At 38.2% G+C, this 135795-nt stretch overlaps 3 protein-coding genes across 6 annotated transcripts in view; 1 reads left to right on the top strand and 2 right to left on the bottom strand.

Annotated features, from left to right (window-relative positions):
* Positions 1 to 48928, bottom strand: part of LOC140143803 (poly(A)-specific ribonuclease PNLDC1-like) — a 173262-nt gene extending 124334 nt beyond the window's left edge. The window contains exons 1-6 of the mRNA XM_072165616.1: positions 48761 to 48928; positions 42298 to 42423; positions 40117 to 40153; positions 38548 to 38623; positions 36289 to 36336; positions 35796 to 35875 (exon numbers count right to left, since the gene is read on the bottom strand). Of these exons, the coding sequence (XP_072021717.1) occupies positions 35796 to 35875; positions 36289 to 36336; positions 38548 to 38623; positions 40117 to 40153; positions 42298 to 42423; positions 48761 to 48839 (446 nt within the window). The 5' untranslated portion in view covers positions 48840 to 48928. The remainder of the gene's footprint in view (positions 1 to 35795; positions 35876 to 36288; positions 36337 to 38547; positions 38624 to 40116; positions 40154 to 42297; positions 42424 to 48760) is intronic.
* An 11036-nt stretch (positions 48929 to 59964) lies between these two features.
* LOC140143785 (AP-1 complex subunit beta-1-like) lies at positions 59965 to 88831 on the bottom strand. 2 transcript variants are annotated; one of them, XM_072165598.1, is made up of 19 exons: positions 88700 to 88831; positions 81808 to 81980; positions 80885 to 81020; positions 80009 to 80254; positions 79256 to 79380; positions 78476 to 78611; positions 77495 to 77649; positions 76348 to 76564; positions 75585 to 75763; positions 73700 to 73901; positions 72589 to 72845; positions 71382 to 71598; positions 67658 to 67774; positions 67341 to 67514; positions 66451 to 66596; positions 65326 to 65540; positions 64318 to 64404; positions 63127 to 63281; positions 59965 to 62773 (listed from the first exon to the last, which is right to left on the bottom strand). In XM_072165598.1, the coding sequence occupies exons 2-19, from the start codon at positions 81948 to 81950 to the stop codon at positions 62699 to 62701; spliced, it is 2982 nt and encodes a 993-aa protein (XP_072021699.1). In that variant the 5' UTR covers positions 81951 to 81980; positions 88700 to 88831; the 3' UTR covers positions 59965 to 62698. The 2 variants fall into 2 exon arrangements, with proteins under 2 accessions (XP_072021699.1, XP_072021700.1); XM_072165599.1 differs by lacking the exon at positions 67658 to 67774.
* Positions 88832 to 94574: 5743 nt separating this feature from the next.
* LOC140143794 (peptide methionine sulfoxide reductase-like) lies at positions 94575 to 102820 on the top strand. 3 transcript variants are annotated; one of them, XM_072165610.1, is made up of 4 exons: positions 94575 to 94747; positions 97340 to 97532; positions 100421 to 100672; positions 101533 to 102820. In XM_072165610.1, the coding sequence occupies exons 3-4, from the start codon at positions 100491 to 100493 to the stop codon at positions 101753 to 101755; spliced, it is 405 nt and encodes a 134-aa protein (XP_072021711.1). In that variant the 5' UTR covers positions 94575 to 94747; positions 97340 to 97532; positions 100421 to 100490; the 3' UTR covers positions 101756 to 102820. The 3 variants fall into 3 exon arrangements, with proteins under 3 accessions (XP_072021711.1, XP_072021710.1, XP_072021709.1); XM_072165609.1 differs by having other exon boundaries at positions 97340 to 97512; positions 100397 to 100672; XM_072165608.1 differs by having other exon boundaries at positions 94576 to 94747; positions 97340 to 97512.
* The last annotated feature ends 32975 nt before the right edge of the window (positions 102821 to 135795 follow it).

The raw sequence follows: 135795 nt of genomic DNA on the forward strand, positions 1-135795 counted from the left end.
CCATATTTTGCGAAGAAAACCTCCTATAATTTGAAGACCCCCAATGACCATCCCTCCACCAACTTGCATCACTGTACGTCTTACCAATTCTGAGAAATTGCACTCGCAAGCTCGGACGGACAGACGGACAGACAGACGGACAACCAGGAAACATAATACCTCCGGTGGAGGCATAAAAACTGATGGCACTGTTTATCTTGAATCTTGTTTGCATCTTTACAAGGGGTAAGCACTTGTATAATGGCATGAAGACATCATAAAAACTGAGTATCATATAGCAAGAACATTTTCAAACTAGTTTTCATCATGAAATGAAAGGAATTAAATTAAAAAATATATGTAAAGAGCGCCCTCAATTTGCACACAAATATAGAGTACACATACGCCGAATACACATGTTTGGAAGTTGTCCGATGTGTGTTAGTACTGTTCTGTATACATACCCTGGGTTTGTTCGTTATTCTTTCGTTTATATACCGCAGGTGTTTGGAAGGTTTCGCAGGCGCTTGTGCCGGATGTAGGCCTATGGCTAACATGTGCATCGATCATGGGGGGGGGGCCACTTTCTGAAGGGTGTGGGACGCAATATCATATTCCCCCAGTACTTTAGTGACTGACAAGTAGAAAAAAGGGGGAAAGGAGAGAAAAAGAAAAGAAAGTGAGAAAAATTGAAGAGAGAAGAGAAGAGAAACAGTTAAATTGCACGTAATTTAGTAGGCCTATGCATGTAAGTAGTATTGAGGGAGGGGCACTTTCTGAAGGGTAGAGCTAGGACGCAATATCAAATTCCTACCAGTTTAGTGATTGACAAGAAAGAAAAAAGACAAAACGAAAAAAGAAAAGAGAAAACATGGAAAAAGAGAAAACATGGAAAAGGTGCAATTGTATGTTATTGAGTAGGCCCAGGATAGTAGTAAGCCTTAGTATAGGCCTGTGATTATTATAGGCAGTGCTTAAATGTGGTTCCTTGGCCCAAAAGCCTGTGAAAATTACTATGGCCAGTCCATATGCAGGGCCCGTGATATTTTGTCACCAAAGTCCTGACTTTAACATATCAATCCATGCATGCTTTACCTGAAATTACGAGTCTGAAGTCTTATATCGAAGTGTCAGTGGACCCGTGTAACATTTTAAATTCAATTCGGGCCATCTTTGTTTATTGTTTAAGGGGGTACTACACCCATTGATTTTTTTTTGCATTTTGTGAAGAAATTACCAAAAAAATTGGACAAAGTGGTATGCAAAATGAAGGGGCAAAAGGTGGTACATCACTGATGATTTAAATTCACTTCATTTTGGAAAGCTTACTATCAATAGATTTCGTTAAAATTTTGGATATGTGTTGCTAACACATTAGGGAAATAAAGTTGATATGTAAAATGGGAATAAGTGGTTCCTGATTTCTTATATGACTTCATGAACTTGGTGCTCCACAACTTGCTTCTATTTTCAATGTTGAGCTATATTTTGTATCTTTAACTTGTGACATTATTTCACAGAAACTTAATTAAGCCATAGGTAACAGGTTACCACAACCATACTACAGCCATGTTGAAAAAAATTGTATTTCTTGTCACCTATACCACCATATTGGGTAGTTTTCCGTAAGCTTAACTTTTGTGATTTTGGTAACTATTTTATATTTATTTGTGAAATCCATCTCAACTAGGCATTCTAAATTGTACTCACCATTTACATCCCAAGGTATATTAGTATATCCACCTTGCACTTCTCGATATATATCCAGTTAAAGACAGAATATCAAAATGATGCCTCATTATGATATCACAGACTCTCACATGTGTATTCAAAATTGATGCTTAAATTTGACCTGAACCAATTGACCTATAACTTGACATACGGTGACCTAATAGCCTTTTCTTCTCCTAACAACACATTATAGTATTAAATTGACTAATGACTATGCATCCATTGTGTAAGTGTTTATTTAATTTATTCAGTGTTAATATTAACTGTTATTTTGCATGCACCACTGGATTTTCTATAGAGAGTATAACAAAGGATTTAATGTATTCTATTCATGTACCCTACTTGAACATGTTGAATGGAATAAATTATGGTTTGTTATGAAACATCCTAGTCTGAGTTACTAGGATACAGTAAACAAAAAATATATAGGGCGAAAATGATTTGCTAAAATGGTTTAAAAACACTTTGTATGTAGATATATTTTATAAGTTCAGAACATGAGGTGATGAACATATTTATGTACTTTATAAATTTGCAAGAAAAAAAAGAAAAGGGGTACTGATGAAAATCAGGGTATTATTCCCCCTTAAGGCAATAATAGTGTAAAAATGATGCACCAAAAAACAATTTTCCAAATTTTCCATTTTTAAAACTAAATTTTTAAACAATAGGCCTAATAATGAAATACAGTCCCCATGCAAATGGCTTCAATTGGACCTTCATTTTGAAAAATGGACAAGTCTGTCTTTTTGCTTCTGCTATGGACATCCACGTGTTATGTTTAAAACAATTGTTTATATTATACAATAATGGTGAAAACTTTTCAATTTCTTCAATTAGACTTTCGTTTCACCAATTTGCAGCTTTTTCAAACTAAAATAATATCCAATATTAGTGCTAAATTGATCCACAAATGGCTTCAATTGGGCCTTCATTGTCCAAAGGTTTCTCACCTCTATTGTCCCCCCCACCGGACGCTGGTTGCCCTGATTATGTAAGATTTGTAGCCCTTTTGTACTTTTTAGCCCATTTTTGACCATTTTCGCAAAGTTTTCCCCTTAAAGTTGTCTTTCCCCACTATGTCCACCCTCTGAAAACGTGCTTGCTACGCCACTGCCTCTGAGGGGCCTCAAACCCTCTCAAACACCCTCTCTGCCCCCACTTTTCTGATAGGGTCGACGTCCCTGCTGGTGCCACATGGGACGGATTCACCGGTCATTTATCGGACATTGAACGATCGGATATAAGACGCCTGCAGGATTATTAGCGGCCACAACACATAGAGAGACGTACGAGAATCGGACCCCCAAATCCGGTCATTTGTCGGACGTTGAACGATCGTATATAAGACGCCTGCAGGATTATTTGCGGCCACAACGCATAGAGGGACGAACGAGAATCGGACCCCCAAATCCGGTCATTTGTCGGACGCTAAATGTTCGTATATAAGACGCCTGCAGGATTATTAGTAGACTACCCCGTAGTCCACTTGCCCATAATGTGTGCACAATTGATAGATTTTCACATCTGATCAGTCACCCTACTCCCTCTGTTTGTTAGCTTCCCAAGTGGACTACTGACATTGCCTTGTGGTTAAGATTTTTAACACGGGACTCTATGGAGAGTTAGATCGTCTGGGCCCGCGCCATTACCATTAACTACACCGTAAACAACTGTCTGTGGTATTTGCGGCGCTTTTTTTGTGTTGACGCTGAAAGTTAATCTCTCATCAAACATCTAGCGCGCATTTGTAGTTAATGGACTGATAAACAAGTATGCTTGACAGTGTGTTTTTAGAGAGCAAAGTCCAGGGGTAAAGTTCTGCTTACAATTCAAAGTTCATAGTCGAAATTTCGGGTTCGCTATCAATAAACTGGTAGATTCCAAAATCAGAATTGTTCAGTATTAAAGTGAGCCGTTATAATTATGCAAGATAAGGTTGCATTCAATTAGCCTACTTTTATTGTCACTAATCGTCTGATATTTTTTAACTCTTTATGACCATTTTACTATTGAATACTTTAATTTTAATAAACATCAGTATAATTTTGAGTTCAACGAAATGGGTTCATCATGACTAATAATAACATATTTTTAATAAAATTCGACTATGGCATAGTCTAGATTATTAGCGGCCACAACGCATAGAGAGACGAACGGAATCGGACCACAAATCCCACCGAATCTCCTGCCGGACTGGTGATTTTTCCAACAGATAAAATATTTTTGTATACGGTGATGTTCGTTAACCCAGTCCGTCATAGTGTGACAGAGATATAAACAATGTGACATTTTGGAGGAGTGTCTGTACTGATATTACAGCTACATGCAATTCAACGGAGCTTCAAAATTTTTAGCACATTGCTGTTTTCATCGTTATTGTTATTGGGCTATTCTGGATAATAAAAGACCCCCCCCCCCCAGGTGTTGGAATTCCATCTTTTTTGGTTCATCTGAACAAAAATTCCCGATGAGGATTTTATAGAATTTCAATTAATGTTTTAGGGGATCACTGATAGTGTTTTAATATTATTCATAGAGTAATGTGTATGTTTAACATTTATTATGGCAGTGCATTATTATACAAATATTGACTGCTATGAGGGGCATGGTTAAAATTATAGGCCTTAAGGTGATCTCAAAACCATGATATGCATAGTCATTGTTTTGACTATAATTTTAACCATACCCCGAATAAAGAGCAGTCAATATTTGTTTTATATACCAAATCTTAAGATTCTTGTCATCTGTTTGGTTAAAAGCATCGATTTTGGAAAGAGAAAGTAATAGTTTCAATGCGAACGGCACAGACGATGTCCGCGTAATTATAGCGCGCGAAAACATTAACGCATGCGTAATATCATTTTACGCTGGGAACAAAGCACACGCAGAACTATGCCCGCTTTTGGCAGTGCATTATACACATTATAAACTAACAGTCTGACATTAACAGAAATAAAAATCAATATGAGATATAAGTTTTATTCACAACCATTTTGTAATAAAAAATCTACATCATGATAGTGTTTGAATTTTAATTAAGGTAAGGTGAAGGGTTAACTACACATGTATCACAGAGAAATTATTTTTAATCACTGTACATGTAGGTTATAGATGTAGGTCTCGATCGACCATCGATGTTAAGTCAATCCTTATTATTTATGAAATCAATTAATTGACTATTGTTCACTGTGATCACATATGAGTACAGTGATTGATATTGACCAATATAAATTTATCAATAATTCTGATTAATTAGTTGTTAGTTCATTACTAACAAGCATCAAAGCAGCATCTACTGTCGATCTAAAGATCAAGCAAATTTGGTTTTGGTGCCTAATAGTGCATAATTATGTTACTCTTCACCATACTACTGTTATGAAACAAGGGGGAAACAAGAAATATCACTGAATGATTGCAAAGTAAAAGAGGAGTATTCAACTGGAAAGAAATATACAGGGTATCCCAAAAAGCGGGCCCCAACAAATGTAATGATATTGAAAATGTGTGTTAAACAGTCATTCAATGTTTTCATTTGTAATACCACATGCTTTTAATAACTATTGTATGCAACAAACTGAAGTTCATTTAATAAAACAGTTTGGAAGATAGATCTTAAATGTAAACATGGTTGTGCATGAAGAGACAAAAATGCTCCACTGAGTAATGCCTTGTACGTGAATCAACCAGTGCAATGTGATTTGAAGTCAACAAAAAAATTATCTTGCAACTATTTTTTACATCCAAGGTCATATCATCAATACTATTTTATCAAAATATGAGCTGTTTTATATATTATTTCTTGAGGGGGGGCAGGGGGCAGATAAGAGCTAACACATGTGGCGTTCACATAATAAAAACCTGAATGATTGTTGAAAACAAATTTTAAAATATCACATTTGTTGGGGCCATGCTTTTCATGGGACACCACTATTTTTTGCTATGAAAATAAACCTATCAAACAACTATATGTGCGTCATGTTTTCATATGTTATTGTGTGTGTCTTTCACTGTATGGCAATGTTTCAACATGTCCTCTTCTACACCCCTAAAATATAAAGGGTAAAGAAGAATTAAAGTCAATTAGAGATTAATGTCTATGGATCAGTTATTTTGAGGGTATTTTTTAACATTATCTTTCATTTTTATTTCCCTGAAAAAAAATCGAATAGCCTATTAAGGAAATACCGCTAGCGATCAATCACGCTAGTGCCCAATCTAGTTTGAAAATATCAGTTGACTACCTCATGTGACTCGAGACATTATGGGTGATTGGGTGTGTCACATCATAATATTTAAAATAAGAGCACTTGGCAGATGTCAGTTGACCCCAAATATAATCTGTGAATGTCCCCATAGTTCATGGGACTCTACTCTAAGACAAGGGATGTGACACATCATCATAGTCAAAATAAGGACAATTTCAGTGGCGGCGCCAGGAATTTTTTTCCGGGGGGCATCGAGGGGGCAAAGTGAATTTCAGGGGGCACCACTGGACAATTTGAAAATATCCAGTTGACCCCCCCCCCCAATTTAATCTGTGAATGTCCCTTTAATGCCAACACCCATACAATGTATAGCTCATTGGACTTTAGACATTACATTGATCTGTCACATCATATAGTCAAAATAAGAACAATTTTGCAAAATGCAAATGTCAGTTGATCCACATATAACATGTGAAATATCATCACCCACCATAGTTCATGGGACTCTACAGTCAAAATAAGAACAATTTTGCAAATGTCAGTTGATCCCCATATAATATGTGAATGTCCCTATAATGTCAACACCCATAACTCATGGGACTGAAGACATTGGTTACGGTTCGCTATCTCTAAGGTTCGCTATCTCTAAGGTTCGATATCTCTAAGGTTCGTTATCACTAATTACGAAAAAGGTTCGCTATACCTAAGGTTCGATATCACTAATTTTGAAAAAGGTTCGGTATTTCTAAGGTTCGATATCACTAATTTTAAATAAGGTTCGCTATCTCTAATTTTAAATAAGGTCTGCTATCACTAATTTATTGAAGGTTCGCTATCTCTAAGGTTCGCTATCACTAATTTAAAATAAGGTCCGCTATCTCTAATTTTAACAATCCCGGTATCCCTAAGGTTCGCTATCTCTAATTTTAAATAAGGTCCGCTATCTCTAAGGTTCGCTATCTCTAAGGTTCGCTATCTCTTAGGTTCGCTATCACTAATTTCAAATAAGGTTCGCTATCTCTAATTTTAAATAAGGTTTGCTATCTCTAATTTTAAATAAGGTTTGCTATCTCTAATTTCAAATAAGGTTCGCTATAGCGGTCCTTATTTAAAATTAGAGATAGCGGGCCTTATTTGAAATTAGAGATAGCGGACCTTATTTAAAATTAGAGATAGTGGACCTCATTTAAGATTAGTGATAACGAACCTTAGGTATAGCAAACCTCAATCGAAATTAGTGATAACGAACCTTAGAGATAGCGAACCTTAATTAATTAGGGATAGCGAACCTGAAACAAAATTAGTGATAGCGTAACCTTAGGTATAGCGGACCTTTATTGGAATTAGTGATAACGAACCTTAGAGATAGCGAACCTTCAATAAATTAGTGATAGCGGACCTTATTCAAAATTAGTGATAGCGAACCTTATTTTAAATTAGTGATAGCGAAACTTATTTATAATTAGTGATATCGAACCTTAGAACTAGCAAACCTTATTCTAAATTAGTGATATCGAACCTTAGAAGTAGCGGACCTTTTTTAGGTATAGCTAACCCTTTTCTCTATTAGAGATAGCGGGATTCTTATCTCCATAGACTTTACACGTTAGTGATAGCGAACCTTAGAGATAGCGAACCTTAGAGATAGCGGGATGTCACCAAGACATTATGGGTGTGTCACATCATAATAGTTCAAATGAGAACACTTTGCAAATGTCAGTTGACCTCCCCCCACATATAATCTGTCAATGCTCCCAACCATAGCTCATGGGATTTTAGACATTATGGCATATGTGTCACATCATAATATAGTCAAAATAAGAATCATTTTGAAAATGTCAGTTGATCCCCATCAGTAACCGTACTTCCAGCTCATTACACAGTTTTAAAAAAGGTCTCAAGACACGTCTCTTTCAATAGTAACTTTTTCACTCAGATTGTTGATAATTGTTTTTGCTTGTAAATATTATGTTGTTGTTGTATTATTATGCGCTGTGGTCTAAATGAAATGGCGCAATATAAAAGCCCCGTGTATGTATGTATGTATAATGTCCCTTTAATGTCAACACCCATAGTTCATTAAGGGTTGTGTCACATCATATAGCGAAAAAAAGAACAAATTGAAAATATCCAGTTGGCCATAATCTGTGAATGACCTTTTAATTACCACATCCATGGCTGTATGTTACGCTAAACAGTATTGCACCACATACATTGTATCTAGTCAAAATATGGTCATTCTAAAACAAACTAACAAACAAAACACCATTTTTTAAATAAATATTGATAGACTTTTCTTTTTTTCTGTGTTTTTTATATAACAACACCTCCAGCAATAGGCCTAGATGGCACATGACCTTTGGAAAAGTACACAGGTTCCCAGGGGAGACAAAGATCAAAATGGTATAAAAAAAACCTTTGGAAAATGTGTAGTAGCTAATAGTGAATGGTGCCACAACTTACACATGTCCTTTATGAAACAAAGTTATTGACATTTTAAGTGACAAAAGAACTGGGTCATGTGCCATCTTATATTGAATAGACTATAGAGTTTTTGGAAACTACTGCATGTGACAATATATTGAGGGGAATTCCCAGGAATGAAATGGCATGCATATTGTGCAGATATACTAGCTAGGGCATGTACACTGTACATGTACTTGAACTTGTCAGCATTCTGTGCCATATTGCATGTATGGTACATTATATGCAACATTGTGATGGCAGGGTTTTTCCCCAATGCATCACTATTATAATTATATGGACTGATTGAGTCAATCTATGGTATGTACAATTGCAGCTCATCATCGTACACTAGTTATCTAAATTTTATACAGAGAGGTAAGAGCTAGCTTAAGTATCTATTTATTTAGATTTAGATAATATCCCTGCTCTTTCAAAGCCAGAAATCTTGGATTTAAGTGCATGTATACGAACACATATTGAAGAGAAATCTAGCTATGATTGTTAGCTAGCTATAAGCATGTGGTTGTATAAAACACTGATATATTCGACATAATGTGATCGCAGGGTTTATTTCAGCACAACGGGTATGTATTTCCAATGCCCTACTTAGAGGTTAATAACTGCGCATCGGTTATTTGGAGGGCATTGTGAAAAATCTAAACATTTTGCCTTTGGAACCGAGGAATATCCCGAGGGGCGTAGCCCCGAGGGATATTCCGAGGTCCAAAGCAAAATGTTTAGATTTTTCACAATGCCCGACATATATTACCGATGCAAAGTTATTAACCTCATTCATAACCGCTCACTTTAATCTCTTCACCTTACAAAATAACACCAAATTTTGCTCAAAAGTTTATAAAATAGATGATTTTTACATCTTCCCTTTCCAAAAATCGATCAGGCTAAAACAGAACGACCAATAACAAAAGTGCGATCAGAATCTGTGCAAATATGGTAGCGCCGCAATCCAAATACGGCAGCCAGCGCCACAAGCAGTTTGTTGGATGCACAATACGGCTAACGCGAAGTCAATTGTAAAGCGACATTGGAACAATTACGCATTTTGCGGTCAATTGTGAGATATTAATGACCTCGATTTGCGTTCGCGTTTTGCAAATAATAAAATATGATTGGATCGCACGCATCGCGTTTATTAATGAGGTTATGAATATTTATTGTGGACTGATTTACTCAGTGGCGGCACCTGGATTTTTTTGGGGGGGGGGGACAGGGGCAAAGTGAATGATGAGGGTCAACCAATTTTACGCAAAATGTATGATCTTATAATATGAAATTGGTTAATTTTTTTCAAACCTGATTTTTTTGTGTGCATATTTGTTATGTTTATACATGTCCCAACTTGCACCTAACTGGAATCAGCCAAATTTGTTGTCTTTGTACGTCAACAGAGCAAGGTTCGACATAAAGTCATAATTTTTTTATTTTGACTTTATGTCTTCCCATCCCATAGAATTGCATGTTAAATGGCGAAAATAACCAGTGGGATTTCTTTCAAAGTTACCATGTTATTTCAGCTTAAAATGGACAGCAACCCTTCCTGGCAGTTATTACCAGTGTTGTGAGTCGGTAAATTACCAGTTAATTTACATGGTAAATTACCGGTAATTTACCGCCATCTTAATTTACCGTGGTAAAAATAGGGTAAATTAAGTAAAATATGAAAAAAAAAGGATTTTTTATCAAAACTTCAAATAATATTGTTTTTGTTTGTTTTATAATAGTATGCCAATTTTGTTCGCAATATTTGCACTGAATTGCACAACTTACTTGAAATAATGATTTTGCAGACCCTTGAGGCTATAACTGCCAATACTGACTAGTGTACAATAGACAGCAGTGTACAATTCAGCTGATCAACATGTTCTTGTGACTTGCAAGTTCATTTATTCCATTGAATTTAACACTCATATATTAAAGTACCGTAAGAAATAAAACAATAACACCTCAAAACTTTCATATAAATCTTATAAAAACCAGGCTAATGAAATTATGAAAGCAGCACTCCCTCCCAAGCCCTCTTGATAGTGCTTCCAAATTTTGAGGGGTTGATCATGGCTTGACTATCTCACATGCTTTCTATATTTTAAACATTTTAAGGAACTGTACAACTCAAGGTAAAATGTCCCATATTTTTTATCACAAATATGAGAACGTCACATCATTCAGAAAATAAATGCTCTTTTTCTCTGTTTTGCCAAAATATTCCCTGTGTATCAGGGTCTTAGGCAGGATTTGAAAGTTTGGGTGTGTAAATTTAAAAAAACTGGGTGTGTAAATTTAAGATTTGGGTACAAAGTATAGGCCATGTGGGCAAAAACTGGGTGTGTATTTACAAATTTGAGTGGGTGTAAAACACTCCCTACACGGCTGGCTGCCTAAGCCCTTGCTGTGTATTTTGGGTACCAATGTAAATCATCATTCATTTTATGTAAGTTGTAGTTAGCATCCTTGTAGTATAACTTTTGACAAGTTTACTTTTGAATGACCAGGTTCATTTCCATCAGTCATGAGATAGGGTCTACAGTGGAAATTTCAATTGAATGAACACAGCGTGACAATTTGTTTGCATATGTACACTACATGATGTACACCGGGGTGTGCAACTGTGTGTGTGGAACTCGTGATTGGTTAGTACTTTATTCAAGGTTATGGATTCGCATTGTAGTTTGAAATATGCGATATGCAAATTCCTAGTATAAATGTTCTACCACAAAAATGAAAACATGTGATTGCAGAAAAACAGAATGTAGTTTTCTCAGATGGTATAGCCTAGGCCTAGTGTAGTGCTGAGTGGCTATACAGACTCTGATATGTTGTGATGAGAGAAAACATTGAAACACTTGCTATAAATGTACGTTATACTACATGACTTTTGTTTCACTTACAACTTCAGCTTTATTCATGAAGCCTATTTTCATCTGGAAAGGTATATTCAACAAAACAGGACTGTGTTCAAGTATGTATCTATGTAGCTCTTAATAGGAAAAGAATTGAATTTTTATCGTTCACTTTAATTTTTTTTTATAATTTACTTAATTTACTTATTTTACCATTTTTTACCAGTAATTTACCGCCATTTTTAATTTACCGGTAAATTAACAACACTGGTTATTACTACCGTAACCACTCGGGTATAAGCCCACCCCCTAGATGGCAGATTTCACTGCAAAAATGGGGGTGGGCTTATAACCGGGGAGGGCTAGTGCTTGAACTTAGGAATAAGAACAATCACCCCCATTTGTATACATTGTATGCCCAATGTATCAGTAATTTCTATCATCTATGTCAATTTCTTAAAATTATAAGTGTGGAATGTTAATTATCAACTGATATATTTTTATATTATTTTGTTCTTAAATATGAGAGCAAAGCATTGATTTGATTTAAGAACTTGGCCAAAATTTAGTACTGGGCTTATAAAAAAGCGCAGTGAGTGCACCCTTGTTGATTGTTCCCAGAATGTTTTGAAAAATAGGGGGTGGGCTTATAGCCAAAGGTGGGCTTATACCCGGGTGGTTATGGTAATATTATTTCAACATTTTGAATAAAGAATAACAAAATTAAAATTTCACTGAAATCATACATTATGGCTTAACAACTAGCCCAGAGGGTGGATTAATTGGGAAATCACTTAAACCCTCACCCCAACATGCCCACCATTTCTCTTCAAATTCTGAAGTTGGTCGCCTAGAGAGGAATGTCCATGCTGTCAGAATCTTATATCTTAATGTTTTGGAATTATGAATGGTTGAGAGTATTGTATGCTCTATATGATAACACCCATCTTGTTATCAATATCATATTGTGTTTATTGGTTATTTTTAGATAAGATATGAACTTCACAGCCAGACTAAAAGCTTCCATGATCAAATTTATCTATATTAACAGTGGTCCCGCTTCTGGCACTCCATGTATCCGCGGGTACTTTTGCTCATCAGAAATTTCACAAAATTAGGTGGTATTTTCAGATGAAGAAACGCAATTCGGGAAACACAGAAAAAGGGTACTTTTCATACCACTTGTTCGCGAAATTGAAGAAAAAAATGGTAGTTTTTCCCTACATTTCTTTTGTTCAATATATTAGCACATATTGATTTTAATGTGATGTGAAAGTTTTTATCCACGAACAAAACTCCAGGGTATTGTTTGGAGCGAGGCTCTTAGAAATCTTTGATTCGAGTAGTTGAATTAGATGACAGTTTACATGATTTACAGAAGTGTCTGACAAAAATGATTGATCAGGTCTTAGGTAAGCTGCAAAGCACATTCATTGAAATTACAAATTATTAAAACTAAATGAAAACTAAATCAAAGACTTGAATCAAACTATTGTATATTATAAATCATCGGTCTTTTTATTTATCTCACAGATACATCAAAATGGGTGCTTCAGTTGATAAACTGGATGCTAGTAATATTGACTTCCATGAACGCATTGGAGAAGGTGGATTTGGGGCTGTCAGTCGTGTCTCATTTAAAAAGCCCTACAAAGGATACACAGAAGCTGCCAGCAAAACAGTTATTTATGAGTTAGCAAAGAAAGAGGTTGAAGTCATGAGCAAACTACATCATCCACACATAGTTAACTTACTTGGAATTTGTGAAATCCCAAGTGTTAAACTTATTCTAATGGAATATGCACCTAATGGTTCACTGCATGATTACCTAAAAGATCCATCAAAGCCTCTTCCATATGAGCTTCAGAAAAAGTGGGCAAAAGAATCTGCGCTTGCAATCAATTATCTCCATGGACAGAACTTCCTGCACAGGGATATTAAGCCTCAAAACTGCCTTCTCTTTCAAGACAACCTCTTGAAGTTATGTGATTTTGGTCTTGCACGTGAGATAGAGGAGTCTCAGACAACATCCAGCCAGAAGGGAACCTATCGCTACATGGCACCAGAAATTCATGTGGGGAATGAGCGTGGAAGGGCTGTCTACTCAAGACCAGCTGATATATGGGCCTATGGGATGCTGCTACTAGCTATCTGCACAAGGAAACCACCATTTGAAGACCTGGAATGGCACAGGGTGGTCTTTGAAGTTGGCAATGGAGCCAAGCCATCCATACCCGAAGGCTGCCCCAAAGATCTGTCAAATACCATGCAGCAATGCTGGAATAATGATCCTAAACAACGGCCTACAAGTGCATCAATTGCAAGGGGTATGTAGAGTTATTACTTGCAAATTATGCAGTGGGAAATGGAAGCGTGCAAATGAGGCTTGTGATTTTAGTTTTTAGTAATAAGCATTTATTTATAATTAATATACCCCTAGTAACAAAGGAATTGAAAAAAACTTAATTGTAAAAATAAATTTAAAAAATAAGAACAAAGAAAACCCCAAGGAGAAAAACTGCTATTGAACAATGATTCATGCATGATTGCATGTCAAGTAAAAGCAACACATTTTAGTGTTAACTGTTTTTTTAACATGATAAATATATAAATTATGCCCAAAGAGAGCCATCCTAATCCATTTAAAATGTCTAAAATGCAGCAGCTTCAAAGGGGCTCCGCCTCTGGACCACCAACAGGGTTTTGTCCCCCTGGGCCCCTGGACCCCCTGCTGTACCACTCGCTTTCGCTCACTTCACACAAATTACTCGAGACACCCTGTGTTAGACTAAACTTATCATTTTGATTACTCTTTACTACGAAATAGCACACCACACATGACAAGGAGAGTTTTTGAAAGGGGGACCGAACCACTCATGAATATTTTTTAGCTTGCACCACTTGCCTAAATTTGAAGGCAAATGCAATTCTATCGGCCATTCTGGGGGAGCTTGAGGGGATCCCCTGACTCCCCCATTGGATTAGATTGTTTTTGCAAAAATGTGAGTTAAAATTGTCATACAAATTGCCAATTGACAATCAAGTTATGGCATTATGGAAGTGCTCTAAGCAATGTTTTAAACAGACTAATTGAGTAGAGCAAAGCACACTTATCAATATGCCTTTTATTTGAAGCATGTCTGATTTACTTCAAACAAAAGGCATAATCTGTGTAGTTTGCCCTACCCAATCAATCTATTGGAAACATGCTCAGAGTATTTCCTGATTTCCAGAAATATACTCATATACCCGGGGGGCACTCCTACTTTGGAGGTGATGCGTATGTAGGGCTGTTAAGACCCCCTTTTTCAGCATCGCTGTCACCCAAAGACCCCATATTCTTTTACGAACACATGCTATGTCACCCGAAGATCCCCTATTTTTCCATTTGATCTGTCACCCAAAGACCTTTACAAGTTCAATTTGAACAGCAAATGTAGTAAATGTTTTAGACAGTGGTTCATTATCGATCCAATAGGGTGCACAATGGCTACAATGTATGTGAGCCAGTCCCTAATGCAATTAATAATAATAACAAAAATGTGAAAGAAAAATTAATGACTTAATAAATTGGAAAAAAATGAATTGATTATAGGTAAACAACACATCTTAATCTTTCACTTTCCCTAGCATTGGGTGCTTGCTGGTTATTGGAGAGAGAAATCCATCCTGAACATCATGGAAAAGAACTTGGGTGTCATCTTATTGCTTGCTGTCCAAATGGGGGCATGGTCATGTCTAACCAATTTAAACATGATCAACTCTATCTTCTTGATGGTGATGGGAAATACAAAATGGAGCTGATGTCAACTGAAACAGATCCCGACAGGAAAATTGGCAATTATGTTTTAAGTAGCATATGTGTATCACCACTAGGATACATCTTTGTTGTAAGTTCTTCGAGATTTGTCCATGTGTTTACTGCAGAAGGGAAATACCTCCACTGCTTCACACAAGCAAATACATCACTGAAGTGGAAGTGTCTTGCTATAGATAGAGAAGGTCAATTATTATTGGGCGATGGGGAGAGGAATATCATCACAATCCATACATGTCCTGATGGTAGAGTAATCAATAAGATCAAATGCTTAATAGGTTTTAGTGCAAGTATGGTTGTCAATAGCAAGAATCAAATCCTGATTCATTCCTATGCATCAGGTTCAATGTACTGTAAGGTAGTAGCAATAGATTACTCAGGTAATGAGGTGTTTAGCTTCACACCCAAGATAGATGAGTATGTGACAGATAGAAGGGTAGTACTATCACGTGGGATAGTGTGTGATGACAATGACAACATTTATGTTGCAATGAAGACATTGGTATACAACACAGGTCACATTCACAGATACAGTCCCACAGGTGAATTCCTACAATGCATAGCCAGGGGATTGTACAATCCCTTGGATCTGTCCATGACACCTGATGGTTCACTGGTGGTTGCTAATGAAACATCAATTCTAAAATACAGCCTCAAGTAAAACTACCAAACATCTCCCAATCATGTTTGTGCAAAATCCATTTCAGGCAAGGCATTAGTCAGAGAGGTGTCTTTAGGGTGTCCATGTCCATACTGTCCAAAATGGTCCAAAATACCTTATTCTACAAAATTCTATAAAAATCAGAATTTTAGAGTGTCCAAATTGAAAACAGGGCGTCCAAATGACACCTGGACACCCCTCTGGCTAATGCCTAGATTTCAGGCTAGGTGGTACAATCAGGTTCAATCATGAATGCCACATGTGCTTTTACAGGAGACATTCTGTGTATGATGCACCATTCTATAAGAATCATTGGGTGCGGACATGAGTGGCATAATGTGCCAAAACTTACATAACTACATGTAACTTAAAGCAATACTGTAAAACCTCGTCTATAAGTATATAGAATCTTTTTGATGAAAGCTTAATTATTATGCAACAGCCGTAAATATACCAATACAATAGATTGGTCTTACAATAGTACTTGTTTGTATATGCTTGTATCAGCAATATATGTGCTCAAACTCCATAATGTTATAATTTTGTCGATGGATGGCGCCTGGATTAATTTAGCTCTCATCAAAAGCACTGTATGCTTGTAGACGAGGTTTTACCGCCAGTTGATTTATAGTTGTGTGCCCTTAAGGTGCACTGAGCCTAGATGAGCTCCCTCTCAATTTTTTTTGCTTTGCACTCGTGGAAGCTACATGTGCCTGGTTGTGATTATCACATTAGATTAATCCCTAATCCATTTATTGGCGTGGTGACAGCTTGGATTTGATCCCAGTCATCTCTGAAGTCTCTCAGCTGACCTTCCTGACGAAATTGGTGGTCATCTTGAACTCTAAATGTGTGATCTTTCACAAGACTGTGAGCGACCAGTAAGCTTAAAACATTAAGCTTAAACCTGCATATTAGCTTTTATTCTGGTTCACATACACGAGTGTAAAAACAATCAGCAATGGCCACAACACATCGTGCGCCGAAGCAATGGCCTTTAACAAAGAATGAAACAATAAACTCATTTGAAAGCTGGAAACATAACCTCCAGTATACACTGTCATTAGACCCAAGCTTTTCTCCCTACTTGGTTGAAGGAGCGGTATGGGGCAAAAAGTCAAAAACTTCCCCACTTCGAGGTCTCACTGAAGATGGTGAGGACATACCGGAAGCCCAAAGGAAAACAGCAGTCCAGAAAAATGCCGCATTGGAGCTTATGCTTGGACAAATAGCCAACTATTGTCCAATTATCTCACGAAATACCATACTGAAAAACTGCACAAGCCTGAACAAGATATGGCAAGCCATCCATCTCCATTTTGGCTTCCAAACAACAGGTGGCCACTTCCTGGAGTTTGACAATATCAGCCTTGGCCCTGATGAATGCCCAGAGGACTTGTACCAGCGTCTAGTAGCATTCACCGAAGACAACCTCATGCGTCAAGGAGGCGGCATCAGTCACCATGACCAAGTCATCGATGAAGATGAGGAGATTATGCCTACACTAGAAAACTTGGTAGTGTTAATGTGGTTGCATCTTATAAACCCTGATCTGCCCTGATTAGTAAAGCAGCGGTACGGTACAGAGCTAAGATCCCGCACCTTGGCTTCTATCAAAGCCGAAAAAACTCAAGCTCTGGATTCGCTCCTGGATGAGCTGAGCTCAAACGACGCTGCTCGCAGCATGCGCACTAGTAGTCGGCGTAGACCGATGCCTAAATTCAAAGCTAAGAAATCATTTGGTTAAGCTGGTCGGCATGACCATGCGCATTTCTTAAGCGAGTGCTCGTACCTCCCTGAAAAGGACAGAAAATATCTGGCACGCGCTCGTCAGCTTAACATCCTTGATGATTGTGACAGCGACTCAGATTTAGCATACTGTGCCTTTGTTGACCAATCTGACCTTATTGCACAGCCCAATGTTCAGACAGCGCTGCGAATTCATGTTGATCAGTCTCCTTATGTAGATGCATTCCACAAGCTCCATGCTGTCCGAATCACCATTGACAGTGGATCCACTGGTAATCTCATTCGCGAGAACACTGTCCAACGATTAGGATGCCCCATTCATCAGAGTTCGCAGTCTGCCCGTCAAGCTGATGGGTCCTCCCCTTAAGGTAGTTGGTGAAACAACCCTCACATTCACTCGTGACAGACACTCCTTTGTCTTTAAAGGTCTAGTTGTTAGAGACTTTGACGAAGAAATCCTTGCAGGTATTCCCTTCATGAAATGTAATGATGTCGCAATTCGCCCTGCTAAGAACCAAATCATCTTGAAAGACGGTACAATTATCACTTATGGCGCCAACAAGAGCCCCAAATCCCAGCACACTGTTCGTCGTGCCCATATACTTTGTGGACCTTCTCAAAACACTACCATATGGCCAGGCTCATACGTTGAGGTAAATCTCCCTGCAGACATCGTTGAGTCAGATGCTACCTTTGCCATTGAGCCCCGTGTTGATACCCCGCTCGGTAGGTCCCTACCGCCAAAACAAGCCTGGCCCAAGCCTGATGTAATCACAAGTATTGCAGGCAGGGTTCGCATTCCCAACAATACTGGTATGCCACTTGTCATCAGAAAGCATGAACATCTTGGCCAGATACACACTGTTTATTCACCATCACTGACTTCTAAGCCACCACACACTGCTGCAGCAGCATCAGTCAATGTCCCAAAACCCAGTTCACCGGTTAACCACTCAGCTGCTGTTGCCCTTGACCCAGATGGTATACTTGGCACTTGTGAGCAGTCTAACTTCCGCAGTCTTCTCGACGAGTACGATGAGGTTTTTGACCCTAATTTCCCAGGTTACAATGGTGCTGTCGGCCCTTTCAAATCTGTGAATGATATGGGACCGGTCCAACCCCCCCAACGCAAAGGTCGTCTCCCATTGTATGCACAGGATAAACTCCAAGAGTTGCAATCAAAGTTTGATCAGCTTGAAAAAGCAGGCGTCTTTGCTAGACCTGAAGATGTAGGTGTGTGTGTCGAATATCTTAACCCATCCTTTCTTGTCAAGAAGCCTAATGGAGGCTTTGGTCTGGTTACTGCATTTGCTGATGTCGGTAGATATAGCAAGCCACAACCCTCTCTAATGCCCAATGTGGACTCAACATTGCGTTCAATTGCCAAATGGAAGTACTTGATTGCCACTGACTTGACTCGTGCTTTCTACCAAATCCCTTTATCCCATGAGTCCATGAAATACTGTGGTGTTGCAACTCCCTTTCGTGGGTGCGTGTGTATACACGTGTGCCATGGGTATGCCAGGTTCTGAAACAGCCCTTGAGGAACTGATGTGTCGTGTCCTTGGTGACCTCTTAGAGAAAGGTGTCGTAGCAAAACTCGCTGTTGTAGCAAAACTAGCCCCCATAGCATCGCTACACTTTCCAGCTGCTCGCCTCCAAGCAAAGTTGGTGGCATGCGGTCCTTCATCTGTGCATACAAGGTTCTGGCCCATGTCATTCAGAATTGTGCCAGTCTGGTAGCCCCATTAGATGATGCTATTGCAGGGCACCAATCAACTGAAGAGCTTACATGGTCTGATAGTCTGCATACTGCTTTTCACAAGGCTCAAGCAGCACTGTCTTCCGCTAGGGCAGTCACACTCCCCCATCCCAATGATCAGCTTTGGATCAGTACTGATGGATCCGTGAAGAAACATAGCATTGGTTCGACATTGTATATTTCCTGCAATCACAAACTCTTCCTCGCTGTGTTCTTCAGTGCTAAATTGCGTGATCGACAGCCAACATGGTTACCCTGTGAAATTGAGGCGCTGTCTATTTCTGCCTCCACCAAGCACTTCAGTCCCTATGTTATTCAGTCCAAACACAAGACATGTATCCTCACTGACAGCAAACCTTGTGTTCAGGCTCTGCCGTGGTGAGTTTTCAGCCAGTCCTCGCGTGTCCACATTCCTCTCCACTGTCAGTCATTTCCAAGCATCTGTTCGTCATCTTGCAGGATCAGCTAACACCCCCTCAGACTTTCCTAGTCGTAATGCCCCTGACTGCACTGAGCCCACTTGTCAAATATGCTCCTTTATTAAACGTGAAGAGGAAGCAACTGTCCTTCGTGTTTCCGCACATGACATTCTGTTTGGGAAAGCAAAGCTCCCCTTTGCCAGCAAAGCAGCCTGGCATGCTATTCAGCAGGAATGCCCGGATCTGCGACGAACACATTCTCATCTAGTTCAGGGCACTCCCCCTTCAAAGAAAGCTACATGTACTTCTGTCAAAGATGTGAAGCGCTATTTGCAGGTTGCATCTATCACTAGAGATGGCCTACTTGTTGTTCGACGTGATCAGCCCTTGTCCCCAAATCCCGATTGTATTGTTGTTCCCAGGCAGGTCTTAAATGGTTTTCACACTGCCCTGCACATCCAACTTGACCATCCCTCCAAACATCAGCTCAGTTTGGTGACCCAGCGTTACTTTTATGCTCTTGATATGGACAAGGCTATTGATCAAGTGACATCAACTTGTCACCAGTGTGCTTCTCTGTCCAATGCCCCTAAGGCATTGATCGAGCAGTCCTCAAGTGACCCTCCCGATGCAGTCGGCATTTCTTTTGCAGCTGATATCCTGAAGCGTAGCCGCCAGCTAGTCCTTGTGCTGCGCGAAACCTCAACGTCCTACACAGCTTCTTGCATTGTAGAGAATGAACAACATGGCACATTGCGTGATGCCCTGATTCAATTGTGCATTGAACTTTGTCCACTTGATGGCCCCCCTGCAGTAATTCCTACTGACCCAGCACCAGGGTTTGTTCGACTCGCCAATGACAAACTTCTCACACGTTACCATCTATCGGTTGAGATCGGTCGTATTAAAAATAATAACAAGAATCCTGTTGCTGAGAAAGCCATTCGTGAGCTTGAAGATGAGTTGCTCAGACAAGATCCTACAGGTGGTCCGGCTACAGCATTACAGCATTATCACTTGCCGTTGCTACTGCAGCCCTTAATACTCGCATCAGATCCCGGGGTCTTTCAGCCCGTGAGATGTGGTTTCAGCGAGACCAGTTTACCAATGAGCAAGTTCTTTTCACTGATTGTCAAATGATTCAGGCCCAGCATGCCTTGCGAAAAGTCAACCACCCACACAGTGCTCATTCAAAGGCCCCATTAGCATCTGCCTCCCCAGCAGCAGAGTTGGAGGTTGGTGATCTTGTCTACCTCTACTCAGATTGCAAGAAATCTCATACTAGAGATCACTACTTAGTCACAACTATCGAAGGCCCATGGTGCAACATCCGCAAATTTGTGGGTTCTCAGCTTCGGAATACTTCTTATCGTATCAAGAAATCTGAGTGCTTTAAGGGGGTACTACACCCCCCCTACACCCCTACCCAATTTGTGCCTATTTTTGCATTTTTCTCAAAAATTATAGCGCATTGGGGACAAGTAAGATATGTATATTATAGGGGCAACTACTGCACTGGAAATTTTATTTCAGCACAGACAACAGTTGTGGAGTTACAGTTAAAAACAAGAGCACCAATGGCGCTGTGGCTCTACGCTTTTTTTGTGGGAAAGCAATTGTTCTTGAGTCGAATGCTAACAGGTTGGTAGGTCGGTCAATTTTTTAAACCTTCAGTTTGAAAAATTCCCCACAAATATTCAATACGGTCCTTGAAACTCGATGCGGTGGTCAATCTTCCTCCTCCGCATTATTATTTTTTTTTTTTTACTATTAGTTGCAAAATCTGAAAATAATTCATTATTGTGCAAATTACTACTGAACCAGCAAGAATAATTTGTTCTGCAAAATTTTAAAATCCCCTTTTTTTTTTTTTTTTAGCTTTCAACAACTATAGAAAGCCTTGGCAACTATTAGAATTCATCTAAATTGACCTCAGACGACCCGAAATGACCTCCCAAAATTTTGCTCTAAATGGTGACCTCAGATGACCCCGAAATGACCTTCTAAAAATTTGACTTCAAATGTTGACTGTACCCACCAAGTTTCATGCCCATACGACAGTTTTTAGTAATTTGACCTCAGGTGACCCCTGGCTGACTCAAATGAGCTTCCAAAAATTTGGTTCTAAATGTTGACTGTACCCACCAAGTTTCATGCCCATACGACAGTTTTTGCTAATTTGACTTCAGATGACCCCTGGATGACCTCTGGTGACCGTGACCCACTATCCAATACAAACTTGTTCTGTGCGACCCTACAAAATTAGGCTCCAAATGTTGGCCGTGCCCACCAATGCCCATACATTTTTAGCAATTTTACCTCAGATGACCCTGGGTGACACCGGTTGACCCTGAAATGACCTTCCAAAAATTTGACTCCAAATGTTGACTGTACCCACCAAGTTTCATGCCCATATGACAGTTTTTGCTAATTTGACCTCAGATGACCCTGGATGACCTCGACCCACTAACCAATACAAACTTGTTCTGCCTGGGGTCAAGATGCACCCACCAAGTTCGAGGAACATGCGACCCCACAAAATTTGGCTCCAAATGTTGACTGTATCCAGTTTCATGTTCATACAACAGTTTTTAGTAATATGACCTCAGATGACCCCTGGGTGACCCCAAAATGACCTTCCCAAAATGTTGATTCCAAATGTTGACTGTACCCACCAAGTTTCATGTCCATACGACAGTTTTAGTAATTTGACCTCAGGTGACCCCGGATGACCTCAAAATGACCTTCCCAAAATTTGACTCCAAATGTTGACTGTACCCACCTAGTTTCATTCCCATGCGACAATTTTTAGTATCTTCCCAAAATTTGACTTTAAATGTTGACTGTACCCACCAAGTTTCATGCCCATACGAGTTTTTAGTAATTTGACCTCAGATGACCCTGGGTGACCCCGGATGACCTTCCCTAAATTTGACTCCAAATGTTGACTGTACCCACGGTTTCATGCCCCTACAACAGTTTTTGCAAATTTGACCTCAGATGACCCCTGGATGACCTCAGGTGACCTTGACCCACTAACCAATACAAACTTATGCTGGGGTCAAGATGCACCTAGTACCAGGGATCTATACGATGATTTTGTTTTTGGGTGGATCACCGCGCCGCATAGGCATTTTACACATAAAATACACATAACCCACACACAACGCAATTGAATAACAGACCGGTACTGCACAGTGCCGCTGGTTACCAGTTGTTCTCATTTATGTAATCAGCAATTGGAGCCTACAAAATGTGGTGCATTTATAGTGTACGGTACTATTATGTGATATCGGGAATTGACACAAATTTTACGGTAACAAAATCAGTCATACCCAGAAAGGATAAAATGTGTGTATGTGTGACTTGTTGTACTAAAGATGCATCCACCCACCAAGTTTGAGGAACATGCTTCCCCTACTATGCTAGTGCTCTGACGATAACACTCCGATCGCCATGCAATCTAAGTTTTGTAGGCCAGTGGGACAACGGAATCACTACGTGAACGAGCTACTACTACACTAGTCTCTGAGAGAAGAGGCAGACACAGACAAACAAACAGATTCTAGTGAATTAAATAGTGATGATCAGTTGTAGCAGCTACAAATTTCGAACGTTTGTCAGGGGTCAAACCCCTCCATTTATATTTCCCCACACTTTTTAGACAGACACCCTTTTATCAAAAATTGAACCCCCACCCTTATGCAGTGTTTGTGACCAAAGCTTACAGCATTACTTTTATCAAATTCGAAGACTGAACATCGGCGCTATCGCCGCTTTTATACAGTCACTTCCGGGTCCATTTTATCACTATCTGCGCCATCAATGCATTTCAGAATCCAAATTGATGCAGAATTTATCCTCATCTATCAAACACTCATGATTTTCTTATTCATCTGAAACATTTGCGACATAATATTGGCAAAACTGCAATCATCTTTCGAAATGATACGACTTTAGATTGTTTACAGCATTACTTTATCAAATTCGGAAGACTGAACATCGGCGTTTCATACAGTCACTTCCGGGTCCATTTTATCATTATCTGCGCCATCAATCCATTTCAGAATCCGAATTGATGCAGAATTTATCCTCATCTATCAAACACTCATGATTTTCTTATTCATCTGAAACATTTGCGACATATTAAATGTTGGCAAAACTGCATCACTGCAACTGCATCGAAAAGATACGACTTTAGATTGTTTATCATAAAGTAACACATGGGCAAATGGGCAAAAGGCTGAGATACCTGTGAGATCCTGAATACATGAATACGTCAGTCTATACTCTCTACACGGCCGCTGTGGTTCGGATCGCTCCACTTCTAGTGTGAGCGAAGCGGCCAAAGCGGCTGATGTAGAGACTGAAAATTATATTCATTCATAAAACTCACGGCGCGTCGATTCTACTACAGGTGACGTCGTATGAATTGAAAACATCAGCAAATTAATTTTTGACATTTTCTTTCCAGATTTATGAAGAAAATATGAATGTTTTTCAACAGATCATCAAATTACTTTATTATATTTTTTTTTCAATTGGTAGCGTTACCCCTACGCTTTATAATTATATATTGCTCACACGCTTTTTAGAAACCCACCCTATATTCCGCAAAATTGTAATTTTACAGATTTTCAGAATTCCCAACCCACGCTGTAGAAAGCGTGCCAGACAAACAATGATAATGAATAGCCAGATGTGACCTTCGCTGTCGAGACGTTGTTTTCAGGGTTGTCAAACCCGCGATTTGGTAACCCAATTAGGCGACTTTTGAAGATTTTCCCGGGACAATTTCCTGCCCCATAGAATACAAAGGGTAAAGAAAAAAATTGGGCGACTTTTTCGATTATTTGACCTGCGATTCGGGCTGAATTTTTTGGCAACCCTGGTTATTTAGCGTTCATTTAATTAAATTACTACGCCGCTGGTCTCTAAATATTTTGAAGTGTTGTCCCATGGTAACAAAACTCCCGAGAACTCAATAAACAATCTGGACAAAGGAATCATCCAATCACGTTTCTATCCATGTGAGATCACCGCAAAAATTCATGATAAAAGGTCACTTTCCCAAAGAAAAATAGTGCAATCCGTCAATTCCCGCCATGATCTCACAACTTAAATTACTCAGACCAAAATAATCTCTATCGCATACAGGGAACCAAGCAAAACGATAGAAATGACTTGTTTCTCATGACGACTTTTGACTTTTCTCACTTCAAAATAAGTACTTTCCCCACCCCAAATTCACTTCTAAAGGAGTGCAATCGATTGCTAAATAACTAAGCAAACCTTGGAATGTAATTTCAAAGCCAAATATCATTAACAAAAGAAACCTTAGCATAAAAAGCAAGAACGCAAGTGGCCAAAATTTGTAGCAAAAATACAGTCCTCACTGACTACAATGACTAAGGCTCACTAGCTCCGCTAAGAGCCAATGAGGGAAAACCAATATTTGATCAATAAATCAGTAACTACTTGCTTTGATTTGCTGAATTTTCAGTACAGTAGTTGCAGTCCTTGCCCCTATAATATACATATCTTACTTGTCACCAATGTGCTATAATTTTTGAGAAAAATGCAAAAATAGGCACTAAATTTGCCAGGGGTGTAGTACCCCCTGAAGGTCCAGTATTATCCTGACCAGGATTCTCGTCCCTTTCCCAAGTCGTCCCCACTCACCAAGGATTCCGAGTTTGTTGATGTGGTCCCTGAACGTACACCTCCAGAGCCTCCTTTCATACCTGGCGAGTTGTCCACACCCACTGCTTGTGACCCCCTGCCCAGGAATGCTAATCACTCGCACCTCAATTCTGAGTCAGATCCTCACGATCCCTTGCGCGATAGTGGTCATAGCTCCAGCAATACCTCCGGTTTGGTTGCACAGTCTAATCCATGTACCGGTAACAGCAGTGAGGTTAGTGAAAGTATCCCCCAAGCTAGTATGGTTGGCCCTGAAATCATGCCACCATTGCTCACACAAAGCGTTCCGCGCGCCCTCACAAGCTTCCTGAGCACCTGAAAGACTATGTGTTAAACTAAATGGACAGGTCACTGTGTACTATGACATTTTAATCCATCGCCTATGTCCTCCTATGGTCACTTCATTGAACTTTGAAATGATTTATGTATGTCATATGGAATTCTAAAAGAAAACTCTTGAACTGACGTTTACTTCATTGAACTTTGAACCATTTTACATTCATGTTGAATGTCTGTTTGTCATTGCAGACAAAAAGACTCTTGAACTGTTGATGTTATTGACTGAATTGGCACATTGCCTATTTAGAGTATTCTAACCAACAGTGTCTTCATTCACATAAGCTGTTAGATTGGTTTCTGCAAGTCAGTTGTTAGTAGTAGTTGTTTAGTAGTGTTATCCTCACTTCCTTGTGAGGAAAGTGATCTTGTTTTTTTTCTTTAAAAAAAAAGAGATAAAGAGGTAGTTACGCCAGTTGATTTATAGTTGTGTGCCCTTAAGATGCACTGAGCCTGGATGAGCTCCCTCTCTTGCTCTGCACTCGTGGAAGCTACATGTGCCTGGTTATGATTATCACATTTAGGCCTGTTATCGACTGTCGAAAGTATCGACAGTCGGAAAATTCACAGACTTCTGAGAATTCACAGAATTGTATTCACAAATTACATGACATGCACAAGACATGTCATTACAGTGATGTGAATTTACCGTAATAAATGGACAAACACATTTATGTAAATATCATGTCAGTGACATGGGCACCTTCCAACCAATTACAGCTTTGGAATATCATGACATAATGTTCATTATTGTGCAGATCACGTGGGGTAGAGCAGTAATGCCACACACACGATCTTTGTATTATTTTGTTTTGATGAATATTAGGTACATGTAAGCTTAATTGGAGGTTGGTGCAATGGGCAAGTTAAGATATTTCCCACGCTGTCAGGTTGTTGACTGTCGATACATGTCGATTGTCGGAAGTATTTTCTTCCGACATGGCGGTACACAAAATCTCTATCGGTAACACCCTTAATCACATTAGATTAATCCCTAATCCATTTATTGGCATACGGTATTGTAACATTTCCATAAGAAATAAATTTGTTTCATTTCCACAGAATGTTAGTTTTCTTCAATATCAGATATCTTACGTTTTAATTTTGACCCAATCAGATGAGGCAAAACAAAGCAAATTGCTACTTAATTCCAGCGCTTATGTCGTGTCACTCTGTCAATCATGACAGAAGTCGGTCCTTTTGCTGTGTTATGATCTTCCCATGTATACATAAAGGGTTAGTCTTTACAAACATAATCAGACTAATGAAAGGCTGACTTTAGTTTGTAGGATGTCATCAAACTTTTGATTTGTTCCCTAAATAAAAGAAAGTCATTATTGTTGGAGATTGTGTGAGAAATTATTCAATCTTTTGTACATAAAAAAAACCCATTATTGTAAGAGATACAGAAATTATTCAATCTTTGTAAATAAAACTAAAAAAATATTACTGTAAGAGATAGAGAAATTATTCAATCTTTTGTAAATAAAACAATGAAAACCATTGTTGTAAGACATAGAGGAATTATTCAATATTTTGTAAATAAAACAAAGAAAACCATTATTGCAAGAATAACGTTTTCAATCCCATCAATTGAAAACCAAATTTAACCCCTGCAGATTTAATGCTTTGGCCTGTTGGCAAGGCCTATCGTGTAATGTTGTGTACTGTTGCTAGGTCACGTGGTTGCGGTTAGCCAACCGAATGGTACACAGGCGATGTTTTGCATTCTGATTAATTCATGTTTCGTCATGCTTTGTCAGTTTCAACAAGACTAGCTTGTGTTTAAAAATTTTCTTTCCCACCCACCACTCCCTTAGCAAATTTTCATATTGAAAGCATGGCAGTAGTGGTGAGGGAAAATTTATAAAGAAAATTTTAAGTTTCTATGTTAAAGTTAGAGAAGCAATTCTAACCTATCGGTCAAAAATTAAAAAATATATATATGTGAACCGTTCTGACAAAACCAGGAACAAGTCGAATTTTTGACATTTCGTGATTTGAATAAAAATGTAAGCATGGGACAATAAGCTTCAAAATGATACCAAAATTATATACATAGCATCAATACTTTTCAAGATATGGATAATTTTGTAAATTATACCTTGATATTTTTGCCGAACTACTATTCTTAAGTAATCGGCTAATTAGTTTCCTGCTTTACATAGGATTGAATAGGGATTATCACAGTTCAACTGTCGATTATTGATTAAATAAAACTCTTTGTAATATGTACTATCAAGGATTTGAAAGTCCACTCAGTCCCAAGGTCAAAATTAAGAATTCCAATTTTTTTTTATGGGAATGTCATCTTTAAAGGACTTAACTCAAAAACATGCCTGGAGACTTGTTCCGGGTTTTGTTGGAGCTGGTCACATATATATATATTGGATTGATAGAGCAAAGATTGGGTCATGATATTCTTGGTTTAAGGTTGGTTTTGGTGCAGTCGTCTAATTCCTTTTGGGGAGCGGTAAATTGCTCGATTCATGAAATTCTTGAGATGTGCCCTTCCTTTGCTATATCAATCAAAAACTTTCTGCTAGCTGATACTTCATCGTGTAAAATTTATAACTCGGTGGAAACTCTCTTGTTGGGCTAATGTATATAGTTAAATGTTGCCTAAAATGTTATAGCTTTTCAAACAAAAATTTAAAAGAAAAGGATGAGATAGCTATTAGTTGATTTTAAAAAATACACACATGTCTAACCATGTCATTTGAAGCGAGCAATGCTAAAGCATTAGCATCAATTTAAACAAATTTAAAATCTGTTGGCAGCGATTTTCTAATTTGAAACATATATCTATTTAAGTATGGATAAGAAATGCACACAAATTAAAGTATCATGTAGACATTTTAGTATGGATCAAGTATCCAATTTAACCTGTCAGGGAATTCCCCTATATGACTACGATTCCTGGACACCATTCCACATATATATATTTATATTTTGCATGCACAAATTAATATTGTTAAAGGTTTCAGCCCATCATTTTATATTACTGGCTGTGCTCTTTGTTTGGATACGTTTGTGAAGATTATCATTCATCCAGGTAGTAAACAATATTAATATTGAACTATAATCTAGTCAACTGGACTTACTATTTTTGAGTGGGATATTATTATTTACAATCTCCCCTTTTTGTAGTTCACTGGGGATGTGATTTCAGATACATGTAGGTCATCTCAGGGGCGGTGCCAGGGTATTTTGATAGGGGGGCAAAACAATTTTGAAAATTGTTGATGCAGCGCGACAGTGCTGCCCGTCGTGCTTGTGCGACGCAGGGGGTGTCTGAGGGCCTCAGAATTTAGAAAATTTTCAAAATTAAAGCACCATTTTCACCCTTTTTAGGGTTATTTATTTATTTTCCAACCGCATATTTGTATGGATTTCAGTCACGGGCCCGTCTTTCAGCCCGCTGGTTTTAGGCATGGACCTACTCAGTTAGTAAATCCAGCACCTTTTGGCAACACAAGAAGTTAATGGTACAAATGTGCACGAAGTGAAATATGGTGGAAACGTTAAATAAAGTCACGCGAAGCGCGAAAAAAAATTGGCACTTTTTAGGCTAAAATGGCCAAATAAGAGGTTACTTTGGTCAAAAACCCACATACAGGCGTCAACATTGGGGAATGATTGTATGGACCATCTACCCTATCAAAATATTGGGTTTTTTTATACCCCACACCCCGGGTCAGATACGCCTCTGGTCGCAACGCGGTGTAGGCCTATGTTAAGTCAGTTGCATTGTATATGATATGCCGGGTTATTTTTATAAATTGGCACGATAAAATGATATGAATGGGGGTGTCTTGAGGTTGGAAATATTTCAAATTGAAAGCCGCAATCAAGAGCATAGGCGGGAGGTAGTCGCCCCTATGATCATTAAAAGCCGAAAAGGTTCACTTTGCGAGCGTTGCGAGCGAAAAAAACCCAGTTCTTTATGCTTTTTCAGTCAGAAAAGGACAAATTTAGTCCATTCGCGAGTGTAGCGAGCGAAAGTAGTTGAGAGAAAGCAAGAGAGGCCATGTGACTTTTATGGGGGAAAATGGGCCCAAAATATAAAAACCAACAACTTTAAAACCGCGTAGGTCAGCATTCCACAAGGGGCAAGATGTCCGAAGGGGGAGTTTCCTCCTTCTAACCATGGCCAGGAAGGGAATGGCTCCTTTTCTTCTTCTCCCTCCTCTCTTTTTCTCCCCTCCCTTTTCTCTCTCCTTCTCTTTCTCTTTTTCCTTCCTTTTACCTCTTTTTTGAAAAGGTCATCTGGGGTGCTATATTAAATATTCCTGATTCTCTGTTAAGAAAATATTATTCAGCTCCCTCTGTAGGGGTCACGAGGGTGGTGACTTAAGATAGGTTTCATCTAGGTCCTCTAAAATATTCTTGTTTATTTTAAAGATATTTTTAAGCCCTTTTGTAGGTTACTGGGGTGGTGACCTTTGATAGTTCATCAGGGTCCTTTGTAAATCTAAATATCGTTTTGCTAATAAGTCCAGGTTTTGGGGGCTGATTCCTTATATGCATGCTATTTTTTGTTACATGCTTATAGCAAATAAATCATATATGTCTGTTGAACGTCTGACAAAGACGATAATCGTTGGTCCCATTTTCATTATTTTGTCTGGGGTTAAATAGAAGTATTATTTAATCTTTGTAAATAAAACGAAGAAAACCATTGTAAGAGATAGAGAAATTATTCAATCTTTGTAAAAAAAAACTTTAAAAAAATATTATTGTAAAAGATAGAGATATTATTCAATATTTTGTAAATAAAATAGAGAAAATCATTATTGTAAGAGATAGACAAAGTATTCAATAATTTGTAAATAAAACAAAGAAAAGCATTATTGTAAGAGATAGACAAAGTATTCAATCTTTTTGTAAATAAAGGAAACCCATAATTGAAGAGCTTTGTTTCAAAACCCCCTACATCCACTTGCCCAATTTTGAGAACACATCAAAAAAGTTTTTGGTGGGATTCTCATCCTACCCAAGCATCCCGCCAAAAACTGCTTTTGTTGCAAATCCCCATATATCAGTGATTTTTTTGTGTTCTCAAAAATGGGCAAGTGGATGTAAGGGGTTTTGAAACAAAACTCTTCAATTGTTGGAGAAAGGGAGCATATATTACATTTAAATGTAATAGCCTAAGAATATATTCAATTGTAAATCAAGGGCTCAGCGCAACACTGCCTCATCTCCATTGTTGGTGAAATGACATTTTGGTATCACAATTATCAGAAACAAATTCAGTAAAACAAAGCCTCGTGTCCATATCAAACCCTTTTCAGAGTTTAAACCAGTATAACAAACCCTCATCAACCACCACACACCGACATCGCCTGGCTAATAATTACTTTCTCTGCAGAGATACTAAAATCAATACCCGGGATCGATACACGTGAATGTCCTATGCACAAGTTTGATATGAGACGAAAATCTTTGGATACCGGGGTAGAAAATGATGAATATCTCCCGTAAATGTTTTCGTATAAAGAAACCAGATCTGGTTCCTTGCACTTGAATATATATTTTGAACAGATATGATAGTTGTTAGCTTGCGTCTTGAGAAAGAACCGTGTGTCTTGAGTCAAAAACTGACAATAATTCCGGGCAATAATTCTGATTTATATGTGCCGAATTATATAGCGCCGTGTATAGGCCAATCGTTGAGGTAGTCTAAAAGAATATGACCTATGGCGTACAATGCACGACAGGCACACAGCGAGGTCAGTCACCGGGCTATTGTCAGTAGCCTTAGTCAGATGTCCTTCGGCCCATTATGCGACTCAAAATTATTAAACAGGTCGATACAAAATGGCCATGCGTGGCGGTGGATTCAACCTACCATGGCGATTTCTGCCATGAAGATATCGGGGATGACACTGTGCACCAGTTATATACATGAAGTATCGATCGTCTTTTTCTCAAAATGGCTAAATAGAGCTGACGCAGTGTTGCACCGAGTCTTAATTTGATATTTATATCTTTTTCATATGACAGCATTCAAGCTTTGACTTACGTTTGGCGGACACGCGTGTGAAAAAAATATTTAGGGGTGAAAACAGTCAAAATTCTTGATTACTTAAATGTTTCTAGGGGTAAAATGTCACATATTTTCAGATTTTGGCACTTAAAACCCCTTATTTTTCACTGATTTTGAGAAAAATTCATTTTTGGTCCAATTTTGGCGAAAATGGCCATTTTGGGGTGACAAAATTTTGACTTGCTAATTTCCTGTGAGTATATGAACATGAAAACTACTGAGTAGTGCCTAATTTTTTATGCTAATTATGTGACAAGGGTACATTTGTGATATTCAAATCATTAAATGGGATAAATCTATTTCTTTATTTTTGTAACAGGGTTAGAAAGTTGGGGGTCAGGGTGACAATTGGTTTGGGAATAACTCCTCAATGGTATGAGCTATTGAGATACTTTTTATGTCTTCTTGTTCAGTATTTCAATAGCTAAATAGTGATATAAAACTTGACTCAGTTAAATGTACTGACAAAAATTAAAGTAGTAATATGTTACCCCTACCCCTAACATTTTGGCGGGTGTGAAAAAAATAAAGGCCTTCGCAAAAAAAAAATAAGTCCTTCAAAACTGTGAGGTTTAAGGCTAAACAAATATAAACTTGCTATAGCCAAGACCTCCCTCTAGAGCAAGTTTATATTTGTTTAGCCCTGAGAGTCCCAGTTTTGAAGGACTTATTTTTTTTGCGACAATTTTCGCTCAAATTTGAGGACTTCGGGCAGAAATATGCCTGTACTGTGCTATGGGGAAAATTTTCAAGTTGACAATTATGCATTTTTTATGTCAGATTCAGTTTCTACACAAAATTTCACCCTAGAAAATGTTCCTATAAGTAGGATATCTTTCACTTTAAGTTCCCACCATTCTGGCCACCAAACGTAAGTCAAAGCTTGAACGCTGTCATATATAAAAGAAATCTATTATTATTGGAAGTAAGATAGAATGTGATTCGATCTACATGTAGTCCACTCGGGCTAATGTCAGCAAATACAAAACTGAGATATAGCCAGAAAATAGGTTAAAGTTATAGTTTGCCATAGTTTGGCTATGAACATGTAAAAATGTTGTAAATTTGCAACCAAATGTGGGGGTTGGAGTGATAGAAAGGGAATTTGTTAGTTCATATAAACCTGATAATAACTCAATTTTGAAAAAATATGACTTGAGCCTGATGCAAGGCTCCCGCTAGCGATGCACAACTGTAAAACCTGGTCGGGAAATGTGCGCCCACAAAATTTTTCATCCGTACATGTATGTTAATGTGTTGGGCAACAGGGAATACAATTTTACAAAGCCCCCGATTGCCGGTATTGCATCGCATTACATCGCAGTTCGATGCAAATATTTGATGCAAATTTCAGATTCCTGATAAGATTTTAAAGATTTATGTTTAATATTATTGTCAATAACAAATTATGTGAATGCAAACTTGCTGACAATGTACGATAGTTTAGAAAGTTGTATTTTTGCTCTTGTGTTTTTGCAAAAGCTTATCACGTCTCGCGCGCTGCCGTAAAAATTTTCATTAATTGCCTGGTTGACTGGTGACCCGGAAATGTTGCAAAATGGGAGTGGTTAAATGTGAAAGGTCAATAACTCATTTACTGATTGGTCCATTGGTTATGAATATTAATTAAGCTTTATTAGGAGAATTAGGAGTGATCAGTCAACGTAATTTTCACGATTTTTATGATGATGAAGTTGGTAAGCTTATAATCACTCATTTTTGGGCTGAATCAACTTGCGTCCGACTGACGCAATGGGTTGATGAAAGTTGTTGAACATTGCGTCCAGCAATACAAAAATGCGTCTGGACGCAAGAATTCGCGTCCAGCGGGAGCCTTGAGCCTGAGTGTTCAACTGAATCAGGTCACATATGTTACATGAAAGTCAGGGGATGATTAAAGAACTTTCCATAATCCAAATTGCAAAGTCTTGCCACTTGAATTAACAAATCTCTTTGAATTCTATCAAAAATATGTTGTTTGGAAACAATAGAATAATATGCACTGCTTATATAGCTTTTTGATGAAAACCAGTGTATATATGTCTAATATCTAGTGAAACTAATTATCAATTTTATGTCAATTGTCAACAAACACTTGTTAGAAGTTAAACATGACTGGGTATAGCATGGATGATGGAAATAGATTAGTGAATAATTGTTGCATTGAATATTCAAATAAAAATTATGAACCAGACCTGATATAGATATTTCACAGACTATCTATGGTTCACATTAATAATTCTTATGGACTTAGTGAAATTGTAGTTTAAACTGTAAAATTTCAAATTTCAACCACGCAACCCACAAGGCAACCCAATGCAGTGCACATGTGACCTTGGCTTATTTGCTCACTGCATTGATGAGCTGGCTTCATATTTTACCCTATGAGTGTTGGGAAGTACTTCAGTCATCCTCTGAATTGAAATGAAAGATACTAATTGGTTTAAATATGTCGTATATTGCAAAACAACAGTGTTTAGAACATATTTTGTCAATCTTATTGATAGGCTTCAGAAGAGGCTTAAAGGCATTCCTACAATGCACTATGATTGGGAAATTTGATCAATATAACCTAATTTTAAAGGCAAAGTCCCCATTGCCACACACACAAAATGGTTATTTTAAAACTGCAGCCAACGAGCTAATAGTTGAGACTTATGACTGATATTTGATTTTCTTACAGGAAACATTCATATTGTCCCACTGCATTAATTTTATTCATAAGTCTCAATGTTTTTAATGTTAAATAATAGGATGAAAACACCAGATATTTGCACACAATCCCAATGCAAGGTATGATCAACTGTACCACATGTGAACAAAAGCCAGACATACAAGGTCAGAAACCCCATTGGGTTGTGGGAATGTCTTTAAACATCCTCTGGATAGGCTTCAAACTTAATTGCTAGACAGTGCCCATTATAATTCCCGGATGTGTGAAACAGTAAATTTGATGACATGATCTGTGAACAAGTGTCGCCTACTTTTGCACTCTCTATTTTGACTGTTGTGCATGAACTGTTTATAAATGTTATTTTTCTGACAATATCATATTCATTAAAGTCATGCAACACTCAGACACACTGTATAAAATTGTGTAAGAATGCATATATATTCAGATTTTTATGTAAATAAATTATCTCAGTGTTATTTGTCATGATAATACTTTTTGTCTTATCAAGTGAAACAAATGCTCCATATAAGAGCCTATACATGAAGTCTGTTAGTCCAAAGTGCTCTGACATAAAAAAAAGAGAAAAAAAGAAAGATGTTTCACAAGTTTTCACACAGCTAAACATGTGTGTGTCCCCTGTCATTGACTACGTTTAAACATTATTTGAAGAAATTCCTTCTTGTGTGTGGAGCACCACAGTTGATTTCCAGACAGTACTAGCGATGCTCTCAATGGGAATTGAAATTGTTGCAAAAGGCAGGAAAAACCTATGTACTTGTGGCCCTTGAACATGTGTAATATAAAACTGCAAAGAGGTTGCAAAGGCGGTTTGCTTTAAACATGTTCAGGGGCCAATGTTATACTCATGAAATTGAAGTAAAACTGTTTGGTAAACTTGGTTGTCTTTTTATTGAGAAACTCTTATGAAAGTATAAATGAATGCATGAAATTGTTTATCTTTTTTTTGTGAATAAAGAAAACCAATAAAATTATCTCATTTATCTGGGTGTTATTTTTCACGATATACTTTGTGTCTTAAAGTTAAGAGATGCTCAATAAGAGCTGACACTTTGTCTGGTACTAATATTTGACATTTAAAAAACTGTGTGAATTGTTATTGGGGACATTTGTGCGCGAAAACACATAAAACCTGCTACAATCATGTACATGTCCTACAACCCCTGACAACCAGGGATAATGGAATGTAATTTTTGGCATTTTTAGCCATGGGGTGCAAGGGGAAAAGTCTCTACAACCGGGAATGTCCAAGGTCTTCAGATGTCCCCGTTTGGTGGGTTTTAGACCAGAAAATTTCCCCATTCGTTGGTGTTTGCAAGCCCACACCACACACACACATAAACTGACAAACATAGCTCTTACCTTGCCATCTCAATGACGGGTTGCTCTTTCAAGCTCTTCTCCTGAGTTGTATTCATATAGCTGATGCCATCATAAAACAGCTGTAAGTGATTGAAAAATATCATAATATGAAAAACATTTCAGTTTAACAAATAGTATTCAATATCTCAACAACACAGATCATGGGCAGCGGAACTTCATCAGCATCAACAACTTCATTTTTAGGTGGCAATATATTTTGATAGCCAATAACTTATTATATCCATTAATTCAGAGCCCAGCAAAATGTTCATTTCTAGTGATACACTCATTTCCGGCCATTTGAAACAGTGAAACAAGTAACCTAAACCTAATTTTAAGTAATCTAATTATAGGTTAATAATTGCGCATCAGTTACTCGGAGGGCATTGTGAAAAATCTGAACATTTTGCCTTTTGAACTGATGAATATCCGAGGGATATTCCGAGGTCAATGTTCAGCAGATGTAGATATTTCAGTAGATGTTTGTACTTACCCTGTTGAAATCAAAGTTGTGCTGAACAAGGAACTCCAAGCTGGATGCCTAGAAACATAGGCAAACATAACAATTATTATGAATCAAATGTATAGATGAGGTGACAGCATTTGTCTATCAAATATCACAAAGGGACTGGCCTATCGATATGCTTGAGGGAAGAGCATATGACTACATCAGCATTCAATAGCTTTGCCCTTTATCTAATTCAGCACAAGTTTCCAATGGGTTATACCAGTTGAAATCCATACAAGACATGACTTCAATCTTCCATACAGGGAGTGTGAATTTCAAATGGGGTTACCTGAATGGGTGACTGCATTTGAAATCTGTCATGGGGGGGGGGGTTCGAATTCGGCTGTATCGCATAGCAGTTTGCTCCACATTTTGAAGTAACTGCTACCCAATTTTGCATTTGTATAGCCACTTTTTATAGTGCTTTTAGTATATGGAAATATCCTGATTATGATGAATTAGCCAAAAACTGCTACACAAAATTTTTTTAACGAATTCGAACCCTGTAGGGGGTGCATGGATATCAACTGGAGCAGTCCAATGCATGTGTTCTCCTGCTGGGCAAAATGCCAACTGTTTCTTATTGTTATCAATACCAATTATAGTCAAACACAATTTTCCTGGGGGGGGGCACTCCCATATATTGGTAGGTGTCATGTGCCTGTCAACAGACCCTCTTTTTTCAGGCAAACTCTACACCTAATAACCTCCTTTTCTCATCAGCTTACACTCAATGACCCTCTTTTTTTAGAAATTTACACCAAATCTACAAATTTTTGTATCCATTTTTAATAGCATCAAAATTGCAAATTTTTGCAAAAATTTTGTACATTTTTGCCCAAAAAGTTACTTTTTCACCGTCGATGGCACCAAATTTTTGGCGTTCCCATACTGAATGACCCCCATTTTCTTGGCGCCCACACTGAATAACCCCCTTCCTTACTCCTACAACAATAATATCGTACTCTGGTAAACACAGGTATGTCACTTTAATATTCAAGTGCCCTACAGGACAAGCTTATAATTTTATTGCAATGTCAATAATATTTTTTAATTACCCATGTTAGAAATAAGTCAAAATCATAGGTCATTCGGGCCATTGAAATCTACAGACTCTCTTCAATATTTATGAGTCTGAACTCAAATTGTTAATTGTAATGTTACACTGGTACACATTTGTGACACTTTGTAAGACTTCAGACTCGTAAACCAGCAAGTAATGTCAGGGATTAGTATTAAAGTCAGTCTTCATGACTCTGGTGACACAATATTGAATGGTGCATGGTAGCATATACCGTATTTCGTCAAATAGTCGCCCCCCTCAAATAAACGCCCCCCCCCCCACCACTTTCTTCAACCAAGATGTTTAAAAAATTCCGATATTTCCATGCTATCTTGTGTAGTAAGCTTACCAAGTTGCTCACACGGTCTGTAATAGCAGCAATAAATGGCGAAAATCTGTATCGGAAACCCGGAAGTGAACCAAAAGTCAGTGTCAAAAGTTCATAGTTCGTCATTTTAGCGTGACTTTTAAGCTTACCTAATGATTTTAACGGGAATTGTCGTGCTAAAATGACCTCTAATAAACGCCCCCCCCCCTTGGGAAAATGTAACACCCCCGGGGTCGTTTATTTGACGAAATATGGTAGGCCTTTAAATTTGACCTGAGGGCTCATCATATGTGACATGATCATTTATTGATCAAGAGGAATGAGTTGGATGTCGCTAATAATTGTTTTTGAGATATTGGCAAAAACAGTTTTCAAATTCTTTTGTTTTACATTGTTTTCAGCCATTGATAAATTACTCATAACTCGGTAACCAGATGTCCGATTATAATGGGATTTGCATCAAAATGTAGCATTCATAACCTGCCAGAAAATGTTGTAAAAATCTTCAAATTGAAAATTGCCGACATGCGACTCATTCCGCTTGATCATGTCACATATTCTGAGCCACTTCCCACAATGCATTTCTTCCTTTTCAATTTTCTGTACAGATTTGCTATCTATTGGGTCTATAGTGACAAAAAATACCTCAATGAACATAGCACATCCAGACCTTGCAAAATATGTTTATTTCTTGACTATCAACCCATATTTAGCAGTCTATTCTCAACATGAAAACAAAGGTAACCTGGCTGTACAAAGTAATAGAGTGTCATTTGATGAAATGAGGTGATGTATGATGTTGCAAAGGATTCTGGGAAGGGTAAGATATCTCCTCTATGTAATAACCACTTACTTGGCACAGAAACCTGGCATCAATATCAGCACAACTTCTCGGGAATAAGTAGAAATTGTATGCGTGTCCCACATAGCTGTGAAATAAAGAATTGATGTATAAGATAAATGAATTTTGTACATTTTCATTTTTGTTCGTTTGGGTACAATATTCACCCTAATCAGTCTCCTCCCCTAATGGTTTATTCAATTGAAATCCATACACCCCCTATGGAAGGCAAGATCTTTCTCTCCCACATAGATGGTATAGATTTCAAATGGAGTCACCCATTCAGGTCGCTCCATTAAAAATTCACACTCCCTGTGTGGAAGATTAACTTCATGTCTTCCACAGGGGGTGTATGGAATTCAACTGGAATCGCACAATTTGATTCCCTTCCCTTTTCAATGAAATGGGTAAAATTGCTAGTTTATGTCACACCACAAGAAAATCCTAAGAACTTTATATCGGTACTAAAAAACTACTATAGCTTAAAGCCATAATGTGTGATTTGCTTCACAGAGACGCCCTCAATTTTACTTGGATTTCTACTTTTTGCATAATTATAATACCCAGTGGTGTACTAAAATACCACGGAAAAGACTAAGCCTGAAGTGCTTCAATAACAGTAAAATAATATTTAACTTTTTATATTAAAACCGGGTCGACCCGGTTTTATTCAGAGTCCATCGATCGACTGCTTGCTAAAATCTCAAGTGGATGTCAGGTTTATGTGTACACACGTCGAGCGCGATGCTGCGTGCAGTATTACATGTTATGATCGGCGAGCGTAGTAACACACATTGTAGGCGCTGGACTGAAATTGCAATTTTCTTTGTTATACCTCATTTGTTTGGCTCGAAATTAATAGGGGATAATGTGATCAGTGAAAACAAACATTTAAATAGGAATCTATTCTTTATGCAAATCACACATTATTGCTTTAAATAAGTGGATGGTCTAATTGCAACACATGGTATTTTCTACCTCACATTGAGGCCCATCACCCAAACATCTTATTCCTAGTTTTGAATTAACCACCTGGACACTACTGGTCATCTAACAGCATTTCTGATTGGTTGATAACTTGAAATGCTCATTTCTATTGCCAATTATGACTAGGCTTTAAACTATTTATGGTCAAATTTGCATTTGCAGATGATCTTATTAATACCCTTCTTGATTGGTTCAAAATTGGACACAATATTCATTTTGGCCAATAGGCTGATAGTTCTCTTGGGGTTAAATTGCTCCAGTGTTTTGGATATTTCTAGAAGCAAAAATGTGTATCACAGTAGTCCATAGACTAGAACACAACTTCCCGATTGGTAACAACCAAATTACCATGTTTTTGTTCATAATTATCACCTCAGAAACAAAACATACTTCAGTCCTAATACATGAGAAGTTTATATGAGTTTTCACTTGATACCAATAAATGCATCTGTATTTCGATGGAGTAAAATGGGGAGACGGGGCAGACCCCTAAAAATAATGAATCACACACATATTTCAGAATTGTGAACATTTATAATTTAAGAAATTCTTCATAATTAGAAGAGCAGAAAAAAAAATATACTGTACATGTACCTGTTTTTCTTGGGCTCTTTGACAAAAGCACACAGACCTGCAATAGAATGTTGACACAAATACAGACATTAAGATCATTGAAAGGCATGATTTATATTTGTTTGAGTTTTTGATATCATGGGGCATGAGGTGGGGTGGAGGAAGAACAAAGCACAAGACAGGAGGTCTGGAATTGGGGCTTATAGTCATATCCCCATTTTTAACTTAAACAAACTGACAGACAGCACTAGTGAACTGTGAAGCTGAGTGGTTTGAGTTTTTGATAGCATGGGGCAGGGCTCGAATTTCAGCGAGGCCACCAAGGCCACTGCCTGCCTTTTTTCAGTTTTGGCCTTGGTGCCCTAGATCTTTGTCAACTTCCAAGGCATTCTTCATCACTTGTTGGCCTTGGTGCTCTTCTTTGTCTTAGCCCAGTGGCCTTGAAAATGGGTGCCCAAAAATTAAAATTCAACGCCTGGCATGGGGCATGATGAGGTGGGGTGGGGGAAGAAAAAGGTTCAAGACAAGAGACCTGGAATTGGGGCTCAATAGTCATATAACCTATTATTCACTCGGTCGGACATCCGGGAACATTGTCCCCTTCGTTGCCTTAAGTTTGCACAAGCGTGTGCATAGCAACCACCTCGAGAAAGGGGAACTGCACATGCGCACACTGGTTTTACAAGGCTATTTTCCCTTTGTGATGTCAGCCCGACCCAGAGAATCAAAGCTAGCTGTGTGAATGTTGCATGGGGTGGAGGGGGAAGACAAAGGCAAAAGGTGTGGAAAGGGGACCATATCCTCATAACCTATAGACTACCCCGTAGTCCACTTGCCCATTGTGCATACTCTGGATATTGTATTTAAGCTTAAAACTCTGATTTAATTAATGTGTGCACAACTGATAGATTTTCACATCTGATCAGTCACCCTACTCCCTCTGTTTGTTAGCTTCCCAAGTGGACTACTGACATTGCCTTGCGGTTAAGACTAAAATTGTCCATGATGTAATGCATCTTTAAAAGGATCTGCCTTGTGATTGGTCGCCCATACCTCGCTATGGTTTAAATCGTCTGGGCTTGCGCCATTACCATTAACTACACCGTAAACAACTGTCTGTGGTATTTGCGGCTTTTTTGTGTTGACGCTGAAAGTTAATCTCTCATCAAACATCTAGCGCGTCCATGCTTAGTACTTGTGGTTAATAGACTGATAAACAAGTATGCTTGACAGTGTGTTTTTAGAGAGCAAAGTCCAGGGGGTAAAGTTCTGCTTACAATTCAAAGTTCATGGTCGAAATTTCGGGGTTCGCTATCAATAAACTGGTAGATTCTAAAATCAGAATTGTTCAGTATTAAAGTGAGCCGTTATAATTATGCAAGATAATGTTGCATTCAATTACTTTTATTGTCACTAATCGTCTGATATTTTTAACTCTTTATGACCATTTTACTATTGAATACTTTAATTTTAATAAACATCAGTATAATTTTGAGTTCAACGAAATGGGTTCATCATGACTAATAATAACATATTTTTAATAAAATTTGACTATGGCATAGTCTACATAACCTAATGCTTTGAGAGACAGTGAACTGTGATTGAAGCTAGGTAGGTCGGCAATCGGCATCATATGGTGGAGGGGAAAATGAAGGTACAAGGCAAAAGTTTTGTTCTCGTTAACTTACCGATTTGACAGACAGTGAACTGTGAAGCTGTTGATGAGTTTTTCATAGCAGAGGCATAATGAGATGGGGTGGGGGAAAGATGAAAGTACTTGTAAGGCAAAATGTCTGGAAAAGGGGCTCATATATGTGACCCCTCGGCACAACTGAGCCGGATGTCGCCAGTGCCACTATTGAGATATGCTCCATCGAACTTAACAATAAACAATAGGAAACAAAGGATTTATTGACTGTTTTATTAATTTTTCACTACTTAAATGTCAAGTACTATAGACATGATATACATCATTTTAAAGCTAATTTCAAGCAGAATATTTTGGTTGAATATCTCAAAAATGATGATTGGCGACTTCAGGGCTCAGTTGTGCCGAGGGGTCACATATTAACTTTGACAGACAGTGAACTATGAAGCTGTTGATGAGTTTTTCATAGCAGAGGCATAATGAGATGGGGTGGGGGAAGATGAAAGTACTTGTAAGGCAAAATGTCTGGAAAAGGGGCTCATATACTAACTTACCGATTTGACAGACAGTGAACTGTGAAGTTAGCTGTTTGAGTTTTTCATAGCGCAAATCCGGCGAGTCGAACAGGCTATTGCCAGTACTACCTTCCACATGTAATCCTGTGAACTCTGTGTCAAGGGCTGGAATAATTCAAGGTTATGATTGAATTGATGATGAATTTAGTACAAACAAACCTTTATTGGAGTACTATCTTTTTAGCGAACCATAGGGATCAGGCAAAAGGCTAAGAGGGTATCACCCCCTAATTTGTTTGTTTGTTTTTGCTCTTTTTATCATCAACTAATTCCAGAAATGTAAAAAAATCCCAGAAAAGCCAGATTCTGGATCTAGATTTAAAAAAAAAACACTGGAAATCTGTTTAAAAAAAACACTGAAAACTTACATACGTTGCTGTAAACATTTGATGTGAGCTCAAGAGCATTTTTCCCCACCGCGATGTTCAAATATTATGTTAACATAGTCAGTTCCTGTAGCCTCAATCACTCCGTATGAGGCTACAGCAGTGATGTACTGAAAAAAAAAAGTTTTCCCCAAACTTTTGGTCTGCAATAAGATCTGAGAAGTAAGCTTATTATTTTACTAAATACTAACTTCAATGTCTACTCAACTGTTTTTGGTATGCATCGATCCCGTAAATTGTCTAGATTTTTATTTCATGATTCCATTTTAAAATTTCACATATTTTCCCCCAAATCGTTCGAATGATTTTCTTTGATTTTCTATGCTACACTGGGGTCAAATTTTGAAGAATCTTGTCACTCACTTCCGTGTAACAAGTTGGGAATATTTTTCTTGTTAGAAATTTCATGAAAGACCCAACATGTGCCAAATAGTATTTAAGTTGCTGTTTAACTTAAGAATGCCAAATTTCTGACCCTGTAGAGTGAGTGTAGACCTGTACAAACCTTAGTTTTAAAACACATTTGCTAGTCAGCTGAAGTGGCCAAAGCACAATACATATTTTAAGGGAAACCTAAATATGTTGTCTATACTTCACTTGACCCAAATATATACAATTTATTTTTGTGATGTGAGAATCGTACATGAAATTTTTGAGGGACTTTAATAACAGTTTCATATTAAAAAGCTGCTCTATCCTGAGACTATACTATTGTTTTTTGTTTTGCAATTGATGCATCAAATGTTGGCTGAATGTTTTTGACGAATTCAATCTTTGACAAGATGCAATTTTGTTACGGAAAGTGCTATGACAAAACAGTTTCAATTTTGGCTTTCTTTACTCAAGGGCTTTAATTTGTGATGTGGTTTATGACAAATTTGAATTTGCCTTTTATACCTACAAAAACCCTGAACTTAAAAAAAATGAGAAAACCGTTTCTTGAGTCGATCATGCTTTTTACGATGATCATATTTGCTTACCTATAGATGCTGTATTTATTGAGTTATCGTGTACCTAAATCGTCATTTTACCGAGAAAATGAACATTGAAATAATGGCCGTTAAAGTTTAAAGTGGTCACATTTTGCACTTTCATCGAATCTCGCAGGAGAATGCGGCAGTTTTTATTTTTCTACCTTACATTACATAAACATCTGGTAAATCCACGGCCCCTTGAGAAGTTTGAGCAAAATCCATTCATAACTTGATATTTAAATCGGGGGAAAGAACTTGAAAAAACTCACATTTTATCAGCTAAAAGGGAGCCATTTGACTACTTCCGTGGTGTTTCCATAAGATGCGCCACGATGCAGATAAGCGTTATGTGTCGCGTAGCGTATTTGTGCGTTAACAAATTGCGCGATACGCATAGCGCGATGCGTTGTTATTGTAGCGTGTACCCTGCTGGTACAACAAAGATTTTCTTTCCTTTTCAATTTCAAACACGAGTGGAATAGTGAAATAAAATCCTTAAAATATTGCAGTTGGAGTTTACAAATATGGATTTTCATTCCTTGTATTTATAAAAAACATAACAAAGTACAAACATATCAAAAAAACTAAATTTTGGTCACATTTTGCACTTTCATCGAATCTCGCAGGAGAATGCGGCAGTTTTTATTTTTCTACCTTACATTACATAAACATCGGGTAAATCCACGGCCCTTGAGAAGTTTGAGCAAATCCATTCATAACTTGATATTTAAATCGGGGGAAAGAACTTGAAAAACTCACATTTTATCAGCTAAAAGGGAGCCATTTGACCACTTCCATGGTGTTTCCATAAGATGCGCCACGCATGCAGATAAGCGTTATGTCGCGTAAGCGTATTTGTGCGTTAACAAATTGCGCGATACGTAACGCGATGCGTTATTTTGCGCGTGTACCCTGCTGGTACAACAAAGATTTTCTTTCCTTTTCAATTTCAAACACGAGTGGAATAGTGAAATAAAATCCTTAAAATATTGCAGTTGGAGTTTACAAATATGGATTTTCATTCCTTGTATTTATAAAAAACATAACAAAGTACAAACATATCAAAAAAACTAAATTTTGCGAAAGAAACAATGTCTAGAGTACACAGCTGCCTTAATATGTAATTTTTGCCAATATTTTGCAAAAATTCAATGCATAAATGTTCAGGGTACTTTTATTTTGCATACTATTGCCCTGAAACTTGGTCAAAGTGTTTCTAATATGTTCTAATGTATTATATAGTGAAGCCACCCTCTAATTTGCATATTTGCATAATTAATGAGCTAATTTGCATAAATGTTAATGAGCTTCTCCAGTCATTTTAGCTCATTAACTATATTGATTATTGATAAAAACAATAGGATATAAAGAAAATATAAATTGATATATTTTGAAAACCGTATGTCCGATCTGCTTCAAACAAAAGGCATATTGATAAGTGTGCTTTACTCTACTCAATTAATCTGTTTAAAACATGTTTAGAGCACTTTCATAATGCCTCCAATACCACCTTAAGTTCGTTGCTATCGTTTTTCGGCCAGTAAGCTGTAACATTTTTTGCAACAGATGTTATTTATTCTGTTTCAATGTTGACACTTGGGTACACCCATCGAATGTGTGTCATCGGCCGGTCATCGGCCCTCAGGAACCCATGGATTCGATCCATGTAACACTTGGGTGAAAGTTATTATGTATCTTTTAGTAAAGATTGCCTATTTTGAACAGTCCAAACTATTGTTGATGAGCAGTTTTAGCTACATTTTTGATGTGATCGCCTGTTGTGATCGCCTGTTTACCTCTGAACTTGCATTGATTTACACGGTGTCATGCTCCAGTGAATCCAACTAGATTTTGAAGCTCACTGATGAGCAAATTCGTGGCTAGACTTTGAGAGCAATGACTGCATGACTGTGGAGTGTAATATGGGTGTGTGCTTTACTTACGTACGCGTCATATAATATGTTGTTAATTTAAATTTTCTGCCATATGCGCGTTATACGCTTATTGTGAGTTGCACATTGTCAACATCGCGGAAGTACAAACTCTCTTCAAAGGTTTACAGCAATTTACTATAATAGTGGACTTGGTCAATGTCTTGGGGCAAAATTCGACAGTCTTGATCCACATTTTTTACAGTTTACACACAATGCACATGACACATTCACTGTACAGCACTGACTGTCAGTAGTTCCACTAACTGTAACTCGGTATCTTCATTTAACATTATGACATTATCAGCCCAGTAAATTATCGGCCCAGTATGAGTGACTGTTGTGATCGGCTGTTTACCTATGAACTTGCATTGCTTTACACGGTGTCATGCTCCAGTGAATCCAACTAGATTTTGAAGCTCACTGGTGAGCAAATTCGTAGCTAGACTTTGAGAGCAATGACTGCATGACTGTGGAGTGTAATATGGGTGTGTGCTTTACTTACTTACGTACGCGTCATATAATATGTTGTTAATTTAAATTTTCTGCCATATGCGCGTTATACGCTTATTGTGAGTTGCACATTGTCAACATCGCGGAAGTACAAACTCTCTTCAAAGGTTTACAGCAATTTACTATAATAGTGGACTTGGTCGATGTCTTGGGGTAAAAAAACCAAAATTCGACAGTCTTGATCCACATTTTTTACAGTTTACACACAATGCACATGACACACTCACTGTACAGCACTGACTGTCAGTAGTTCCAGTAACTGCAACTCGGTATCTTCATTTAACATTATGACATTATCGGCCCAGTAAATTATCGGCCCAGTACATGAGTATGAGTGACTGTTAGTCCGAATAATCAGACCCAGAACAAAATATTAATTTCTGACATGATCGTGTACTGGGTCTGATCTGTTTCCATATGAAATCTTGATGGCAAATTGGACAATAGAAGCACATGGTTCTACGTGACAGCTTTTTAATCCCTTTTCATGTTACGTGAATCACGCTATTGTGGACCATCCTTCTGATACTTAAGTGTTTGGATAAGCGGAACGGTCTTTTGTCTACCTCTCTGTTTGTAAACAAACCAGGAGGTCGAAATCGTCCTCCTCGCCGAATACGAAAGTCTGGCACAGTTGTAGTAACTACAAATTTCAAACGTTTGAGGACTTGTTCTCAAGTTGTAGCAGGTTCCATAGGGTGTCTTCTGTGAGTCATTCCATATCAACTCACCTAATTTTCAGAAAAGGTTGGCTGGTCACCCTCTCAGATTTTCTTTAAAATCACTTATATCATACACCTATGGGTCAAATGAACACATTTCAAACGGTAGGTCTCAACTCCTTGTCGTTTCTGAGTTATGGCTCGTTGAATATTTGATGTTTTTTGACGCAATTTGTCCACTTCCCATTGAAATACACACAAAATTGTCCTAAATACCAACCCAAATTTTGATATGTGGGAAATGAGCCACCATAGTCAAACTCACACATATTCAAAATACTTCTATGATGTTTCTCTGTACCAGAAATCAAAGTGGTGTCAAGCCATCTTCATGGTTAAATGACTGTTTGGAGATCGCATTGAAATACACAGTAATGTTCTAATTCCCAGAATGCAAAGTTCATCAATTTACTGTGTATTTCAATGAGAGATTCAAACACTAATTTAACCATGAAGATGGCTTGACACCACTAAGATTTTTGGTACAGAGGAACATCATATAAATATTTTGAATTTGTGTGAGTTTGGTTATGGTGGATTATTTCCCACAAGGTCAAATGGGGTCACGAACGGGGGTCTTTTGGCTGAGGAGTCATCTTTGAGCCCCTGTGAAATTTTTATTAAGCCAATGAGTGGTCTACCCTGCTATAGGGGGTCACACCTGAACCTATATTGCCTACTAAAGGCAAAATAGATGATGTCTGACATCTAGGATGAAGAGGAGGGGGGGTCAAAAACAGGAATTCGTCAAGTGCGTCAGCACGAACATGCATTTTTATATGTTTATATCAGCAAATGGGGGTGAGATACATTGTTTATGAGTCCAGAATCTGGTTATTTTGGTCAAAGACACCCTAGATTCCAATTTGTAGCCCTGTAGTTTACCCCTATGGGAAGATATGGATGTTTAAACTCGGAAGAAAATTAATGTCGCGACACACATGCCCAAAAAGGGGGTGTCTGACCCAATTTTCAATAGGCCGGTTCTCGGAAACGACAAGGAGTAGAGAACTACCATTTGAAATGTGTTCATTTGGCACATAGGGCTATGATATTTTAAACAAAATCTGAGAGGGTGACCAGCCAACCCATTAGGTGATTTGAGATGGACTGACCCCAGTGTTAATTGTTTTCATTAGAAATGTCGCAAAATATTAAATTTGACAATAAATTAACAACCCGTTTGACCTCTCCATATATTCATACATACGCGTTATATAACAGCATGCGTGATTGGTCGATAGGCGGGCATAAACAACGTTTATGCCCTGCTTTCTGGTCGTAAACAAGCCGCGTCAGAACCGATGGACGCTCATGAGTATGATATACTGAGCGTATGCTCATGAGCTATTTACGCAAAGCGCGAATGACGAACGCGATGTTACGCTGGCCCCAAACACGGTGGACTGAGCAAGTAAACGCTTTTCTTACAATTAGCAATGGAAAATCTTTTCAAAAGGATTAAGAAATTGGTAGTTTTTAGTCAAAAATGACGATATTTTTTAGTTATGGAGGAAAATAACAGCACGCAGAATGTTACGTATGTATGAACGGGGTTCGTTCATATATTGGCATGACTAAACGTTGTTTATGCCCTCGGGCTAAAGCCCTCGGGCATAAACAATCGCTTAGTCATGAAAATATATGAATGAACCCCTAATTCATACATTGCTCACCTGTGTTTTCATATATCATATTTTGTGGTGAAAAATAATTACAAATGTGTAATTTGCAATCATTTTTGGAGCAACAATTTCTTCGTACCGACGGCTAAATGTGTATGTGAATGAACATTAAACACATACAACACATACACAGCACCTGTTGGAACTCCCGGTCGGAGCCGTGAGTTTCAATTATTGGAACTGGCACTGCCAGCACTGGCATCAATTGTCAATCATGACACAAAAACCTACCAACAAATGAAGACGCTTCAATGTGAGCCTTGACTTCCGGCAGAAGTTCGTCAAAATTATACCTTGTTACATCTACCATGATGCAACAACGAATATTTCATGTAATTGGCAAGTTTCGCAACAAAATTAAAATTCGTGTGTGATTCGTCTCGTACTTTCGTGGCTTCAAAATTCGGCACCAAAACAAAAACAACATGATTATTGTTTCTAGATACTAACTGAAGATCCTAGTATTATGATATAATATAAATGATACTAAGGACGCGGTGTATCATAAAAGCTGTTTTTCTATTCACTTGTTCCAATAAACTGTGATTTTAATATTGATCACAATTTATTGTGAAATGAACGAAATAAAAGCGTTAATGACTCAAAATTCTAGAATAAAAACACTTGCCCTAGTGCGCCCTCACTATTTGCTGGCGCCGCGGCGCCACTTTTGGATGTGCAAAAGCTCCAACCCGTACACCCATCCCAAAATAACTCACTTTGTTTGCTTGTTTGTTTGCTTGAATGTAAAAGTAAACCCTCCCTGCATTTTGAGCTGAGTCTTTCTTTCTCTCTTTCTTCCTTTCTTTCTTTCTTTCTTTCTTTCTTTCTTTTTTTTCATGTTTGTAGGCCTACTTTTTAATTTCTTCAAGTCGTGTTTTCATTGTTCCTTTACTTTTTATAAGTTCTTTGCTACCACCCAAATTCTTTTCTTTTTTATTGTTCTTTCTTTGTGATTTACATTTATTTATCCCTCCGTTCTTTTCTTCCATACTAGCTCGGTCCTTCGCCCCCCTCCCTTACACACTAAGATTTGGGGAAACCCGAATTTAAAACCTTAAATTGCCTTATCATATAAATAATGCGAGCGCAGCGATCAGGAAATTTTGCATATTTGAACACGTTCCTAATGAACCTACACCTTTTTAGGGGCATTAATATAGAAACGGTGCCCAAAATATATGTGCCAAAAATCGCTTGCCCCCCTTTTTGACCTGCCAAAATCGCTTGCCCCCCCCTTTTGACCCCCCCCCCTCCCTTTTGGTCTGCCAAAAAATCTTTGCTCCCGCCCCCTCCATAATTCACAACACATAGGCCTAATTATATATTTCTCTGGCACCCCATAAGAAAGCTCCAGGTGAGGGTACATATAAAATGTAGTTGGGATATTTTGTCAGGGGGGGAGGGGCAAGTCCAGTTCCCAGAGTACTAGTTGGGGGACGGACCCAACTTTAATAGTTCCCAAAACCGACAAGCAAAAAAAGGTGTCCTAAATTTTCCAAAAGTCGGCGTCAATGATAAAATTGCGCCTCACCACCTCCACCGCCACCATGTACCACCACCGATACACCTTACCCCCTATAACAGTCTAAAATTGTATTGAAATCTGATTTTTTAACCTTAAATAAACTATCTGTGGTCATCTAGTGACTCCTATGACCCCCCCCTCCCATTTTTCTTTCCGAAAATGTATGACCACCCCCATATATTTGCCCCCCCCCCCCCTCATTCCGAGAAAATGCCCGAAGCTGACGGTAAAATTATTCCATGATTCCGTGCTGGGATGGGGAGTTTCTTTTTCTTGTTCTTTGCAACATGCTTTCTTTTGAGCATTTTGTTTGAGCCTGGTCCATCAGGACCCAAGTGTGCCTCCGCACGGAACGACCGTTCAAACAAACAATAAAACGCTAAACAATGTGCATTTGGCTTGTGCAAACGATGCAAAGATTTGTTGTCATAATATATAAGATGTGCATAACGGTATGTGCAGTCCCAAAGACCCTCCCTTTGATTTCCCCGTTTGCACCCCAAGACCCCAATATTGTTCCCTCTCCAAAGATCTCACCCCAAGACCCCATATGTTCATGATTTTCCCCACAGATCCCATTTCCCCAAGCCAATTTTTTCTCCGACCCTGTTTTGTGGAAAAATCCTAATCAGGTACCTCATTTGCCCCAACCCAGAATCTGTACCCGAAAATCTTTCCTCGAAATGCCCTTGTGTTTTAGCATCTGCCTCCGAAAGACCATTATTAAGCATGTTAAGATCATACCTTGAAGCATTTGCACCAAAAACCAAAAGACTACTTTTTTCAACACACTTTTTTGCCCCCAAAAGAAGTTGCGGCCGCACAGTGCATGTCACCGTGGAGAAATGCCCTTGTGTTTTAGCATCTGCCTCCGAAAGATCATTATTAAGCATGTTAAGATCATACCTTGAAGCATTTGCACCAAAAACCAAAAGACTACTTTTTTCAACACACTTTTTTGCCCCCAAAAGAAGCTGCGGCCGCACAGTGCATGTCACCGTGGAGAAACAAATTTTAGCTCACCGTTTGAAAATTTTACCCTTAACCTGCTTGAACCCCCCCCCCCCCCCTGAAAAAGGTAAAGTCCCGGGGGGGGGGGGCACTTCAATTTGAAATGGATATAGGTGTAGGGCTGGCGCTTTCGCACTAAGGGGCATTCGGTGAGAGCAACATGTAAAAAATATGGGGTCATTGGGTGAGAGCATGATTTTTTTTTTTTTTTTTTAGCAAAATGTAAAAAATATGGGGTCATTGGGTGAGAACATGACCTTTTTTAAATGGAATCTTTGGGTGAGAACCAAAACAGCGCCACAAAAACCTCGAAAATCGAATTTCTAGTTCTAAATGGCTTCAAATTTCTTTATTTTTTCAAAATAAGTAACAAAATCAGTGATAAATGAAAGTTGCTGTTCAAATTGAACTCGTAAGGGTCTTTGGGTGACAGATCAAATGGAAAAATAGGGGGTCTTCGGGTGACAGAGCGCGGAGCGAGCATGTGTTCGTAAAAAAAATATGGGGTCTTTGGGTGACAGCGATGCTGAAAAAGGGGTCTTAACAGCCCTACATACGCGTCACCTCCAAAGTTGGAGTGCCCCCGGGGTAAAGTATGCCAACTTCTGAGAGTTATTAATTAAGGTTAAATACAATTGATTTTCAAGGCTTGATTCCAGCGGGGCGTAAGTTAATAATGGAAACAGCCATGCAGAAAAGAATGAACTCACGCGTACAATAGTGTATCAATCTGAACTAGGGCCACGGACAAACCGCGGCTCGTGAGTCATGTCATCCTATATGTTGCAGGGATAGGGAGGGGGCGACCATGATAGGACCATATGGCTGATTGGGGGGGGGGTTATTGTGGGCAGCCGTTTTCGGCAATTTTCCTTTGGATTTTCTAAATTTTCAATTTTAAAATTATCCTGGATGATATCTGTCGTGAAATAAATCAATGCTTCCTAGTAGGCTATCATAGGCCTAGTAGGCCTATTTATACCCTGATTATGCAATATATAGGCCTACAACAATAACTACAACAACAATAACAAAACCAACAACCAATATTTTGTTAATCTAATTTGTAAAAATATAGGCCGCGCCTAAATAGACTAGTAAGTAGTATAGCCTAAAAATTCCTGAATTATATAATGAAAAAAACAAACGGGCAAAAACAATTAATCGCTGCAGTCAGAAAGAAAGAAACGAACAAGAAAAAGGAAAAAAGTGAGAGAAAAATAAAATAAAATAAAATAAACGGAATGGAACACGTAGGGATTCGAACACGTACCAAATTGTCCAGCTCAAAAGTATAGTATTATTATAGTCGAACGTGAGTCCGGCGCGCTAACCGATTGAGCCACTGAAGGGACATATGAAATTGATTGATCTCAAACTGACTATTATTGAATAGTGCTCAGGCTGTTATGATAAACAAGCTCATTACCGCTGTAAATGTCGGAGGTATCGATGGCGAAAAACCTCGTTTTTTGCAAAAGTAGCTTAAATTTGGAGTGAAATTTAAATGGTAAAGTAAGCGACAGACATTTGAGAAATAATGTAGGCAGTTAGAAATCAAAATTAACGTTCCACAATCCAGATATCGATAATGTTACATAACAGTGTTTTGTGGTAGGCCCTACAAGATTCTCGAAAATTGTTCCCAAAAACGGGCTAATAAAATTTAATCGGTACTGTAATTGGTTCTTCCCCATGGCAACATTATTTCTTTGGTCGATTTGTAGTACAATACAAAAAAGGAGAAAACAATCACTCGGCGTGGTTTTATACGGAGCGAAAATTTGAAAAAAATTGCATGGAACGCGTTTTTGATCTTGTGAACATGGTGCGTAAAAATGATTTAAACGAAGGATTTTCAAACGGATTCTAAAAATTTGTATAAACACACAAAAATAATGTACAGATACATCCATGCACCAACATTTGACTCACTGCGATATTTGATTGCTGAGAAAACGCGGTTTTAGAGAACAACTTTATACGTCTTTTATACGTTTTTATACATTTCTTCGTGTAACCTTAACCTCATATTTCGTCATTTTAACCTAAAAACCCCAATTTTTGTGCGCTTCGCACGCATTTATTCCACTTTTGTACCATATGTTACCAGTTTAGCTTCAATATGCCAACATTTTTTGCGCGCTTCGCTCGCAATGATACCATAAACTTCTTTCGTCGCCAAAAGGTGCTGGATCAATCCAATCCAATCCCCATCCCTCCATGTCAAAGAGAAATCTACGCCACTGTTCCGGGGACACATTCCAAGCAGATCCCACGGACCCCTCTCCCCCGTGTCGCCCAGTGCGCGAGGGTGTTGACGTTGCCTCATTTCAAATATATAGTTTTAGTTTTGGTTTTGGTTTTGGTCACGTGGTTTCCTATTGTCCTGCCTAACCACTTGAATCATAAGATATCGAACTCATTGTTTCTACCTTTTGTTTAAAACCGAACATTTGTGTCAGTCAGTTTCGGTTTTGGTTTCAGTTTCTTATAAGTGTTGTGGATCGTAAAATTATTTGATTTGAAGTTACCTACTCTAAATATACAAAAGAAATGTTTAAATTTCGCAGTGCAATATTCACGAGCAGAGAAGTCGAACAAAGCAGTCTACATTTGAAAGCATTGATTTAGTTTGAAAGCATTGACTTGAGACTACGAATTAGCCTAAGCTGATTTCACTGTGAAAATATATAGACCATCGAAATATTTCCACAGACATTACAATAGGCACTTGACAGATTATGACTTCAGTGATATAAACACTATTATGCACAATTCTATTTATGTGCATGTCGCATGACGGAAGATCAATATCATAGAAAGCTGGTTGAAACTAACTTTTATTCAATTTATTTATTAGAGAATAGAGAGAGAGAGAGATAGAAGAGATCGCCAGGGAAAGAGGGTATGTGTGTGTGAGGGGGAGGGGGTAAGCATGGTAAGGGTAAGGGAGAAAGAGAAACAGAGGGGAGAGAGCATTGGAAGTGGGAAGGGAAGGAAGGGGAGAGGGGGGCTCAAGAGTGGAGTGGAATAATAGGGAAGAGTCGATATCGAGTGTGGGGAGGGGGGGTGAGGAGGTTATATATAGGTGGCGGAGGGAACATAGGTAAGAGGTATGGGTTGTGCTTTCCGGGAATAATCTAATTCATAATCAAATCATCTACATCATCATGCATCGTTTATATTTCAGACAAATAAACAAAACACCCCACCCCCACCCCTCAATATATGCACATGATGTCTATGCATAATCAAACGAATCTCGGTGTAATTTTATGGTGTCATGGAAGTGTGCCAGCTACGGCAGAGAACATCAAAAGTCGTCCGCGTTGATAGATATCGATAATGAAAATGTTAGCACAATAGGCTATTATATACGTACTAGGCGGTTACCCGTATTTCGCGGTTCTCGGCTGTCATAGTTATTGGCTTTTGCAGACCTCAAACCTGGGCTTCCTTGGCCAAAGTTACACCCACCGACCAAGTTTGAGCTCCATGAGCAATTTGAAATCTTTTGTTTTTTGACCTATGACCTCTCAACCGTAGGTCTGACAAAAAGGTCACAATGGGACTTTTGTTTGTTAGTCCAATTTCCACATACCCACCAAGTATGAGCTCCATAGGCAATTTGAAATTTTGACCTTTGACCTCTTAACCGTAGGTCTGAAGAAAAGATCACCGTGGAAACTTTTGTTTGTTAGTCCAAGGTCCACCCACCCACCCACCAAGTTTGAGTTCCAGAGGGGCAATTTGAAATTTTGACCTTTCTTGACCTATGACCTCTTAACCGTAGGTCTGACGAAAAGATCACCGTGGAAACTTTTGTTTGTTAGTCCAAGGTCCACCCACCCACCAAGTTTGAGCTCAATGGGAGCAATTTTAAATTGTTAACTTTCTTGACCTATGACCTCTTAACCGTAGGTATGACGAAAAGGTCACGGTGGAAACTTTTGCTTGTTAGTCCAAGGTCCACCCACCCACCAAGTTTGAGCTCCATAGGGGCAATTTGAAACTTTTACCTTTCTTGACCTATGACCTCTTAACCGTAGATGTGACGAAAAGGTCACCGTGGAAACTTTTGCTTGTTAGTCCAAGGTCCACCCACCCACCAAGTTTGAGCTCCATATGAGCAATTTGAATTTGTTACCTTTCTTGACCTATGACCTCTTAACCGTAGGTATGATGAAAAGGTCACCGTGGAAACTTTTTTTTGTTAGTCCAAGGTCCACCTACCCACCAAGTTGGAGCTCCATAGGGGCAATTTTAAATTGGTACCTTTCTTGACCTATGACCTGTTAACCATAGGTCTGACAAAAAGGTCATCGTGGAAACTCTTGTCTGTTATTCCAAGTTCCATCCACCCACCAAGTTTGAGCTTCATAGGGGCAGTTTGAAATTTTTACCTTTCTTGACCTTTGACCTCTTAACCGTTGGTCTGACGAAAAGGTCACCGTGGAAACTTTTGTTTGATAGTCCAAGGTCAACACAATGGCATGGCTACTTTTGCCATTTAAAGTATTTGAAATTAGACTTCAATTGAACTTGACCCCGTCTTGACCTTTGACCTTAAAAAATATAAACTCGTTCTTCCTCATACCAAGCTGCACCCACCCACCAAGTTTGAGCCCCGTATGACCTACGGTGGCCTCACATTAGCAGTCACAGACAGACAGACAGATCTACAGACAGAGAGACAGAGAATAGCGTATTATTATATAGACTAGGCGGTTACCCGTATTTCGCGGTTCTCGGCTGTCATAGTTATTGGCTTTTGCAGATCTCAAACATGGGCTTCCTTGGCCAAAGTTACACCCACCGACCAAGTTTGAGCTCCATGAGCAATTTGAAATCTTTGTTTTTTGACCTATGACCTCTCAACCGTAGGTCTGACAAAAAGGTCACAATGGAACTTTTGTTAGTCCAATTTCCACATATCCACCAAGTATGAGCTCCATAGGCAATTTGAAATTTTTACCTTTTTGACCTTTGACCTCTTTACCGTAGGTCTGAAGAAAAGATCACCGTGGAAACTTTTGTTTGTTAGTCCAAGGTCCACCCACCCACCAAGTTTGAGTTCCAGAGGGGCAATTTGAAATTTTGACCTTTATTGACATATGACCTCTTAACCGTAGGTCTGACGAAAAGGTCACCGTGGAAACTTTTGTTTGTTAGTCCAAGGTCCACCTCCCCACCAAGTTTGAGCTCAATGGGAGCAATTTGAAATTGTTACCTTTCTTGACCTATGACCTCTTAACCGTAGGTATGACGAAAAGGTCACCGTGGAAACTTTTGTTTGTTAGTCCAAGGTCAACCCACCCACCAAGTTTGAGCGCCATAGGAGCAATTTGAAATGGTTACCTTTCTTGACCTATGACCTCTTAACCGTAGGTATGACGAAAAGGTCACCGTGGAAACTTTTGTTTGTTAGTCCAAGGTCAACCTGCCCACCAAGTTTGAGCGCCATAGGAGCAATTTGAAATGGTTACCTTTCTTGACCTATGACCTCTTAACCGTAGGTATGACGAAAAGGTCACCGTGGAAACTTTTGTTTGTTAGTCCAAGGTCGACCCACCCACCAAGTTTGAGCGCCATAGGGGCAGTCTGAAATTGTTATCTTTCTTGACCTTTGACCTCTTAACCGTTGGTCTGACAAAAAGGTCACCGTGGAAACATTTGTTTGATAGTCCAAGGTCAACACAATGGCATGGCTAGATTTGCCATTTAAAGTATTTGAAATTAGACTTCAATTGAACTTGACCCCGTCCTTGACCTTTGACCTTGAAAAATATAAACTCGTTCTTCCTCATACCAAGCTGCACCCACCCACCAAGTTTGAGCCCCGTATGACCAAGTTTGAGCTTCATAGGGGCAGTTTGAAAATTTTACCTTTCTTGACCTTTGACCTCTTAACCGTTGGTCTGACAAAAAGGTCATCGTGGAAACTTTTGTTTGGTAGTTCAAGGTCAACACAATGGCATGGCTAGATTTGCCATTTTAAGTATCTGAAATTGGACTTCAATTGAACTTGACCCCGTCCTTGACCTTTGACCTTAAAAAATATAAACTCGTTCTTCCCTTAAAAAATATAAACTCGTTCTTCCTCATACCAAGCTGCACCCACCCACCAAGTTTGAGCCCCGTATGACCTACGGTGGCCTCACATTAGCAGTCACAGACAAACAGAGGCGCAGACAGAGAATAGCGTATTATTATATAGATGGTTATAGGCCATTATACTTTTGATTATAAGCTATTATATATACCCTCTTGTGTCCTCTCAGCACAATAGTGTTATGATTGCATACCAGTTCATCTCCACATTTTAATCCCTTGATTTTTGGTTTCTGAACAATAGAGAAACCAAAACTATATATTTGAAATGAGGGGTTGACGCGCTTACAAACCCAAACAGCATGAACGATGCCTGCCCCTCATTTATTATGTTTTCCCCCATTTCCCCCAAATGAAAATGTCTAGTTACGCCATGCATTTTCATATGCGAAATAGGGGGATCGAGGGGGTATGGTAATTATCAACTTCAGGTACGATGGGTTACAAAAAAACTGGCCCCCACCCATCCATAAAAGAAAAATGACCCCCCCCCCCAAGTTATTTGGGTCTGGGCAGAGAAACGGTAGACCTATTTATAAATATTATTCAGTGGCGGCGCCACAGCGGGAATATCAAAGGTGCTGCCATCCAGTGGCGTAACTAGGGGAAAGAGGGGGGCAACATGCCCCGGGCGCCACCCTTAGGGGGCTCAGATTGACCAATTTTGCATCGATTCTGCACCCTCCAAGCAATGAAAGTCACGCTCGCACGCATTTCAGCGCAAAATCAATTGAAAGAACATTTTAAGACAGTGATTCAACTTCTAGTAAACAAAATTAATTAGTGGTAGGCCTTATTTGTCCAAAATTTCCCGCGCTCAATTGATTCAACAATGGGGGGTGTCTAAGATATTATCGGGTGCGGGTAGGGGCACCAATTTTGTTTCTTGCCCCGGCGCTACTAACCCTAGTTTCACAGTATACGCCACTGCTGCCATCCCACTGTTAGTGTAATATTTGCAATTTTATTGGGTTTTGTGGGTGGGGGGAGGGTGTTTACCCATGAAATAATGGTGTCTTTTTAGGTGAGACAACAACAGGAAGTGGATTTGTTTATATTCTAAGTGCCCTTCTAAAGAGCCATCAATTGAAGCCGTACATCTACGGGACCTCGCTTCATCAATTTTCACAGGCCTGAATTCAAGAAGTTGAAAATGTTGATGTTACACTGGTCCACATTTTGTGACACTTTGCATAATCAACAATATATGGCCAAGTAACAACTAGAATTTCGCGGTTCTCGACTTGCGCTGTTCCCGACGCAAAGCGCTATCGCGATGCCTCCACCTTGACGCCAGATCATTTGAACCGGTGCCCATAGGTTCAGTTTAGTAACTTGACCTTAGATGACCCCTGGGTGACCTTGGATGACCCTGGAATGACCTTCCAAAAATTTGACTGTACCCACCAAGTTTCATGCCCATACGACAGTTTTTAGTAACTTGACCTCAGATGACCCCAAAATGATCTTTCAAAAGTTTGGCTCTAAATGTTGACTGTACCCACCAAGTTTCATGCCCATACGACAATTTTTAGTAATTTGACCTCAGATGACCCCTGGGTGACCTTGGCTGACCCTGAAATGACCTTCAAAAAATTGGCTCTAAATATTGACTGTACTCACTCTATATGTATTGAAGAATAGGAACCAAGATTGCTTTAACCAGTCATGCATATACCATAATTTATTTGGCATAAACTTGGCTGAATCAAATATTTATGGTATTACATAATTTATATGCCTGACAGAGGCTACAATAGCTTTATTCTCTAAAACAAGTTGCGACACAAACACTAAGAAAACAAGGACACCAATTTATTTCATATGCGTTTTAATAACATATCACATTATTATACCACAGGCTACTAGGTAGGGAAGTTACAATTATAGCATAACATAAGTCAACTTCTGAGTTACCGCATACCCTTCAATGACAGTACCGCCACAAAAATGTGAATTTTGATTCTTTTAGGAAACCTAATGGTATCTCCAATGGACGAGGTACACACCAAGGATCAAAAGATGAATGATACAAGAGGATACCTAGAAAGTTGCTTCAAACATTTTTATTTTATTTTTATTTTATGATTCTTTCGGAGTTACACCATGACTAACCATGCGTATCTCAAGTGAATTATCTTTATGTTGATGATGAAAAATATGATGTTTTTCAAGCATTTCTCTCTTTGTTTCTCCCAGTTTGGTACCATCATATAAAGTCATCAATTTATGACCAATATGTGGATATTTCCTGGAATTTACACGGATAATGCATTCTTGAAATTTGACCATTTTGTGGCAGCACTGTTGAGGGTGTGAAATAAACGACAATAATATCTACGAAACTCAGTTTTATTATAAGTTTACATTATTTAATTACGCATGATTAAGTTGTATTTCAAAAATGAAATTACAGACAAATGTGTTACGATACAACCAATGTTACCATAGTAATATGATTACCATGGCAACCGTATGATAGTCTCATCCCCATAGCACTATTTAGTAAGGAACATGCATTCATCAGTGGCGGCAACAAACAAAACATTGTAGGTTTTGGGGCTTCATGGTACCAAGAGCACACATGTCAGTTCCTATTTAGTTCACATGCATACACAGACTGCTGGATAATGCCATGGGTATGAGACTAAAATAAGATCTTGTTACTGGTATATCATTTGAGCTCCAAATGAGTTGTATCATCGTGTAAGCCGTATAACATCTGCTGTAATGCAATTTTCAAAGTGTGGTACCAGCTTGGTGTATCCTGGGTGCAAGATATTCATGAGTAAAGACTCCATTTAGGAATAAAGCAGCTTATGGAACAAAGCTGTATAACCCTTCAGTAGAAGTATGCTAGGCTAATTTCGTAAAGGATAAACCAAAATCGGTGATCCAATTATACCAGTCTTATTACATTTTACATGGAGGATACAGAATACCTTTCTCTATGAGGTTTACAGTCTTACTTAAATTCTACTGAACAAGTATCATCACTGTTAACTCTGGATCACATGATTAAATATGGGGTTGGATATTCAAATAATGATAGCCTCATCTCCAGGGTGCAGTGTTTACAGCAACCTGTGTATGCATGTGAACTTAGCCACTGACCTATTAAGTGCAATTTGGTTTTCATTACTCCAATCTCAAACAAAAAGTAGGTTACGGTTCATTGTCAGTGCACTGCTGGATGCATGCTCCTGAACTGCACCCACAGGAGATGAGGCTGTGTGGACGTTAACTTACATTTGTTTACAAAATACATTGTGGCTGTATACACAGCCACATATTAGTTATGTGAGCCGTATAGCAAGCACAAGGAATGTATTACAGGGAAATGACAAGATTAATATACATATCTTGGTTTATCGTTTATATTTGCTATAATCATAGGATTGTTTACTCATTATGGGTACTTTAATCTGCTATTTGTAATGCTAAACAAGAAAACCTTAATTTGAGCATGTACTGTAATGCTGCTGTCACGATTATTACCATTTCTTCAACACATGTTGAGTAAATTCGACCTGCTACCACAAAATGATCGTAAAGTCAAAAGTTTTGAGAGGTCTTGACTGCTGTGTTGGTATTCTTTGTGTCACATGCACATGTTCAAGTCAATAGTATGTCTGTATGTTCTTTGTGAATGGGGCACAATTGGCTATTCACGAAGGCCATACTACTGGCGTGTACAGGTGCGCGGCAAACAAAGAACATTAACTCAGCAGCCAGTATGTCACAAAACTACCAACTTGAACTTGCGATTTAATGGTCATTTCATGGTAACAGGCCACATTTATGTTGATTTTTTTGTCGCCTAGTACAATAAGTGATGGTTAAGTGTTCGGGTTTGTGCATGCAATGCATGTATATGGCATATTGTGTTTACATCAACATACTTAAAGCTGCACCCAATGAAATTATCACTGCAACCATTGACTGCACTTGGCAAAAAACACTATACATGTAGTTCTGGTTTAAGCAGCAAAGAGCACTTTTAATGATGGCACAATGCCTAATAGATCTCACCCACTTATACCAAGTATCATATTCAATAAGTCCAAATGATGCCCAATAAGTCCGCTAGCATTTTACAAATGCATGCAAGTAACTTAATGTGTGCCATTTCTGATAGTGAAGCTTATACAATATTGATAACATTATCAACCAGTATAAATTTGGCTCATTTGCAGTGTTCGAAATAAGTACTTATCCTCTTGTCCAAAAATCACTGGGGACAACCACATTGAGCTATGTACTTATCCCCTGGACAATCACTATATTTTACCTCCAAAAGTATGACACATTATGGGGACAACCAAAATGTATTGAGGACAAGCAGAATTTATGCTTTAGTTATCCTCGGGATAACCTCCAGATTTTCCTTATTTCGGACACTGCTCATTTGCATCACACTGCTATTGTACCGTTCACACATTTACCTCTTGTCAGGCAGTGCAATGAACAGGAAGACAAATAACCAGGGTTCGATTTACTTTGAAAAATTTGCATAGCAATTTTTAGCAAATATTATTTAGGTGATGTTCTTATAATATTAGCATATTTTTACATTGTAAAATATTGCTATACAAGCTGATATTTGTGTAGCAGGTTGTCCAAAATGGGGAGCATTTTGCTCCACACTACAAGTTAAATCGATCCCTGCAAATAACTACTGGCCTTTGAAAATGCTACTATTCTAACAGTATGACTGGTACTCTGATATTACACACATACTTTGCTCACGTTTTGGTATGAGATGCTGTTTACATAACAAGCAACTACAGATTGAGAAGATGTGGTACATGGCATTATTATACATCAGAATTATTTTAATAAAGTAGATGTTTAATTTAGCATAAATTTGATTAGCATTACTCCTGGGTAAACACAGATTGATAGTAATATATTTCTTATATAATATAATGTAGTTTCTAATATTTGAAATACCTGGAAATACCTTTGCACACTTACCACAATTGTGAAAGCCCGATGTTGATTAGCCAACTGATGCTTGAATGATTGATTGATTGACCGATCGATTGGGTGGTTCACTGATTGACTGTCTGACATGTGTGCCATACATAAAATTTTAAAATTAGCACACAGTTCAATTAGAGACTTTCACATATCTTATATGATTTATTGGTAGTGCTGATTCAAACCATTGGGGCTGAAAATCTACCACCACTACTTATCACTTTGGCTCAAAGACACTCTTATTCTGAATAATGCTTATTTGCATGTCACTGTTGAGAATAATTTCTATAGAAATACACAACTGTGACCTGTTCCCACAAGATATTGATTTTTGAAGCAAGGAGCAACCCAACATGTTTGGTATGTGCTTAAAGCTGATAAAATAATTCAAATCACATAGTTTATTTTGTCAATTTATGCCCCCCCCCCAATTTTTTACACCATTTAAAGTCACAGTTGTTATAGGTGTAACAAAGACATTTCCATTCCGCAAGAACAACTTCTAATTAATTACTAATAATTAGCACATTTAATTAGTTGCGACAGATGAGCTCCAAGACCCCGTAGACCTGATCAGCGACGTCCATGGCTCGAGATTTAAGCGACACCTGTAGTTGGAAATGAGACAAGAAATGTTGACAATTAAAAACAAAATCCACTCGATAGACTTTTCAATCATCGATTCAAGTTATATTTATGGGCTTTTCACACAAACAGCCCCCACCTATGTGTAACCACAGACAACCGAAGAATGTCACCCCCCCGCCTGAGTTTTTACTACCCAAACATGGACACACACATTTGAGTTTCTTTTCATCCTTTACCGTGGACAAAATTGGGTTTTTACCGGGTCCGGGTCCAGGTGTGTCCACTAAAAATAACACAAAGATTTCTCATGTGTGTGTCCTTGTCTGCCACTGTTTAAACAACTGCACCCACACCCACCCCTACACATACTTACCACTATATCCGGTGATCCCGGTGACACCTTGAATTCACATAACACCCATATACCATTACTAAGTTTGAGTGACTGGTACAGCATTTGTTGCCCCTCCACATTCCGTTTGGCTATGTTAAACACATTGTTATTTTCCAACTTGGAGTCGATTGTCTCTGAAAAGATACAGAACAAAAGTGCATTTTTATTTTAGATGGGGGAACTGAATTATCTGATTATTGAGCATCTCTTTTATTTGCAGTTTCAACATTTACACTTCCCACAATGCATTTCTTCAATTATGAATTTCTGTTGAAAAGTACAAGTACCTTAATGAATAGAGTTCATCCAGATCTTGCAAAATATGTATATTTCTTGACTATCAACCCTTGTTTAGTCAGTGTATTCTCAACATGAATACAAAGGAAACCTATGCGAAGGTCAAGAAAAATGTGCATGCCTTGTAAATTTTCTAGTTCTGATATTAAACCCCCAACTGAAAATCACTGTTTCCCAGGAAATAAGCAGACCAGACCGTGGCCAGATAATAACATGAGTAGGTCTATTTCACCTTGAAGGCATGGATAGTCTTACAAATATGGCCTAACTTTCCCATAGGCCATCCAATATGCTGTGCATTTGTAGGACTGCAACTGGTATCTGCTGGTCAGTTTATACTCTAATTTGCACATCAGTGGTTTTTTTTAAGTGTGGCTTTAACTGCAAAAACAAAAAAATCCTTGTGCAAATTATAGTAAAGCTCTTCCATGTGAAATATGAAAAGTCTTCCACACAGGGAGTATGTTTTTCAAATGGAATTGGCTCAGGTTAATTATTTTGAAACCCATACTCCCCCTGCATATGGCTTTACCCAGAGGTTTTACGTTTTACAGGGGTGTGAGATGCCTCAGACAAAAGAAAAGAGGAAAAATACACAAAAAAGCTGAAAAACAAGTGTAAAACCAGGGTAAAAACATCAAATATGGGCTGAAAATAAAAGAAAACAGGAAAAAAAGATGAAATCAGCCTAAAAGCTGAACTCTCACCCCCTGCTTATATATATCTTCCATAACTTAAGTGAGTAGATCAAATGTAAGTTACCCAATTATCTATTCTTTCAGAAACCCATACTCCTTCTGTGGAAAACCTTAGCTGAATCTTCCAAAGAGGGAGTGTGTATTTCAAAAAGAATAGCCTTATTGATTGACTCACCTGCATCAAGTGGGAGGTTTGACATTGTGAATTGCTTTTCATTGGCTGCTGGGATGTCCTTCCATGTTGCCAAAAATACACGCTTATCTAATAAAACAAAATAAAACAAAACAGAGAGAGACACACAATGGCGTTATAACAGTCTAAATTTTTATATTTATTTTGATTTTACTGCTTAGAGTAAGGTCGTATTTTTGCAGACACGTTATATGTGCTGAAATATTGCATTTTGCGATGTCCGTTTCATTTTGTTATTTGATGTCCATTTGACTTTTTGCCAAAATCTGAGGTAAGATTAAAATTGGCCGATCATTTTGCGAAACACGCCTCACTTTCAGTTTACAATTCAATATTAAGAGTAAAATTGTTATTTAAAGAGTAAGTAAATTATAATTTTGGGTCTAAATCGTATATTTATGCCATTTTTATCTCATATTTACCGATGTAATGGGTGCAGATATTCTGAATTTCAACTTGGAAATTGTACCAGAAGTCAAACTTCGTAAATTGACTGGAAGTGAAGTGGATATCGCATTGATGTTTTGCTTATTTATCAAGATGGGTGACCTGATCAACAACCTCATCCCTCCACTTTTTCCAATCAAAATGGAGATTTTGGCATCAGAAGAATGCGTATATTTTTGTTATAATCCTGGTGAAAATTTAGGCCTAAAATATATTCTGTTTAGATGTTATGAACAAAAACTTGATAGCCTCATCAAAAATTGATAGCCTCATCCCCAATTGTGGTATACCACACAAACCGTTCTATGGGCTGTTGTTAAACATGTTTTTACTTCTAATATCAAATCGGCTCATGCAATTTACTACAAAACTTGTGAATTGGATTATTACAGGCTTCAATGTGATGTTCAAAACACAATATGGAAAAAAATCTGACTACAACTTTAAGCTTGTCAAAACAACACAAAAACACACTGTCATAAATCACAACTGAAGCCAAAAACACTAATAAAACCCAAAAAATAATTCAAAACCAGTACTCACCCATTTTTCCATCTTCAACGAATAAACAATGTATGGGGACTATGCTACTGAAGTAGAACACATCGATATTGTTCTTAATAGCCACTTGGAGATTCATAAGTGGATCCATACGCTGCACTGGGCCATGTGTTGTTAACTGAAGTGAGACATCCACTGACTGATTGGGCATAAGTGGGCTTGGTACTTGAAGAGGACTGGCTGGTACCAGACCAAAACTGTAAGAACAAATTTAGGGGCAGAAATTAGTAACAAGAACAACATATTGATTCATAATAAACTGTGTATCAGGAACTCATAAACAAAGTTCTTGGTATCTGATCTAGAAAGTTCCCTTACTTGTGTACGTTTCAACAACACCTGTTGTCTTTATCAACACTTAATGGGTAGTGACTGCTATTGGCAACCGACGCTAGAAGTAGTTCCGGCGGTGATCTTGGAGTTGGAGTTGCAAGCTGGTTTTCCTTCAAGGGATTTTTTAATCCATTTCAGAAACAAACAACTTGGCAACTCCAAGATCACCACTGGAATTACTTCTACCAGTTGAAATCTATACACCCATATCGAAGACATGACCTTGCTCTCTCCTACACAGGGGGTGTAGATTTCAAATGGAATCACCCATTTAGGTAACTCCATTTGAATTCACATCTCCTGTGTGTAAGATTAAGGCCATGTCTTCCATAGAGGGTGTATGGATTTCAACTGGAAACGTTCATCAGAAACACCAGAGTGTTTGTAATCATTGGATTTCTGTATAGAAATTTATTTGGAAACACATTGTACAAAATCTGGACAGAGCCCTCACATCCCCACAAAGTTTATGTATAGACCACTTGACATCATTGTTTAACGAACCGCTACACTGATCATTGGCTTTCTTGTAGTATATGAAATGTGGTGGGCAATTTAAAATGCATGTGCCCTGAGCAAACTACAATGCATACGCACATTGCAGGGCAAAGAACAATGGGAAAGGGTAATAGAAACTTTTTTAACTTTGGCCTCGTCTGTTTTTTTTGTTGTAAACTCAAACTAGTGGTGTGCTGTAGACCAGTAGTTTTCCCTACTGATTTCAAGCACACCACCAGTGCCAGCTTGCAAAAAAATTGTTTGAATGCATCTCACCTGTTTTTGTTGAGTTGCACAGCAAAGCTTCCCATCTGCTGCATGGCTTTGTTATTGAACGTCATATCCATGTAAATCTCTCGTCCACGTCTTGAGAATGTACCTGACAGCTCAAGACCCTTTCCTTTGGAAGCTGGCAGCCATTCCTGTGGAAGAAAGGGTAAGTGTAGAGGTAAGGTACAAAAATAAAAATATCTATGTGCTGCCCTAAGTATTTTTGATGAACATCGTTAATATTCAGAGTAACATTATATTTGAGTGTACATATTTCTTTTTTCTAAAGAATGTAGGGCACAGCAACCTTTTTTGCACAAGATATTCAATAATACGAAAGAGGGGACGCTCTTACTCTAGCAGACGACACATCACATCAACACAGACTACTACAGACTAACCACAAACAGTCAAGAGTCTCAGCATCACCCGATAATGAGGACCGATCGTTCCATGAAGTGCGACAGACGAAACTGCTACGCACAGACACTCAATGTTGGCGTGATTGTTAGATACGCATGCTCAAACGATCGGCCCATATGATGCATGAATTCACAGCATACAAAGCACGGGGAATGTTTATGGATAGTCTGTAGTAGTCTGTGATATTTTGTACTGTATTCTTAATTTGTGTAAGTTTTGAGAGTAAACATTGGAAGCTTTCCTGGATGTCATAGGGCTTTGTTTACACATTACAGTAGGTGCAATGATTAATGTTCACTATAAAACCTTCACAAGCTCAATTTTGTGGACTAAGTAGATTGACAGCTATAGATGAGATGACAGTTGATTTCAAATGGAGTCGCCCATTCAGGTAAGCCTGCAATTAGCTACAACCACTGGAGCAATTTAACTTAACAAAATAATAATAAACAAAAACAAAAGAAACAACCTACCGTTTTTGGCATCACATAACCAGTTGATGTCGTAACACCAAGAGATGGTCCCAGTCCAAAGATATCACCCAATGCTCCCATGTTTCCTCCAGCTCCCATTGGTGCTCCAGCTCCCATCTGTGCTCCAAATGGTGCTGCTGCAGCAGGCTGTGCAGCAGGGGCACCACCACCAAGCTACATAAGGAGGTAAAAAACATCATAAGTTAATCCAGTTGCATCGGTAGTGCAATTTGGTTGAAACCCACAGTAGGAAAGGGGACGGGGCACAAAGACTTGTTTTCTAAATCAAAAGGGGATGCCATCCAACATCCACGTACCAGTTCAGCGTTAGATCCCGAGGCAGGTGGCGCTGCTGCAGCTACAGTGAAGGGCGATGACGAAGTTGCTGTTGTTGTTGGCGGCGGCGTCGGGGCTGATGCAACAGGACCCCCAAGCTGAGTAAATATAGAGATAGATATGCAATGATGCCATTCAGTATTTTTTGAAATACAACCTTGATGCTTGAAATAAACCACAAGGTGGTATGTGATCACAGACGAACTACAATCATCTTCAAAATGTCTGGGGACACTTACTGAAAACATACACTATATTATGGCTGAAATTCCGTTAATTAAACATAATGAAATGGAGGTTTCTTCTGTTTCAAGCCTGTACCTTTTCCTAACACCCCAACTGTCCCTTTCCCCACCAATCAATGTTGGGTGCCAGTAGGTGTGTATGACCAAAAGAGTTGAATTGGGGGACTGGGCGGGGCTTATTTACATTGCCCTATAGATCAAAGGTGTCAACGACCTTTGGCTACCACTGTAGTATGAGTTTGGACACATTTATAAACAATCAAGATAGATCTTAGACAAGAAAGGCTTATGAATTTAACAAAATTATTGGACACACCTAAAAAAAGTTATGTTTGCTGTTCCAAGTGCATCCAAACTAAAATGCAATCTGGCACATTGTTTTAATAAATTCATTTTTTTAATTTTAATTTTGGTGTCAGGATATGTATACGTAGTAAAATGATTTTTTCTATTCCACTTTTTTGTGTGTGAAAACATGTTGAAATTAGCCCTTTTTTGAAGGAAAAATTCACAAAGGTCCGCTTTGTTCGGAAATAAAAAACCTTAGTCCTATTTAAGGAAAAATTCACAAAAGGTCAACTTTTTCCTAGCTCCCTGGTCCCTTGGCTATGAGCCTGAATTTTTGTTTGACCATGTTCTAACAAGACATTTTTGTGTTTTGGGGTGTATATTTGTAAGAAATGAGGTAAACCATAAACGTTTTTAATGATCTAATACATTTTTGTGATCAAATCCTTCACCATCCAATGAGTCATGCAAGTTTTTCCATGCAATACTTTATCCATGCATTTATATAGGTATTTGTAGTTTATTACAGGGCTACCAAATGGAATATAGGACTCAAATTCTGTGGGTTTCGCAATTCCTTGCATGCATTTAAAGTAATCCTGCCCAGTCACCAATTCATCGTCCTTGGGCAGGAAAAGCCTCCTATGTGTCATTGGCCCCTGAACAAGTTTAAAGCAAAACCTCGTATGTAACCTGCTGGCAGTTTTATTTTAAACATGTTCAGGAGCAACAAGCACATAGGTTTTCCTGCCCAACAACGTCATGCAAATATGGTTCTCCTTTCTAGATGCTGCAGGCACTTGTCAAAATAAGCACTTGTCCGCTTGTCCAAAAGTCATGTCGGACTACCATGATGAGCCGTGTACTTGTACGATGGACATCCACTATATTTTATCTCAAAAATAATGATTTATAATAACGACTTCCGACAGTATTTTCTTTACACTTTCTCGTCACCTTATTCCGATCATCGCTAGCATGCCATATGCCACGATGTATAAACCAATGGTGCCAGTGATCTGCATCAAAAATCTTAAGGACAAACAGAATCAATGCTTATAGGAAACAGAATCAATGCTTATAGGAAATCCACATTTTGTCCTAATTTTGGACTCTGCTACTCTGGCCTGGCTGAGAAACAAGAGGAAACAAATGGCATCCTATTTTGAAATTTGTAAACATATTTAGTTGAATCCAATTTTGTCATTGTTCAGTCCAGTAGAACGTAGTTTGCATATTACACGCACTGGCAGCAAAAGTAACATCAAATCATAATGTTCTTCAAGGGTGAAAATAAGAGCTTTTCTACCAGGACTAGGTTTGGGGGAAAAAGTTATGATTCACCTGAATTTAGTAGAGACCAGGCCTCATTTTAGACTAAACAGGACTCACTTTTGTTTTAGTAACAGAATTTAAATCAAAATGGTGTAACATTCAATGGTATAGTTCAATAGTCTACTTTCAACTATATAATAGCTCAAACTCTGACTTCACATTGCAGATAAAAACACATTTTGGTTCAACGATTCCTATTTCTTAGGTATTATAATATGTACAAACTACAAACTATATGGTGACAGGCTATATTATATTCAGGACAAAAAGTGTAGCCTGATGATGTAATTTTTAACCTTAATGGGGTAGTATGCAACTCATGGCCTGAAACAAGGTCCGTAGCCCATTTATTTTTACTCTTGATGTCCTTCTCTACAGAGGGTCAGTCTGAACAATAACACATATTTTAAATTACAAGGGTCTGATAAATAAGAAAGAAGAGTAGGCATGGAAAATGGTAAATTTATGCCCTATTCCACACGCATAGATACAGTGCTATCCTGGATGGATGCAAAAACAACAATATTCAGTTACAACAAATCATCAAGTGGATTATTATGTACAAGCTTCAATATGTGTGAGAACATTCCCCTCCCCCCACCCATGCCTGAAAGCGCCTCCAAACATGGACGTACAAAGCAAACAAATACTGTACTATCCAATCGAGGACAAACATTCCTGCAATGAATCGACATACCGTGGACATACACATTATGAGATAGTACTATCTAAGGGGTACACCCCTATAATGCCAACAGATTTTACATCGTTAAGTCAACCTAAACCTATCAACAGACCGTGGACAGTCCATGTTTAGGTCCCCTCGTTTGGCGGCAAACACCTACTCCCCTATAAATACCATAGGCAGCAACACACACGAAGTTGTATTGGACTTTTTGCTGCTCCTTCAAATATGTCCCGCTCCCATGAAATGAGCGTTAAGTCACAAGTTGTGACTTTCGAGACGTTCCAATGGTTGAGTTGTTCTTTGTTTGATTGAAGACACCTGTATTGGCAGTGTCCTTTGTGAATGGGGACAGAACTGAATACGGAGTACAGCGTACTATGTCCCCCATTCAAAAAGGATATACCACTGACTATACAGGTGTCTTCACTCTTCAAACAAAGAACATCAACTCAACAAATGGAAGGTCTAAAAACACTGCACTTGTGACTTGATGCTCATTTTGTGGAGCAGGTCACAAATATTATTTGCTTGATATCAAATAGCAGCAGCATCTCGACTCTGCACCATGGGTACGGTGGTTGATGATCTCATCATTGGTGGGCCCCTTACCTAAAACATGTGGCAAAGAGGGCATTCAATGATGGTTATTGCAAACTCACAATTCAAAAAGTTTAAAATACCAAAGTTTCTTATTCCAAAATGCAGATAAAGTTCACTAAATTTGAAAGTTCACTGTGAGCTTTTAGAATTACTCAGACTTATATGAACAGCCAACCTACAGAATCATGAGACAACCTGGTAGTAACGGCAGGGGTTCAAGCCAGCTCTTGCAAAAATAAAGGAATAATATAGGAACATTTTGATTGAAAATATAGAACAAATAGCAGACAGCCAATGTCAAATACAGTGACCAATAACTATTGTTACAGTGAACAATTCCCAAAAATTCTTCAAACTTTTACATGATGTGTACATGATTTTGGACTGGAATGATGTCTATAAATAATATACTGGGGAAAAGTAGAGACCAGTACAATTTATCTGCCGACCTGCTGAAAATTTAAGCATAAATTTCACTAGTGCAAGTGAACAAAACCTTCCTAAATGTGGAAAAAAAATAGGACATTTGGTGAAAATATGAAAACCTACCAAGCTGTCGAGACCACCTCCCAGGAGATCAATGGCAGCAGCATCCTGGGTCTGTGCCATGGGCACGGTGGTTGATGATCCCATCATCGGAGGTCCCAGGTCCATGTTAAGGAGATCACCGATGAGATCGCCTTGACTGCCTTGGGAAGGTAAGATGACGGTGGATTGCTGCACTGGGGTTGAGGTTGTCTCACTATCCGGAGATGTTGAGCCAGATCTAAGGCAGGAAAATATGTAACATATAACAATTATAAGTAACTATGACAGCAACTAATACTGGTGTTGAGGTTGTCTCTCTATCCAGGGATTCCGGAGATGTGGAGCCAGATCTAAGGCAGGAAAATATGTAACATATAACAATTATAAGTAACTATGACAGCAACTAATACTGGTGTTTAGGTTGTCTCTCTATCCAGGGATTCCGGAGATGTGGAGCCAGATCTAAGGCAGGAAAATATGTAACATATAACAATTATAAGTAACTATGACAGCAACTAATACTGGTGTTAAGGTTGTCTCTCTATCCAGGGATTCCGGAGATGTGGAGCCAGATCTAAGGCAGGTAAATATGTAACATATAACAATTATAAATAACCATGACAGAAACTTTATACTAGCACATATGATCTGAACCCAGCGAACTTAAGGCGGCAGCGGGTCAGAGCCGTTAAGCCATTGGTACTTTGCTTTAAAAATACTACATCGATCTGATAGGAAATGAGTCAAGGAAGCCACTGGTTATATTTCCATATGTATTGCAGTTATTGAATTAAATAAGGCCATCTGAATTTAATAGTTTGTCTCAAAGCCTTTCCGAAGTTAAAAAGGTAATGCAGAAAGCATTTTTTTGTTTTTGTTTTTTACTTTTAAATATTTTATCTGTGGGACGAGCTTTTTGACAAAATAGACCACTTTTTCATCTTGCAAGGAGGTTTCACTGTGGTTAAGATGCAGAATGTTGTTGAGATTTAGTTACGATTTAGGCTATTTTGACGTCTGGCAATGTCAGATGTGAGATTTTTGTGTGGTGGATTTGGGAAAAAAATAAAACAGCCGAAAAAACTGAATAATGCATAAAAAGCGAGTGATTTTACTAATGCCCGCGGGGGCTTTGAGACAAACTATTAAATTACAAAAATAAATAAGTTTTCGCTATTCCCTAGGTCAAAGCTTACACAGGGGTCAAAATTTAAAGAGTGTGGCTTACCCTGGAGCCCTAGTAGGCAGCACACGTCGTGCAGCTGTCCTTCCTTCAACAAACGCACTGGGAGGCTTATGGTACACCGAGGCCAAACTGCCAATGTAGCAGATGAGTTCATCCAGGAGAGTCGGCTCGATCAGGTCCGTCTCTTCAGAGATGAGCGGCTTCTCCGCTAACACAACGTCCTTAGCGGCAGCGGGATCAGTGGAGAGCAGACGCCAGTAGATGTAGCCACGATCACGCAGGTCAGGGTTGTCGCTATCCTGTGTCACACAACAGAGTAATAGTGTTATTGGTTTCTAGAATTGTGAGAATTCTTCTACAAGCTGTAACAAAATGGTTAGTACCCTGCATTTTCCAATGACTACAAACTGTTACCTAAAAATGTTGGAGATCATACACTACCGTATTGTTTGTATGAAATGATCCCCCTCTAATAAACGCTCCCCTGCTATTTTTCAATGAAAAATGGACAAAAATGCAAATATTGCCATGCCATATTGTGCGAGTAAGCTTAAAATTTGCATCTGTCATGTCAGTGAACTCATCTCAAGTTGTAATTGGAAGAAGCAGACTTTTTAATGAACACCAGAACCAGGGCCGTAGCAAGGTTGTAAAATGTGGGGCGGCCATGACAAATGTGGGTGGCCAAAATACAAATATATGACCAAATTGAAATAAAGATATAAAGAAAAACATAACAAATTTCTCAAAAAGTGGGGCGGCCATGGCATCCCCGGCTGCCCCGCTTGCTACGGCCCTGACCAGAACTATTTGGTACCAATAATATTCGTACATGTACAGCCTGCATTATATACGCTACAGACAAAAACATTGCTCGGATCAATTTTTAAATTGGAGAATAATAATTTTCCAGAATGAAATGAGACTGTCCAACTTGCTAGATGGTATCTAAAACCAAATAATGACTTTCCAGAGGGCAATATCAATTTAAATTCATTTTGAATAGACCTCTCATTGGTTCAACCTACACAAGATTTGTGCCGAAGTAGGGAACTCTCAAACACCTCAAATCTTCACATATAAATCTGACAACAACACCAAAGCGATACAAACTCATTTTTCATGGGCGATATCAACCTAGCATTAAATATACCTGGGTTGCCAAGCTCAACACGGACTGCACCAATTCCTGCGTATCTTGAGGGCGCTTCAGAAACAACTTGACGATAGCTGTGAGCAGCTGTAGCTGCACCTGTGTGTTCTCGTCGTGGAATCCTTCCAGGAAGCTTTCCAGCAGTTCGTCGGCGTTGTCAATACGCTCGGCGTATTCACCAATGATCCAGATCATTGAGGCTCTAAAAATGAGGACAAAGAAAATGAGTTACTTCTTGCAATTGTAGTTATGAAGCTCTCATACACATTTTATTCATGCTTCAAACTTGTTAACCGTATAAGAATTTAAAAAATCCTTAAAGGGAGTCTCCGGCAATCATAACATTATGCCTTATGTTAGAAAAATAATTATCAAGCACGAATCACATGGTTTTATTCAAATTTGTTTTAAATAAAACCACGTGATTTGTGCTTGATAATTATTTTTCTTTCATATAAAGGCATAATGTTGTGATTACCGGAGTCATCCTTTAACAGAGATGTCACAGGCTGACCCATAAAAATCCTGAACTTGCGAAGCGTAGCGAGCGCAGCGAGCAAAGCTCTCGCGCAACACGGCCGGGGGTCCGGGGCCAGCTTAAGGGCCCCGGTGGGGTCAGGGGCGAAGCCCGTCAAAGTCGGGCGAAGCCCCAAGCCAATGGTTTCTGCACATTTAGCACCACAGTAAAGGCCATTTCAGAGGGTAAAAAGAACAGTTCAAAGCTCCTGGCTTGTTCTACACTTTTAATAAAAGTGCTTCCTTCTTCAAGAAACATGCTTTAAAGTTTTCAGTTTCCTATACTTTTATGTACAAGAGACACTCTTAAAAAAAGTTTTTTGGCTTTATTACATGGACAATATGGCTGATGTTGATATATGTGAAGCAGAAAGATAAGACAATAGGGCCACTCCAAAAGCGGGGAAAAAAAATAAAAAATAAATAAATAAAAAAATAAAAAAAAAATATATATTTTTTTTTTTTTAAATACGGAATTTTTGTTTTAAATCCGGAAATCCGGATAAATCCGAAATGTGACATCTCTGCTTTAAAGACAAAAAGTTACCCTGAAGTGTTGGTATCCAGTTTTATTTGTAAAAAATAATATTAGCAATTTCAAAACATTGGGTCTGTTAAATGTGTACACAAACAAGGCTTCTTTTTCCCATCATAACCTAAGATGTTGAATTCTGAAACCTGTAGAACTGATTCTGGAACTACTAGCACTTGCCCACATCTGAAACACAAATTTTGATTAACTTTAATATCCAGTGGCCCAACTTAGGCACACTGCTATGATTCACTACCTGTTCAACAGTATTTCAAATATCCTGGATGAATATTTGCAAAGTGCATGGGCGATGGTTATTCAAATTTATTTAGCCAGTGCCTTTGGGTAACATTTTACAAAGCTCAAATTTACAACTATATTATGGTTCACCTCAAGTTCTGTGGTGAAGTCAATGCTTTTGTGACATTGCGACGCAAGCATTCCAATAAACCACCTTTGTGGATGTACGATCTGCGCAATTCACTTTATACGGGAGAATCAATATTGAGACCAGCGAAATACGCACCTACGCTACTACCGAACTTGAGGTAAACCAATGTTTCGACATTTAATAAATGGGCAGGTGCCGAATTTGAACTCTTGCATGCTTATAATGAATGTATTCAATTAAATGTTGGACTGCTGATCATAGGGAGATTTTGCAACATGTTAGTAATGACTGCAATGTACGTGATATTTATCTCGTAACTAAAGCATGCTTTCTTGAGCCAATTGTTTTAACTTCAATTAACATGCAGATGCCAAGGTACTAATATATATACCTGTACGTCGTTATTGATAACATGTATAGCAAAATCTCCTTAATCATTCACTCACCTAGCTTCAGGCTCATCCAGGGTGTCCAGGTTCTCACACAGAGTGGCGATGATGCTCTCATACTTGTTGGGATACTTGCGGAAGATATCCTTGATGACAACGATGGCTTCTTGGACGACATAGTTGACCTTGGTCTGGATCAGGTCCAGAAGGGTGCTAACGCAACGCTCTGCAGATTGCTGAAAAAAATAAAAATAAAATAAAACAATGTTATCCATGAGGGCATTACACCTAAATTTGGATCTTAAATTAAAATGTAAATGTTCACGTGATAGTAGAGTGCTTTTGACCACCTTCCAATAAACTGCATATGAAAATACTATCAACCTACAATCCTTGAAATAAGTCTTGCAACGCTTGCATGTAAAGAACAGACAACTGTCACCTCCTCTCCAATGTACAATGTTGAGAAATGCCAGTGTCTTCAGCAGTTTCCCAATGTGTTCCATCATTAACTGATAGGGTGAGGAGAAGGGAAAATCATTGTTGTAGCTGTTACATTTCTTCCCACACACAATATACATCATTTCCATGATTATAAGAAATGTGCCAAGTGTTCCAAGTACTTTTTTCCAATATTGTGGGTCTTCCTATCCTTCAAATTATTGATTTAGATCATGAAGACTTTGCTTAAGTTTGCTTGGGGGAGGGGAGGGGGGTAGGGGGCAGGTGCAAAAATTATTGGTTTGGAGAAACCCTGTGGATTTTGCTTCATACCAAATGAACTCTCATGTAATCCTACCCTAAATTTGCATGATCATACCTCAACTTTGATGGCGCATCGTCCGATAGCACGCACAGATTTGCGCACAAAGTCCACATCCACCTCGGTGGCGTACTCCTTCAGTTCAGCCAGGACTTGAGCAATGTTGCCCTGGGATGCCAGACGAATCATGATGTCTAATTTCTCCAATTTCACATAGATGGGATCGTTGTATTTGACGAAGAACACCTTCATCTCCTGCTTCAGAATGTCAGATCTGTAGAACAAAATAATAACATTTGACACTAAGATCCACAACAGGCACAGTTCTTTAACCCCAAATGCATTTGTACATTCATTGAATGACCTTTGAAAATTGGGTACTAAAACTCATACTCTGCAACTTGAGGTCAAATTTTGCACTATGATTGTTTAATTGAGGTTATTGAACTGTGCCATTGGGATGAGGCCATTGTGGTCCATAGTGTGATTTGATCAATGTGACACGATCAGACCCAATCACGTCAAAGAAAAGGCAATTTTTGTACTCGGCTCACAAAAGTAGCCACCAAATCCTTATTAATGGTCACACGCAAGTGATTTTTCAGCTGCAAGATGTTGATTAAGTTATCAACTAGAGAATTTTGACCAAAGACCTCATACTTTCAAACTGTATACTTAATTTTGATACACCCTGTATAAGCCAACTATACTGCAGGGCCAAGGAAAATTCATGTCTTGCTTCCGCTAATTCCGCTCTTGAATTTTGCAAAATGGGTGAAGAATACAATCTGGAGAGACCTTTTAAAGGCAACTTGTCAACATGGAAAGTATGGATAAGTTAAACAGTTACTCAAAGCATAATTTTGCTCACATGATAGCTTTCGGAATGCATCACTATTCCTTACTCGCTCAGTTGATGGACTGGTGAATGATGCTTGTTACTGGCCAGAGACCGTTGGACTGTGACAAAACCGTTGGACCGTGTTAAATTTATGGCAGCCCTCATCCCGGTCCAAGTCACTTTTGTTAGTCCTGATGTGAATGGACTCCTTTACGGCCCTCTGGAACCAGTCCGTTTCTCTATCAAGGATTTTAATTTTAATTATGCTTTGAGTTTGTAACTTTCTCCATCGTGACTCCATCAAAGCAGCTTATTCTACACGAACGGAAAGCATATGTGTTCTCCTTTATAATGACCACATACCTTTTCTGCACTATCAGGTTGATATTTCTCAGAGCCACATACTGGACCTCCGGTTCAGCTGAGAGCAGAGTCACCAATGGGGGCGCTAGTTTCTTGGTCAAAGTCGTGATGTATTCTCCACTTGGGTTCATGACTTCCATGAACTTCATCAAGACCTAGAAACAAAAATTCAGAATTTGATAAGTTCTTAGTGGTTTCATACAAATGGCGTAAACTTTGGAAGCAAGTCAAAGAATTTTATGCGGGTCTCAGGCTGAATTTATAGTTTCTCAAAAAAATTATCACTTGCCCTCAGCAGGGACTGTCTTTTGGAATTTGCAGGTGAGCATTAGAATTAGATAGCTCTTCTGGAGCCTTCAAGGGCTGTTTAGAGCAATTCTATTTACAATAGAATAAATGGTCAACTGAGAAAAACTAAAATCAGTCTCCTATATCAGATTTAAGGAGAGCAGTAGAGAGCGATTGCTCTCGCTCTCCTCAAAAGGCAGTCCTGCATCAGAGAGTCCTGAAAAGATTGAAGACATTTTGATGACTGTTTTTTTTGCCTGTGCCAACTGATATGTGCTGAGTAGAGAAGATCCAACAGGCTATTCCAATTGAAATCCACACTACCCCTGTGGAAGATTTTGGAAATACATTCCACAGGGGGAGTATGATTTTTAAATGGAATTAGGTAGCTCTATTTGAAAAGGTTGTACCGTTGAGAAAGATTCAAATTGAATCTTCCTTTAGAGGGAGGGTAAGTTTCAAACGGAGCTGCCTAATGTGTCCATTCCATTTGAAGTTCATACTCTGACAACAACACATCGTCACTGGGCGGGAAAAACCTCATATAATATATATGTACTTTTGCCCTTGAACATGGATGAAGCAACCTCTCCAATATAAAATCTACACCTGCAAAGCTTTATCCATGTTCAAGGGCCAAAAGTACATATATCATGAGGTTTTTCCCGCCCAGTGACGACATGTGGTACTCACCTTAACAGCTGATAGTACAACAGCAGCGTTGGCATGGGCCAGTCTTGGGGTCACACGCTCACATACACTCTGGGCCTCACGCTCATCCTTGGGGGTGTAGTTGGCCAGAGAATCCAGGATGAAAATTTGTCCCCATCTATGTAGTAAAAAAATATTTTAACTTATAAATCATAGATAAATGTTTAATGAGAGTAAAAGCATAGCCAAATGTAGTTCTGGATACAGATATATAGACTCAAACACATACACCTATATGTTACATGATCTGCTCCATGGGGGCCAAAGGAAGCATTTTTGAAAATTGAGAACTACTATAAGTATTACCTTGTACAAACATTACGTAATCATATATTTAAAACACCGAAGGTCTAGCATACTTTGGTTCTAAAGTTAGAAGTTTGTGATTTACCCATGTATTTGACTGTTATTTTACTCCATACACACATACTTGTTTGGTGCACTCGTGAAGAGCAGTAAGGAGCTTGTTGATGGTCTGAGAGTTTAGGTCAAACAGAGCTGCACCTAATTGAGAGGCATCATTTGATTTTGAAAGTATGCACATCCCTACACATGAAAGTATGCGCACGCCAACATACGTACAGACACAAATAAACTTACTCGGTACACTCATTAAGAGCAGTAAGGAGCTTGTTGATGGTCTGAGAGTTGAGATCAAACAGAGATGCACCTAATTGAGAGGCGTCACCGATTTTGAAAGTATGCACATCCCTACACACCCCTACGCACGCCAACATGTACAGACACAAATTATATACTTACTCGGTGCACTCATTAAGAGCAGTAAGGAGCTTGTTGATGGTCTGAGAGTTGAGATCAAACAGAGCTGCACCTGATTGGGAAGCGTCATTGATTTCAGACAAAGCTGCTACAGCGTTAGCCACAACCTGTGAACACACACAAGACAATATTAACTATGCATGTCTGAAACAAGTGCCAAGGTTTTCTATCAGGGGCATGTTTTCCTTTGACCATCTTAAAATCAATATAATGCAATTACGCCCGTATTATAAACTTGTGGCCCTTGAACATGTTTAAAAGCAAACTGTCAAGTGGTTATATAGGATATATTGCTATATGTTCAGGTCAGGATCCAATGACATATGTTTTTCCTGCCCACCAACGATAGCATTTTTGTGTGCTGTAACTTCCGTCTTTTCTTTGCTTTGGAGCATGTGTGAGGGCATAGTGTGAAGCCCTCATGGCCGAGGTCTAGTGCCTGCTTGGCTCTGGGTGCCTGCATGCTCTATGGTGCAATATTTGCCACCTAAGAAACTAAGCTAATTTTACCCTTCAAAAATAATCAATTCTTAGTTGAACCCCCTATCTCTTTTTTACTCTCACCCATTTTATTAGTCTACTATTTACACCATTTAAACCAAAAATATCTGTGGCGTTAAATTTCACTTGGATAATGAGCTTTCTTCTGATACCAAATATCAGTTTTGATGAAGAAAAATGGTGGATGAGGCTATCGATCGGGTCAAGGACCTTTAATAGATACCAACTACCTACCATGGGGTTAGAGGCAGTCAACAGATCACGCAGCTGATCTATGAATCCCTGGTCCTCCACAAGCTGGGGGTTGATGTCATACAGCTTGGCAACGCACACTGCAGCCGTCTTCTGCACGTATGGATCCTCGTCCTTCAGACACTTGCGCAGTGGTTCGCACAGGTACTCGGTTATCTTGTCTACTCGGATGCAGCCCATGGTGCGCACGGCCAGGGCTCGGATCAGAGGGTTGGGGTCTTCACAATCCTGAATGGGAAGGAAAGAAACAAAATACCTTACAGACCTCTTGTAAATATGGTCACAAATATATGCAAATTTAAGTGGTGATATGAGTGGTGACCTGTTCTGAAAAGCTGCTCTTAAAGAGGAATAAATAAATTTAATGACATGTCAGCTAATGAGTTAGGTAGATAGATATCAGCAAGCAACTGTTAGTCTGTTACTTAGTTTTGGGACAAAGATGAAACAAGGTATTGGTCAAATTATGTGATGACTTTCAGGTTGCTAAAAACAATAAACTTCACTAAAATTCCATCTTGGAAGGGTTCATCTCAAACAGATTTAGATTACAATAACATGCAGGGGTGTACATTAACACCATCCTGACAGCCGGTGGCTGATAACTTTGCTGTCAGGCTGTTAAAATCCAGCAATGTACACATCCAACTGGCTGATTCAATGGTCCAATGCAACCACATACATGTCATGCAGGTGAGAGTATTATTTTTCAGCTACCATACTGAGGAAATTTGTCTATTTCAGTGTGGAAATTTTACTATATAGCACAATCTTTGTGATATGGTCTGTTAGTGTTCAAATTATTCATTTTTTGTGAAGTGCTTTTATAGATTTAACCATTGTATACGAGATTCTTACCTTGACGAATGTGTTGACAGCCATGATAGCCATATCAGGCTGACTCTTGGCATAGTTCATCAAGTACAAATATACAAGTTTCTTCAATTCCAAATTATCCGTCTGCATACAGTTGACTACATCAGGAAACAAAGCACTGAGAAAATAACAAACAGATGTTATTGTTACAAACATGCCTGAATCACCTTATTTGACACAATTTGACGGAAGCCTACACAACATGGCACGTATTTCTCAATTGCCTCAGTATGGGACAAAACCACACTGATACCACCTTAAGTTGAGAGTAACGCATGTTGGATTTCACAGTGGCAGGTTCGAATCATGTGCACTAACCTAATCATGCAAGGAGTATATACACACATAGACAGGCAATTTGTCCGTAAGCTGGCGACGCAACGGCGTAAACGCACTGGGTAGAATCTGCCACTGCAAAATCCAACATGGTATTACTCTAAACTGGAGACGAGACACACTATAAGGTTTTGTAATTGTTGAAGGATTCTGTGTTTTTACCTCAGCAGTATGAAATGTTTCTACAGGAAGTCCACATTGATCCACTACTCAGAATTAGGCTGTTCCATTTAAAATCCACACTACCCCTGTGGAAGATTTGGTTAAAGTCTTCAACAGAAGGAGTATGAGTTTTGAATACAACAGACAATTGGGTTAACTTCCATTTGAAATACTTACTCCAGTTGTGGAAGATATAGGTACAGCCATAATACAGGGGAGTATGGGTTTCAAAATGATTAACCCTGACCAATTACATTAAACATACTCCCTCTATGGAAGATATTTCCAAAATCTTCCACAGGGGTAGTGCACCAGAGGATGTTTTTAAAAATACATTCCAATTTAAGTTTTAACCCATACATTTAAGATTACAGCCAATGACTGCGCTGTAATTCTTGCAGACTTACCTGACATCTTTGCCTACAGTCATACTAGCAATAACTTTCTTTACAGCCTCCTTCTTCTTCTCCTTCTTGTCGCTATTCAAGTCTGCCTTCAGCTCAAAGATCTCCCCCTTCTTGGTGGTTGTGAAATACTTGGAGTCAGTCATGGTGGTGCTGATGCGAGGCTCTTTCTATGACTGTCAAAACAAACAAAAAATAAATTGAAGATTAATTAAAAGGGTTAGTGTGAGATATGAATATCAGATGGGAAAGCATCGCCTTATTTTGATACACTATGGACCACAATCGCCTCATCCTAATGGCATAGTTCAATAACCTCAATAAACAATCATAGTGCAAAATTTGAGTTTTTGTACCCAAATTGTCATTCATTCAATGAATGTGCAAATTAGGCATGTGGTTAAAGAACTGTGCCTGATAGATGAGCATGTTGTGGATCCTAGTGATACATTGGCTACTCAGACTCAGAGACAGGGTTAACATCTTAACATTGTAGCTAGCCCAAGTTGTGTCCAGGCTAATTTTACTATCCAATTCAAGCGCTGGCTTGGGCACAATCTTTTTAGGTTAGCGAACAAGAGGGATTGGGGTAAAGGCTACAGGGAAATCACCCGCTTAAAAAATATTTTCTTTGGTCTTTTTGTGATGAAAATTTTCTTTGGCCCTTCGTTGGCCAGCATAAATTATACCCAGCCAGTACTGACCGGCATAGTTACAACCCTGCTCAGAAAGCCTAATTTAAAGCAGTTTTCGTTTATCTATAGCGAGCAGTACACAGGTTTCAAGCATTACACACATACTTGCACAGTTGGTGACATCAAAGATTCAGTCTAGCATGAAGTTTCACACAATGACTAATATATATATATAAAAGAATGTGTTCATGTACTGTTACTTCGCCAAACATTTACTTGAGAAGTGTAACTTCAAATTTGATCACCAATAATCATCACATTTGAGGCAAGAGTCCTTTGCTATTGAAATCTAGTACATATTCATATCGATGAAGCGTGACACTGTGTATTTAAAGCAAGGGAGTTTGCAGGTAAACACAGCCGATCACAACTACTCCATCAAAAATGTTAAAAAATTTCGACTAGGATCAAAATAAGCAACCTTTGCAACCGACTCATCATTCTGTCTGTTGGCATGACGTCACTTGCGATAGATCGCTTCTTCCCATTGGTTGCTTTTGCTGATATTTGGCTGTTCCTTCTCACCCCCTGGACACAAAGGGGACACGTACTGTTTCACTAAATGGGGGAAATCACAAAACATGCCATAAAATAAATACCTCTTGATGAAACCATTCCAAAAGTTTGATTTCTTATCAGGGAAATCAATTTTAAATAATTACCAAAGACAAGACAAATTGGTATTTTCTATGTTGAGAAAATCAACTTGAACTGAGGGACCGAGGCCGGTGTCGCCTTTGACAGAAGTGAGAAGTGGGTAAGTGCAGTACATTGTAGATGGAACAGCCCAACCGAGAGAATCAAACTAACTCAGTATCATCCCAATTTAAACATCAACAGAAATTTGCTTCACAAAAAATGACAATACTGATCTACCGAAAAATGATAACAGACTAAAAACAACAATTATGGCAGCGGAACAACCTTAGTGATGTCAGGCACATTATGCATTTCGCTGCGCTGGTTTATTTAGGTATGGTATACAATAAATGAATTTATTCTGTTTCAGGAGACGATGTGATATATTGTTTTTTCCCCGGCGTATGAAATTTCAGTAAAAATTTGGTAACCACAAATTGACTGTTTTTTTCACTTCTTCAGAAATACATTGATTTGGAGCACCAAATTTCAGGATGGTCATGAGAAAAAAAAAATTATCTATTATTATATACCGTACTGATGCGAGTATAGTCCCACCTTCGAGTAAAGTCCCACCCCAAAATTTTTGAAAATTTTTTTTTTTTTTATTTTTTTTTTTAAGTTATTTATTTTTTCGGCTTTGAAGTGTCCCTGGATCCTAGACCTAAATGGTTGATTAAAAAAACCACTCCAAAACCGAAAAAATAAAAACTTAAAAAACGGTACGGTAATAGAAAAATTATTTAATTCGTGTACATCGTGGATCATTCAACTACGCTTGTTACTCTGCGACTAATCATGCTAATACAGTACACAAGCGTACAACGCTACTCTACGCGTCGATTATCTGCGTACAACAGCTTACTACGAACAGCCACGCACAGAGTATGTTCCACGATGTACACGAATTACATATTTTTTCTATACTATATTATTAATTTGAATAACAGCGATCAATGGGAATGGTTGCTCTAGTATAAAAATGTAGTAAAACTTCAAATTCTTTGCAGCCTTTCGAATATTTTCATGATTATAATTGTCATCTACAATCGCGATCGCTGTGATTATAATATTTTGCAGTAAACCTTTGATGAGAGCATATTTTAAACAACGTACATCGCATATTTATTGTGTTGAAACGCAAGTTTAGTCTCCGATTGGTTGCCGAGGCCAGTGTCCGAAATAAGGAAAATATGGAGGTTGTCCCGAGGATAACTAAAGCATGAATTCTGCTTGTCCTCAAAACATTTTGGTTGTCCCCAAAATATATATGTCATGTTTTTGAGTGCAAAGAATCCAAATAGTGGTTGTCCAGGGGATAAGTACATAGCTCAATATGGTTGTCCTATTTCTAATAGTCATTATAGAAGTCATACCAGACCTTTATTTTCCAAATACAACATTTTAAATAAAGAAGATATGTATTCTCTTGAACTTGGTGTATTTATGTACAAGAATTCCATACATGAGTTACCCAATTCATGAGTATTTTACAAAACGTTCTGACATCCATGACTACCAGACAAGGCGAAATAATGATCTCCAGTTAACAAAAATAAGAGTTTTTCCGACCATTCCATTCGAACGAAGCGGGCCCATACTTTGGAACTCTCTAGATAAAAAAATTAAAGACTCAAAGTCCATAAAACATTTCCGCAAACACCTTAAACAAAAACTTATAGATCTCTAAGTACAAATTAGGCCATTCTCGAGCACTGTAAGGCCCTTTGCACTTGATTATTAGTTTCCTGTTGAAGAATTTGAAAAAGGGACGAGGTGACTTTTAATTATTAATTATCTTTTATTTTCTTTATTTAGTTTGAACTATTACAAGCAACCTTCAACTCATTTTGACTAGAGCGGGCATTTAATTATTTCACAATAATATTTGATTTTATAAATAAGTGAAGGTGGAGTTGTACTCTTTGTTCATTCATCATTATTGTTGACATTATTTAAGTCAGAAAATGGCAAGTAGAAGTAGTTGAAAGTTATTTTAAAGGAGAAAATTAGAAATAAAAATAAAATAATTAATTATTTTGAGATTTTCAATTTTGGACGCGGGCGGTAAACAGGAAACTAATAATCAAGTGCGAAGGGCCTAATTTGTCATGTCTGTTAGCAGGGTTCGATTTAGAGGGGTTTTACATGCACAAATGCATGTAACTTTGGCTCTGTGCATGTAGAATTTTGCCTGTGCATGCAAAATTTTGTGTTATTCAGCCAATTTTGAGGAAAAAATCAGAGTTGTGCATGTAAATTTTATTTTCTAAATCGACCCCTGTCTGTTAGTCATTTTTATTTATTTTTGTTGATTTCATAATCTTTGTTTTGTTTTATCGTCAGGGAAAGGCAATTCTCAGGCCTTATTGGCCTTCCTGCCTTTTCCGCCATATTGTGTTTCTTTATTTTTGATGTAGAAATAAATGAATGAATGAATGAATGAATGTCCCCAGTGATTTTTGGACAAGGGGACAAGAGGATAAGTGCTTATTTCGAACACTGGCTGAGGCAATCTGCTGTTGTGGAATTTTATGAATGAACTTTGCGCAATATGTGTTGTTAGTGCCTCTGGCTTTGCAACATCACGGTAAGGTAGTATGTACGCGCTCATCTAAGGTTTACTGCAAAATAAAATTAGTATAAAAAGCGACAAGCAACGCATCACAGCGACACTGAATTTATGTCATGATTGAAAAATGAAATGTGCGCAGCCAGCATCATCGTAATCGAGTATATTTTATCATCATCGTGTTACAAATAAAAGTGGTATTTCTTCAAATCATATAGCCTATAGGGCAGCCTATTATAAAATATAATGCAGAAATAAACCTAGAAATTGGAATTGCATGAATTAGGCCGACGCCCCCTTTTTCCGAGCAAATAAGTAGCGATGACACACAGCACACGTAAATCGGTGCTGCTATTCTGTAACATGTAAAAACTTGCTCTCGGAGAATTGCCCTAGTTCCATTAATACTTGAAATATTTTGCTAGAATTTAATGCTAGTGTAGTTAAAAGTATGTTTTAACTAAATATTAATTCAAATTTTGAATAACAGCTTGGAAAAGTTCCATAAATAAATTGTGAATTTAGTGGTTTGAAAATCGCGATTGTTGAAATTACCACAAATGGCGACCTATGCACATTTCCGGGTCTCGCATTGCATTGTGGGGGTAAAGCATCGGAAATAATCTAGAAACGTTATCGTAAGCAATATATTCCCCAAAATGACAAAAAAAATGGTGAAAAAAGCTTTAAAATTAGCCAAATGGCTTGGAATTGTGCCATTTTTAGTGTAATTTTTACTTATTTTTGACTTTGTGAGCCATTTTTTAAGCTTAACCCCCCTGATGATCTTTGATGATTGTGATTTTTAGACATATTGGAAGGTCCTCTTTGCAATGATATCAAACACATGGGGCTAGGGCATTACGCATTTTGCATAAGTAGGGATAATGTGGGCAGGTTGAGAGCATTTTGAAGGCTTTTTACAGATTTTACACAGTGCTCTATGGGAAAAGTATAGTGTAGACTAGCCTATGAACTTAAACACACCTTGTATGCTAATTATAAGATAAAGATAGCATTAATTAAATATTTCAATTTTAAATCATTTATTAATTTTATAATTACTAAAAATAAATAGTTTTCTTCTTCTAGAAGACTAGATAATTATTTTTAAAATCATAAAATAACAAACAAATAAAGGAATTTCCCAGTACAAAATTGCATATATAGTGAATTAAGCAATTAGCAATTAATTAGCATATTTAATCAAGATTAATACCTTAAACATCTTTATTTAGGGTTATTTCATGTAAACATTAAACAAACTTAGCTAAAAAATACAATTTGACTTTAATTTTTATAAAATTAGTAAAATACTTCATTCGACAGACAAATTCGTTAACTTTGAATATTTAATTAGCGCTAATTAGCATACGCAGCATTAATTTTAAAATCCCGTTACTTCATTATGTCCGCAACATCATAAGCTTCAAAATGAGGGGTACCGTAGAATGGGGTGAATAGGGACAGTTTGGGCACTCTCTAGATTGTAGTTTTTTTCCTGTAGACCCATAAGCCAAACTTTTGAGGGCATATTATGTCCACCCATGATGCCTTTAATCCACCATAATAAAAAATTGAATATGTGGGGGGGTATATATTTTTTAAATAAAAGTTTGGTGTCCCTAATGACCCCCGACTTTGGGGTCAATAGGGACAGCACTGGTCTTGATAAGGAAAGTACAACTTTGAAGGAGTTTACATGCATTTTTACCCCACATAGATGGAAAAGGGACACCAAGTGTGTTTTAAAAAACAATAGAAACATGTCAGGGTAATTCATACCATCATAACTGATTAAAATCTGATTTCTTGACAACGTTAATCAGGCTCGTCAGTACAAGAAGAGGTGGGGTAGGATGTGGTGGGGGTAAGGGTGGCTGGGGTAGGGTTCTGGGTGGTAGGGAAGTAGGTAGGTATGGTAGGGTGTTGGGGTAGTGGGATCAGGGTGGTGGAGTATGAGAAAAGGTATCAGGGTGGTAGAGGTAGTAGATTAAAGTGGTGGTGGTGGAGCAGTGGATAGGGTGGTGGGGTAGGGGATAGGGTGGTGGAGTAGATGGGTGGGGTAGGATGGTGGAGTGCTGGGGTAGGGGGTGGGGTAGTGAGTTCTGGCAGTGGCATGATAGTATTAGGGGTGGATGAGGGTGGTAGCCTGGGTATAGGGTGGTGTGGTAGTGGGATAGGGTAGTGAGGATGGTAGGCTTAATGAGGCTAGTGGGGTCAAGGTGTGGTATAGTGATTTAAGGGTGGTGGTGGTAGGGTTTAGGTGGTGGGGTAGGTTCATGAGGGTAGTGGGGTAAGGGTGGAGCAGGGTAGGGTGATAGGATAGGGTGTGGTGGGGTAAGGGTGGTTGTGGCAAGGGTGTCCCTATTCACCCCGTATTAGGTGACATTTATCTGAAAAATATTTAAAAAATTCCTGTCAGAATTATTAAATAACCTTTTAGAGAAAGTTGTAGGACCTGGCAGGCTAGGTCCTGGTGAATTTCCAGCTCATTTTCTAAAATAGTGGCCATGGGAGCAGGAAAGTTTTGACCACCCTGTTTTTTAGAACCTTTTTTAGATAATTTTATTTTGGACACCCTGTATCCTAAATTTATTCTTTCACATCTGCTGAACCATTTTCTAAATACTGTTTGATTGATCTTTCAATCTGTGGAAATAAAAAAAAAAAAAGTGTTAACCATACATGAAAAAATGAGATTTCAAAACTTTTCTCTTTCCTGTCCCTATTCACCCCTGCGTCCCTATTCACCCCATTCTACGGTAACTTGATATGTCTAGCACTAATATTTAATTTCTGTGTTTTATAAGGATTTTACTTCATACTTGGCATGATGATGATGATTGATGTATCATGTGTATGATTATGTAGGTAAGCTTATTGGATATCGAGGTCTTACATCAGAAGCTAGGGTTATCTGTTGGTTCTTGATAAAATATTTGAACTAACAAACATCACATTTATGTTTTTTTAACAAATAACTTACAAATACAAAGATGAGCGTGATTTTCCTTGATGTTAGTGTGACAAAATCTACATGAATTACGCCCATGTATCTCTTCTGCATTCAAAACAAAATGGCGACTTTGCCAATTTAGTGATGGGCAATACAGCAACAAGACATTTTGCACGGTTCCGGTATTGCAACACACACAGAACCCGGGGGAGGGGGCATAGGTGTAGGGCTGGCACTTTCGCAGTAAGGGGCAATGGGTGAGAGCATGTTTTTTTGGCATTCAGTGTGAGCAATGATGGGAGAGCCGGACCATTTGGATCTAAATTAGGGCTGTGCAATAATTATGAGCCCTGGGGAGGGTAAAATGGGGGGGCAAGAATTTTTGGCGAGCCAAAGGGGGGCAAGCAATTTTGGCAAGCCGAGGGGGGGGGGCAAGCGATTTTTGGCACGCATTCATGGGACGCCTTTTAAAATAAAACGCTCTAAAAAGGCTTAGGAAAACAGTACGGAAATGCTATGATATGCAAATTTTCCGGCTCGCTGCGCTCGCAACATACATCTAGACCATTTTAGGTTTGCAATTTGGGATCCAAAAAATTTGGCATGTTCAAGGGGCAAAGAAGTTTTTGGCGGGCCGAGAGGGGGGGGGGGAACTCGCGATTTTTGGCAGGTCGAAAGAGGGGGGGCAGCGTTGAATTTTTGGCACAGATATTTTGGGCACCGCACACCGTTTCTATATTACGCCCTAAATAGGCATAGGTAGGAACACATTCAAATATGCAAAATTTCCTGCTCGCTGCACTCGCATTATATAATAAGACAATTTGAGGTTTTAAATTCGAGTTCCCCAAAATCTTGCATGTGTAAGGGGGGGGCAAAGATTTTTTGGCACATCGAAAGGGGGGGGGGCAAAGATTTTTTGGCACGGCCAAAGGGAGCTAAAGGGGGGGGGCAAGCGATTATTTTGGCAGACCATTTTGAGAATCCACCACCACGGGGTTACACATAGGGCCTAATTGTTGCACCACCCCTAATGCAAAATCAGATGATCAACTGACATTTTTGGAATAAGTTGTTTCGTGGATATAGGCCTACGGAAAAATGTCATTACGAAATACTCCTTTAAATTTTGTCCACATGCTAAAAGCTACACGCTAGCAGTAGCAAAAACAAAGAATGTTTTCCTAATGCAGCTAAAAATGATTGATTTTCATCCATTTTTTCCGTACTTAGGGACCATTCGCAAACACTTGTTAGGGGGGGTCCTGATGCAAAAACTTTATTGCGAATATTGATCGCCCCCCTCAAAAATTTCAGGGCCCCCTTTTGACATGAAAATTATGGGTCAACCCCATAGAAAAGCATATAAACTCAATTTTCAGGGCCCCCCTTATGAGGATCAACACTTTTCGGCCGCCCTTTTTGCATCAGCCCCCCCACAAGTGTTTGTGAACGGTCCCTTAATTTAATGTATCACCAATACTAGTATCATTTTTATCCACAATGTGGGTGCATAATGCATATTCATTGTGCTTGTCATGTGAATGATGATTCTATGACTCAATTTCAATAATCATGATAATGCAGCTAATTTCTTACACATAAACTCCGGGCACAAGTGGTAGGCCTACAATTAGGCCTATTATGTTTATGTGTAGGCCTGCCACGGGATGGTGAATTCTCAAATCCCACCCCCCCCCCCGGCCGTGCTAACGTGCCAAAAAACCTTTTCCACGCCCACCCTCCTTCGATATACCGTAAAATGGGGTAAGTTCGGTCAGCGGGGTAACTTTGGTCGGTCAAACATATTTTTTTAATGGTCATAATTATTTTCGTACAGCAATGTTGTTTTTTGTCATATTTGGTGTCAATTTTTGACCAAAAATTAGCATTTTTTTACAGAAAAAATAAAAATCGATATTTGTGAGCAAGGATGTTTGCTTGATTAATTTTGCAAGGGGTCAAATGTCACAAAAAATAACAACTTGCCCATATACAGCGAAGATTATTATTTTTTTTTCTTCTGTAATACTCTGACCAAAGTTAACCCAAATGCGGGGAAACTTTGGTCAGGCTATTTTTAACCCCTAGGGCACCCTTACAAAATTATTAAAAAATCTTTTTCAACTTCAAGGTGCAGAAGGGAACCCTAATGTCATAAAAAAGAGATTTTTAGATATTTAATGGGTTTTGTTTGGAAGCAGTGGTTTAAAAACTCTGAAAAGTGCCCAAAGTTACCCCATTTTATACGGTACCAAAAATGTTGGCTTATTATATTCAGCGAAACGAAACGAAACGAAACGAAACGAAACGAAACGAAACGAAACGAAACGAAACGAAATGAAGTTCTCACGGCTATTGGACATTATGCAGATTGTCACAGCTCATCTTGTGATACCAGTTGTTCCTCACGGGTGCAATGAGTCCGCATTGTTGATTAAGAAACACATTTCTCACGGCTATTTCTGAATGAATTATGAATTGATTTTGATTGCAAATTATGCAGATAGTCACAGCGGATATTTTGATACTCATTTCAAAGTTGTCATTCATTCCTAGCAGGTGCAGTGAGCCCGTTTCGTTGATTATCACTTTTTGCCAAAAGGGATAATCAACGAAACGAAGTTCTCACGGCTACTACTGAATGAATTATGAATTGATTTTGATTGCAAATTATGCAGATAGTCACAGCGGATGTTTTGATACCCATTTCAAAGTTGTCATTCATTCCTAGCAGGTGCAGTGAGCCCGTTTCGTTGATTATCACTTTTGCCAAAAGTGATAATCAACGAAACGAAGTTCTCATGGCTTTTTTAAGCCAATTATGGAATCTATTTAGAGTGGAAATTATGCAAATTGCCACAGCGCATCTTTTGATACCAATATCAAGGTTGTCACTCACTCCCATCAGGTGCAATGAGCCCGGAATGTTGATTTAGAAACACAGTTCTCACGGCTATTTATGAATGAATTATGAATTTATTTCGATTAAATTATGCAGATAATCAACGCGGATGTTTTGATACTCATTTCAAATTGCCATTCATTCCTAAATGCAGTAGCAAAACATCCGTTGATTATCACTTTTGCAAAAAGTAATTTGCAATCAAAATCAATTCATAATTCATTCAGAAATAGCCGTGAGAAATGTGTTTCTTAATCAACAATGCGGACTCATTGCACCCGTGAGGAACAACTGGTATCACAAGATGAGCTGTGACAATCTGCATAATGTCCAATAGCCGTGAGAACTTCATTCGTTTCGTTTCGTTTCGTTTCGTTTCGTTTCGTTTCGTTTCGTTTCGTTTCGTTTCGTTTCGTTTCGTTTCGCTGAATATAATAAGCCAAAATGTTGCCCACCACGGCCCCCTTCACATGCAAGGGGTCAAACACGCTTGAACATGTTCCTATAAATGTTTTCCCACACCCGTTTTAGGGCGTTGGGACCGTTCATTATTTATAGGGGAGGGGGGCCGGGAGGATTTCAAAATTGAGTTCATAAAGTTACACAACCCCCCCTATTAGCAGCATCTAAAATTACATAACCCCCCCTATTGCCGCCAAAAAAAAAATGTAACCCCCCCCCCTCACATCGAGAAATACATTTTGCTGGTATAACATGGCCGGATTCACCTTTTGATGGCCCCTGGGCATGGCAACATGATTGCCACCTCTGGCTCTTCGTATAGAAGACACCACTCTCCCCACAATTGTAATCCGAGTTTTTTTCCAAGCTGTCCCCAGAAAGTATGCTATTTCAATGCTAAAATTCAAAGAGAGATGTATCGGAGGCACATTCTCCGATAAAGTGTTCAAAATGCCAAATATGTGTCGCCCATAGTTTCAAGTCGTATTCAGACTTGTTTCGTCAGAAAGAAATGACTTTTATTAATATAACTTATACTTAGGAGTTGCTTTTTAAAATGTGTGAGGCTAGAGGTTGCAACATGCCTAGAAAGTATAAAACAATAAAGCTGATTATGCATGTCCATTGTTTTCCTCCATGTCGCCAGCCAAGGTGTGTTCCGTATGAATGTGCCCTGCTCTCTAAACATGCGCGCATATAATAGATTATATACTTTTCATTAGCTGGTATCATGCCCAAGTTATAAAGTATAAATCATCACAACACAGATTATTAAATTTTTCCAACAGGTCTTTCAGACTATGTCGCCAATATTGTTCACAGATACGTTACCATATTTCTAATGGATAACAATCTGTGAAAATAATTGGCTTGATGATTGTTCTCATATGTGATGGATCAAGCAGGCTTCATATATAGTTATATTATAATATATGGAACATAACACAATGGTTTCAAAGTAAAAAAAATTAGGTCTATTAATGGCAAAAAGTCCTGACGTTACGTTCATGCCGTCACAGATACGTTACCTAAATTCTACTCCCGTCGAAAAAAACGCTGTGATAAATGAAGCCAAATACCATACCAGACTTTAGTACATTGGGTGATGACTGATCAAGTATGGGTATTAAGTCGGTCAGTTATTACACTTGCACGATTAAGACAAAGATTGGAAAGGGTTTCACAGATACGTTACCACTGATACGTTACCCCAATACGTACAAGTAATATTGCTCAAAAATGAAGTATTGTTGAAAAATCACCCATGCATTGTTTTGTGTTCTTAAACTATTGTAGTTTACGATTCTGAATGAATTTTATGAATTCTTTGTGGTTGGCATTTTGTCATTCCGGAGACCAAACTTGGACGCTTTATCGGAGAATGGACCAAGAGTCACCGAGCCGGGGGAGGGGGGGGGCAAAATTTCCAAATCGTCCCACTGATCTGCTACTAAAAGAACATTACCTGGACAAATGCGCTTGAAGCGCGAGAAAAAAAACAAAATTGAGGACCTAAAATCATTCTAAAGGATGATGCATATAGGGCTTTTACAACTGTTGGTTAATTTAGTCCCAGTATACAAGTTTTATGCTCTTTCCAAGCATCCGAAGAGCTGCCCATGCACTCATATTTATGAATTATAGAATGGATGGAATTATACATTGTAACTCTCATTTTCGAGATTCGTGTTCAAGTTCAAGATGAAAAAACACCAGAATTTACAAGGGCACGTCTCGCAGATCTACACAGAATGGTTTTTCTGAGATAAATGCGCGCGAAGCGCGCGGCAATTTGGCATTTTGATACTAAATGGGGTTAATTTAGGGTCTAAAATAGACCAAAAGGAAGATGCAAATCATAAGTTTTGTCACAATACATCTGTCGACTGATCAGGGGAGGGGACTGACTTGCCACCCTGCCATATGGCTAATGTGCTGATGAACAGTGGCATAGATTTCTTTATGACATGAGATTATATTTGAAGTATTATGTGAATCCAGCACCCGTTTTTTGGCGAGAGAATAAGTTTATGACACCAATGCGTGCGAAGCGCACAAAAATGTTGCCATATTGAAGCTAAACTCAAAATATGGTGCAGGAATAGATTCGCGCGAAGCGTGCAAAAAATTTTTGTGGCTAAAATGGCCAAATATGAGGTAAATATCATAATCATAGTGAATAATTTAATATTAAATTTCACCTGACCCCCCCTATCAGGAAAAATAAAATCACATAACACCCCTGTTTGTTAAAGTGAAAATCACACCCCCCTACATTTTCCCGGCCCCCCTCCCCTGTAAATAATGAGCGGTCCCTAAAAGAAACGGTGACCAAAACATCTGTGCCACCCCCCCACCCCCACCCCCATTTACACATGCAAGATTTTGGGAACCTTAATACTACTGGAGCGAGTTTGCATAACCGGGAATAAGGGCTAGTTTGTGTATGGGCGAGTTTGTGTATGGGGCGAATTTGTCTATGAGGCGAGTCGTCCATGGTGTTCCGTAGTATTCTGACGTCATTATATTAAAATCCGGTATGTTTACTTCCGGGTTTTAGAGCTTTTGAGGTTGAGTAAGCTTAATATTTTGATGATATAATACAGGCTCTGACTTTTTACACGCTAAATTACTGCTGATGGTCAACCACTGAAATTCCATTGGAATTTGATAGAAAAAGAAGAATCAGCATGGGGGATAGCGGATCAAAGGTAAGCCTATATTTATTCATAGACCTAGTCCTAGTCTAGTCCGAATAATCAGACCCAGAACAAAATATTAATTTCTGACATGATCTTGTACTGGTCCTAGTCTAGAAAGGAAACTAGTTCAGAAAACATGGAATTTAAACACGATCATGTCAGTAAATGAATATTTTGTTCTGGGACTGATTATTAAAACTACATGTAGATATCATCATCATGCATTGCATGCATGGTATTGTCACCTCACCAACCTGGGAAAAAAAAGGGACAATAAACTCAGAATTGACTTTCATGGGCCTTAAATGGTCTATAGGCCTACATGTTGAGAGCGCAGCGAGCAGGAATATTTGCATATTTAAGGTTTTACCGTCTTCAGCCGATTCGACTTGACTATTGCGCCTGTTTTCAAGGCGTGCGTACGCCGCGTCGTGTTCTGCGTTGCGTTGCAGACATCGCAGAGAACGATGCGTGTTGTCGTGTCAATGCTATTTTTTGCACCGGCGATAACTAGGGCCAAAAAATAAAGAAAACAATGTTTGCTGAGCGCAAAAAAAGTGGTCGCTTCTAATATATTAAATACAACATGTAGGCCTACAAACCAAATCTTGCCAGCGTGCTTCCAGTAATAACGGACCTGGACCCCCTCCCCAAAGTAGGCCTATACGACAGTAGGGTCCAATAGATGGTATGAAGTTATAGGCCTACCAAACAAACACAGAATCAGGTTTTTTTTAACATTAGGCCTAAACGAGTGTTGGGTAAATTGGTTAATTCGTTTTAATAATATTTTGGCCTAAATGTTGGGTAAGCACTACGGTATATTACGTATTAAAGGTTATACGTTTGTAGAACGTTTCATAATGAAACACGCTACAACAAAATTAAAAACATGTGAAAATGTTATTGTAGACATATATTATTTTGGCACCATTGTTCCAACTAAGAATATGTTTTGCAGCAAGTGTTCAATGTTTTTGATTGCTATTTTCATAATGCATGCGATATAGACAACACCATCAAAACTATTCAGTTTAAAAAATGTGTCATAGGCCTACATTTACAAAAATGATATCATAATTGGCCAAACGTTTTTCTACAGCTATAGGCAACCCAGCGTTTAACTTTGGTTTAAATTGAACTGCAACAATTGATGATATGAATCCACCTCGAGATAATTCCGAAGGCCTATAGTTTTGTGACCAAAAAGTTTTCCTCTCGGTAAAGGCACTAAGCATGCTAAGTAGGCCAATGCCTATAATAATTGTAGGCCTATTATAGTCAAACACTTCCGGCCATGGTGTCAAACGCTTCGCTTTAACATGTTTAATAAATCCTCTTTTTGGTCATTCGAGTCAGGTGAACATAAAGCTGAAAATAACTCACTTTGTGTAACTTGATAACTCTTTGGCCCAATATCTTTGCAGAATGGGAGTCTTTCTTACACCCGCTTGTGACTAAAATACACCAAATTAGAATTAGGCTAAGAATTTTTGATATTCTTAGCCTTAATAGTCGACATCATTATAATTATTCCTAATTATGGACACTTTTTAGCCTAAGTAGGCCTATCTTAGGTAACTTTTTTTTTACAGTGAAAAATTTCCTGCGTAAACAGACAATTCCTTTTTTGTGGCCATATGCGTAAATATATATAATAGACGCTGATCAGGCATCAGATCGCGCTTCATACCAGCGCGTTGGCACGCACCAAAATATCCATGTACGCAATTAACTACGCATGGTGTCGCAGAAAAAATGCATTTTTGACCTATTTTGGTCAATTTACGCGAAAACTAGGTCCGGTACCCCCAATTTTTTTTGCGATTTTACAGAGCTTTTTCTTTTTCATAACATATATAAAATTAAAAAAATTTGTCTCGACAATTTTTTATACAACGCAAAAGGTGATATATTTTGGGCAAATTGCTGATTTTGCCATTGAAGCGTCATAGAGATTTTTGAAATGTACACCTCTTTTAAAACGGCTGTAGCTCAAAAGTGAGGTCTCGTACCCCCTGTTTTTTTTCCTGATTTATTATCTACACATATTAATGTACAAAATATGTCAATTTAAAAAAATTTCGTCGATAGGTTTAGTAACGACGGTAAAACCTTAAGCGTTTCTAAGCCTTTTTAGCGCGCTTTTATTTAAAAGGCGCCCATGAGTGTGTGCCAAAATTGCTTGCCCCCCTCTCGGCTTGCCAAAATTGCTTGCCCCCCCCTTCGGCTCGCCAAAATTTCTTGCCCCCCCCTTTTACCCTCCCCGGCTCATAATTATTGCACAGCCCCTAAGGGACCGTTCACAAACACTTGTTAGGGGGCCTGATGCAAAAAGGGGGCGCTGAAATTTTTTGACCCTCCCAAGGGGGGGGGGGGCCTGAAAAAAATGACCACAAATTTTCCTGGGAAAATTGAGTTTATATGCTTTTCTATGGGGTTGACCGATAATTTTCCTCAAAAGGGGGGCTTGACAGAAGGGGGGGCGAAAAATGTTCATGAAAATTTTTTTTTGCATCAGTCCCCCCCCCCCAACAAGTGTTTGTGAACTGTCCCTAATTTACAAAACTTGTGTTTTATATATGTGTATTTTCTTCTCAGATCCAGTCGTCCAGTGGACCAAGGATAGAACCTGATGTGAAAACAGAGACAGCAACCTTTGCACTCAGCTGATTTTGGTTTCCCGAGGCACAGTTTGGCTGTGTCCCGGGGGTGATTCGCACCAGGGTCGGGTTCACTGGAGGCTCTAAAAAAAGCGCTTCCTATTACGCTCTGTAAGTATACTCTAAACCAGGTCTGTAGCCAGAATTTATGAGCTAAAAAGTGGATGTTTTAGTGAATTTTTCCTTTAAATAATGGCTAATTTCAATGTTTTTCCTGGAAAAATGGGCCTTTTACTTTTAAAAAAAAAAGGGCAGATTTTCAATGTTTTTTTACAGAAAAAAGTAGCATTGGGGTTGTACTTCTGGCTATGCCCTTGTCTCTAAAAACAAGTGTCAAGATATGGAGTATAACATTTTTTTAAACATACGATTATTATCTCTACTTTTACACAAAAGAATAAGAGGCATAGCGTAAGATTAACACCACATGTGGTACATTTGTAAACAACACATGGGGAATTTTTACCACTAGCTATTAATGCTCCAACTTGTTAATATTGTCAATATAAACATCTTTCATATTTTTTGTTGAAATACCTCTGTAAATGTGTTATAGTGTTTTAAATCATTAGGAACGCCACCTATTTATGTGTAACATGTTGAAGTGTTAAAAAAGTGTTATCCATATTACAGTCAGAATTAATAGGTAAATTTTCACGGGAAAATTTTCTAGACACGTGATCAATGCGTATCAATGTGAGTGTAACCTCGAGCCTGTTCTCTGACCCCCGGCGGTGACCTCAAGTCTTAGTAATTTTGAATTGGAATAGTATTTTTGACCGCAATTTTGATAGAAATTTGTGCATTGCAAATTTATTGAATGTTATGTTATCTTAATTTTTTCACAATATCATCAAAACGTAATTTCAAAAATATCTATCTACGGAAAAAAATATTTATCTACGGAAACTCTTACAATAACATTATTAACTTGCGACAAGTAACTTTTTTTCCACCAAAGAAGGAGTTCTTCCTATTCAAATACATTGGAAGAACACCCGCTGTGCTCGGGGTCACATTCCATAATGCTAATATGTCTGCGCCCATGGGTGTCACGCAGTGGCGTAGCCAGGATTTTGATATTGGGGGGGGGCAAGTTTGTTCCACGAACCGACAAAATATATTTAAAAGATGAGTGTAGCGAGCGAAGCGAGTTGAGCGATAAATGGGTGGGGTCCAGGGGCCCGCCTTAGGGCCCCTGGTGGGGGTTCCGGGGGCGAAGCCCCCAGAAGCTCAGAGGTTTCAGCGTTGTGGAGGGCCAATTTTCATGCATGTTTTTACTTTTAGGTAGGCCTATATATAGCATTTTGTTCCTTTGAAATTGTGTGAAAATCACTAAAGAATAGGCAAGGAAATAATGTTTGAACATATTTTATATAAGTCTTTGAAAGTTTGAAATAATTCAATTACACAGTGTGCTGGTGTGTCTAAATGCCAATACAAAAAATACATAATGTTGAACTCCAAGTATTAACATTAATAAAAATGTGAATCTTTATTGTATCAAGCAAGAAATATTAGTACGTAAATTTTGGCATCAGTATACATACTATTATTACTATGCTTACATGCACATAATATTATAAGACTAGTCAAGTTCACATGACTGACGATGCCGCGTGAGTAGGCCTATACATCGCATGCAGATGCATGATTTGCCGACCGGCGCTCCACGCCGGCACTTTAGTAGACCACTCAAAATGAACCAACGGTCCTGTCTGAACCGACGGAATGGAATTTTTGGGGGCAGTTGCCCCCCTTGCCCCCCTCTAGCTACGCCACTGGTGTCACGTGTCCAGAAAATTTTCCCGTGAAAATTTACCTATTAATTCTCGCTATTCGCAATAAGGGCGCCGCCAGCGGTTTGCGATGTAATCGTGATGTATCATGATGTATCATGGGAAGAGGTTGACATCCAAGTCCGCGCAATACGAATATTACCATGCTATTACATAGGAACATGTGACAATATTTTTTTAGTTTGTCAAAATAAAGGTGTTACACGCGAATCGATACGCAATAATACTTAATAATGTGATTTGAAATGTGCACAATTAATTTTTCCTCTATCGATTTGCGTGTAATATTGACAAACTAAAAAATATTGTCACGTGTTCCTATGTAAATAGCATGGTAATATTCGTATTGCGCGGACTTGGATGTCGACCTTTTCCCATGATACATCATGATACATCACGATTACATCGCAAACTGCTGGCGGCGCCCTTATTGCGAATAGCGAGAATTCTGACTGTATTAACACTTTGAGTTTAGTGAGATGCCAATTATAAGTTAAGCATATGCTGCCTTTATTTAGGGGCTGTGCAATAATTATTAGGTTCCCCCTTCTGTTAATATTTGCAAACAGTGTGCCCAAAATTGCTTACCCCCTTCTCAGCCTGTCAAAATTGTTTGCCCACCTTGGTCAGGTGTGTGCACTATCTGAATACCTGAGTGCCCCCGATATATAAAGCATACTGCATCACCAACTTTTACTTTGAACTTCTACTCTGTTGATTGTAAATATGCCATTTATTACGACCACTTTTATCTAGAGCGTCCTCAATTTAAGGCTTGCTGATACAACCTATCTACAATCTATGCAAAATATCATGTAAATCTACATTCATTTTACTCTTAATATGCACTCATGGCTCTACGAGTTCATTCATTAAAATAAGTTCGGATAAATCTCAGGATAAATCGATATAGTATACAGCTTGCATAAAAATAGTACGCCCAAAATTGAGGGCGTCCTAGATGAAAGTGGTTGTCATCAGGGCCGTAGCAAGGTCGAAAAATGTGGGGCGGCCATCACAAATATGGGGCGGCCAAATTACAAATCTATGCCCATATTGAAATAAAGATACAAAGAAAAACATAACAAATCTCTCAAAAAGTGGGCGGCCATGGCATCCCGGCCGCCCGCTTACTACGACCCTGGTTGTCATACATAGGCGGTAAACTGCTGTGCATCATTTCAATTACCATTTAGTTTGTGTTGTCCGTCTGCTTGCAGTGGTGATCACACAGAATCGGTCGAAATCGAGTTTGATCCAGACAATCAAAGTTACGAGAAGCTTCTTAAGATGTTCTGGGCAAACCACGACCCGACTCAATGCCACAAACGCCAGTATATGTCAGCTATTTTCTACCATTCCGAGGAGCAGAAATCATTGGCCGAGAAGTCGAAAGATGAGCATCAGGAATCTATCAAACGTACCATTCAGACTAAGATTTTGCCAGCGGGTACATTCTATCAAGCTGAAGAGTAAGTGCAGATCATTTTCATTACTTCCAATCTGGTTTACTGGGACATTTGCGCCAGTGGCGGCGCTACAGGAGGGGGGGGGGGGCAAGGGGGGCATTTGCTCCCCAAATATTTTTCTTGCCCCCAGTTTAACCCCCACTTTTGAGGCAAAAACTGCAAAATCACACAAATTTCCAATTTTTCCCCTGAAATTCACTTTCCCCTAAAAAATTTCCTGGTGCCGCCACTGATTGGCGTGCTTAAAAATTGTTAATTTCAAACTATTTTAGCCCAAAATGAAGGTAAATTTTGCTATTCGATGGGCAATTACATGTGAAGCCACAAAAACAGATTTGCAGATTGGAATCAAATTAGAGACCTTTGGTATCACTACTTGTGAACTCAAAATTGGTAGCAATGATCATTGGGTGGGGACTTGCAGTGACCCAACGGATGCTGAAGTCAATGGTCGTCTTAGGGTCAAATGAGGTCAATATAAAATTACTTTAAATCTAATTTTGTCACTTGGAGTAATAGCAGAATTCTTCATGTGGGATGGGTCAAGTGGGGTGTGAATGACAATAAGGTCAAAGGTCACCCAGGGATCACACAATTTTTATGAAATTTCAGAAAATAAATTTGGAGGCATAGGAGACATGTTAAAAAACAACGAGAGTTCTTTCAAGGTCAAAGATTATCTAGAGGGTTAAATGTAAATTGCTCTTGTGTGACTGAAACTTGGTGGAACTAAACACAATATTTACCTGAGACTAATATTAGTCTTAGCATGGAAGTACTAGATGGTTTCAGATATTACCAACAAATATTTCAATGCTCCACATGAGACTTTTAACAAGTTCTTTTCTTACATTTTTTTCCAGCTATCATCAGAAATACATGCTTCGTAAACATCATGACCTCCTGAAGAGCCTGAACCTTTCTTCTAAGCAGATAATAACCAGCCACGTGGCAGCAAGACTCAATGGATATATAGCTGGAATGGGAATGCTCAAAAACTTTGAAGCAGAACTTGACAATCTTGGTCTCAATGAAGAACAAACGCAATATGTTCGTGATCGGATTAGAAGGGGTGGTATGAATTAAGGGGACTATTATAATACTGTTTGGACATTTTATGGGGATTATTTTCAGTACTGTATGACAGCTCTCATTTTCTTCATCAAATGAGTCCCAAATATATGGGTGGTGTAATTTCTTCACAACATTCACAACAAATAAGTGGGGTCATACCCCGGGGTCATACAACTATCAAAGTGCTTTAGATTAAATGTCCTTTAAAATATAGGCTAAAATTTCAGTGCATTCTTTCCAAATAAACTATAGAAAGCTTATATGTGACACGATCAAGGGAAATGAGTCGGATGTCGCTAATATTGATTTTGAGATAATGGCAAAGAAAGTGTTAAAATTCTTTTGTTTTACATTGTTTTCAGTGATTGATAAATTGATGTGACTTAGCAAAGAAAATCGTATCAACATGGGGTTTTCAGTTTCTGAAAGCTCTAATTGTCCACTTTAGAAACATTTATAAAACTAATTTTCGAACTGGTCTACATGTGACTCATTCCCCTTGATCATGTCACATATATAAATGGTCACCAGGATTTCTGTAGAAATTTCACATTATGCTGAGACCATGTATGTCTTGCTCGCAACTGGCCTTATCACTTGTTTTTGGGGTGGTCACACATGTATACATTTGGATTTTTTTAGTGTCATTATAGAGTTATTCTATTATAATACTGAATAACCAATGTCTACAGTACTCTAATGCACAAAATAGTTTTTGAGAAAAGTGTTTCTGGGAATTAATTGATATTATAAAACACCTTGAAAAAAGCTTTTTCAATATTATCAGTTTAATATTTGTATGTACAATAGTATTATATTTTATATATTTTGTATATTACCAAAATATTGAATTTGAAACTGCTTTGTACTGAAGTTACTCAGAGGATTAAGTCAGATACTGCATAATGACGCTGTGGAGTGAAGTCATTCATTGTAATGAAGCTCCATAGCTGAGAATCTCTTCAGGAACTAATTATTTCCATCTGGGTCACTTCAGTGACTAACCAATTTCATTTTCTTTTTAATAAATTGATGCACAAAATATTGAGTCTAAATAAAAGGTAAAAGTGCAAAGAAAAAGAACCGACTGCCTATGTTATCATTGCTATGTCTCACATCGTTGCAGCATTTGTGGATGGCATACCTGGTAAGTTATCTACAGGGCCGGATTTACCATTGGGCCAGATGGGCCCCAAATTTGCCCTGTGCATATTCCTTTTTAGCCCCAAAACACCATGTTTTGGACCAAAATATGGTAATATTGCAAAAAATAGCAACAAAAAAAATAGCCCATTACATAGCAAAATTCCCCTTCATCTTGGGCTAAAATAGTCTGAAATTGACATTTTTCAATTGTCAAACATCTTAGTAAAATCAGAACAAAATTTGCTTGTCACCCTCTTAACCAAAACTTGGCCACTTTAGTGCACTTGTCTTCCTCATGGTGAGTTTGGGGGCCTCCAAATTCTGACCTGGCCCAGTGCCTCCAAAAAGGTAAATCCGGCCCGGGTTATCTACTGCTGATGAGGGTGTGGATGACATACTTGCTATGTTATCTACTGCTGATGAGGGTGTGGATGACATACTTGGTATCCCAGCAAACACAAACGTTTTCGACATCATTCGCAAAAGGTTATAAAAGGTTGTCTGAATACGTTTAAATGTCGGGTTATATAAAGGGCATATTAAGAGTATAAAACGTTTTCATAATCTTATAAAACCTTTTTGATAATATACTGCTCAGCAAACAAAAATGTTTTACAGAAAACGTTCAAATGTCAGGTTATATAAAGGGTATAAAAACGTTTTAATAACATTCCAATAACATTCTTGAAAACTTGATACAAAACTTTCTAAACAGAATGTTATTTTGGGATTGAAAAAATATTTTGCAAAAAATGTTTGCCCAAAATATAGGTATTTTTACCTAAACCAAAAGCCAAAATATAACTTATTTTGTGTTTGCTGGGATGCTATCTACTGCTGATGAGGGTGTGGATGACATACTTGGTATGATATCTACTGCTGATGAGGATGTGGATGACATACTTGGTATGCTATCTACTGCTGATGAGGGTGTGGATGAGGTTGACATACTTAGTATGCTATCTACTGCTGATGAGGGTGTGGATGACATACCTGGTATGCTATCTACTACTGATGAGGGTGTAGATGACACACTTGGTGTGCTATTTACTGCTGATGAGGGTGTGGATGACATACTTGGTATGCTATCTACTGCTGATAAGGGTGTGGATGACATACGTGCTATCTACTGCTGATGAGGGTGTGGATGACATACTTGCTATCTACTGCTGATGAGGGTGTGGATGACATACTTGGTATGATATCTAATGCTGATGAGGGAATGAATGGCATACTTGGTATGCTATCTACTGTGTGATGAGGCTGTGGATAACATACTTGGTATGCTATCTACTACTGATGAGGGTGTAGATGACACACTTGGTGTGCTATCTACTGCTGATGAGGGTGTGGATGACATACTTGCTATCTACTGCTGATGAGGGTGTGGATGACATACTTGGTATGATATCTACTGCTGATGAGGGAATGAATGGCATACTTGGTATGCTATCTACTGTGTGATGAGGCTGTGGATAACATACTTGGTATGTTATCTACTACTGATGAGGGTGTAGATGACACACTTGGTGTGCTATCTACTGATGATGAGGTGTGGATGACATACTTGGTATGCTATCTACTGCTGATAAGGGTGTGGATGACATACTTGCTATCTACTGCTGATGAGGGTGTGGATGACATACTTGCTATCTACTGCTGATCAGGGTGTGGATGACATACTTGGTATGATATCTACTGCTGATGAGGGAATGAATGGCATACTTGGTATGCTATCTACTGTGTGATGAGGCTGTGGATAACATACTTGGTATGCTATCTACTGCTGATGAGGGTGTGGATGACATACTTGGTATGATATCTACTGCTGATGAGGGTGTGGATGACATACTTGGTATGTTATCTACTGCTGATAAGGGTGTGGATGACATACTTGCTATCTACTGCTGATGAGGGTGTGGATGACATACTTGCTATCTACTGCTGATGAGGGTGTGGATGACATATTTGGTATGATATCTACTGCTGATGAGGGTGTGGATGACATACTTGCTGATCTACTGCTGATAAGGGTGTGGATGACATACTTGCTATCTACTGCTGATGAGGGTGTGGATGACATACTTGCTATCTACTGCTGATGAGGGTGTGGATGACATACTTGGTATGCTATCTACTACTGATGAGGGTGTGGATGACATACTTGGTATGCTATCTACCAGTGTTGTAGTCCTCGAGTACTGTCCTCGGCCTCGAGGACTCCTCGAGGACAGGTTTTGAAGTCCTTGGTCCTCGGACATGTAGTCCTTGGCCTCGGACGTGTAGTCCTTGGCCTTGGCCTTGGCCTCGGACCTCAAAGTCCTTGGTCCTCGACAACAAGGACCGGACAAGGACAGGCAAAATCATCAAAAATGCAGGCAAATGTTTAAAGAGTGAAAGAGTACAATCTCATGATCTGCTGTTTAGTTCTAAATTAAAACTTTTAGAGAAACATGACAAGGATAGCTTTTTATTGTACCTGTATACAAAACAGTTTGTCAATATTTTGGTGCACTCTTAACTATCACCTTTGCTCTTAGCAAAACATGCACATGGAGGCCAAATATGTGGTTTTATATTAAAATTCCACTCAGCTAATATGATTCCTAAAATAGGAATATCGAATAGACACAAGAGGTTTTTTAGATATTTTAAGAAACTCATTGGACGCTACTGTAGGACATGTTGCGATTACCGGGTAGGCCTAACTGTGATCAAATGAATTTCATCTATTTTGGGTTAATCTCATCAGCTCACAGAATTAAATGCGGATCAAACACATAAGTGTGTTATATTATAATCTTCACTACTAGATAAAGGAATAACCCAAAAGTTTGATGAAGTCCTATTAAAGAAAGTCCTTGCGTTAGGGAGGGAGGGAGGGAGTCGAAAAGTCAGATTACGTTTGTAAAAAAAGTCGTTAAAACATCGGTCAAAGTTGATCTTTTTTAAGGATTTAATATAAAATTTCAGTATTTACTGAATGATTTTAAATCAATATAGTGTACATTACTCGCAACCTGCAACTTGTAAGTTAATTTTGTGAGCAGCTGATTCTTTTTTATTTGAAAATCCAGCAAGTCCTAATTATTTTTTTTCGTGCCAAAAAGGTATGAAGAAAATATTTTACAATAAAATAGAATATTTGTTTCTTCCATAAACGTGATCAATATCCTAGCATTGTCGCACCCCATCCACCATAGCCCTACTACAGGGCCTTATTTTTTTTTTTTTTTTTACATGCTATACTCAGAGACACGCTATACCCCGAGAACTGCTTAACCCACTAACCGCTGTCCCCGAGAAATAATTTATTTCTCGGGGACAGCGGTTAGTGGGTTGTGAGCTATCACTGGGTTTTTAGCAGTTCTCAGTTTATAGCATGATGTCTCGGAGTATATAGTATGTAAAAAAAAGAAAATAAGGCCCTGTAGTAGGGCTAATCCACCATAGCGACGGCACTGTATCCTATGCATAGGCCTACAGGTTGGAGTTTTCGATATTTGACATTTGCGTTAGAGGGAGGGTGGAAGGGTTAGCGTTCTAGCGAAAGGACTTTCGTTTATAGGACTTCATCAAACTTTTGGGTTGTTCCCTAAGACTAAGAAACAAATCGATGTAATGAACAAGTTGGGTTTTGTTGGTTGAAACTAGGATAAAGAGTCCATTTTAGGCATGTTTATTTTATAAAGTTCTATAGATAGGTTTACTGTGCAGCGGTATAAAAGTGCATAAAATTGCCTTATGTTGACAATATGACCCCCCGATAGGGCGTGGTTTTAATAGTGTGGTTCATTATTATGAAAGTCCTTGGTCCTTGGCCTTGGCCTCGGAGACAAAAGTCCTTGGCCTCGGAGGGTTGTCCTTGGCCTCGGACACTGTGTCCTTGGCCTTGGCCTTGGCCTCGGACACCAAGTCCTTGGCCTTGGCCTTGGCCTCGGACATGAGGTCCTCGACTACAACACTGCTATCTACTGCTGATGAGGGTGTGGATGACATACTTGGTATGCTATCTACTGTGTGATGAGGGTGTGGATTACATACTTGGTATGCTATCTACTGCTGATGAGGGCATGGATGACATACTTGGTATGCTATCTACTGCTGATAAGGGTGTGGATAACATACTTGGTGTGATATCTACTTCTGATGAGGGTGTGGATGACATACTTGGTATGCTATCTACTGCTGATGAGGGTGTGGATAACATACTTGCTATCTACTGCTTATGAGGGTGTGGATGACATACTTGGTATGCTATATACTGCTGATGAGGGTGTGGATGACATACTTGGTATGCTATCTACTGCTGATGAGGGTGTGGATGACATACTTGGTATGCTATCTACTACTGATGAGGGTGTGGATGACATACTTGGTATGCTATCTACTGCTGATGAGGGTGTGGATGACATACTTGGTATGCTATCTACTGCTGATGAGGGTGTGGATGACATTCTTGGTATGCTATCTACTGCTGATGAGGGTGTGGATGACATACTTGGTATGCTATCTACTGCTGATGAGGGTGTGGATGACATACTTGGTATGCTATCTACTGCTGATGAGGGCGTGGATGACATACTTGGTATGCTATCTACTGCTGATGAGGGTGTGGATGACATACTTGGTATGCCATCTACTGCTGATGAGGGCGTGGATGACATACTTGGTATGCTATCTACTGCTGATGAGGGTGTGGATGACATACTTGGTATGCCATCTACTGCTGATAAGGGTGTGGATGACATACTTGGTATGCTCTCTACTGCTGATGAGGGTGTGGATTACATACTTGGTATGCTATCTACTGCTGATGAGGGCGTGGATGACATATTTGGTATGATATCTACTGCTGATGAGGGTGTGGATAACATACTTGGTATGCTATCTACTGCTGATAAGGGTGTGGATGACATACTTGGTATGCTATCTACTGCTGATGAGGGTGTGGATGACATAGGCCTACTTTGTATGTTATACTGTTGATAACAGTGGCGTAGCCAGGATTTTGGAACTGGGGGGGGCACAACTTGTAAATGTACCGACGGAAATATTTTTGCCGACGGAAGTTGTGATTTGTTGACCCAATTTTTTTTTGCATGGTTTGAAAAAGTGAAGAGCAAAAAAAAAAAAGAATAAAAAAAGGATAATAGACGGTACCAACAAGTCTATTGTCTACCCAATTGTTTTTTCACCAACGCCTTCCGTCTACCAACGGCATTACATGACGAGCGGGGGGGCACTGGCCCCTGGCTATGCCACTATTGATAATGGAGTCGAGTAGATGACAGGCTAATTATTATCATAAAACTAGTACCATGGTGCATCTCTTGAAATCAACTTGCATTTTGAAAGTGATGTTGAATAATGGAAGTGATGTAGCTTTTCTTAGATCTGCCAATTTATTCATTTACCATGTTTGTAACTTCGGCGTTATGAATAAATATCACACAGTACCGGAATGGATGGTTTATAGGATGGGCCTAGTTGCCGAGAGGAGCATATTCTTGAGTCGCTATCTACTGCTGATCAGGGTGTGGATGACATACTTGGTTTACTATCTACATGTATAGGCCTACTGCGTGCTGATATGATGAGGGACGGTGTAGATGGCTTTGTTTGCTATGCTGATGAGCCTGAGGGTGCCGATGCCGGTGCAATAAGTTTGAGCCCCCATTCTGAAACTACACCAGCTTAGACTCTAGAGGGACCTTCCTATCATTAGACCGCACACACCTGACCGCACACCGACATCGCCTGGCTAATAATTACATTGGTGCAGCAGAGACACTAAAATGAATACACGGGATCGATTGCTATGCACGATTTTGATATCAGACGAAAATCTTCGGATACCGGGTTAGAAAATGATGAATATCTCCCGTAAATGATTTCATCTCAAGAAACCAGATCTCTCATACACTTGAAAATACCTGTTGAACAGATATGATACCGTAGTCATTAGTTTGCGCTTTGAGAAAAGGCCGTGAGTCTTGAACTCAAAATCTGACCAAATTTCTTAATTTTATATTGCGTTGGTCCTCATGGACTACAGCGCGCAGGCTCACTACTCCAGTAAGGTAGTATGACCATTGACCGCAATGTCGTCACACAGCGAGAAATCAATTACCCCGGCTATTGTCAGTAGCCTTAGTCAGGTCACTTGGCTAATTATATGTGTCTCATAAGGTCGGAATAAAATGACCTTTCGTGGCTGTGGATTCAACCTACCATGGCGATTTCTACCATGGAGATATCGGGGCGATGACACTGTGGACCGTAGGCCTAGGGCCTAATCGGAGGGGGGGGGCTATTTTGATATAGTGAGGGGATGGTTCAAAAAGGTGTAACTTAGAACCTTTTTGTACCGTCACCCTCTATAAACAAATGATAAAGAAAATTGCAACTTCTTCTGCTACAATTTCACGCAAAATGTGTTGATTCCTGCCCTCCACTTGTCCCCCCTCTCCCCGAAAAAAATTGCTGGTGCCGCCACGCTGAGTATATACTTCTCCGTAGTCCACTTGCCAATTGTGCACTACTCTGGCTATTACATTTAAGCTTAAAACTCTGATTTAATTAATCAGTGCACAATTGATAGATTTTCACAACTGATCTTTTTAGTCACCGTACGCCCTCTGTTTGTTAGCTTCCCAAGTGGTTTTTCGGATAATAAACTGGCAGATTCTAAAATTAGAATTGTTCAGTATTGAAGTGTCATTATAATTAGCCTATGCCATTATGATATGTTGCATTCAATAATATAACCCTACGTAGGGCCTATACTTTACTTTTACTGTCACAAATATAATTATATAGCCTAAACTTTTTCATAACCATTTTATACTAGTATTTTGATGTAGGCCTACTAAATATCAGTATAATTTCGAGTTCAACTGAATGCGTTCATCATGATTAATAACATTTTTATTTATCAAAAATCGACTATGGCATAGTCTACGCTGAGTAAGCTTGAGTAGGCCCCTGTCATCTTTAAATGATTAAATTTTTAAAAATCTTGACAAGTAGGCCTACCGTACCGTAGCCAGTTTTGCGAAGGAGGGGAATACACTCACAAATTAAGTTTGTGTGCTATTTTGAATAGTTAAGCAAAAAAGAAAAAAAAAAGGAAGAAAAAAGAAAGAAAAAAGAAAGAAAAAAAACGAAAAAAAAAAGAAGAAAAAAAACTTGACTTGTTCAATTTTTCTTTTTAATTTAAATGCCGGCAGGATATTTTTAAATGGGGGCGCATTCCACCACCCGCACATACCACCCCCCCCCCCGGCTTCTGCCTTCTTGGACAGGATTTGTGCGCCCGCCCCATACAGACTTGCCCCCTACTAGAAAAGTCCCCAACTCAATGAGAGTTGTCAACAGTCTCCTGCTTCCCCCTTCTCCTTCAGCCGAGCACAAAATAGCTCGAAATGCCGCCAATGAAAATGAAAAGACAGAGGAAAACAGTACAAAAATGTTCAAAATAATGTGAATAATAATCTGATCATCTCCTGATGAAGTAATTTGGGGAAAAAACTGTATCGCCCAACCCTAAATTTTAATGAATTGTCATTTTCCTTTTTCGAAGAAAAGATGGCGCATGTGTTTTAGACCAAAAACAAGTAAGTTTACTACGCAGCAACGAAGTGTTTTTATGAAAATTATATCAGGATGTCTGGGCGTGTAAAACAACGTTCATCAGCCAATACGGCCGACTCGTCGTCATTGTCTGTAAATGAGAGGATTTTGAAGGAGTGTCATTCTTTGTATATCGATGAAGAGAGAGGTAAGCTTAAAAACTCAAATGTTGACGTGTCGTGCATGCGTGTTGTTTTGCAATGAAAACAAACTGCAGTGTTGCAATAACTGTACACGTTGACAAATGACAGTTGCCTTACTGTGTGAACTCCTGTTTGAAACGTGCTGATATCAGTGATATTATTGTAACAATATATATACCATGAAAAAAATGATGTTCAAACAAAGCGAGACTCTACTCTGACTCTCACTCTCAGTCTTGTTGAAATAGTACATCATCGACATCAATTGTTGTTGAAATTGTGTTAAAAATTCTGTATTAAATGCAGTGAATGTTTTTTTATCACTTAGAAATTACAGGTAGTGATCAGGGTTGCCAAAAGATTTCAGCCCGAATCGCGGGTCAAATAATCGAAAAGTCGCCCAATTTTTCTCTTTACCATTGGGTTTCTATGCTATGGGGCAGAAAACTATCGGAAGTCGCGGGAGCCAACATGGAAAAGTCGCCCACATTTTTTCTTAACCATTGGTTTCTATTGGACACAAAATTGTCGTAAGTCGCGGGAAAAATCTTCAAAAGTCGCCCAATTGGGCTACCAAATCGCGGGTTTGGCAACCCTGGTAGTGATGTGTTCCAAATAGGTTAAAGGCAAATTCAAATTGTCATCAAACCACATCATTTGATATTAAGCCCTTGAAAGCCAAAACTGAAAACACAGGCTCCTTATGACCCCAATGTACTAAAAGTTATAGCGCTTTCTGTAATAAAGAACACAAAGATTGACTTTCATAGACGACTGAGGCAGTGAGGGAATGAACTTTGACTGATCGGAAATTCTTGTGCTTAAATTTTTCACAAGTTCATTGGTACTGCCAAGGTACATGTTCAAACTATTTTTATTTGGATTCAGTTAGACTGAAGTGATAGTCAGTCAGACCCAACAATAAGTTTGGAAAAAAAATCAGAAGAAGTTCTTTTAAAAACTTGTACAAAGTTTGTCACCATTGAAATACTGTGTGAGCCCGGCCACAATATTCCCCAGATTTTTACCCACAATGTAGGGGGCCTACTCTGCACATGCTGAATTAACAAACTTCCTTATAAATATGGAACTGCTATTAATCCCTCTAAAATTCCACGTGCGATTCTCATGTCACAAAACTAGATCATATTTGGGTCACGTTAAAGGAGTATTTCGTGATCCTAGCATCCTCTTTTTATGACATTTTTCAGTACCGGTACATATCCACGAAAAAAGCATATTCCCAAAATTTCAGTTGATTCCGATGTTGCGTTTGCGAGTTAAATGCATGATTATGTGTATTACACTGCTCCATCATTGTGTCCATAGACAATGCGTTGTAATTTCGTTCTCGTGCACCAGAACGAAATTCAAATTTCACGATATCTTTGCTAAACGAATTAATCTGCAAGAAATATTTTGTACATAAACATTATCTAGCCAGAGTATTCCAGTGATATAAAAATCTCTTTTTTGAGAAAAGTGGGGGGATGAGGCTGTGGATCACGAAATGCCCTTTTAAGTATAGACAACATGATGATTCCTTTTGCTAATGTCGACTATCTTTGTGTTGAGTTTGACATCATCGACTTGCGTTGAATTCTTCTGATTTTTTTTTTTACACCCATTGGATTTTGTGTGTAGTAAAGTAAAGTTAACTTTGTTTTGTTATGGTTATGCGTCATGAATTGGGATATAGGAAAAGGTGGTGGTGTTACATTTTTTCAAAACATTTTGTCACAGATCTTAGAAATTGATAGGAATTAGGGCTGAACTTATTTTGGTCTTATTTGTAAATCTTTGGGAAAATAAGTTTTATTTGATGACTAAAAATTATTTTGTGTGCAACATTTTTGTGTGTGATCATACAGCTGTGTGGACCTATGAGAAAAATGTTTTGACCAAGGTGGTCAGGTTTACTCAGAAATTACTGGGAGACAAAATAAACTGAGCTCAAAAAGAAACTTATAATTTTTTACAACTTGTGAATCACAAGGTCATATCTTAAAATACTGTCAATCAAAATGAACCAAAATTACACACAGGAATCAGTCTTCCCGTTAGTGTGCGTCATTGCGTCCAGACGCGTATTTTACAAATTTGGACGCAAGTTCACATGGCTAATCAAGTATTTTGCGTCCATGTCACATGCATTTGGACGCAGACACAGTGTTCGATTTTCATCTATTTTTCTGTGTAGCAAAAATTGCTACTCACTTTCAGATTTGAGTAGCAATTCCAAAATTTTGAGTAGCAGTTTGTTTTCACCATATTTTATCGATTTTTTTGTATTTTCTTATCTTCTCACAGATTACTCAATCCCAGTACTCAATGCTTAAAAAATGTTATGCAACTGCAGTGTTGCAGACCGAATGTGGTTCAAAATTCGCACCTAAGCTGATTATCGTGTGCCCTTTCTAAACGCAAATTTTCCTTCAGTAATCAAGAGAAGTCCTACATTTTTGAGTAGAGGAAACTCACTAATTTATTAGCTGAAGCATTAAAATAATGTGAGGAATCTATGAAATCTTAAAAATCTTGTATAATTTTGGAAGATTGTCACCAAGGACACACAATATTTCCATCTCACCACTGAACTATACACCATATAAACAGTGCTACTTCTATGACGTCATAAAATTAATATGCACGTTTTTAGTTATCTGGTAATACATGGAAGTTTGTAACACAACACGTCATGGAAATAAATTTGCATACAAGGGAGGATACTGTATTTAGTTTAATGGCGTAAACATCACGATTTAGGGACTTTTGAGTTACATTTTTGTGGATTACTTTCTTGGAAATAGAATTTATGGAAACATTTTTGACTTCGACAAATGGCAACTTGCAAATGATGGTATATCAGCGTGGTTCACGATCGCAAGTAGGCATTTTTCCCCTATTTTTTGGGATCGCATTTTTTGCTACTGGTCTGTGTAGTTGAGTAGCAGTTTGCAAAAAATGACTCGCATTTTGCGATGCGAATCCAGGTAAATCGAACACTGCGCAGACAAAACTTCGAAATTTAATCAGTAATTGATGATAAAAGTAAGAAATTTTTATTCTTTTATATTTTTAAGATAATAAAACCCCAAAATTTTGACCCACCTGCATAAGAATTGTAGTAAATTTTGCAATATTTGTAAATGCAACATCAGGAAATCATGCACTTTTTGCAAGCTTTCCGTATGATCGCTGTTTGATGGGAAAGTCCCCATTGATGCTTTGTTTACAAGATGTGAGGCTAACGTGCAGTTAATGTTTATTTAATTATTTATCACAAGCTGACAATATTCAGTTTTTAATGTTTTAAGTTTATTTTCTCATAAATAATCTCTGTTTCCTTTATTAGTATTATTGTTACAATGAATAAAAGCAATTTTAAAGACAAAATCCAAATGATAACCTTTTTTTGTATTATTTGTGGCAGCGCGTGTTTTAGCTTTAATAGCATCAACAAAATTAAAGAAACCCGGAAGTAAAAGTACGAAAATTTGCGCATGTTTTTGCAGCTGTTTCTGACCACGTTTCGTAGCAAAACTGACACAGAAATGAGAAAAATTATCATAGCGACTGGAGATGGAATATCACGGCGAAGATGCACTTTTATTTTATTTTAACAATCAACATTTGATGAAGTGCAGACCCGGGGTACGGGTACGTGTGTTAGTAACAAGGGGCTGCCGTTCTGATCATGGAATTCCGCTGCGTTTCCCGGTATGATTGATCGTGAATTTCAGATGGACGCACTGGACGCAAGTTTTTTCAACCTTGTCAGCAAACTTGCGTCACACATGACGCACATTTTAAAATCCTTAACGGGAACCCTGCACAGGATTACCTTAATACTCTACTCAAAAAACATGTCAGTAACCAAGCAGTTGTCCAACTGACACAACAGCAAAATGCACTGTCATGGGACAGCTTCCTAGACATCCTTCACTTTCACAGCCCAACATTTGGCACCCAGGACAAAAAATCTGTGAGAATGCATGCAAGATCCTTGCACAGATGATAAAATGGTGCTGCTTTCTGCTTTTCATACACTTTTTTCATGAGACAGGGCTGGGGTGTGAATGTGGTCCAGGAAGCTGTCCCATGTCAGTGCATTTTGCTGTTGTGTCAGTTGGATACCTGCTTGGTTACTGACATGTGTTAAGAGTAGAGTATTGAAGTTAATCTGTGTGTAATTTTGGTTCAATTTGATGGACAGGATTTCAAGATATGACCTTGTGAAAAGTTTCTTTTTGAGCTCAGTTTATAATGAATTGAAAATGCCCTTTACATACAACTTATACAGTTTTCCAATTGCTGCAGATTTTGTTGCATAAGCATGGGTATACTAGAGTCCGAAGTTTTCACAAAATCACGGAATCAGAGGTACAACACGGAAAATGACGTTTTTGTGTGATGTGACAAAAAGATAAGAGAAATAAATGTTAAAAACAATCATGAGTTGTGTATGTCAATTTTTATGATAAAAAGACTGTTTAATATAAACACCGAAATAAACATATATTACCAAGGCATGCACCCCCTATATCCCTCCAAACATCGTAATAATCGGCCTATTGTCGTGAGAATAATTATTTCAATCAGAGCATAATAATTGATCGCGATATTGAACACTTTATTGTGACATTAATATCATTGTTTATACATTTTAAGCTTTACTCATGACACGGATTTACAAATTTACAACACGGAAAATGGATTTTAGAAAACGGGAAACTTCGGACTCTTGGGTATACACAGTAGGCCTACCATAGCATTGTGGCAACTGTAATAAAGGCATTTTGACAGTATTGGATGGGCGGTTAATAATAATATCACATTTTGCTTGTTGTAAAGTCTCTGGGTGGGTGCTATAGGGGCATCGGTACGGTACTACTACTAATAATGCCACAAAAATAATAATAACACTTACTTTTAGTCTAGTATTGTCTCAAATCTTGAGAAGATTTTAATAATTCGATGTGGAATGCATTTTCCCCCTCTTTTTCCCCCGTTCGGCTAATGATCAGTCAAATATTAAAGCTTGAGAAAAAGAAAGTAAAGATACTTGGAGCTTTCAAAACTTACGTTCTTAAACACAAAATGAAACAAGCATGCATTTTACTTACATGTTTACTAAATAAATGCTTTTAAACTACATACACATGTACCAACATTTGGGAAATAACACCCTCCCCCCTCCAAAACAAATTAAAAAAACAATTGGGGACAATTTAACATTTTTAAATTAACCATTTTTTTTGCTCAGAAAAATTGTATGGATATCTGCGAAACGAATGCACGTTGTAGCTTTTAGACAAACTTTTTTAAATTCTTTTGGCCTAAATAAACAGATAGGGTTAGGACAGAAAAGATCTTACCCTTCCCAGAATCCTTTGCAACATGATGCATCATCACCTCATTGCATCATATTATACTCCTATTACTTTGTACTGGTTCCCGCTTCCCTTTGTTTTCATGATGAGAATAAACTGGCTAAACATGGGGCAGTTGTCAAGAAATAAACATATTTTGCAAGATTTGGATGTGGTCTGTTCACTGAGGTACTTTTTGTCATTATTAAATATCGACCCATGTTGCACAAGATAGCAAATCTGTACAGAAAATTGAAATAGAAGAAATGCATTGTGGGAAGAGAAAAATATCTTCTCTAGGGCTAGGACATTCCACAATTATTTGCAGTTTTATAATTGCCTTTATCTGTTGCATAGAATAAATAATAAACACTTGACTTTGACATGTTCAAAGTTATACAATTTTTATAACAAAAAAAAAATTGGCATAGTGACAGATCGGATGTAAACTTTGGACTTGATTGATATTTGAATTTGATAATGCCATCATCAAATGAGGCATGCCTCAAAATACTTATTTTATTTCAGAGGCTACTTGTGACAAAAATCGCCCCTGCAATTTAGCTTTCAGGGTTACTTTCAGGATTTTGGGGCAAATAGTAGGTATATACCCAGACGATGGTGGTCGACATTATTCATGTGGCAACAGCCAATATCGTAAACAAAATGGACAATATGACGGCAACACTGCCTGGACATTGGACGCCCGTGCCGAGTTGTGTTTTTAGCTCTATTGGCCCCGTTACAGAAAACAAAATGCACAAAATATATTTCTCAGTAAATGTATACATTTTCACATAAAAATAAATATTTTTGGATTCAAAATGAATGTGAAGAAAAAAAAATTTTGTAGCCGGGAGTGAGTGGGACTCGATCTCGGGACCCTATGCGTGGCAGGCGAAAACTTTACCATTACACCACGCTAACCGTGATACACAGTGGAGGAAATTTTAAGTATATATCATAAACATACCGTGCGTTATTCGTACAAAACATTCAAAAAACAGTACTTACAATGAGATTCACTGTCGAACCTCAACAGATTTAGACTGATAAAATAGTACTTAATAACATGCGTAAGGTAGCTGCCTCGGATACAACACCCTTGCAGGAAAATAGATCATGTGTCAAATCAATCAGGTCTATTAATTGAAATCTTTAATCATAACAAAGAAAAGTATTTTCCCCACCTATTATAAGAGTCTTATAAGAATTGTAACAATTCTTATGTTTTTCTTTATTTTTTGAAAATTCCTTAAATTTTAACAGTTTTTAATTTTATTTGCCCACTTAGGAAGGAGCTATGGTTACCAAACTTTCAGGGATGGTAAATAAACTTATAATACCTAAATTCTTGTTTTGTAGATAAAGTGTTTACTTTTTGAAAAAAATTATTTTTTCCATTTTTTATTTTAGAGAATGCTAGAAACACTGTAGCTTAAAATAGAAACACTTAAACTGATGAGAGAATTTAGATATTAATCTTATTTACCACCCCTGAAAGTTTGGTAACCATAGCACCTTCCCTGTTGGCTAATAAAATCCTAGAATTTAGGTAATTTAGTGTTTCTAGAAAAATCAAGAAAAGTACCAACATTCCTTTTTTAAAATACATACTTTAGGAGTATTTTGTGATCCTAGCATCCTCTATTTATGTCATTTTTCATTAGATATCCACGAAAAAAACCAAATTTCCAAAATTTCAGTTGATTCCGATTTTATGCGTTCATGAGTTATGCATGATTATGTGTATTACACTGCTCCATAGACAATGCGTTGTAATTTCGTTCTGGTGCACCAGAACGAAATTCAAATTTCACGATATCTTTGCTAAACGAATTAATCTGCAAGAAATATTTTGTACACCAAGTTAGAAAATAAACTTGGTTTGTATTACCGTATTCATTCCAATGAGCGCCCAGGTCATTTTGGGTGGGCGCTTATTTTACCTGGTTTACCTAATTTTTTCATAAGGGGCGTTTATTAGAGTTTAATTTACATAAGGGTCCTGAGACGTTTTAGTAGCTTTTCTGATGTAGATAATGTATTGCAAGTTTACACAGGACTTGCAGTCCTCCAGCTATTTCACTGAATCGACGTCTATCAGTCACTTCAACACCAGTACCTTTTAGCAAATTGAAATACCCTGGGCGGGCGCTTATTGGGGTATGGGCGCTTATTGGAACGAATACGGTATTCTGTGATATATTGGCAGCAAAATGAAACTTAAAACTTTTATACAACTGATATAAAGGAGAGAAAATCAGTTTGAATAAAATCTTTGTTTTCAAAAATATAGTGCCAAAAACCCTTCCCTGTAGTAATTCAATGGGATTTTGAAATGACAAAAAAATTGTGTAAGTCAAAAACGCTTTTTGGGAACAAATTAAAACTTGGCAAGTAAGGTTTCCCCCGTATCATTTTCAAGGAGTTCTGAGCGTGACCGATAAAGCCAACCTTAAAGAACTGTGCCCTGATAGATGAACATGTTGTTGATCCTAGTGCATGTGCAAACAGTAGTCTGGGATACATGATGTGTAACTTGAGGGCAGTATTATGTGTGTGCTTGCATTGAAATGGAAAGGGATGGTCAGTCATGATGTAATGTTATCTTGCTAGATGCACAATGAGAAATATCTGCAATGAAAAATTCAACTACCAAAAACACCAATGATCTTAGTGTATCTCTGCTTTTAAAACAACCAATTGACCTAATTCATTTTTGTTTTCAAACATTACACAGACTTGTTTTGATAATGATAACATTTTGTTTGCTCCATTGTCACTTTCTGTAAATAGTAAAGAATAATGTAAGATTATAGGAGCAAGGGCAGGATTGGAGTATTTGAAAAGATTTGTCTAAAATAAAGTCCCATTGAGACTCCACATCGCAGCGTGATGAGATGCTTTTTTAAAAAGCATACCAGCATCGTGCAACAAAATTAAAATGTTCATTTTAATTTCATCGTGCGATGCTGCGATGTTTTAAGTTACTTTTAACCCTTACACCCAAAAATACCACAGAATACCACGATGAAAAAAATCAAATCATGCATGCATCCCAGGGTCTGCGATGACGCAATCAGCCAAAGTGTCAAATGCTCACGGAATTGCTGGCCGGGCAGCAATAACCCGTCTAGCTCCCGGTCCGCGATCGTGTGCTTGGCATGCGGGGGGTCAAAGGTTTCAATCCCGGGGGTGCCAAGTCAAAAATTCTTCTTCTTCTTGAAAAATTCGGATCTTCTGTGACTTCTGATAGCAAAAAACCTGGGTCAGTGTTAGGGTTAAGAAAGATGTATTTTTCCACATTAACCCTAACAGAACTAGGACTCACTAAAGCTCACTATTAAAACCGCTCTGCGTGCATGGATTCCACGGGACTTGATGACGCAATCAGACCAACTCATATATACCCAGGGAATCGTTGGCGAATAACGTCCACCTGTGTAGCTACATGCTGGGGATCTTCTGCGTGGCATGCGAGGGGTCCGAGGTTCAATCCCGGGGTGCCAAGTGACTTTCTTCTTCATCTTCTCTCCTTTTTCGTTCCTTTTTTCCCGACACGGCGCCCACCGACCTCGGGTAGGGTTAGGGTTAGTGACCATGCATATTTTCCCTATATGCCTTCTTAACCCTAACAGAACTAGGACTCACTAAAGCTCACTATTAAAACCGCTCTGCGTGCATGGATTCCACGGGACTTGATGACGCAATCAGACCAAGTCATATATACCCAGGGAATCGCTATCGGGCCAACGCGTCACCTGTGTAGCTACATGCTGGGGATCTTCTGCGTGGCATGCGAGGGGTCCGAGGTTCAATCCCGGGGTGCCAAGTGACTTTCTTCTTCATCTTCTCTCCTTTTTCGTTCCTTCTTTCCCTTCCGATAGCCAAAAAACCTCGGGTAGGGTTAGGGTTAGAGCCTATGTTAACCCTTACACCCAAAAATACCACAGAATACCACAATGAAAAAATCAAATCATGCATGCATCCCAGGGTCTGCGATGACGCAATCAGCCAAAGTGTCAAATGCTCACGGAATTGCTGGCCGGGCAGCATAACCCGCCTAGCTCCGGTCCGCGATCGTGTGCTTGGCATGCGGGGGTCAAAGGTTCAAATCCAAAAGCCAAGTCAAAATTCTTCTTCTTCTTGAAAAATTCGGATCTTCTGTGACTTCCGATAGCAAAAAACCTGGGTCAGTGTTAGGGTTAAAAGCATGTGGGATCTGCATCTCCTTTTATGGTCATTATACGGACTTTGATTTTCCAGTAGCCAATTAGAAGCTTGCATGGCTGTGATATCGCAGCGCGATATGAAAAAAATTCAAGTCACTTCGTGAACGAAATTTTTTACACCGAGCTTGTAAAAACCTGGCTCAGATTTAATTTTAAAAGCATCGCATCGCGCTGTGATGTGGAGTCTGAATCGGACTTAAAGGAAGTCTCCGGCAATCACAACATTACCTTATGTAAGAAAAATAATTATCAAGCACGAATCACTTTGTTTTGTTTAAAACAAACTCATATTGACCATAAAAACGAATAAAAACATCTGTCTCTCAAAACGCGATATTCAAAATTCCCGGGGCGCGGGAATTTTGAATATCGCGTGTTGAGAGCCGATTGTTTTATTCGCTTTTATGGTCAATATGAGTTTGTTTTAAATAAAACCATGTGATTCGTGCTTGATAATTACATGTATTTTTCTTTAAAACATATAACTTTAAGGCAAAATGGTATGATTGCCGGAGACCCCCTTTAAAGAGCAAGCCCCATCAGAGCAATTCTGTGGTGAACCAGACTTGCCTGATTATCAAATTAATCAGTGACAAGGTTACGTCTGAATTTGACAGGTGCTAATTGATGTTATTGCATCATTTAGCACCAGTCAAACTCATAGATAACCTTGTCGCTGATTATATTGATAACCAGGCAGGTTTGGTTCACCCCAGATCACCTGCTCTGGTGGGGCTTCCTTTAAAACACATTTTGAATACCGGTATTTATAATTTAATCAATTGAATGGCTTTGAGTACAAATGTGATGCTGACCAGCGAATTGTGAGCGCACGCACATCATCTGAGCATACAATATTTTTAACTAGTCAAATATTGTAGTCATCAGGGCACCACAGATGTGTTTCAATATCTGTGAGGGGACTTTGAAGAAGTTATGCAATTAGCAAATTTATTTTCCTGTACTACTCCAAAGGCTGATATAAATTATAGTAATCTACAATGTTGTAGGACTTTTGGTGTTGCAAAATTCAATAAAGGTCAAGTCCAGGTCATCTAGTAAATCTTTCAGTTTTTGTGGTGTCCAAAATCAAGGTTAATTGGTGGTCAAAATGCATGTAATTTTCTAATCACCATGAGGCTAAAACTTAGGTCCCTAAAGGCATTAATAATCTCTTGTGAGAGCAGGGAGCAGGAAAATTTGCATATTAAAGCGTTTCCGTACTGTTTTCCTAAGCCTTTTTAGAGCGTTTTATTTAAAAGGCGCCCCATGAATGCGTGCCAAAAATCGATTGCCCCTCCTCTCGGCTGGCCAAAAATTGCTTGCCCCCCCTTTTGGCTCGCCAAAATTTCTTGCCCCCCTAATTTTACCCTCACCCCAGGGCTCATAATTATTGCACAGCCCTTAGTCGGAAGGTTCGCTAGTCCGAACACGTAATTTACCATTCGCTAGTCCGGATTCTGAAAAAGGTTCTCTAGTCCGAAGATCGGGTTCTCTAGTCCGAGGGTTCACTAGGCAGAATATTTATAAGGTTCTCTAGTCGGAATATAGAATAAGGCTCGCGAACCCTAACCCTAAACCCTAGCCCTAACAGTAACCCTTATTCTATCTTCGGATTAGTGATCTTAATTTGGTTTTCGGACTAGCGACCAATCGGACTAGAGAACCCAGAACCTTTGGACTAGCGACCCTTCGGACTAGAGATAAATCACAGCCCTATTGTCCTTTACCATAGGCCTTCAAACACATGCCATTACTGGGTAAAATCTGATTTTCCCTATTGTTTTTTTAAACAATGTGGTTTAAGATTTTGTTTAAATCGGTTATTGGTTTTAAGAAAATTGCATTTGTTAGTTCTCAAAAAATAATTTGATTGTCATAGTCATAGTGAAAAACAATTGGTTTCCTATTCTAATTAGGAGACCATTCAGTCCCTGCCCTGACGGAGTTTACACTTCGGTCACATGGTCAGCTAGCAGCAGACGTGACCAGGCAAGGCCAGTGCACTGGTCAAGTGTTGGTCAACTGGTCAGTTTTAGCCTGCTAGCCAGTCAGCTCATGGCCAGCCTTGATGAGGGTTTATAAGCATTTAAACAACATGTTCATTATACTGTGATTTGATGACATAAAACATGGAAGTTAAGAGATAAATAAGCAATGTAGTTGATTAGGTGTTGATAGGGTTGCCAGAGTATTTCAAACTCCGCATCAACTATGTCATGGAGGTGGCTGGCAAGCACAAAAGTAGCCCAATTTCCGGTTAAAGGATGTGGCGGGTAGTGCAGAAGTAGTTCAATTTCCAGTGAAAGGAGGCGGCTGATAGTGTAGAAGTAGCCCAATTTCCTGTCCAAGGAGGTGGCGGGCAGTGCAGAAGTAACCCAATTTCCGGTTTCCAATCAAAAGAGGCATCTGGTAGTGCAAAAGTAGCCCAATATCCAGTAAAAGGAGGCAGCTGGTAGTGCAGAAGCAGCCCAATAATCAATGATAAGGCGCTCAAGCTGATAATTATTATTTGGGTTATTTTACTGCTATCAGGTAAGAAAGAACCCAATTGTGTGTTTTTTAAGAAACGCCCTCACAGCATGCACCAGTTGTATAGCCAATATAGTAGACTTCTTTATGAAGTTACATGTAGTTTATAGATGAATTAGGGGTTCATTCATATATTTTCATGACTACGTTTAGTCATTGTGTACATCATTCAAGCGCCTGGCGTAAATAGCTCATGAGCATACGTGCATATATCCTACTCATGGGTGATCGGTTCTACATGTAGCGCGCTTGTTTACGACCGGAAAGCCGGGAATAAACATTGTTTATGCCCGCCTATTGACCAATCACACATGCTGTTATATAGCACTCAATAAGATATTGTGATTTAGGCTAACAAGGAGTTTGCCTCTGATGACTGTCAACACTCAGATCTTCTAAAATTTGAATTTTATTGCAGAAAAGATTTTTTTTTGTTCATGTTCAGAGAACATTTTTTTTTGTATAAATATGTTATTTTCAGGGGAAATTGAGTGGATAGTGAACAAGTTGTTTCTTTTTTTCCTCTCTTAAAATAAAAAAGAAAGAATCAAAAATAGCAAATGTTTACCATTTTAACTCATTGCAAAAGGTCATTCCACCTGGCATTTGAGCCCATCTAATTTTAAAAATTGTGTAAAGCAATCTTTTTGTTTTTACCCTGTGTTAAATGTCAAATTGCAAGTCATGTGTGTTGACTTCCGCATCATCAAGCCCCATAAATGCCACCACCAAAATGCCATCCAGGCTCTTCCGATGGAATCCATATACCCCCTATGGCAGACATGACCTTAATCTCCCAGACAGGGAGTGTAAATTTCAAGTGGGGTTACGGAGCGATTGCCGAATAGGGTGCAACTCTACTAGTCTTATTACAAGACTGCCCTACCCCAACCCTAAACCCTAACCCTAAACTCCGTAAACAAGGACTGGACTCAAGTCTAGCAAGTTGCACCCTATTCGGTAATTGTACTGGGGTTACCTTAATTTGTGCCTCCATTTGAAATCTACACCCTAAATGTGGAAGATTAAGGTCATGTCTTCGACACACGGTTGTTTGATGTATATAGAATTGGCTTCATTATTAACTAAATGCAAACTATAGATGGCGCTATTTAACCTAAATCACATTTCTTAATTTGCAAGGGGTAGGTGATCAATACTGCCTTTAAATTAACAGATGGAATAGGTGAAACAAGCAGCAAAGAAATTTTATACACATACTTCATCAAAAAATAAAAGAAATTGTTTGTATTAAAAGCTTGAAAGAGTAATTTTCAGTAACTAAATAGCGCCACCAATTTTGTCATAATTAGATACATTCTATATTCGAAAGCTTTAAAAAATGCTGTAAAATTGAATAATTTTGTAAAAAAGGGAAATTTAAAGGTGAAAATTACTCAAAATGCATCTGTATACATTAGCACGATATCGCTTTTAGCTGTTTAAGCCTAAAATTGGGTTGTACATATGATGTTTTGTTTGAAAAACTAATAAATGATCACATCAAACATGTCTTTGACAGGGGGTGTATGAATTGTAACTGGAATAGCCCGTGATTTCAAACACAGTATCTGCTGTTTAATGAGCAGTAGAATGTATTTTATTGTACTTACTTGTTCAAAAAACATTAAAAAAATAAATTGCCTCCTAAATAAAAACACAACTAGAGCTAATTGCGCATACACATATACGCGACCTTAGCAATAGCTAATTAACTAGGCCTATGGCTAATTAGCCCAGCTATCTAGCATGCATGCATGTATTAAGGCATATAAACAGCCAGCAGTAGTATAATATGCTGATTTTACTGAGAGGTCTTTTTTGAAATGCACTGTAATTTGAAATTGACCATAGGGACAATGGGAGCAAGGTTAATTAGTTAGCTCACCTATAGCATATGTGAGTTCAAAAGGTCCAGCAGTTTGGTGTAATTCATTGGAATATACATGTATAACTAGAACAGAAGTTTGTAGTATCATATAATTAGGCCAAGTAAAATAAAAAACATGTTTCAAGTCCAGGTTTTTGTAAAAAAGGAGGAAGAGGGGGCTTTTTATTATATATTTTCATGGCAAAATCGGTGTGAATACCCATAATTTGAGCTGTTTTAGCATACACAATAATGCCTGGAAAAAGGAGGAGGCCTCTTTTATTTTTGTTCTGAGGATATAGGCCGGCCCTCTAATTTTCATAAAACCTTTCAAAAGTGTTTCTTGTATATTAGCAAGGCTATAGAAATATTTCTGCTTCCTAGATATATTTTTTGAAAAGTTATATAAACTGAATAAATATATAATTGAAGAAACCTAAAAAAAGGAAGTGGGAGGGTACGTGAAACATGTTTATTTTTTTATTTGGCCTTATAATTATTAATTATATTACATAATTATTTTCCATAGTTGTGAAATCATTTTGTTAACCAAAAATTATTCAATATTCATGTAAATATTTCTGTGCAACTTTGGTCATGCGCTATTAGAGTGCAACTTCCTAAGGTATTTTTCTACATACCGGAAGTAATATCTGCATGACCTTTGACCCCAATGACCTTGGACCCCAATGGATGAATACAATGTGTAATGTTATCATGCTATATTATAATTTGTGGAATGAATTAGCATTTTAGTAACAGAACAGAAAATCACATCAGCCATAATGATCTTCGTATGACCTTTGACCTCAAGGCTAATGCATGTGTCAAGTGACATCATCTTGCTGTGTCATTCGTGTTTAGGAGTAGCAGTTTTAGTAAAAATAACAGGAAATAACATTTTCGGCCATAATGTCCTTTCCATAACCTTTGACCTTGAGTTGGTCACGTGACATTAAAAAAAAAATTTGTGCCACCAGCTATTGGTCCTGATGACCAAGTAACATTGTTGTACCATATATATTTGCGACAGCAGCAGCATTTTAGGTATTTGGTCATATACCGGAAGTATCCCTTAATGACCTTTGACCCCAATTCTGGACAATAACTTTTAGACACTGGGTATAGCTGATGCATGTACCATAGTGCCATCATCGTGCTGTATAATTTGTGGAAGAAGTAGCATTTTTAGTGAAATCACGTTTTTAGCCATTGACAGGAAGTGCATGACCTTTGACCTGAAGTTGATCATGTTTCATTTGTCCCCCCACCCAATGGTCCTAATGACCAACTATGGTCAACATGGCTCAAAGCATATGGCTACGGTGGCTCATTATAAGATTGACAGAAAGAAAGAAAGAAAGAAAGAAACAAACAAAGAACTTGACAGAAACAGACCTTAGCAATTTTGCAAATTGCTAAGCAATTATTGACTGCATGTGGTAACTTCAAGGCCCATTCAGTGATTTGCTCATCTGGACGATCGTAAAAATCATCAAAATTAAGATTTTGGTACCTTTGTCATTGTCATAGATGATTAGATGTGCTAACATAGCCTGCTAGTGGTTCAGCCGAAAGACAAAACAAGACATTTTACATGAATCTCTAATTTATATACTGACAGTATATAAATTAGCTACATGTATTTGAATGGGGCTTCAACTTCGTCAATACTGCTGTTTTCTTTGTTTTTTTCTGAAAAAGTGAGACAATTTTGAAAAAAAAAGGACCCATCCATATACCAAAATTAGCCTAGAAAAAAGGTCATTGATTTACTAGAAGGCTAAAATTGCTACCCATCTCATCCATGTATGGTCATTTGTACTGAGTACCTCAGGACTTTTTGCAGAAAAAGTTCCACATTTTTGAAGTACTGCACCCCACAAAATAAATCGTGGCTTGGACCTGGCATTTACCTGTGTTCTCATCCGATGTGTTATTACTTTCATATAGTGACTTTTGACATTATAATCGGCCAAGTAACACAGTCTTTTTTCACCCACTTGAAATGTTGTTGGATTATGAAAGAAAGTGGCATGATTTAACAAGATGCATGCAAATATCTTATAAGACTATCCCCCTGACTTAAAGGAGAATATTCCGATTTCACCAGATTATCACCCCCACCATTTGAATGACCCTTGACCCTACTCCCCAACTCTGTATTTTAATATCAGTATTTCAATCGCTTTTGAAATTAGAGCCAATAAAAAAATAATAATAATGAAAATGGCCAATCATTCTGTCTATATTCAATTTTATCTCACAGAATTTACGCCGGAAACTTACCCAACAAAATAATAGTGTTTCTAAAAACTGCCTAACATACCCTCATAATTATAGAACTACTGGTACTTTGCATAAATTGTAGGCCTATGTACTAATTTTTAGCTCCTTGTGCTAACAAAACATGAAATGTTATAACTGTTACATGTGGGTGTGCCAAGTTAGTGCTTACTAGTGATGTGAGCTCTATTGTTGGCTATAGTGTCTCCTCACAAGTTTAGAGTAAAGTCCGATGTATACTCCACTTCGCGAGAAGCTGTGATGAAAAAATTAATTCACAGCTTTGCGCGAAGGCATTCATGTATACTTCATCAAAATATCGCAGAGTATCGCGAAGAATTGTTGCCCGCTCTGTGCTTTCATATAGAAACTTCGCCCTACCCCCCAAAAGTTGAACCAAATCCAACTCTCCGCAAAGCGAAGAAACCTAGTCGTAAAATTTCAGCTCAAATTACTTCGCGGCCTGCGAAATCGCGGTCGCGAAGTGGAGTATACATCGGACTTAACGCCATGTTGGATTTCGCAGTTTACGCAGTTACATCACCAATGTGTGGACAAATTGCCCTTTTATGCGTGTGTATACGGCTATATGCCCCGCGAGATTAGGTTGAATCTACCACTGCGAAATTCAATATGGCGTTACTCTCAACTTGAGACGAGATACACTATAGCTTGCATTTAGGCCTACACTGTCTGAAAACTGACAAGAGGTGGGAAGTGATGTGTAGGTTGGGATGACTCAAATGCATACTGTGCAAAACCAATGTACTCAATAAACAAAATGCCCACCCCTTTGGAAATCTTAAATTGCCAATACTGTATTTGATCTAATTAGTGCCCCTCCCATCAATATTCTGATGTGTATGTAGGCTATGTATGAACTAAATAAAAATTCCTTTAAAAAAGGAATGGGCACCCAATGAAAGTTTTGATGTGATGTGCTGAAATAGTGTCCTCTGATAAACAAGGCATAAGTATAGATATATGTGCTATATTTTGACAAGATTTAATCAACCAGTCATATTAGCTGATAAGCGCATTCTTGATCTAGGACCAAGAGCTGGAAGCAGTCAAATTAAGCACCGGAGGAAAACGCGATCACGGTTTTTGCTTATGGCCGCAATTTGCGTTTTTGGGTGAAATTGCATTTTTCAATTTTTTTTTTTTTTTTCAATTTTTAATTTTTTTAGAAGTTATAGACCCTATATTACTTGTTATTTGAAGGTTGGAACCTCCGAAATACTGCTACTTAAAAAAAAAAAAGATTTAAAATTCTGAGATTTTTTGTTCAAAGCTGGATAAGTTGTACATTTTAATTACTGTTGCTTCTATTGAACAGCCAGGGACATATTGAATTAACATGCATTGCTAGCTGTTCAATAGAAGCAAAAGTAATTAAAATGTACAAATTTATCCAGTTTTGAAAAAAATCTCAGAATTTTAAATCTTTTTTTTTTTTTAAATTTTTTATGTAGCAGTATTTGGAGGTGCCAACCTTCAATAACAAGTACCGTAATTTAGGGTCTACAACTTCTAAAAAAAATTAAAAATTAAAAAAAAACTTATCCGGTGCTTAAGTCAAATGATCTAAATTGGTTAATATTAAAAGGGGGTACTACACCCCTGGCCAATTTTGGCTTATTTTTACATTTTTCTCAAAAATTATAGCGCATTGGTGACAAGTAAGATATGTATATTATAGGGGCAAGGACTACAACTACTGCTCTGAAAATTCAGCAACTCAAGACAAGTAGTTATTGATTTATTGATCAAATATTGGTTTTCCCTCATTTTTGACTGTAACTCCATTAACTGTTGTCTGTGCTGAAATAAAATTTCCAGTGCAGTAGTTGTAGTCCTTGCCCCTATAATATACATATCTTACTTGTCACCAATGCGCTATAATTTTTGAGAAAAATGCAAAAATAGGCACAAAATTGGGCAGGGGTGTAAAACCCTTAAAGGAAGAATCCAGCAATCACAACATTTTACCTTATGTTAGAAAAATAATTATTAAGCAAATTTTTGTGTGTGTGGGGGGGGCTCATAATTGATCACTAATCTTATATTATTAAAAAAAAGGTGTCCATCAGGGCTAGCCTATCTAGTTTTATAGGGTACTCCCATATATATCTTTTGGGTAAATATACTCTATTGAGTCAGTCAAACCTATATGACTATTTGCTTAAATGTCTGGTATGTTTGTCCCAGTTTATACACCTAAAGACCAAGCCTTCCTAACTTAAACATGCTGTCACACAAAAACCTTTTGTATCAGATTTTTGTTAAGAAAGCAGAGTATAATAATATAGCTGGTATTACTTTACAATACCGTAAATTGTTTTTAATTTTTATAGTAGCAACATTTTGTGTAGGAGCCACCTTAATTACAAACTAATTCTAGTAATAGTAGCAACATTTTTCTCAATTTGTATGGTTTTTTTAAAAATATCTTGTGAAGTAACTTTTTCCTGGGAAAGAACTTCTGATTTCCCCCAATTATTCGGTGAGAGCTTATAATAAGTAATTTATTCAAAATTCTTGAAAAAAGGGGGTTGTGTGGTGACAGTAAAAAAGGGGTCATTGGATGAGAGGGAGTTGAAAAATGGGCCCAAATAATGTTAGGTGTAGCATTTATATTTCAGGTCAGTTGAAGTTTAGAAACAATTTGTTCTCCTTACCATAGGCCTATTCCAGTTGAAATCCACACCCCCTATGGAAGACATGACTTTAATCTTCCACAGAGGGGGGTGTAGAGTTCAAATGCAGTCACCCATTCAGGTAACCTCATTTGAAATTCACACTCCCTGTGCTTGTCTTCCGTATGGATTTCTACTGGAATAGCCCTTTAATTGATAATATTAATTGATCACAATCATTAAGTTAGGTAGTATTGCTACATGTAGCTACTAATCATTCATGCAACTCATTGTATACTAAGACACACCTGTGACAAAAGCCAAGATTGAAAGGTTAAATAAATTAAAAAATGGGTAGCATATTCCAAAAGTAGGAAAAAACAGCCTCGTCATCGGACATTTTTGGATGAGAGGTCACTGTGTTACTATTCTACTTGGATCCACAACATGCTCATCTATCAGGGCACAGTTTTATGACCCCAATACATTTGTACATTCATTGAATGAACTTTGAAAATTTGGGTACTTTTATTTAAAAATTGAATATCTAACATGTCTAAAAAGTATCCAGAAGTCAAAATTGACAAAATGTCCCCTAATTGAAGAAGCATTATTTAATATTTGAGGGGACTTTTAAAAACTGAAGCTTAAAAAACCATCCGACCGACTTACTTAATTTAATTAATTAATTAATTAATTAATAAATAAATTAATTAATTAATTAAATCTAGGCTGGTCAAAACCCATCTCTGCTTTCTCTGTCTCAGTATGTCAATGATCACTTTGTGAAATGAAGTGCATTACTTTTTACCAGTGTGCTTCACAATTTGTGTAATATAATTAGCATTGGATTTTAAAGAACAAAAAATAGTTTCAAATTATACTATTTCATATCATTAAGTTTGGAGGAACATTATTACAAAAATTACAGCAATATGATGTAATACATTAATATTATGGCAACACACGACTATATTCAGGTAATTTTGAAGCTGTATACCTTCTGATTTATTATATTGTACTTTCTAGCGTTGACCTATGAACCTATTATGGCCACAATTCTTCCTACTAAATTTATGACACCATAAACTGCCTTACCCTAAAGAGTCATAAAAGGCTGGTTGGTCAAATCCCATCTCTACGGTCTCTCTGTATCAATGATCACTGTATGTATATCTTCAGCTGAGTTATAACAGATAACTTCTAGAATGTGTCACTGGAACTCCCTGGGGATTTAATCCCAGACACTAAATGCATCTGGCCCTTGGGGCCAGACACCGAAAAAGGGGTCATTGGATGAGAAGGAGTTGAAAAATGGTGGTCCAATAATTTATATTTTAGGTCAGTTGAGCCTGAGGTATAGCAAACAATTTTTTTCTCCTTACCAGTGGGCTATTCCAGTTAAAATCCACACCCCTATGGAAGACATGACTTTAATCAGGGGGGTATAGAGTTCAAATGCAGTCACCCATTCAGGTAGCCTCATTTGAAATTCACACTCCCTGTGCTTGTCTTCCATATGGATTTCAACTGGAATAGCCCTTTAATTGATAATATTAATTGATCACGATCATTAAGTTAGGTAGTATTGCTAGCTACTCATCATTCATGCATACTAAGACACACCTGTGACAATAGCCAAGATTGAAAAGGTTAAATAAATTAAAAAATAGGTAGCATAATCCAAAAGTAGGAAAAAACAGCATCGTCATGGTAGGTCGGACATTTTTGGATGAGAGGTCATTGTGTTACTATTCTACTTGGATCCACAACATGCTCATCTATCAGGGCTCAGTTTTATGACCCCAATACATTTGTACATTCATTGAATGAACTTTGAAAATTTGGGTACTAAAACTCATACTCTGCAACTTGAGGTCAAATTTTGCACTATGGTTACTTTATTGAGGTTAGTGAAGTATGCCATTGGGATGAGGCTATTGTGGTCTATAGTGATAATGAGCATTGGTTTGTCTTGTGATCTGCTGGCCAGCGTCCAAAATACCAATGGACCAACCTGCTAAGAGAGAAATTTGAAAATTTTGCAGGTATTTTTATTTTCACAGACTACACTATGGCTTTGATCTATAAAATGGTCTCATCTTCAGTGACTTAGTTCGTAATATACATTAGATGATGAAAGGTCAAAAGTTGACCTCAAATAGTGAAGAATGTGTTTTTGTACCCAAAGTTTACAAAGCATATTGGGCTCAAAGAACTGTGCACCCTTGCTGATTAATACATTTGAGATCCTAACACATTTTGCTTTTAAAGCCATAATATGATTTCCATCAAATTTTAATTTTGTTATTCTTTACTCAAAATGCTGATATGTAGTATTTACTAATCAATAATTTCTTAATTTGATCAATAAATTACTTTTTAACCATAATGTAGGCCTACAATCTTATAATATGAAATTGGTTAATTTTTTCAAACCTGGTTTTTGGCATATTTGTATTTTGTTTATCCCGGATGTTTACACATGTTCCAACTTACACCTACATGGAATGGGCCAAATGTGTTGGTGTTTGTCAGGCAAACTGCTCTAGTAATTTTTAAATGTCATAATTCACACACTTAAGTCCCCCATACCTTCATGTTAAAAGGGCAAAATTTTAAATAGCCAGTGTGGTTTCTTTGTCCATTATCTTGTTATTTCGAATTCTTGATAATTCTTGATGCTTTTTCAAATATGTTATGAAAATAAAATGTCTTGAAAATACAGTATAAAAACTGCACACCTATATGTACAGTAAGAAGAATATTTTAATCAAAGTAAGACTTCAACAATTTTCATTGCCGCCAATAACTCCCAATTTTTGACATCATAAGTTACAATTAAAGGCAACAAACTTTACTAGTTTTACACAGCGTTTATTTGCTTGAATTATAGTATTTGTGGGTAACAAGTTGCTGTTGCATTATTTGTTGAAAAAAGTTGCCCATGAAATTTGTGAAATGTTTATCAACCTACCTTCCTAGCTAGTTTAATATGCGCAGCTACTGAAGATAGGCATGTACTATGCACTATACACACAAGCAGCCCACACGCATGTAGAAAAGGCATAGCAATAGTATAATAAGTATTATCATCATCATCGTCATCTTCTTCATCGACAGTGATATCGAAAAGAAGATTCTTCACTCCGTTCAGGTGAGGAAAATTGTTTATTTAGATGAGATTTCGTTTGGTTAAAATAGGGTTCAATTTTGATGATGGATGTACTGTTGTGTTGGGCAGTGTCCTCATAGTGTTTTACCAACTGCGACATGTATGCTGCTGTACATGTGTTTGTTTGTTGTTTTGTGTAATCAAGAAGTGGGCATTAGGCCGCATGAATTAATTTGTTTGGTTCTCGTTCACAGGATTTTTACAAAATAATGAAGGCAGCTTTTTAAAAACTATTTTGTTGTAGCTAAAATTGAATTTGCAGTCGTCAACTACACATCCATTGATTAATTTATGCTCTATGTCAGTCTATGGTATATGGATGCAATAATAATCTTATGTGTATGTATGTCCACTGAAGGATATGGTCCAACTGTAGTAATTCTGTTCAAAGAATCTATACAGCTATACAGTTCAGTTGTCAACAACAACACATGTACAAATGAGGGGGCACTGTATCAGTGTTAGTCATTGGGTTAGGTTTGCAGGATAAATTTAAAGGTATACTGCATATCTGCATGATATAAAGTCACATGCCAAATAACAAAATAGATTTGTCTTATGTCCCCCTGCATGATTTAGATTTATGCTGTGCGTTTGCTCATGAAATTGCAGAAATTGAATTTTATTTTTAAAAGTGAATAATTACATGTATGCCCTTTGCAGAGCAGTATAACTGGGCGATGACCCACATCAAAAATATGAGGGGGGTGGGAGGGGTGATAAATGGGTGGTGAGCAATAATACACATGTTGAATGGTGGTCACTTGACTTTGATTTTCAGGCGGTGACAACTCTCTAGTCTGAAGTTCCCTAGTCCGAAGGCTCCTTAGTCTGAAGGTTCGCTAGTCCGAACATGTAATTTACCATTCGCTAGTCCGAATTCTGAAAAAGGGTCACTAGTCCGAATATCGGGTTCTCTAGTTCGAATATAGAATAAGGCGTGCTAACCCTAACCCTAAAACCTAACCATAAACCCTAACCCTAAACCCTAACACTAACCCTTATTCTATATTCGGGCTAGAGAACCGTCGGGCTAGCGACCCTTTGGACTAGAGAGAAGTCATGTTTCAGGCTACCAATCTTGCTTGCTGCCGTAATTGTAACAAAGTTGGTTGATTATTTGAACCAAATACAACTCTCGTTGATGTCCAGAAATTAATTGTAGAGTGAGAATTTTGCATATATATATATGAAATAAGCATTATAGACATTTGTAACCTTTCAAAAATGAGGAAGTATCTATTTTCAGAAATGACAGGTCAAAGAGCCATATTTTGACTGTTCTGTGCCAGAAGTTTGTAAGTGCAATAGCTGCCAAGTGTATGTGTATATGTAGATGAGTACAGTATACTGTGTGTAAATTGCCAAATGTTCACAGGGCAGCTATTGCACTTACCCACTTCTGCCACTGATATTTTGATGTTTTGTGTTTGTGTTTGTTTTGTGTGACAACAAAAGTAACAAATAATAGATAAATTGCAAATTTTTGCATGACCTATTTTGTTATTGTACTCTATTGTTACTAAGTATTGTTGGAAATCATAAGCAGCGCAGTTAAAAACAAGTCCGGGCCCTGGGGGGGGGGGAAGAAAAAATACAGGGTTTGCTAATATCGACCTGGCAGTGCTTGTCTTGCAAACAGTTCACCGCTTTAACATTTACCCTAACATTGGACACTGGTTTTTGCTATCGTAAGTTAAAGAAGAAACAAAAAAGGAGATGAACAAAGAAGTCACTTGGTACCACCAGGATTTGAACCTTAGACCCCTCCCATGATGCCAAGCACACAATCACCCATGATTCCCTGAGCATATAGCACTTTAAAAAAAAAAAAAAAAAATGTTGGTATTTATACAGCGCCTTTCACATGTGAACATGTACCAAAGCGCTTTACATTTATTCCGCCGTCATTAGAATATGTCAGCTGCCATACAATGCCCAAGGCATGCTCATACCTTTAGGCGGCGCTCAATGGACAGTATTCATAACAGCTCCCCATTTCACACCTGGGTGGAGAGGAGTAATCGAGATAAAGTGCCTTACTCAAGGGCACAACACGATGGCGTCGCCGGGGGGGCTCGAACCCGCAACCTTCCGATTATGAGTCCTAGCCCGTTCCGCTCGGCCACCGTGCTCCCTACTTTAGGGTGATTGCGTCATCGCATCACGTGGGATTCATGCAGGCATCAGTGGTTATTATCCTCATGGTAGGGGAGATTGGGGTTAGTTGAAACATTTTTCACAAAATCGTCTTTTTAACGCAAACCGATTACTTTCAAGAAAGACTAACCATATCAGTATAAACATATACATACATGCTACAAATACAGCCTTAAACTTTATTGGACCTGCTTATGATTATTCATATAATCCAATTTGAAAATATGAAAAAAAGTGTTTCAACTAACCCCACCCCTGGGGTAAGTTGAAACATAGGGTGAGGTTAGTTGAAACACGGCTTATAAAAATTTCAAAATAATTATTATTGTGTTGTTAGGGTTATACTTCCCTTGAAGGCACCCTTTAACATACAATCAGTGTGAAAAAATGAATAAATAAATATGTGGGAGTGCGGGTCAATACTTTGGACACAAGGTGACGAGTGTCACTATGGACCAAAATATGAGAAGCCTAAAATATTATAAAATGTACTTTCTGTGTGCACTTTTTGCTTGTATTATTGCTTTTTAACCATATTAAAGCAATATTGAAGAAATGGAAAACATGTTACAAATTTTTAAAAAGTCAAATTTTTAACCATATTTTTCTATGCGATTTTCATGTGTCAACTAACCCCACCTCAAAAGTTTCAACTAACCCCGATGCCTATTTTTACATTTCAAAGTTCATTACACAAAATAAGAAATACAATAAAACTTTTATTTAACATTATTCTGGGACTTACTACTAGTGCTTATGATACTCAAAAATAATCCCTGAATCTTCAAACAACATGGAGATAACGCATCTTTTCTGAGGGGTATAAAAATTAGTCAGCAAGTCAAAAAACAGATATTCC

The sequence above is a fragment of the Amphiura filiformis genome, unplaced genomic scaffold (genome assembly GCF_039555335.1).
Source record: "Amphiura filiformis unplaced genomic scaffold, Afil_fr2py scaffold_28, whole genome shotgun sequence".
Lineage (NCBI taxonomy): Eukaryota > Metazoa > Echinodermata > Ophiuroidea > Amphilepidida > Amphiuridae > Amphiura > Amphiura filiformis.

Bases quoted from the DNA above. Each gene is read 5' to 3' on its own strand.
- LOC140143794 (XM_072165610.1), top strand. From the start codon at position 100,491: ATGTTCTGGGCAAACCACGACCCGACTCAATGCCACAAACGCCAGTAT. The intron at 100,673-101,532 runs GTAAGTGCAGAT...ATTTTTTTCCAG, and splicing joins ACATTCTATCAAGCTGAAGA to CTATCATCAGAAATACATGC.
- LOC140143785 (XM_072165598.1), bottom strand. From the start codon at position 81,950: ATGACTGACTCCAAGTATTTCACAACCACCAAGAAGGGGGAGATCTTT. The intron at 73,902-75,584 runs GTGAGTGAATGA...CCTCATTTTTAG, and splicing joins CTGGATGAGCCTGAAGCTAG to AGCCTCAATGATCTGGATCA. The intron at 64,405-65,325 runs GTGAGTACTGGT...TTGTTTTATTAG, and splicing joins CGTTGAAGATGGAAAAATGG to ATAAGCGTGTATTTTTGGCA.